This window comes from Opisthocomus hoazin, chromosome 5, assembly GCF_030867145.1.
Source record: "Opisthocomus hoazin isolate bOpiHoa1 chromosome 5, bOpiHoa1.hap1, whole genome shotgun sequence".
NCBI classification, from domain to species: Eukaryota; Metazoa; Chordata; class Aves; order Opisthocomiformes; family Opisthocomidae; genus Opisthocomus; species Opisthocomus hoazin.
Genome location: NC_134418.1, coordinates 21,771,607 through 21,879,336, shown reverse-complemented (window position 1 = coordinate 21,879,336; position 107,730 = coordinate 21,771,607). Strand labels below are relative to the sequence as shown.

General features: G+C 40.1%; 2 protein-coding genes across 4 annotated transcripts; one reads left to right on the top strand and one right to left on the bottom strand.

Annotated features, from left to right (window-relative positions):
* Positions 1 to 18,785: 18,785 nt before the first annotated feature.
* On the bottom strand, positions 18,786 to 80,069 carry TBC1D19 (TBC1 domain family member 19). 3 transcript variants are annotated; one of them, XM_075420666.1, is made up of 21 exons: positions 79,892 to 80,069; positions 69,096 to 69,168; positions 68,282 to 68,327; positions 66,413 to 66,488; positions 58,667 to 58,741; positions 57,657 to 57,720; positions 56,712 to 56,758; positions 54,594 to 54,704; positions 53,640 to 53,712; positions 52,797 to 52,865; positions 50,225 to 50,337; positions 36,334 to 36,408; positions 35,792 to 35,854; positions 32,458 to 32,542; positions 28,544 to 28,588; positions 27,263 to 27,295; positions 23,449 to 23,558; positions 22,141 to 22,232; positions 21,289 to 21,404; positions 20,272 to 20,342; positions 18,786 to 19,285 (listed from the first exon to the last, which is right to left on the bottom strand). In XM_075420666.1, the coding sequence occupies exons 1-21, from the start codon at positions 79,988 to 79,990 to the stop codon at positions 19,211 to 19,213; spliced, it is 1,611 nt and encodes a 536-aa protein (XP_075276781.1). In that variant the 5' UTR covers positions 79,991 to 80,069; the 3' UTR covers positions 18,786 to 19,210. The 3 variants fall into 3 exon arrangements, with proteins under 3 accessions (XP_075276781.1, XP_075276783.1, XP_075276782.1); XM_075420668.1 differs by having other exon boundaries at positions 21,293 to 21,404; XM_075420667.1 differs by having other exon boundaries at positions 52,827 to 52,865.
* A 20,916-nt stretch (positions 80,070 to 100,985) lies between these two features.
* CCKAR (cholecystokinin A receptor) lies at positions 100,986 to 107,155 on the top strand. Its single transcript, XM_009934307.2, has 5 exons — positions 100,986 to 101,106; positions 101,859 to 102,110; positions 104,087 to 104,348; positions 105,884 to 106,011; positions 106,629 to 107,155. The coding sequence occupies exons 1-5, from the start codon at positions 100,986 to 100,988 to the stop codon at positions 107,153 to 107,155; spliced, it is 1,290 nt and encodes a 429-aa protein (XP_009932609.1).
* The last annotated feature ends 575 nt before the right edge of the window (positions 107,156 to 107,730 follow it).

Below are 107,730 nucleotides of genomic sequence, written 5' to 3'. Positions count from 1 at the left end.
GCTTGGCGGGAGTGGGGGAGGCACAGCACCTTGCAACGAGACGTTTGAGCTACCGGGTGGGGAGAACATGGAGCGTGTTGAATTTGGCGTTATCAGAGCGGCACCGCGGCAAACGCGGTCACCGGAGGAGGGCGGGAGGGCTGTCCGCAGGGAAGGAGTGCGTGCGCTGCGGTCCTCTCAAAACAAGAATAAAAATTAAGGGTGTGTGAGACCTGGTCCCATGCGACTGAAATCAGGAAAACCAAGCCCTCGCAGAGACTAAGCGCTGATTTCATTCTGTTTAGGACATCAGCAAAAAAAAAAATCCGAAAACAAAAAAAAACTTTTTTGCTTGAGGCGTTTCCATCAAGCTACTGAACAGGGATAAAATCTGCCTGGTGTTTTGTCCTGCCCAGCTCTGGATATCAGGATTTTCAGCCAGGCTGGTTTGAGTCATTTCAGGAGAGTGACACAGCCTTCAAAGGCCAAATCCAATCTGCTATCTCAGATACACAAGACTTGAGAAAGTGACATGGCAAAAAGCTATATAAACATTATGTTTGCTATTATCCATTGCAATCACCTAAGAAACAACAGAAATGCTCTGAAAAGCTCTCGAGAAGAGCCTTTGCCTGCTTTGTAGACCCTGCAGGCGATGGGAGCGTAAAATGGGGTGGTGCAAGCCGCTTTCATGGGTCAGCAGAATCCAGAAAGCTAACTGTGAAATTGTTACAGCACTACTCAGTGCAGCAGGAAATAATTTCTCTGGCAACATAGCAAACGTGTGTACTCCATCCCAGCTGAAACACATTTTTATGCACCCCCGTCCCCCCAAAAAAACCAAACACGTAAAGCAGTCGTACAGCATATGAAGATTTGGTAAATGAGTCCAAACATAATGAATTGTTTGAATTGTGAAGTCTGTGCGTAGCCTTATCACTTCTGTTGGCTGAACAAAACAGCCTCTAAAAGACCGACAGTATCTGACCAGATCTTGTGCAAAGGGAACACTGAAACGCCTGCGTCTTACGAAAGCTTGTTCAGTGTTGTTTAACTTCAGGGAGGGGAGCTGGAGCAGGGTAAAATTCCCCAGATGGAAACAAAGAAACCCGCTGTTAGTTTAGATAATTAGTCAATTTTAAAATTCAAAGCGAGAGGTATTCATAAAGGGCATGTGAAAGAAGCAAGTTTCTTGGGTGAGCGTGAACTGTTTTAACTGGGAGCCACTGGAGTCAAAGGATAGGTCCTACAGGAAGGATGGAGAGGGAGTTTTCACAAGGGTGTGTAGTGATAGGACAAGGGGGAATGGCTGTAAACTAAAAGGGCAGGTTTAGATTAGATATTAGGAAGAAATTCTTCACCATGAGGGTAGTGAGGCACTGGCACAGGTTGCCCAGAGAAGCTGTGGATGCCCCCTCCCTGCCAGTGTTCAAGGCCAGGTTGGATGGGGCTTTGAGCACCCTGGTCTGGTGGAAGGTGTCCCTGCTCATGGCAGGGGGGTTGGAACCAGATGATCTTTAAGGTCCCTTCCAAACCAAACCATTCTATGGTTTTAGGATATGGACTGCGTGAGTCCTACAGAGAAATGCCAAACATCAGAATAGCTGGGAGATGGGGACACGAACAGAGAGCACTAATGAAAATGCCACGGGCGGAAGTGGAAAGTGATCCTGGTTAAAAAAATCCTCCTGCTAAGTCAATTCATTTTCACCTCTTCCTTCCAACTAGAAGTCCCCAAATCAGGAAGCATGGAATGGATTGTTTCCAAGTAGTCCTTGTGTTCTGGAGTTGGGGGGAGGTCACTGCTGGTCAGGGCACTTCAGCAGAAGATCTCATGGTGGGAAGCGTATGAAATGGAAACCACTTGAGGCACTGCCGCTTCGCATCACACAGACTCAGCTCCGTAAGCTCAGAATCAAGGAAGGTACCGACACAGGGCTGCAGCCTAACCCATTAATCCACAGAAACCCATGATACCCGTAAATGTAAAATTTCCACTTACTAGAGTGATTGTAATTAAACCAAAGTAGATCCTTGCTGTTTTGAGAAGACAGGAAAGTTCTAAGACAAAGCGGCTCCTAAATAATGCTACTTCGACAAACTTGACTTGCTGTTTTGGGGGGGACAGCAGAGCTCTAAGATAGAGAGATTCCTAAATAATTCTACCCCAAACAGCTCGACCTTGGGAGGGCAGATGCACCAAGCTACAGAGATAGAGGCACCAAGAGAACAACAAGACCAGAGCAAAACAACCTGGAAGGACACAGTATATGTGATCTTGGAACTGAGTTTGCGCAGAAACAAAGGTCATTCAGCGGACACTGTGATGAGGATTATAAGCCTTCATCTTAGGACCCCCAAAGACCACCCAAGGACGCTAACAGACATCCATGAAAGATATTAACATATGCTAAATACTTCTTGGAAAATTCATGAATATGGTAAGCATTTCTCAGAAATATCATGAATATGTATATTGTGATTGTATGTTACCTGAAATGACAGGGTGTTTGGTGTGCACGTTTGGAGGAGAGATCCCCCATGCGCCTGGCGCCATAATAAAGAATACCTGCTTGATAATCTTCTGACTATTGAGTCTTCAAGTCCAGCTTTTCACGGCATCACCTAAATGGCTTGTGGCTTCAAGGTGCGGACCCAAATACTGCTGAGCACCCAGCAAAGCTGGATCACAGAATCACAGAACAATTTATGGCCTCTAGAGGTCATCATCTAACCCCCCTACTCAGCCCTGAGGAACACCACTTGTGAACACACACCAGTTTCATTTTGGACTGTCGACCACTACTGTTTGAGTAGAATCATTCAGACTCTTTTCCACCCACCTTGTCCACTTACCCAGTCCATACCTCCCCCCTGGGCTACAAAAATGCTATGGATACTGTGGCAAAAACCTTGCTAAAAATCAGTGTGTGCTGCTTTTATCACCAGAACCGTAGAGCCAGTTGTCTCATCGCAGAAGGCAATCGTGTTGGTAGAACTGTGCTGGTTTTTCCAAATCAACCTCTTGTCCTTCAACATCCCGGAAATGGGGGTTACAGAAAGATTTGCTGCATGATCTTCTCTGAGAGAGAGGCTGGGTAAGGATGACTGTCCTGCGGTTCCCTGCACCTTGCTTTGATGTCAGATGTGACATTTACTTTTTTCCAGTAACTGGAAATCCCACCCGATTGCTACAGCCTTTCAGAGGTGATAGGAATCAGCACAGTGACATTAGTCAGCTTCCTCAGCACCTTCACAAGCACCTCCTGTCCAGCCCTAAGAACTTGTCAACATGTCATTTGCCAAAGTGGCCCTAATTCAACCTTCCTCAACAGCAGTAGTCTCCCCCTCCAAACTTTGCCACTAGGCATAGAGTTCTGTGAGGCCTGAGGGCTGACCTTGCCAATAAAGAACAAGGGAAAGAGGGCTTTGAATATCTCAGCCTTTTCCAGGTCCTTCGTCACTAGGTTATCTACCCCATTCAGCAGCAGAGCTGGTAATTAGAATGATTTAGATTGTTTTCTCCACTTCTGGGTGTAGATGGCTATAATAGAAAGGCTGGAACTGGTGTGAATGGAGAATGATTTGTAATGTCTGGGTGTGGGGGCACTGGATGGAGCACACAGCAGCAGAAGGGCTCTCAGCATGGACTATGCTAATGGCACCCGAATTAGCAGGTCATCAAGACCCCAGCACATCTGTGTGCAGTTTCACAAGGCATGAAGATCTGGAGAAAAAGAGCAATGAAGAAATCCTGATGACTCCCCGAGGCAGGACAGGATGGAGACCCCGATCACTATCCACTGCTCAGGGCTGCGAAGAGGCCTATCCAAAATCTGTGCGTGGTTGCCAGACTAAGAAGAACCCCGGGGATGTGAAGAGGACTTCACAGCTGGTGTCACTTTGCCCCCATGTAATTGCAGTGGATGCCAGACCTAACGTCTGGACACGGGCATTGCAGTGCTGGAGCACTTTTATTTTTTTTCCAGAATGTATATTTTACTGCTTTGAGTTCCCATTTCTGTCAGCAGTTTTATCATCGACCTAGCCTTGTTGTGCACATCGATTTATCCAAACAGAAAAAAGGAGAGGAAATAATCGTCAGAGTTCATACCCACCGTTCTTTCCAGTACATATATTTTGCCAATTCTAAAAGCCCCTGGAAGCAGCTTTGAACAGTATAAAAAGGAAAAAAATAAATATTTTTACTGCTATTTGGTGGTATTTACAGTCCTTCCAAACTACAAGCCGTGAATGCTGTGGGTAGATGTGTGAGGACTAAGAGGAAAAATATTAACCCAGTACAGAAACAGTCTGGCAGTAATAGATGAGAAAGAAACCTGGTGGGCAAAACAGAAACAAAGCACAAACTGAAAAAAATGCTGGAGGGTCACCTAACAGAAGAGTTAGACGTAATAAGTAAAGCTCAGGTAGAAATTAATACAGTCAGATGTATTGATTGAAAACAACGCAAATACAACCCGACAGTAAGTTAATGTGAATTCAAATAAGCAATGACCACCAGATTATGTCCATGTAGAATTTCCAAAAAGCATTTTATTCTACAAATGCTGTGAAGAGAAAAAAATCATTTTAAACAGGCTTGAGAGTAAAATTCAAAGGTCTTCTTTTGATTAGGGAAGTTACTCATATCTGCACCCAAATTATATTAAAAAAAAAGTACTAATTGCAACCTTCTAGTTCTCTGATTTCACGTGCTGATAAAATCCCAAATGAAGGTGGAATTTTATAGGCTTTCTATTTGCCAGGCTGAGAGGATCAGTCTAGGAACCCCTTCTCAGTCGTTTCTGAGTTACTGAAGTTTATGTTTTGAGGAGGAAAAACTCTTTAGCTCAAGAGGAAACTGTACTAAGCATTTTAAGTGGTCCGGCATTCCCAGCGCTTAAAAGACAAAGCAACTCTAGGCCATAGAACTTGTCTTGGCCCAATAATGAAAATGGAACTGAAAGAATGGAAGTGAATTAAACATAGTCCTTATCTGATGAGAGTATTAGCCCTTCTGATCTTATCGATGACCAAGAGTCTAGGTATCTCTCAAATGAGCAAATTGCCTGGCAATAGACTAAAATGCTGCTAAAATGACAAAATCTCTTCCAATCAGTGAGAAAGAGCAGTCATTAACTGCAAACTAGGGCTGTAGATCTGCAAAGAACTTTTTGATTATGTCTCCTAATTTTAGCTATTTTTTTTTCAATCAGTATTCACAGAATCATAGAATCACAGGTTGGAAAAGACCTCTAAGATCATCCAGTCCAACCATCCGCCCAACAACACCATGCCTACTAAACTATATCCCAAAGTGCCACATCTACACAATTTTTAAACACCTCCAGGGATGGTGACTCCACCACCTCCCTGGGCAGCCTGTTCCAATGCCTGACCACTCTTTCAGTAAAGAAATATCTAATCTAAACCTCCACTGACGCAGCTTGAGGCCATTGCCTCTCATCTTACTGCTAGTTACCTGGGAGAAGAGACCAACACCTGCCTCACTACAACCCCCTTTCAGCTAGTTGTAGAGAGCAATAAGGTCCCCCCTCAGCCTCCTCTTCTCCAGGGTAAACAAACCCAGCTCCCTCAGCCACTCCTCATAAGACTTGTTTTCCAGACCCTTCACCAGCCTCATTGCCCTTCTCTGGACACGCTCCAGCACCTCAATGTCCTCCTTGTAGTGAGGGGCCCAAACCTGAACACAGTACTCGAGGTGCGGACTCACCAGTGCTGAGTACAGGGGCACGATCACTTTCCTACTCCTGCTGGCCACACTATTCCTGATACAAGCCAGGATGCCGTTGGTCTTCTTGGCCACCTGGGCACACTGCTGGCTCATGTTCAGCCGGCTGTCAGCCAACACCCCAAGGTCCTTTTCTGCCGGGCAGCTTTCCAGCCACTAGTATTGCAGATTTTTTTTCTATAACACTTAAAGAGTAAGGTACAAGCATAAAAAAAGTCTTGAAAAATACAGAAAGTTCAGCAAATGTTCATTACAGCTGAATCTGCTATTCTCATGGAAGGTTTGATTACGCTTTTTTCAATTTGTTGAGTTCTTTATGGGAACAAAGATGCCAGTCCAGCTAGAAGACATTGGCTAGGCAGACTGTGGTTGGATTTTGTTTGTTTCAAAAATAAACAAAGACTCAACCTGTTTGCACAAGATCTGGAGGCACATCCGGAGATACCAAATCTGAAGGGAAATAATGACAGAATGAGTGAATAAAATATTTCAGGCAGCACTTTGATTTCTGGAATCTGTAGGAGAAGCCAACAGCTTGCCAGGGCACAACCTTGCTGGTGAGGGAGAAGCAGGAATCTTGCTATCTGACTGAATGTTATTTGGCACATCAGTTAGATTACAACAAAGTGACGGGTTGTTATATGTTTTGACAGCTGACGGACATTTGAGAGTAACACAAAAGCACTTGTGGAAATTAATACATTACAGATTAAGGTGATCAGAAGCATGTTAAAAAATGCCAAGGGACAGTCTTGGAGATCATGATGTGACTGAGTCCCTCTCCTCATCTGATCTACTTAGAGCATCCTCACCATATTTTTTTTTTTTGCCAGAATTGATTGCCAGACTCTGAAAGTCCAGACATCTTATTAAATTTTAAGAAGACTTTGATCGTGGCAATTTTGCATCCCCAGTAAAGTCATATTCATTTCATTTGTAGTTCAAACTCTCTTTAAATGATCAGTGTAACCATTCTTGATGTTTAATTAACAGCAGTATTACACAACCAATGCATACACTAAAAATAATTTTCTTGCCATCTTTCTTCTTCAGTTTTCAGGTAATGTAAGAATTCAGCACATTTCAGTATAGAAGTAATAGCTGTAGAGATGACTCACTGAAAAAGGCTATCTCAGAAGGAAGGGAGTAAGGCTAACGTCATTGCCATATGAAAAAATAATCCCAGTATGTACATAATCTTTCTTTCACCTCTGATTCTCAGTAAATCTCTAAGTCCACCTTCACCTGCAGCAGAGACAGTCAATGCTTTGTTTCTGCCTATTCCTCTCCCTTCCTGCTAGAAGGCAAACAAGGAAAAATACTACAATCAGGAGGTGATGAGAGTCACTACTGCACATACTAGCTTTTATCTTGTAACAAGTATGCTGACTGTATGGAAAAAAATAGATAAAAGTCACAATTAAAAAAAATAATAATTTGGGCATAATAATTTAGCACATACTCGTGATCGCAGCAAGTACTGAAGACTGGCTCTGGGGACATGTTTTGGTATGTTCTCACTGGGAGAAAAAAAGTTCCCACTCACTTGGAACAGGAACTCTCAGGATGGAGTCTGCCTATTCAGGCGAGTAGAGGTGTGCTGGGGGATCAGCTGTAGTATCCTCAGTGGCTGGAAAGTAACTGTTGCATTAAAAATAATGTAAGTAGCAACTTTCAGAATATTTATTTTCTGCCTAAATAAGGAGCTAAAGCCCTGTTAGCTTGTCATGTGTAGAGCTATTCTTTACCTGAATGAGCACAGTCAGAAATGTGCTGTCGGATTAACTACTTATAATGCCTCTTTAAGTAAATATTTGGGATAAGAACAAAGAATATTTATGACCTTAAGAAGAAGCAAGAAGGAAGTGACCAGAACTTCTACTTCAAGTGAGGTTCTGGTAGCTTTAGCACCTGTTGATTGAAAAGTGAAAATCAATCACTCATCAGAGGCCAGAGCTTGAGTGAGTGGGAGATTATATTCTCATGATCTGTGACTAGCAGGTAGTAATAAAAATCCTAGTAAACATGTGTATCGTGTAAATACAATTCTATTGTCAGATGGTTTGTGGTAGATTGAAATGGCTGCTCTGATGTCACAACAGGCAGATTGTTTCCTGGAATTTCTGAAGGCAATTTCTATAAACAGGAGATCCTAGAATCTAGATCCGTCACAACTCTATGGCACGTGCTGCCAGGTGCTGTAAGCGATGCAGCACCGAATAAATAAGATCATTCTGCAGAGGCAGAGACAGCTAGTCTCAAATCACCCAGAAAGTTGAGGGAGATGTGGAAACTACTGCTGAGAAAATCAAATCACATGTATTTTGCCTTTGTCTCAATTTTTTTATGCTTTGGTTTGGGTAATAGGGAAAAAAGCATCACAGACCATATCCTCAGTTACAAGGTCACTGGAAACAGACCATCTTCCCACTTTAAAACAGAACTTTGGGTATTTGGCATTATGACTCACCACAAACAGCTCTATTTCTCGGGAAAAAAAAGTGAGAGCAAAATTTCATCCATTGCTTACATCTCCAGAAATAGTATGCATAGTTCATTTCCGTTCCTGCGTGCTTTGCAGGTTGTGGTACTTGGAGGGTTGTGTGCAATGCACTAAACTTCCCTGAGCACTGGAGCTGAACGAGCTTTCATGATCTTCCTTGGATATGGGCTCTTTTTATAACCCTATCTGCCTTCATGATGAAATTGGGAGGGTTTTGGTTAGGGGTGGGACAAAAAATTCTACATTTAGTGAAGTTCGTCAGCTTTCTCTGATATGACCTGTATAGGACTTCCTTATCTATTATTTAATGGGTTTTAGCAGTTCTTTTTAAATTGTTCATGGTAGTTAAAGGGAAACTACGGGGAAGGGTTCAACTAAAAGTTAGACATCTAAATCAGAGACAGTGAACTCTGGATACCTTTAGAATCAATAGAGAGCAACAGGAACTTCCAGAAAGTTGTTCATTTCATACATAAGCGTCTAAGATCAGACAGCTTTTCCTTTGAAACAGATGTTTTCCTCTACTGTCAGTACAAGGAGCCTTGGAAAACTATTTTAGCCATTTACCTGCCAGACTTCTAAAATAAGTTGTACTAGATCCTGCTCTACATGTCTTGCAATTAAAAAAAAGAAGGTAAAAAAAAGGAGAGGAGAGACAAATCAACTTCTAGGAAAAAGTGAGTGATATTTTGTCTCTTATCCACTAGGGACTGAGCAGGATAAAGTTGTCCTCGTGCTTTTCCATATGCCTTATTTCATGTACTTGGGACACAGGAATCCAAATAACTTTTAGGCCTTACTGTAGTGATATACCTAGAAAACAACCATAAAGATAAATACTTACAGCATGAAAGAGTTGGAAGGCACATCCAGTAGCAATGGGCAAACCTTTCCTAATGATTTGCTATCTGCTGTCATATTTATGCTTCGGTTAGTTCAGAGAGTATCTTCAGAACCAATCTCGAAGGACGAAAGAAAGACTCAGAGAAGTATTTGGCTCCAAAGATGCATAGAATCATAGAACACTTCCAGGGAGGGGGCACCCACAAGTTCTCTGAGCAATTCCCAGGGGGATTAGCTGTGATAACACCAGTGGTGTTCACCTTCACCTGGAACCAAGATTTGTGATCCTTCAAAGCTGAAAGTTTCGATATCACTCCAGGACTGCTACCTGCTACACAATCTTGATATTTTTGTAATCTGAAAAAGAAAGGCAAGCTCAAGAATCTGTTAGCTATGAGACCAAAAAATTAGCTTGCTAATGCCTCCTGAATTATAAAGACTTGAGGTAGATGTGGCACCTGTCCAGAATTCCTGGAGAAAGATTGCAGCAAACCACGAACTATGGCAGTGGGTGTTGTACCTTAAAGCAGGGTGGTTCCCTTGTCCTAGGAGTTTTTAAGCTGGAAAGAAGAGCATGGTGTACTACTTAAATTCTAACAACTGCCTGTTTTAGATTTAACAGATGGCCTGTAAACTCACATTGAAAGAAGGAGGCTAGTGAAAATTTAAAATAAATACTATAAAGGAGGTGAAAAGCTGAAATGCCTAGCATTAGTCCTCGCTAAAATCTAAATACAGCGCTGAGTCTTGAAAGAATACCTCTGTCCCATAATAACCCTGCCTTTGGATGGCCCGGTCCCACCAAAAGCAGAGTGTACATCATCGACCTGTTTGCATTGGAATAATTTCCTGAGCAGTATCACTAACCATCTCTCCGTTTAAATGTCTGGACTGAAGTCAGGAAAGACAAATTTATCCTGCGCTTGCCATTTAATAGTCTCACCATGTGGTTTCAAAACAGGGGGAAAATTTCAGTCTGGAGAAAACTGAAAAGCTGCCTTACAGCTCAGTTGCACTGAGAACATACTGATTTCAGTTGGGTTGTGACCAGTTTTCTGAGAGATCTACAGTAAATTCTACAAAAACAGAACAAAAAAGGCCAGTTCAATTGCAAATATTCTTCATGAAACTGTTCAGAATTTGTGAACAAAAAATCTGAATCCATGAAGGGCTATTTCTTCTATAACATGGAAAAAAAGGTGATCTTTATAAAAGTACAACAAACTGAACTGAGATTTTACAAAACTTTTTGGAATCGCTTACCTAAGAGAATATTAGTCTTGAGATGAAAAAAACATATAGAGTAACTGCAAGAACTACAGTTCCTGCTTCTGAACTAGGAAAATACAAATATGTATTGATATGAATGCCTTTATTCAATGGAAAAAAACCCTCGCATCTGAATAGGCAAAGATGGACCTTACATGTCAGAGAGGGCCTTACTCTTTAATATTAAAAAAACCCCAGAGTTTACTTCAAAAACTCAAGATTTTGATCAGCCTCTGGGGGAGAATTTCACCATTTTGCAGAGACCAGGAAAGATCTGACAAACTAGAAAAAAGTCTAAAGCCTCTAACATCACAAATTACTATTGTACATACCACGTAAGAGGATCTTTGTTTTTTTCTTTGCCCGGATTTCACCATTCTCCAGTTATTCTCTGGAAATTATACTTTTATTTTGTCCTAACCTCATGTTCTAGAAAACTGTGTAAAGATCTAGTGTATGCAAAACAAAGAAGTGAATTTGTACAAACTACCATCTTGACCCCTCCCTCAACCAAAGTCTACTTGTAGGGATGAGTTTTATGTGTAGCATAGAATAACGGGAATATATTCCATTACCTGCTTGACAGTTAGTACATACACTGCTCTATGTGACTTCTTTCAAAGCCAAGGTGCTCAAAAAGGTCTTAGACAGGTATTTTTCCAATGTTGAGTGAACACATAGGCTAACATCCAGCCCAAGAAAATTTGCACTCGTTACGGTTGTCTGTAATTTCACTGCTTCTCTCTCATTATCTCCCTCTAACTGAAAACCTGGTAGGCATGCAGTGCACCCCTTCTCCACACAGTTTCTTCAGTGTTTGCATTCAGAACAGTGACATAGGATGTTCAAGAAAACATCCCAGGCATCAGTCCCTGCTGTTTCAGGAGGGCTGCACTGACAAGAAGGTCTTTAATGGATTTGGCTTTCTAAGATTTCAAACCACCGCTTAGGTCTTTACGAACCTGCAAAAGCCCAAATATCTACTACTTCCATCTTCTAATTGTGTGCTTTCGGGTCTCAGTATTGATTACCTGTCTAAATAAATAATACCTGCTGTAACCCAACTCTTCACTATAATACTTACCCTTTATCCACATCACCACCTAATGCAGGAATGGACTGATAGCAAATCTTTGAAGCTTTTTGAGGATTTCTTCATAACAGATTAGAAACATTATCTTTCCCAGGGAAAGATAAGAGGCCTAATCAGAAAGGCTTACATTTTCTGTAAGCTGTAAAATGTAATTCACAAAGACAGGAAAACTTGATTACACAACACTGTGTAAGGATGTTGAATACTGCAAAAAGAGAAGAGATGAATAGATAAAGCTCTGGAACAGAAACATCTAGTGGTAGAAGTTTCAATATCAAAATTTATATGAACATATCAAAAAGACATTTTCGCTTTTATATGATTAACAAAACTCACTCAAGCCTTTAAAATAAAAAATAATGAATTCCGAAAGACCTTTTTACATTTTGACATACACGTTTTAATTGCTGAATAAAATTGCAGTCTAAAGTCAGTAGAAGAAAGTGTACTTTGCTAAATATAAAAATAACAAATGATCCCTTTGTGAGTTGCAGAGATCATAGTCTACAGAGTTTGAGCACTTTTTTTTCCACAAGCTCTTACTCTCAGGAATCACTTTCCCCATAGTGGAGGTACATTTTGTGAGAGTGAGGCAGGGTCAGGAGACAGGCTCCCCTGCCTGTATGTTAATACTGACAGGTATTAACACTGATAACACTACTTTCCCATGTCTATCAGTTAAGTGTAATGTCTTCAGAAACTGGTCATGGTTAGAATATCTCAAATGTATCACAAACTAAAATTAAATATCTAAATATGTCTTTATGTTGGAAACTATGGAGCAACCTTCTTCATCACTAACGTGAATGCTGAAAGCAACCCGAACTTCCTTCACAAGCTGTAGCAATGCCAGCTTTCCACAGTCAGAACTTGATGTTAACATTAATTAACCATGACCAGGCTTCAAAGCAGTGCTTATATTTTTGTAACCCAGGAGCATTAAAAAAAAAAAAAAAGGAGAAAAGGGAAAATGTTATGTCACTAGACATCAAACAAATCTAGATAACAAATTCTGAAAAGACAGAAAATTAAATATTGCTTTTTACAACATATATTTGTGTTGATTTACTGTTAATAACTGGACTCATTAAGAGCATAACTGTCCTAAATAGAGCTTTTCAGAAAACAAAAAATCACAGAATATACCATTCAAGGAACACACAACTACTGAACAAAATGAACTATCAGGTACCAACTAAAACATATTATGTGGTTATAACATATTATCTTTGACTATCAAATTCCTTTAGCTCTTAGCAACATGATACAGAATTTTTTGTTTAAAACAAAGCACAGAAATCAGTCACATGCTTTGTCTTGCACCAGCCGTGAGCTTAAAATCTTTTGTTAAATATTCCATTTATTTTGGTCATAATCCCAAAAGAAACAATTTGTTCAAACTGTTCAGCCAAACACAATGTCATTTGGCAAAGCACCATGGTCCTCCATAAAGCCAAATCTCTAGAGATAATTGTTTGTACATACCAGTAGTCCAACATCTAGAAGAACACACTGATTTTGAAAGATGGGCAAGTAGAGGCCCCGCTCCATCCTCCTCCGCGGACCCTGAAATTCACCTTCGGCAGCTGGCAATGTCTTGACAGTACACAGAATCAGATGAACCTCCTGGGGTTTAAATGCAGGCTCAAAAAGCATGGATTGCCAAAAAGCAGTGTTACCACCCCGTAATTATTTTAAGGCTGATCCCCAGTTAGTATTTAGCAAAATTAGCCTGCGTTGCGATCGTTTATCTGTTGCAGTCTTAAAAATCCTGCCGAACCCAAGACGAACATCCCGTTCTAACCGTGTGTGTGCTCTGTCCCCATTAACATCTGCAGTTTGTCATCCGCAGAGACACGAGCATCCTCAGAGGCTTCTCCAAAGGTAATTGGTCTATATGGCCAGCACTTGGTAGCTATACTATTGATTGTCTAATTAAAACAATACTAAGATGTGACATTTTAACACTGTTTTAAAGCAGAGCACAACTGTTTCACTGCCGGCTCAAAATGAGCTTTCCTGCATTGAAAGTTTTGATAAGGTATTGAAAAAGCTGAGCATAAAGCGTGTAGGAAAAAAAATTCTTTCAGTTATTTAGCAGCAAAGCTTATTCTGGATTCTAGAGATTTTGGATTATTCCATGGTTATTTACTACAACAAACAGCTCTTGCAGAACTGCCCACAGACGTGCAGTCCCTCACAACAAGAGTGGCCTTGTACTAAAAGCCTGAAGCCTCCAGAAGGGTTTCCCCCGCCCCGTACTGTGTCCTAAAGCTGTAAAGAAAAAACCAAGCCCCCTCACCACAGTTGTCCTTCAGCACTTCTGCTGAAACTCAGCTGTCGTTTACATGGCCGTCAGGAGGAGGGATTACTCACAGGGCTGGTTCTTCTGCTGCTGCCCAGGAGGACAGGACGGCTGGCTAACGCCTCCTCTGCTGGCCAGTCCCGGCGGACCTTGTCTTGGCCCTTACCTTGGGCCCTGGTCCTACCTTGGCCTTGCCCCTGCTTGTGGTCCTACCTTGGCCTTGGCCCTGGCCCTGCTCCTGGTCCTACTCTGGCCTTGGCCCTGGCCCTCCCTCGGCCCTGGCCCTGGGGCGTTCCCCTGCCCAGTAACTGCAGGTCCAGCGAGTTCCTGGGGCGGGAGGAAGCCAGCTGTAGCCGGCCGCAGGAAACACAAAGCCCCGTTGACCTCGACTCCAACTTCAGCTAATTGCCTTTCCTGCGTGGGCTCCGGGGCCGGAGGCGGCCGGCCAGCAGCCGGGCATGGGCAGCACTGAGGGAAGGAGGGGAAGGAAGAGCCCAGCAGCTCCTGCCGCCCCTGCTGCATCCTCCACTCCCTCCTCCGTTTCCTCTCAGAAAACACGGGACAGAATATTTCACCCATTTATGAAGATAGGTCGAAAGGCTCTTCCCTTTCCCCGTGGAGGGTACAGCCCTGCAGTTCTGCAGTATATTCCAGCATCTTTTAAAAGAACGCTTATTTAGAGTTAATAAGTGGCTCACTAAATCGCTTTCCCCTAACTGATCTTTATACGGCAATTCTGTTTAATGAAATCCCTTCAGTCTTATTGGAAGAATTCTATAAAATTCATTAGAAGACAGTAAAAGAGGCATACGCTTAAGTATATTTTTTTTTGCTGGTTTCTGGTTACGAGTGGAAATGAGTCTTAAACTGATGTCTCTTTCCAGCCTTTGCCCTTTACTGGGATATCTAACTGTTTTACAGTCTCCACACTCTCTCCATTTCTCATAATAAAATTTGTTACTATGACAAAAAAATTCCACTAAAAAGTAGAAAGTGTTCTAGTTATTCAATTGTTCCATTACCCAGCCACCAAGATTGAAGTTTCAATATATTTTTGGAAGTACTGAGCAGAGATAACTTGGGTATGTTTTCAGACAAGCCTATTTACTTTTGCATTTCTTAAACTGTTTATTTGACATTACAAGAAAACTTTGACAGACCATAGCCAGAATCCTAAGGTAAGCAGCAAAAAATTGATCGTTATCTGTAAGTATGGAGGCAATTGGTTCTTGTTCTGAAATGTCTGTTCATATTGCTTTCAGATAGAGAGGAGCAGACTGAAAACAACAATTTGGCCACTGAAGGTTCATCTGAGCCTGTTTAAATCAAGGTAATTATCAACTTAGATATGATTCTACTATCAAAATCTGACCATTACTTAAAGCAGCAAAAATTAAAAAGGAGTTTTATGAATTTAGAAGTCAAATGATAGACTACAGACATCAACAGGTTTGAACTGGTCTCTAAAGTTCAAGAATTAAAACTTAAATAATTGATACTACCTACATATACAAGAGAAGTATCAAGCTGTAAGATAGAAACCAGTCATTCTAATATCTTTTAAAAATACTTGAAATTAAAGAGTGTTATTTAAGCAAAGGAGATTAAAAATACAAGTATCAGCCAGAATCTGAAACACAATGTTTTGTTGGAACTAAAATGCAAAACTGAGGGGAACATGAAAACAATACTTCTTCAGTAAAAGCAACTTTTTAAAAACAGATTCAAAAAAAGATATAAAAATCTAACAGTATAGTTGAAGTCTAAGGAAACGATCATTTTTAGTCTCATCTTAATCTCACATTTAAAGCAATTGTACTCATTATTCCCCTACACGTCTCTCTGTGTGTGCGTGCATCCCTCCGTGTCAAAAACGTCAAGTTAAACACCTGGCAAAAGACAGCAGAGCTCTTGCCGAGATTTGCTGCTGCAGCTGGGTCCGTTCGATAGCTGGCCCAGGAGCTGTGTGCGGTCCGCGAGCCTCTGGCCAACCCTGCAGCAAGAGGGAAAGCATCGCCCCAGGCCCACGGAGCAGCCAGGCTGCGCAGGCAGCGCCGGGGCTCCGGTGCCCATCTGCACCAGGTCCCCTGTCCAGCCACAGGGAGACACGAGGGCAGAGGTTCGGGACAGGAGTTTGAGTAATCCAGTGGGGAAAGTAGAGGGGACACAAAGCAGACGCGAGATTGCTAGGATGAATAACAAGACGCCAAGTCAGAGGAAAACAGACCACGTTCTATTAGTCACTGAACTGCCTGTTGAGACAGTAGCCCAACAGTCTCTATCTCTGCCTACTTGTAACATTTTCAAAACTATCAAAAATGAAAAAAAGAGAAAAAATACTGCTCATAAATCCCAATACGGAATGAGTTACGGCAATGTTCAGATTCTGCACCGCATACTTGCACAGAGCGATGGGAATTAGAGGGTCAGCAGGCCGCTAGGGAATCTCCCTTGCTATTTCGTAAACACTTTTAATTCCCTAAAAAGCCATGGTAATCTCGTAATGACCTTAGTGAGCCACAGTCCTTGTGGCTGCTTTGTAACAGTGTAATTTCTAAATTGCTGTGCAATCTTACGCATTTTAAAAACTGCAAAATGCTGCATTCTTAGAGGTAGATGTACATTATGTGTTGTTCTGAAGATGAAATAAGGTCTTGTGATGAATACACAAACTGAGCATCCTGAAGTATAAACAGGAATTCAGGAGAGGAGACTGCTCACTTCTTTCAGGAATCTTCAGCAAATCACTTCATGTTTCGATGCCTCCATTCTCCATATATAAAACAGGGTAATGCTTACTGTAAAGATAAAAGCTGTCACGTGTCCTCTTTTTAAAAACTAAATGTCATAACAAAGCCTCTAGTTAAACAGTTAAAACAATTCCTTACAAATATGAGGGAAAAGATCAATTTTCTTTGTTATCTAGAACAAAATTTCCCCAAATATTCAAAACAACATATCTGTTACGCAGTTTGGTTCTTTATATAAGCAGTGATTATACTGAGTCCACAACTTTACCTTTTTTAAAATTAGCCTTATAAGTTTACTGGCGGTCTATAAAAGTTCAGGGAGTTTCTTACTACGTTATCCTGACAGAGACAACAATCGCAGAGATAAAGCTCACAACCCTATCTGAGACTACAGCTTAGATCACTTTTCAGACAACTTTTGAGCAAACTATGAAGGATTCATGTTCCACCGTCATACATTCAGTATGTCTGACAAACGACGACAACCACACGTATGTAAAACAGGCGAAGATAAAAGTCCAATGGCAAACGCACGGGTAATATAGCTATTACCCGTTAAGTTCTTTTGACTTTGATCTTTTTTCAGGTACTAAGGTATGCTTAATCAAATCAGTTTATTGATTCTAACTTTGGTATTAAACAAATGTTTTGGTGTGGCCTGGATAAATGCCAGGTGCCCACCAAAACCGCTCTATCACTGTCCCTCCTCAACTGGACAGGGGAGAGGAAATATGATGAAAGGCTCGAGGGTCGAGATAAGGAGAGGGAGAGATCACTCACCAATTACTGTCACCGACAAAACAGACTGAACTTGGGGAGAAAAGGGAGTTTAATTCATCACCAATCAAATCAGAATAGGATAGTGAGAAATAAATCCAGATCTTAAAACACCTTCCCCCCCACCCCTCCCTTCTTCTCAGGCTCAACTTCACTCCCGTTTCTCTCCCTCCTCCCACAGAGCGGCGCAGGGCGGGGAGATGGGGGTTGCAGTCAGTTCATCACATGTTGTCTCTGCCGCTGTTTGTCCCTCAGGGGGAAGACTCCTCACACTCTTCCCCTGGTCCAGCATGAAGGTTCCTCTCATGGGAGACAGTTCTCCACAAACTTCTCCAATGTGAGTCCTTCTAACGGGGTGCAGCTCTTCACGAACTGCCCCAGCGTGGGTCCCTTCCACAGGGTGCAGTCCTTCAGGAACAGGCTGCTCCAGCATGGGCTCCTCTCTCCACAGGTCTGCAGGTCCTGGCAGAAGCCTGCTCCAACGTGGCCTCCCCACGGGGTCACAGCTTCCTTCAGGCATCCACCTACTCCGGCATGGGGTCCTCCACTGGCTACAGGTGGATATCTGCTCCACCGTGGACCGTCTGTGGACTGCAGTGGTACAACCTGTCTCACCCTGGTCTTCATCGCAAGCTGCAAGGGAAGACTCTCTGATCCAACATCTTGAGCACCTCCTCCCCCCTCCTTCACTGACCTTGATGTCTGCAGAGTTGTTTCTCTCACATCGTCTCACTCCTCTCTCTAACTGCCATCTCACCACAATTTTTTTCTTCCCCTTCTTAAATATGTTCTCACAGAGGCGCTACCACCGTCGCTCATTGGCTTGGCCTTGGCCAGCAAAAGGTCTATCTTAGAGCCAGCTAGCACTGGCTTTATCAGACACAGGGGAAGCTTCTCACAGAAGCCACCCCTATAGCCCCCTGCTATCAAAACCTTGCCACGCAAACCCATAACAAGAAATCAGTGGAAAAATCTGGAAGACCTCACAAAAAGGTACGATCGCTAATAGACGACGAGGCAGCCTGACAGCATAGTGACAATCCGCTGCACATCGATACGAGTTTGGATTCTGAGCTGAAGCCTGAGCTGTTGAATCGGAGAGGCTGGAAAATTGGCAGAGGCACTGCTCTCCCGAAGAGGGTGCGGGGCACAGCGAAACAACTCCTGGCATCGTTCTCAGGGGCATAGTTTGGCCCATGCAAGGACTGGCTCCAACAAGTTCTCAAGGAAGCTATGCTCAGGCTTTCTCTGCAGGGGAACATATTTTATGGCGCGGGGCCTTTGATGGGACTCTGGGAAGGAGTTCAGAAGACGCCCAAGAGAGCTGGATACCTAACTGTAGACGAACGGGGAATGCGTGACTGCATCTCTGCATAGGAAAAGAATAAATGGAAGTAGCTACCATGAGAAAGAACATGGAGAAAGTATCTGTGAAGAGACTAAACAAGATAGATACAGCAGAACTGGTGTATGATCCTATCTTTTTCTTAGAAAATGACAAACAATTCTTGCAATTTAAAGTATCTTTATTTTCTCAATTGACAGTAGTTGAGCTGATATCCTCTAAAGGTGTGAGCTTGAAAAAGTAATTTCATATTAAAAGAGAGCTTTTACAACTCCGACACAAAACTCAGATCGCAAATTACATTTACTTAATATTACATGCATTTTAGACACTGATCCATACTGTTTCTTTGCACAGTAGTCATTCTCAATGTACAAGTAATAACCATTGCTGTTACAGTGAAATTCAGTAGCATGCACTGCACACACCCATGTGCAAAGTTATTGTCTTCAGTCAGAAAATTTTGAAGTCATGATTTCTAAATTAATATTATAGATACAGTTCAATTTTGGTTTTATGCAGACATTGCATAGTTGATGATTAGCTTCTCAAGAAAGACTGGAATTGTGGTACCAGTATTGTTGAAGCAGATCAAGTGACAGTAGCAAACAAGAAGATTTGAAGAAGAGGCATAACTTTCAGGGTTGAAAGGTCAGCAAGCACAGCCTAGGATAAAAACCAAAAAGGCTTGTTAAACTTGACATTTGAATCAAATTTCTTTAAAGCAAGTCAAGAAGTCAGAAAAAGTTTCAAATACTGACTACAATACTAACAATAATTAGATTCAGACCCAGTTAGAAACAAATTATGCTGTTTTAAGTTAGTGCCTTATTGTATCATTTTTCATTCCAACATTTCAAAGAAAAAGCATATGTTTACATATATATACCAAGTAACTTTATTTTAGCCTTTAGCCTTACTTCAAATATACATGGCATCATGGGTGAATAAGGGGTCTAACATTTCAACTAGCTTCTAAAAATAATTGGGAATTAAGAATCCTTATCCTGTGGCTTGGCTAGTACTTGTGAAGTAAGTCCAATGTAATGACTCAAATAGCCAACGTCTTCTCATGAAAGTATGTTTAAAAAAAAAGTCATCACAGCTCTTGAAGTTTGAAAAAAATACATCACCAGATTGCTTTGAAAAAATATATTTTACCAAATTACTGAACAATACTAATCTTCATCTTAATGACTTAATTTACTTCATTTCCCATGACAGTACTCACAGTGAAATTTCAGATTCAATATTGACAAGAATAATCTTGTAAAATCTTTGTAACTCAAAAAGCACAGAAGCAACTACATTAAATCCTACTGAGAAAAAAGGTACAAACCTTTTATATTTTAAAAACAATGTATCCCACAAACACAGATTATATATTAAAGTAGGAAAAAAATAATCTAATTGTACAAAATAATTTGGTAACACTGCATTTTTGTAACAGATCAGTTCTTTTATTTCCTTTTACTCCAGAAGAGCAGTATTACGTACTGCATGTTCACAGTTCCCTTAGTTTTTCATCTAAGGTAAGAATTTAGGCAGAAAGATTTGCACTATGTACCACGCACCATGTGAAGCTTAAGTTACTCTTGTTGGCAAAGCATCAGAAACTATTTCAATCTCCTCTAAGTGAAACTTATCCTTACTTCAGCTGCAGCCAGTGATGTCACCTCCATCAGGTTGACCGCTCGGAAAGCAAACACAGCAGCTGCCAGCACTGAAAGAAAATGCCCAGTATTTAAGTTGCTGACCTGTTAATTAGTAGTTAGATTTAACGTTGATGTAAAATACCAATTCTCACTCCATTAGAGTAATTATTTTGATTCTGAAGAATAATATACAATGGATGGTTGTGTTTGAGTTTCTCTGGCCACTCTTTAAAACGGATAAGAAAACCAACATTCTTTCAGAAAAGTCTGAGTGAAAATGCTTGTGTTTAAGATGACTTGCTTTTAATTTGAAGGGACATAGTTCGTTTCTAAATCCATAATATTATGTGAATATTATATAACATTACAAAAACATGTTTGTTTATTTTGTACTATCTTAAATAATTGTATCTCTCTACACAGCTGTCTTATATGTACAAATGGAACCAAAACCTTTTACCTTCTATTCACCTACTTTGTATTTAAAAACTGACCCAACTGAAGATACACATCTTCTTTAGAACCCCCACCTTAAACCTTGTATAAATCTTCGGACATTTCCTTTTTAAAAAATGAGAACAAAACTTTCAAAGTCTCTTAAAAGATGAGACTTTGAATGAAGAAATCCAGCAAAATCAGGGGAACTCTCAGCTGCAGGAAGTACTGAAGAAGTATTTGCCATAAACGAGCAACATGAAGCCTGTATTTTGTGAAAGGTGATGAACTCACTTATTGCTACCACTGAAGCCAGGGGAACATCCTATGTTCTGTTCAAAGAGCGCTTAGCATTTCTCAAGCGCTATCATAAAAAAAAATTACCTTGCATATTTTTGTTAGAGACACAGTATTTATGCAATCTAGTTTTCTAAAAGTTACACTCTTTGACATGCATGGAATCTGTTTTCAGCATTCAAAGAGCAACTATTGTCTTTCTGTCACAAAATACATTGAAGCTAACATCTTTGCCTTACATCCACCTGGATTTAACACGTTTTGTAAAAATAATTCTATTACCAGCAAGAATTTCTAGAGAGTTGTATCCCAGGATTCTGTCCCACAGAAGCAAGAGCTGATCTGTAGCTAAATAACCAGAAAATGCTCGTACCATCCATTTAAATGAAATTCGTAGCCTGCAAACAAGTGAAAAACAACAGTTATTATATTTCTGTCTCCCATAATGATCAGACAGATCCTCTATAAATTGAAAATATTTCATTACTCTTCTGCATTTCTCTTACAGGAAGAATAGCCATTTTCTCTTACTACACTAATAGTATTTTCCTTTGCAACAGCCATCAGAACACTGTTTAGCAACTCATTTGACAAAGTACTAATATCATTAAAATATTCTGACCAAACAACCACATTAGAGGAATCCTCAGCTATTATCACCCCCAATGTTTCATCCTTTCTGCTGTTATGACGGATACCAATTATAACAGCAAGATTTTCAGGTTCAATTGCACTTGGTGCTGTGAGTACACTATAGAATGACAGCCTCTTGCTCTTTCTCCTCTTCCAGTAGCTTCCGCTGTAACTAACATATCTCTGTGTCTTCTGTCCCCTTGGAAGTAAATCACTTAGTTCCACCAGATCTGACATGAATAACTGAAATTTAGGTGAACAATGCAGCGTTTCTCATAGAGCAATTCTTCTCTTTTTTTCATAGAGCATGCAGAAGAAATGCACAAAACACATATATGCAGGTTAGACAAAGGACTCCAGCTGACTTTCAAGGAAAAATGGCACATTGGTGTTTGCACTTTTGAATAATTTCCCGTATCTTCTAAATTGAAATACTACAGAACAGCATTTTCAGAACAATGAATCTGCAGCATTTGTAGCAAGTCAGAAAGAAGTACTTACGGCTGAGCCCCAATTTCTCGAAGGTGATAAAACAGCTGGGGCAGATGGGTTTGTAGGAGAGTCTCAAACAGCAAACACAATGATACAATGCCCTAAGGAAACAAGATCACATCCTGAATACTAACCCTCATCCTGTGAAGTCTGAGAAAGCAGTATCAGCATGTAAGTATGCATAAATTTTTAATTCAAGCAATAAAACAGCAACATACAGCTCAGTAAGCAGGGCTCAAGCAACTCTAATGCCTTCAGTCACTAAAGCCTTGCTCCTACAGTTCTATGTATGCATTAGCGACACAACATGTTGTGATAGTCCCTTTCAGCTCTAAGTTACTTATGGTACTTGTATGTCAGGGTCTAAGTACTTAGTGGGTTATTATAATATGGCCTACTTGAAATATTTCCACTTTGATGAAACAGACCTCAGCTGCACTAAAAAACAGAAGATGTGAGAAATAGTATCTGTCTGAACTAAAAACAAACAGTAATGGGGACAACTACAACAAAGTTAAATGTAAACACATTTTTAAATTTCTTTTGAAAATTACAATGGAAACGAACAGATTCCTGTCTGACCGGTTTCCCTGCTATTAATGACTGAAAGCACAGTGCACAGCATTGAAATGGTATATCAAGGAAAGGATTGTCTTTTAGCAAGGAAATGTTTTCAAAAAACAACGTAACTATTCAGCACTTCATGAAGGAGGAAAAAAAACCTTATTTACTATATTTTATTCTTCAAAAATAGAAGATAAGCCAATTTCTACAACTGTCTTACATTCAAGACAGCTGATCCTGGTAATAAACATAACCAAATTATTTAAATTCATCTAGTAGTGCTAAAAAGCATGTACTGTCACAACAAGACACTTGAGTTAAAGAAACAGACATTAAGTTGATATCCCTGAAACAATGTCTGTATATATATGACTATATTTTAGCGCCTCTGCCCCAGAAAATACTTAAGTGTGCACTTACTTGTCACTAACTGAAACGAAACTGAGTATGCATTTATGTGACTTCCTGAACTGAGAACCCTATTGCATAAAAGACTCTTAAAAATCCCCACACCCTCATAAAATGAGAACTGTACTCTTTTAAAGTACATGACATTCTATAGCAAAGACTAACATTGACACAGAAAACAGCAATATTCAAACCAGAGTTACCTAATAATTTTTCCAAGCTTGTCTATTTTGTGATATTTAAAAGGCTGTATTTCAATCGCACAGAAGATCATGCCACTGTATATTATTGTTCCATAGCAAGCAGAATATCAAGTGAGTGGGTTTTAATTCCTAATGAACTTACAGAGGGATGAGAAGAGATGGAATGGAGTCTGAAGAAAAAACGCACATACATCTCACGGAATATCTGATACAATTTGGAAGGTTCATGGTACAGAAAACAAAGTGGAGCAACTGAAAGGATAAAAGAATTATAATTGACTCAACACTGTAAACTGCTAGAAGAGTTCAATGATTAAGTGCATGAGGTATGAGGAAAAAACAAGTAATTAATAGTAGTACAATTTAGAAAAACAATACTAAACCAATGATTTGGAAAGAAATATTTTATAATAGAGTCTATCATTTGATGCAAAAAGTTAAGAAAGGGTGTACAATACATTCTAGGTAATATTTCTATATAATTCAAGAATCTAAACTAATCAGAACCTGCTTACTACAGTGCTAGCTTCCGAAGCAGAAGAAACATGCTTTAAGAATAGCTTCCCTGGGCTTTAGGGCAACGATACGTTGAACAGTGTAAGTTTTTGATTCAACCATCTATAGCTTCCAATGTGCCCCTGGGCTAGTGACAATCCCCGAATTGGCTCCCCATTTGTAAGATTGGAATAAGTTTACTGCTTGAAGATAGGTGTTTTGAAAATGAAAATATTGAAAAAAAATAGCTTTTGGCTGCCACAATAACATCATGTAAGTATGACAGACTGACAGAGACCTGTTTATTTCCTACAGGATCTGAAAACCATGGACATTTGGTAGTTTACTGTTTAGAAGTCTTTTAGTATACCTGATTCAAAGTAAGAGTTGGCTACATTTGTAAAGCAGCAGTTCTCAAACTTTTTTCAATCAGTCCCTTTTTCCTTTTTGTAAAAGTCTAGCATACAGATAAGTCTATTGTATGTATATGCTGCACAAACGTAATCCGTTCCGTCCCACTGCGACTCCATTCCTTCAATTCATGTTTCACAGACAGTTGATCTCTATACATTTCCCTAAACAGCCTTCTTGTCTGTCCGCTCATCACGTCTACTGCTTCTTTTTACAAGTGCGTTCATTATGGATGACAACTTACATTTTAACACACTCATCGTCTCTCTCTACATTCATCTTCCCTTCCAGTTTTATTTACACACAGCTAAGGATATGGACACACTGTCTGCATACATATGTATACATACGCACATAGATATATGTACATTTTTATATATATGGGTGTATGCATGAGTGAATTCATTTTGATATATATATATCAAAAGGTGGCTTAATAGAAAATAGTAGCATATGTATATGAGAGTTGGGGTGCTAAGACAGAGCGAGATGTTCACAGAAATGTGTATTTACGTAGGGGTACAAAAAGCAGCAGGTGTTCCTAGTGTGTATGTTTTCAATGATTGAAGATGGAGGTGGGAGACTTGGCAGTGTGCATGTGTACATAAAGGCCTCCTGGCCTTCACGTACAGTGCCTGACAGCTGTAGAACAGAACCGTGCCTGACAGTTGGCACCCTAGGAGTGCCTGCATGCAAACATGCAAAAGTGTATAGGATTTACATAAGGCTCCAGGTGCTTCCTCCTATAGCACCACAGCATGGAACACACAGAATGCTCTGCTTGGTCCCAGCTACTGTAGCCATAGCCTGGAGTTCACAGAACCACAGAATGGTAGGGGTTGGAAGGGACCTCTGTGGATCATCTAGTCCAACCCCCCTGCCGAAGCAGGGTCACCTACAGCAGGCTGCACAGGACCTTGTCCAGGCGGGTCTTGAATATCTCCAGAGAAGGAGACTCCACAGCCTCCCTGGACAGCCTGTTCCAGTGCTCCGTCACCCTCAGAGGGAAGAAGTTCTTCCCATGTTCAGAAGGAACTTCCTGTGCCTCAGTTTGTGCCCATTGCCCCTTGTCCTGTCACTGGGCACCACTGAAAAGAGTCTGGCCCCATCCTCCTGACACTCACCCTTGAGATATTTATCAGCATATATTAGGTCCCCTCGCAGCCTTCTCTTCTTCTTCAGGCTAAACAACCTCAGCTCCCTCAGCCTTTTCTCAGAGGAGAGATGCTCCAGTCCCCTCATCATCCTCATAGCCCTCCGCTGGACTCTCTCCAGTAGCTCCTCATCTTTCTTGAACTGGGGAGCCCAGAACTGGACACAGTACTCTAGATGAGGCCTCACTAGGGCAGTGTAGAGGGGAAGGAGAGAACCTCCCTTGACCTATTGGCCACACTCCTCCTAATGCACCCCAGGATGCCATTGGCCTTCTTGGCAGCAAGGGCACACTGCTGGCTCATGGTTAACCTGTCATCCACTAGGACACCCAGGTCCCTCTCCACAGAGCTGCTCTCCAGCAGGTCCACCCCAAGCCTGTACTGGTGCATGGGGTTGTTCCTCCCCAGGTGCAGGACCCTGCACTTGCCCTTGTTGAACCTCATCAGGTTCCTCTCTGCCCAACTTTCCAGCCTGTCCAGGTCACGCTGAATGGCAGCACAACCTTCTGGTGCATCTACCACACCTCCCAGTTTGGTGTCATCAGGAAACTTGCTGAGGGTACATTCTAACATCCAGGTCATCGATGAAGAAGTTAAACAAGACTGGGCCCAGTACTGACCCCTGGGGGACACCACTAGTTACTGGCCTCGAACTAGACTCAGCGCCGCTGACGACAACCCTCTGAGTTCTGCCATTCAGCCAGTTCTCAATCCACCTCACCGACCACTCGTCCAGCCCACACTTCCTGAGCTTCCCTATGAGGATGTTATGGGAGACCGTGTCGAAAGCCTTGCTGAAGTCGAGGTAGACAACATCCATGGCTCTCCCTTCATCTACCCAGCCAGTCATGCCATCGTAGAAAGCTATCAGATTGGTCAGGCATGATTTCCCCTTGGTGAAACCATGATAACCTTCTTTTCCTCCACTACCATGTTCCCGGTACCTCGCTTTTCAGCCTCCCTCCTTCTCACAACCAGCATACGCTGAGCCCTTGCAATGACAGAGGACAGGAGGGCGGAAAGCAGCTCCCACCCAGTTTGAGAGTCGCTGTTCTCAAGGGCAGAGTCAAATTCAAACATTTTGAAAAGCGGTTTCACACAGGAAAAGTGAAAGCCTCCCAGTGAGTACCTAAGGAAGAGTTTGTAGCTAAGCTGTTCGTTACTTCAACGACCTAAGATCCCCTACTCCTGTTCAAATTTGCATTTCACATTTAAATCGTCTAATTTTAATGATTGTGTGATTATTAAACTTTATTATTAGCAAAACATAGCATTTTATGTATAATCTTAAAATCTGCTAGCCCTGTGATGCCACAAACACCTTAAAGTTAAAAACTGAAAACCTGTAACAAATAGCCTCACATTGTTGGAGTCTCTCTGCACTAGCTGCCTTGTTCCATCTGAGACCTGAAGAGATTTTTCTGCTCTTTTCCTAGAAATCTTGTTGATATTTTAGCTTTCCTCTGTGCAGTAAAGTAGCAACCATTCTATTATTTAATGCTCCTTTAACATGTGTTCTAGGCAAATGGATACAGCAACAGGCCTTTCACATAATTTCATGTTTGCAATAACTCTTTTTACAGGTAGCTTGGTCTACCCAGAAGTGAAACACAAGAAAAGAGCACCCTGTGAGCAAACTTTATCCCTCTATTCATATACATTAACATGTACAGCTCAGCCATTAGCTTTCAAAGAAGGAAGTCCCACATGGTAGCAAGCTGTAATATAAGTAAATAGAAACAGCCTGGAATTTTTAAAATTATATACAACAGTCTTCATACACAAAGAAACAGAATACACACAAGTTTAAAAGTTGCAGAAAGTACATACAGCTTTAAACTGCAATATGATCAAAGCAATCCTGACGTTTTAAGAGTGTATGAGAGTCACACTTACCATACATAGAAAAGCCGTGAAAAGGAATTACACCTACAAAACAAAAACATTTATTTTTTTCTTCTATTTCTTTTTATCCATGTAAAAAAATATGTATTTTCCCCCCAAGTTTCTAAATTCTATTCTGCCTACCATAGGAATAAAATATTTCCTTCTTATGGCTCCTACAGTTTCAGATCTCAGTCTCGTAACTATTTAAGTACAGGAATTGTATCACTTCCTTCAGTACAACCAACTACATCCTTAAACACATGCTATAGTTCCTAGAAAGCCAAGTAAAGCTCTGTTTCCATTAAGTTATTACTTATAAGCTTTGCTGAAATCAGAACCTAATTTCAGATAAATGACAATCCGCAAATGTCATCCACTGACAACGAGGGAGCCGGAAAAAAGGACGCTAAGACCTCTAGTAATTCATGCAGTGCCCAGATAAAACATTTAGAGGACTTGGCAGTTGTGTCATGACAGTTCTCTGCTCCTTTCCTGCTGATCTTGGCTCCCATTCATTAACTTTCATATAGGACCGGTAAGAGGGAGCTGCTTTGGCAACAGGTCATAAGGACAATGCTTCACAGCTACAAAGCTGCAAAGAATGACAGAGGCAAAAATGAAGAAGGGGGAACAGAAGTATGTGCTACAGCTGACACCACTGGAACACAGAAGACATAAAAGACAAGGCCAGAGACACAGATTTGAGATCGGTGACGTAAGGTCTTGAAAGCAAAAGCAAAGAGCTTGAACTTTGAATATAAATGCAGCGCAAAAGCAGGGAAAGGATTCAATAGAGAGAGATTGAAATGGTCAAAATAAGAGCTGAAAAAAGAATTTTAGTAACTGAAGTAACAGCAACAGCAATGGTGCCAACTTAAAATTATATAGATCAGTTACATCTGAATTTTTAAAATGAACACAGATTTTGAAAGGAAAAGACTTTACAGTGTGTTTGTTGAGTACTGAAAAGCTGGGGGTCAGACAGTTTCAGCACGTATCATTCAGATTCTCTAAGTGGTGACACAAGACTGGAATACAAACTGCTGCACCAGAAGTTGTTTCCCTTCTCCTTCCCACACACATAGACAAACTCTGCATGTGACTACTAATGCCAGGCTGAATGTGGTTTTGGAGTAGCTTCAGCCCAGTTTACTCCTTTAAATTAATGAATTTCGCAGAATAACAGAGAAACATAATTTGTAATAGAAAAAGAAATTACGTATTTGAGAAAAAAAAAAATCCTGTATCTTTCCAATCTGCCACTAGAGGAGGCAATAGTATAATTCTTACCATTTGGAGGATAGAAAACAGCATACTCTTCCATTCCGAGTTTTCCTGTGAATCATCAAACCACAACTCAAATGTGATTAAACTGTTAAAAGGTGTAAAGATTTCAATTAAAAAGTTGATTCTAAGTTACAATTACAAAAATCGTAACTAATTATCTTATTGACCATTTGATATTGTCTAAAACAAGCAAGCAATGCAATAGGACAGGTACAATTTCATATATAAAACTAAAATGCAGCACCAATAAGGGAGGATGACAAACAGCAAAAAAGAGGAGGAAGATTTCAGCAGTGCTAGCCCATAGAGATTTTATGTGGACGTGTGTTGGGAGCTTTAAAAGTGTTTGCTGCAGACATGGGCCCCAATGGAATGCACCCACGAGTGCTGAGGGAGCTGGCGGATGTCATTGCTGAGCCACTCTCCATCATCTTTGAGAGGTCCTGGAGGACAGGAGAGGTGCCCGAGGACTGGAGAAAGGCCGATGTCACTCCAATCTTCAAAAAGGGCAAGAAGGAGGGCCCAGGGAACTACAGGCCGGTCAGCCTCACCTCCATCCCGGGAAAGGTGATGGAGCAGCTTATCCTGGAGGCCATCATCAAGCAAGTGGAAGAAAAGAAGGTTATCAGGAGTAGTCAGCATGGATTCACCAAGGGGAAATCGTGCCTGACCAATCTGATAGCTTTCTACGATGACATGACTGGCTGGGTAGATGAAGGGAGAGCCATGGATGTTATCTACCTTGACTTCAGCAAGGCTTTCGACACAGTCTCCCATGATATCCTCCTAGGGAAGCTGAGGAAGTGTGGGCTGGATGAGTGGTCGGTGAAGTGGATAGAGAACTGGCTGAATGGCAGAACTCAGAGGGTTGTCATCAGCAGCGCTGAGTCTAGTTGGAGGCTGGTAACTAGTGGTGTCCCCCAGGGGTCAGTACTGGGCCCAGTCTTGTTTAACTTCATCAACGACCTGGATGAAGAGTTAGAATGTACCCTCAGCAAGTTTGCTGATGACACCAAACTGGGAGGAGTGGTAGATACACCAGAAGGCTGTGCTGCCATTCAGTGTGACCTGGATAGGCTGGAAAGCTGGGCAGAGAGGAACCTGATGAGGTTCAACAAGGGCAAGTGCAGGGTCCTGCACCTGGGGAGGAACAACCTCATGCACCAGTACAGGCTTGGGGTGGACCTGCTGGAGAGCAGCTCTGTGGAGAGGGACCTGGGTGTCCTGGTGGATGACAGGTTAACCATGAGCCAGCAGTGTGCCCTGGCTGCCAAGAAAGCCAATGGGACCCTGGGGTGCATCAAGAAGAGAGTGGCCAGCAGGACAAGGGAGGTTCTCCTTCCCCTCTACACTGCCCTAGTGAGGCCTCATCTAGAGTACTGTGTCCAGTTCTGGGCTCCCCAGTTCAAGAAAGATGAAGAGCTACTGGAGAGAGTCCAGCGGAGGGCTACGAGGATGATGAGGGGACTGGAACATCTCTGCTACGAGGAGAGGTTGAGGGAACTGGGCTTGTTCAGCCTGAAGAAGAGAAGGCTGCGAGGGGACCTTATAAATGCTTACAAATATCTGAAGGGTGGGTGTCAGGAGGATGGGGCCAAGCTCTTTTCAGTGGTGCCCAGTGACAGGACAAGGGGCAATGGGCACAAACTGAAGCAGAGGAAGTTCCGTCTGAACATGAGGAAGAACTTCTTCCCTCTGAGGGTGACGGAGCACTGGAACAGGCTGCCCAGGGAGGTTGTGGAGTCTCCTTCTCTGGAGATATTCAAGACCCGCCTGGACAAGGTCCTGTGCAGCTTGCTGTAGGTGACCCTGCTTCGGCAGGGGGGTTGGACTAGATGACCCACAGAGGTCCCTTCCAACCCCTACTATTCTGTGATTCTGTGATTCTTGAAGACAGTGAAGCTCTATGAGGGGATAAGGTTAAGGTGACAAGTCTGCCATGCTGTGGCAGACTGACCTAGGGACAGGAAAGGCATTTAGAAAGATGCAAGAACAGATAAAAAAAAATTGAAGGCTTCATTAATCCTGCAACAGAGAGGAAGATGGATGGTATAGTCCTGATGTAAGAAAAGAAATATTTAAGTAATCTATTGGATACAAAAGATTAATTAAGTCAAGACAACCACTGATAGTACGGACTGACCATATAACTTATCTTCACTGTAAAATGAACATGTTATATTAGTTAACTGTATTTCAACTACAGAACCTAATAATTTAAAATCCACTATTAAAAATTTAACAGTTTATTTAGAAATATATGTGGGTTTAAGCATAATTACAACTATTTTAGCTTTAAAATTAGAAAATTCAACTAGAAAATGTACTTATATGAAAATGTATAGAATATTCATAGATCCTTTAGGTCTCTGTGTATTTTGTTTGCTCTACACAGCAGAATTTAGCACAGGCATCTGTCAGGTTCAATGGAATCTAGACTTAGATTTTTTCCTGTAGCATGAATTGACTGAATTAAATTCAAAACTACCCTGCGAAGCTATTGCCTACTACCCCATGAAAATAAAATCCAGTATTTTCCAAGTACAGAAACCAGTTATTTCATTATACCTAAAAAATATTTTTTGCTTTTCCTTTCAATAGTTTGCTTGCTGTGCAGCCTGGAGTTGTAATCCGGAAGCAGAGTATTTTTAGCATAAAGCACATCTCTTGGAAAATTAGCCAAAAATAGGACCTACAAGCCTTTTGGATTTACACTGCACAGGTTCAGCACAGATTTAGATTTCAGCAACTTCGTTTCCCAGATTTGTCTAGGAATAAGTAGGATGTTCCCCACAGCTGCGTTTCTGGGCTGCCGTGGCTCTGTGCCTGAAGTGAGACCTGGGATCCCACTGCTGCTCTGCTCTCAGGTGAGCTGTTTGCTTGTTTCAAGAAGTAAGCCTCTCAGAGAGAGAGAAAAGACCTACAAAGCAATAAAGGAGGAAGAAAAAAATTAGAAAACAAACATTGCCTCTTAGTGACATAAGAAGCAGCCAGAGGAAAACTGTCAGCAGAGCTCCTGTGCAAAAGAAGTACTTGGCACGGGAATCAAATTTGGCTAAATACACTGGCACGAGGGACCAGGGAAGAAAACGGGAATGCAGAAGGTAAAAGTACATGGAAAAAAAAAAGTGATTGGATGGCCAACTGATTCAAGAAGGAAGACAAAATTAGGAACCTCCGGGTAAAGCCAGGACAGCTGAGGACCTAAGCAGCAAGGAAACAAAGTCCAGAGGTATGGCATTAGAAGTTGGCAGAGAAGGCAAGTGGACTGAACCAATAAATTCGAGACTGTTAAGAAAAATAAGACTCCCATGAGAACTTAAGCCAAAGAACATCCAAAAGTAAGCTGACACTCTGCAAGGTGTCATGTTTTTTTGGGGGAAAAAAAAAAATAAAAATCAGCATAAGTCTGCTTGGTAGAGCTCTACTCTCCCAGACCTTCAAAGAGAGCCTAGAATGCTTCAGCAACATGTTCTGCTCCTGCCTACAAATATCTGCACAACTCACTGCTTCGGGAAGACAACATCCTACAACCATTTCCAGCTGTTAAATTCATTGAAGTTGCAGAGGACAAAGTTGTATATTTAAATTTGTAGCTCTGATGAAGATAGCTGTTATCAAGATTTTACCATGTTGTCATAGCTGTATGTTTAATTTATTTTGGTAAAACACTGGAGAATTATACACAGAAAACTACAGTAAAAGAACAACGTTGCAATGTGGCCTTCATGTGATCAGCTTCTAAACCGTCATAATAGAATCTGTGCAGATGTCAATGGGATACATGATGGTTTTTATTAATGTTCTTTTAAATGTAGTCTGCTAGGTGTAATGAACATAAAAGCACATTCACATATGGTATTACTGCAGCAGTCAACAAAAATCTATACACTCTTTTTTAAAACAACTCCTTTTACCTCGTATGTATGATTTGGGTGGGGTTGCGCTACTGTAAGTAAAGTGCTCCAATACAGATGTATCTCGGGAAAAACAGAGTAATACCTGTAGAAAAGACAGCATATAAAAATCAGCTGACTTACCGGATCAACAAAGCTACGTCAAACAGATTTAAGGACCTGTCTTAATTAGCACCTATTAGATGCTGTCAAAGAAAGCTAATAAAGTTGAAAGCTCTTGACCAAGTGAATTTACTTTCCTGTTCAATCTTCCAGGCTCGCTTTGAACTTGCTATAATTTTATCTTCACATTCATTTGTTGTCAGTAAAATATCCACGTTTTCCAATCCTCCTCTTTGTCTCTCAGCACGGGTTTATCCCCTTCTGTCACATCCTTAGTGACTGTGCATGCAACTGGCTGCTTTGATGACAATTAGATTCTTTTTCTATTCAGTTACTATGACCTGGGAAAGTCCTAGTAAGTGAATAAGGAAACGAAACATTTACATTTTCGCATGTGTGCAGTTCCAGAAGACTGATCCTTACATTCATTTTCACTCCCAGGAGCTTTACAGAATGCTTGCACGATATTCAGTTCTTTCAAAAAGTACAGATTATAATGTTCACCTTGTATCCATAAGTTCTGAAGTGCACACTGTATTTTGTAAAATATATCTGTTTACTTAAATGAATATATTGTTTACCTAAATGAAAAAAACAGTATTCACAGCAAATTAGTATAAAATTAAATGATAAAGGCATTCCTAGAAAAAAAAAATCAACAATAATCTCATTCTATATCCAGTTGTAAAAAATGTAATTAGTATTGTCCTTCACAATTTTCATGTCTCATGCAATGAAAGACTGCAGTATCAAGAATGTCCACAAGAAGGCAGAAGTAAAACAGACTTGCTGCTGACTTTTTTGCATATCTTAAACCCTCTCTGCTCTCACTTTACCAGTTTGTTTGTTTGTTTTAACTGCAGCCAAGGTGTAAAAAGTGGAAATGTTTTAGATAGTGTTTCACTACACAATTTACTGTGAATAAAAATTAATGGATTTTTCCTTCAACTAATTATTGCAAACATTTTCCAGATATCAGCATTTGTCAAAAGCAAACATGCAAAACCGAAACACTGCGACATGTGAACATCATTGCTTTTTTTCATTTTGTATGGAAAGCAGGTCGTATTTCGAGACTTTTTCCTCTTTTGAACCTCAAAACTATTTCTCAGATACAAACGCCTTTTAAAAAATAGTTTCTTTATCTCAGTTTAAGCTAAATATTATTTTTGTGCAATACACAATCATTTTCAAAGCTGCCAAAATATAGCTGACAATAACAATACACAGGCAAATGTAATTCTCTCTATATTTTAACTGAGGTGAAAGAAAAAGAAACTCATCTAAAAACGACATAAATTATGTTCTCTCACAGGGGAAAGAATGTAAGCTTAATTTGAGGCCCCCTTTTTTAGGAATACAGTGTCCAGTACCAGTATCTAGAAGTCTTTAAATTAAGATTGTGCATCTGTATAAGAGATGGACTCTAGCTCAAACGTAAGTTTTATGTATACTATGTTTTTCTATACCTAAAAACTGCTGGGTGAAGTTCTTTGCATGTATTCATTATGCAGGATGTAAGACTAAAGTATTCAAATTGAACATCTGGCCTGAAATAATTAATTTACAAATTTTTTAATATTCCATATCAGAGCAGCTCATACTGCAGAATTTTTCCAGGGGCCACAGAACAAAATCATTTGGCAGCAATGCATTTGCAAATTAGGTTGGAAGAGAAAATTACCAAGGAAAATGGATAACTTTCTTCCAGAAAAGAGTTTGAAGAATACCAAAAAGTACCAAACAAAACCAGAGCTAACAAAACTAATAATTAGAGGTTTGAGATATTCTTTGCCTCAAAGCCTTGCAGTAGAACGAGCCACTTAATTTTTCAAATATTTTTGGTGACTCTCCTTCAAATTACTAAGCATAGTTTAGTGGGTTTTATGATTTTCATTCTGTAATCGTTCTATTAGTTGATAGAGCTATATAAAAAAATATTCAACTGTGCTATATATTGAGAATAATGAAAAAAATTATTTCTGATGGTCTTAAAACAAAAGATTATACTGTATACTAGTTCATACTCCTTCATAGATTATAATCCTGTGTCCACTGGAACTGTCAGTTAATGACTAATTAATATGCCTTAGTAGTCTATATAACAAATGAAGCTGAAATAAGAATGAGATTTTCACATCCCATGATGAAGAGATAATGTTACAATAATGAAGATCATCTTCAATCCTTAAATCAAGAAAAACTTCTACATGTAAATATTTTAGTGAATATATACCAGTTTGAATTGTCATTATGTAGTTACTCATCAAATTTTAATTCAGAAACACATTCAGATACTGATCTTAATATTGTAACTATTTTCAAGTAAAAAAGGCTATAAGTTCACGAGGTTATAGTTTTAAGTATTAATGTTTAAATGCTTATTATGCTAAAATATTATACGTAGACATGATTGAATAGTACACTTAAATACTAATGCATATTTTTACATCTATATGGAGAAAGCAGCATTAAGGACAGTTTCTTGCTTAGTTAAATTACTAGCAGTTTTACATAGTTTCATATAGCTCTAAAACAAAAAATTAAGCAAGTCTAACCTAACAGATGTGACTAATGTAATTGAAAGCACTGTGGAAATGCTAAGTTTGCTGCATGACATTTATGTTGACACTGCAATCAACTACACATTAGGAAATTCATAAATGTAATCTCCTTCTATTTAAGGCCATTTGACAGGCATCAATGAAGATAATTCTTTATAAATCAGCTGGGTTCCCCATAACTAGAAGCAGCTTTGGAATGGGAGCAACCCTAAAAGTAACCACACGTATCACTACCTTATTCAGAATTAAACACTGCTTATTGCAGTAGGTCACTGTAAAGCAGTATTATTTTTTTTTTATTTAAACTGGAACACTGAATATACTTCTCAAGTCTTAAGTTCTCTGTATGCTATGGCTGTTGATCATTTTACTATTGCAAAGCTGGAACGGGGAAGAATACGGGTGCCTTTGTATTTTCTGGCTTACTGCATTGGAAAGACACTGTTGTAGCGTCCTTCGGAGCAGAGGTTTTAGAAGCCTGTCCGGCCTCATCTCCTTAAGCGTACAAGGCTGTTGTTCAGAAGGGAAGGTACATGTAACGCAGCAAACAGGTGCATCTGTCTGAGGTCCCACTGTACACATGAAACACAAAGGCAGTCCTTCATCCAAAGATGACACAATCCCACAGGAGTATTTCTAGCTTTTCTGAGAAAAAAATAGTCACATACCTGATATAAATAATCCTCAAATACAAAATAGTAGTCATCGTTGCTTGCTGTCAGCTTTACATCCTGTAATCAAAAAATACAGCAGTATGAAACCAGAAGACATCTTTTCAGACTCCCATAGAAGCTAAATTTAACACAGTGGTAGGAGACACGGTTTCACTATTGAATCATGAAAGAGCTGTAGTTAAGCATATACTCCATATTTTAAAATTTTAAAATGCTATATTAACTGGATGATTAAAACATTCAGAATTGAAACTTGAAATGGAAGTGGTTGGACCCCAATGCTTTCTTCCTTGTGAAACCAATTATTCCTTCAAATGAAGTTACTGTTTCTTTACGACTGAACGGCTCAACTCCAACAAATGTCTTGCACAAGAGCTAACACAGGCACCAGGCGAGAGTTTACAATAACAAATTCACCCTAATCATTCTTACACTCCTTAAAACCAAACCATCTAATGTTTTATTTGTTAAAAAACACAAGATACTGATGTGAGGAGTATATAAATCACTTTATCACTGTTTAGTGAATTACTTACTTTGTAAATCAGGCTGTCCACTAAAAGGTCGTGCTGAATCACATTTGACTTAAGCTGTTCATAATACAAGATATCCTAAAATAAGAAATATTATCATCATCAGACTGAGACACAACTTTAATTTATATTTAAACTAACGAAGCCATTTTTTAAGCATTTTTTAAAAATTATAAGCATGTATTCAACTGAAAAACCCACTGCATAATTTATGAAGCATTCTGTCATGGTTTATTCCAGTTTAAGCACTAAGAAATGAGGCAGATATTTGAGACATTATAAAACGCTTTAGATAATTAATACAATGAGAATGAAGGAACTAGTTCAAATCAAAGATCCTATCTTCCAACCTTGGGGTCCCTCTGCACCTAAAACCTTTTCAATGCTCAAAATCATGTTTTTTTTCTTTGTTACCCTCTATTTCCATGCACCTCTCCACCAACAGGTTTTGTTGTATCTTCCAGCATTAGTGAGTTGCTGCAAATATTTGACGTTAATCTTATAAGCTACAGAGAACTACTCTAATATTCAAGTCACAATTTGAAATCATCAATACTGTAGTCTAATTAAGTGTAACACTGCAAAATGAATGTTTGAAGGTTTTTTTGCCATCCCAAATGACTGTATACATTAGAATAGAAGGTGCTAATAAAAAAAAAAACCCAAAAAACTTTTTCTTGCCTAGCAGACTGCATGATTAACAGTTTCTGTTGTACATGCAAGTATTCCTGCATAAGAAATGGTACCGTGAAACTCATGGCTATAATGGTAATAGATAACGTAACTACTTATCTATTGTAACTTGAGAAAGAGATTCTAATAACCTCATGGTTTCCTGTTACCATTTCCTAGTTTTCACTTCTCTACAACTGTTAAAGGCTGCTTGGAAGTGGGAGATGAGAAGTGGTATGAAAGAAGGGTAGAAAGGAAGACCCTGGGAACTACCGACCTGTCAGCCTCACCTCTGTGCCTGGGAAGATCATGGAACAGATCCTCCTAGAAGATAATGCTAAGGCACATGGAGGCCAGGGAGGTGATTCAAGACACCCAGCATGGCTTCACCAAGGGCAAGTCCTGCCTCACCAACCTAGTGGCTTTCTATGATGGTGTAACAACAAGAGTGGGCATGGGAAAACCTATGGATGTCATCTATCTGGATTTTTGTAAAGCCTTTGACACGGTGCCCCACAACATCCTTCTCTCTAAATTGGAGAGCCATGGATTTGATGGGTGGACTGTTTGGTGGATAAGGAATTGGTTGGATGGTCGCAGCCAAAGGGTAGTGGTCAACGGCTCAGTGTCCGGATGGAGACCAGTGACAAGTGGAGTCCCTCCGGGGTCCGTACTGGGACCGGTGCTGTTCAATATATTTATCAATGACATGGACAGTGACATCGAGTGTACCCTCAGCAAGTTTGCAGATGACACCAAGCTGAGTGGTACCGTCGAGACACCAGAAGGACGGGATGCCATCCAGAGGGACCTGGACAAGCTGGAGAGGCGGGCCTGTGTGAACCTCATGAGGTTCAACAAGGCCAAGTGCAAGGTCCTACACCTGGGTCCGGGTAATCCCTGGTATCAATACAGGCTGGGGGATGAAAGGATCGAGAGCAGCCCTGCCGAGAGGGACTTGGGGGTGCTGATAGACGAAAGGCTGAACATGAGCCGGCAATGTGCGCTGGCAGCCCAGAGGGCCAACCGTGTCCTGGGCTGCATCAGGAGAAGCGTGGCCAGCAGGTCGAGAGAGGTGATTCTGCCCCTCTACTCTGCTCTGGTGAGACCTCACCTGGAGTACTGCGTTCAGCTCTGGAGCCCTCAGCACGAGAAGGACATGGAGCTGTTGGAGCGGGTCCAAAGGAGGGCTACAAAAATGATCCCAGGGCTGGAGCACCTCTCCTATGAGGACAGGCTGAGAGAGTTGGGCTTGTTCAGCCTGGAAAAGAGAAGGCTGCGGGGAGACCTGATTGCAGCCTTTCAGTACTTAAAGGGAGCCTATAGGAAAGATGGGGACAATCTTTTTAGTAGAGACAGCAGTGACAGGACGAGGGGTAATGGTTTTAAACTAAAACAGGGTAGGTTTAGGCTGGATATAAGGAAGAAATTCTTTACAATGAGGGTGGTGAAACACTGGAACGGGTTGCCCAGAGAGGTAGTGGAGTCCCCATTCCTGGAAACATTCAAGACCAGGCTGGACAGGGCTCTGAGCAACCTGATCTAGTTAGTGGTGTCCCTGCTCGCTGTGGGGGGGTTGGACTAGATGACCTCTAGGGGTCCCTTACAACCCAAAAACTTTCTATGATTCTATAAGAGAGCAATCTTTTGCTATGCACAGATAGAGCACACTTTAAATTTATAGGCAGAAACAAGTTTTCTTCTTAAAATACTTTCACCTGAGGTCACACAGTGGCTCCAAGCCACAAGTTAATGTTCTCACTAGCTCAGTGTTTTGTGGTAACCTTCTCCTTCCTGAATTAGAATGCCATTCAATATGTTTTACGTTTGCTTACAAAAGTCCATAGATTTCCTGTTATTATTAAAATTATTGTAAAACCACAACTAAAAATTAATCCATTCATCTTAACAGTCAGAACAACTTTGTATTAAGTTTAATTGCTGCTGATTTATTCACACTTAGAATAGGCTTAGCGATTTGGTATGCAAGGAATGGTTTTACTGAATGTGTAAAGAACAGATTCCTGTACGAGAAAAAAAATCATAAATTATGCTTTACTGACATCATGAGTTTAGAGTGCTAGTTTCAGTGCAGTTTTGTTTATGGCATCATACTGAATTATGGTTGTTCTGTAATTAATTTCTCAAAATGTTTATCAGCTTCCTATGCCTTAATTCAACTGCATTATTAATTGAAATGTAAAGAATCATGTTAATTGCATAAATTACAGTTTATGCCAATAGCCAGTGAACAGTATCTTCCACAGAAAAGAACCCAGAAAACTGATGAAAGAAATTTTAATTAAATAGGTTGAACTAGAACAGAGGATTTGCTGTTTGTTAACTCAGAACGACACATGTGTTTAAACCATTTGGTAACATTTCTTTTTGTTTTAGCAAAGCTAAAATGTAGAAACTTTCCATTTCCCACCCTTCAGACTTGGGTACTGATTTTAGAAAATAATCTTACTTATTAGAATGTAGGGTAAGTTACTGCCTGAGTTAGAACAGAGATTTTAATTACTTAGCCTTAGTCAATAAGATGTACAGTTTCTGAAATATATACCCTTCCCAATTTTCCTCCTTAATTTGTTTCAATTGGGGTAAATATTTCAAGCAATTAAAAAGGTAGTAAGAATAAGTAACCTAATGTTTGGGGCGCCATCTTAAAAGAGAGAACAACTGGACACAGATTACTCAGCAACTCGCAGAAACCGAATGCAAGTTCTTTACAATCCTGTTGAATACTTTCTTCAGTGTGATTTTAAATCAAAAGAGTCAACAGTTCATCACCTTTTTTTTTCCTCAGAAATAATAGTTTCTCCTTTGCTCTTACAAAAACACACTAGGCCAACTTGGTCACCACTCAGAAGATCAAACACTGTTTGCTGTTGCTGTTATAATTTCAGCATGAACTAAGATTTCAAACACAACTTGAAACTCTACCCTGAAAAAATTAACAGCAAATTTACATTGCAAATATGAGCAGAGTAAAACAATATTTTAAAATTTTAACAGGTCAATAATTTAGTAAATAGACTGGAAGGACAAGCTGTCCACCTGAATTCGAACTCATGAGAAAAAGTTTGGGAAACAAATCAGAAATTATTAAAAAGGGACTTGCAAGGCATAACCATTCTAGAAATAAAGGTTTAAACTCCTCATTCATTTTCTCTTAAATTGTGATTGTTGTGATGCAAAATTTAAACAGGGCTTGAGAATCACACCTGGTTTTTTAGATGCAACTTGACTCCAAATAGATCTTGCCCATGCCTCTTCGTAAGGCTTGTAATTCATACTGTATTAATACATTTATTCCTTATATCTGAATCATAAACAAGATTGGTCACAGATTTGCTTTCAAGCCACAAGACTCTTTTGCTCGGTGATCAGTTTCTCTCACTTACACAGCGAGAAGCGTTTGTAAGAGCCTCACTGGGGCTTCAAAAAAAGATTCAAGTCTTGGTTGCATTTCTTCCACCAGATGAGACAACTGACTGCTACCAAGTTTCAGGCGTGTCCAAAACTGTGGTAGGTTTCTTAGCCTAAAACGTCTTCATTTACAAAACCAAAATCTTACCATTTTCATCTGATTTGAACTTTCTTCTCTGTCTGCCAAATCTTAATGTAACCTTGATTTGTAAACTTTCTACTTTTTTTAAGATGTGTTGCATTTTTATACAGACTGCAGCTTTTCTCAAAATAATATGTATTTGTTTATACTGCACCTCCAAACATACTCATCTTTCCAAGTTGAAACAAAGTACATTTTAGGGTTGCAGTGCCCAGCCCTCTTGACCTTACAAAGCCACATACCAAAATTTCCACCCGAAAAAACCTCACACTGTATCCACCTGAGAGCACAAGGAAAAAGGAGCTCTGAAAGTAGCCTACAGGCAAGAGAGAACAGTGTCTTCCAGCAGTACCCAGCAAAGCCAGTTTAAGCAGAATCTGGTGATTCACCTTCTTTGAAATTAAGGTTTGGATTACTCCGCAGCCTCTGTGCAGGCATCGTCCACCTGTGGCCTGTCACGAAGTCCCTGGCACCGGAGCTGCACTCTCCCTGCTGAACTGCAGGCAGCTCCCGATTCATTTTCAGGTGACCCCGGTCATTTGATTGCACGGTCTATACTTGCTCTCAAATCTAATACAAGAAATGGGTGGGTGAAGCATAGAACTAGGAATACGAAGAAAGACTGACACTGCGGAGTCTAGATGAGACACTAAGATTTGTGGGAATTGGATGAAGCCTAAAGGATGGTAACCAGCATTAATTAGGTGAGCTGTAGATTTTGGAACCGAAGTACCAGGAACAGGTACAAACCAAAAAACTAAACAGATTACTTAAAGACATAACGGACAAAAGAGCTAAAGAAAGTCCCTCCTGGAAAATCCTGGAAGAGAATCCAAAACTACTTCTCCTTTTACTGAACAACTGTGACATCTACTTGTGAAGTACATCCCTCTCCAGCCAAAGATAATGACAGACCGTTATGGCTGCTGACTTCCCAGCTGTTTGAATGGTACAGTGAGTACCTTCAGCTACTGACCCTAATCTAAAGAACCCTACATAGAGTTATATAACAATGCTCCATCATGAACTTACTGCCTCACCTATTTATTAAGGTTTTAAACCTAGGAAATTACATTCAGTAAAAGCTGTAGTAAAGCAAAGTATTACTAATTTCTGCATGCTGGAATTGTCAGAATTAAGACTTATTTTCAACTCATTAACAAGGGCCTATAAGATAATGAACAATTTTGTTTTCTAAGCACTGCTTGACTAGCATGCAGTGAATAAGCAATAGGGTAACACATCGAGCAGAAGGAAAAAAAAAATTAAACAGATTCTCAGTAAGTGTGTGCCATCCATTCTGTACAATCAATGAGGCAGACACAGGATTTGTGTGATTCAAGATCATACAACAAAATATATATATACAGCAAATTGAACTGTTTGCACAGACAATATTAACTGTGACACTGTTCAGCTTTTAAATGTTTGACTTTGCAACCTTACAAATGCTCTTTTAACAGATTTTCTCTAAAATGTACCATTACAAATGAAAAGTAATAAACACCTCATTGCCAGGTAATGCATTTACACATTTCTAAATAAACCTGCATATAGAGCTTACAGTTTATCACTTTCCACGATTACGATGCTAGATTGCTAACATCATCCCTTGCTTGGCTTTATACAAAGGCTGAGCTTTACCGAGTAAAATCTTCCAAACAAAAATAATAGATGCTAACACATGCAATGCTGCCCATACCAAACCCTCAGTAATGTTTTACATTACAGACAGGAATTCACCATCCTTATGAGTTACAGATTCATACAGCTATAGATGTAATGGAGCCTAAACTGCAAATCAGAAATACAACAGCAAGAAATCTCTGCAACCACACAATCCAACTCCAGCGGAGAAACAGTACACAAGAGGTAGAGAAAAGAAGTGTTAGATAAACCAATAAAGTCTATATGAAATACAGCAGATAATAAAACCACTGCATGTATACGAAAACTGCTTTGCTACACTTTACAAAAAAATAAAGCAGTGTGTTCAGTATATGCAAGAAGAATGTCTCAGGGTGTTAGCACTCCGGCAGTAGTTACAGCCTTACTTCTGTGAAACACTATTAAATGTAATCTTGAAAACAAACTATGGGCACTCAGCTTACAACATAGCTACAATAACCCACGTGCTATGCTATCTGATCTATGTATGGGCAGTCTGCTGGGTCTCAGTCAGAAAACCTATCCTTTTCGTCCATTTATATTTTTAGTACTCAAAGTCCATATAACAACTGTAACGTAGAGCCCAGGATAACAAATACTATACTATGCTATGCAAAAATAGTCTTGGAAAATAAGATAAAAGGCTTTTACAGATATTACATTAGAAGACAGTTTCAGTTTAGCATGCTAGAAAAACATTCATATGCATTTATCTCACCAGCTTAGATGATTTTGTCCAACACAGTGTATCTTGTCCACAGACTTGATAATTTCTGTTCTTAGTGGGGAGGGAAGGTGGATTTTGTATTTTACTGTTTTCCAATCCTTTGTTTCAACAATCTCAAAGTAGTGACAAATTTGCAGTCTCCATCGCTTCCTCCATCCTTACTTACCATTTTTTCTTGATGTTATCGTTACCATTTTCCAGTCACTTATCATCATCTTTCGCAAGTTCTTTCAGCATCATCACAAAGTATTCTCTCACCAATAATTCCCTGCACACAGTCTATTCAGTTGAGCCTCAAGGCTCTGGGCCCTACAGAATATCTCCTAAAGGAGAATGTCTACTGCACTGAATCTCAGAACACTGTATGTGTATATAGTTTATTTTTCTTCATCTATAGAGATAACTTTTTAAAGGATGCTCATCGACAAGGTAAAATATTATGTCAGCATGAGATGAGAACATATTAGCTGCCCTGACACAAGCGTAACAAGTTGGAGCTGAATTACCATTTATTACACAGCAAAGGCACATACATAAGCATTTGTGATCAAACAGCTAACGTACTGTTCTCTACCTCACCTAACAGTAGATTGAGTTAATGCCCTCACAGCAGAGGCTAACCTTTTGAGGAGGTCTGAAATATTCACACTTCAAGCACAGTATAAACACATATTAAAAACAAGTATAAACAAAAGTTAACTTATATTAAAGGACCTAACACTGTGGCTGACAAATATATTAACAGATAGACATAGAATCATAGAATGGTTTGGGTTGGAAGGGACCTTATAGATCACTTAGTTCCAACCCCCCTGCCATGGGCAGGGACACCTTCCCACCAGACCAGGTTGCTCAAAGCCCCATCCAGCCTGGCTTTGAACACTGCCAGGGAGGGGGCAGCCACAGCTTCTCTGGGCAACCTGTGCCAGTGCCTCACCACCCTCGTGGTGAAGAATTTCTTCCTTATATCCAGTCTAAATCTACCCTCTTTCAGTTTCAAGCCATTACCCCTTGTCCTACTTCAACAGGCTCTGCTAAAAAGCCTGTCCCAATCTTTCTTACAAGCCCCCCTTCAGGTACTGAAAGGCCACAATAAGGTCTCCCTGCAGCGTTCTCTTCTCCAGGCTGAACAGCCATTTCAGCGAAGCCACCAAGGCAAAGGGCTCTGGAGTGGACAACCGCACCGGGGAACCCCTTCCTAAAGCGGCAGTATCGTGAAGTCAAAAGCGCAGGGAGAGAGAAGGCACCCCAGCCTCGCCTGCCCCTCAGAGCAGGCAGGAGTCAGCCGCTAACGAGCGGGCAGCTCTGACTCAGCAGGGGCGCAGTCAGCGGTGACGGAGGCGTGACCCTCCTGAGTACAAGAGTAACCCCTAGGGAGCGTGGCGAACAGGGTGGGCAAACAGGGTGGGGCACATCAGAAGGGAGTGGTGCGGCAGTTCGCGCAGGCAGGGCGTGCAGGGAAGGCGTGCAGGGAAGGCGGAGGCCCTCCCCCAGCCCCCGAGGCAAGCTCAGGAAACTCATCTGCAGGAAGGAAGCCCAGCCATGGCACCCCACCATCAGAAGGCTTCTTCTTCTCTGCTGGTCAGACAGGAAGCCTCAACCCAGACTGAGGTCCCTGGAAAGCACACAGCTGTCCAGGTCTCTGGCTGCAGCGAGTGCCACCAGCTAGCACTGGAAACGGACAACAGCAAAGGGAATAACTACATAAGGTGTGACCAGGTGGACTATCTACTCTGCCTGGTGGCAGAGCTAAGAGAAGAGGTAGATAGGCTATGGAGCATCAGGGAGGCCGAGCAGGAGATCGACTGGTGGAGCCGTGCCCTGACAACCCAGGAGTCTACCCAGGAACAACCTGTAAAAAAGGCCCGGGACCAGAGGGCACTGGTAACCTCCCCCCATCAGGCTGAAGGAAGGGACGCAAAGGAAAACAGTGAGTGGAAGCGGGTCCGCAATCGGGGCAGGAGGCGAACCTTTCCCTTGCCCACCACATCTCTACAGGTGCCTCTGCATAATAGGTATGAGGCTCTAGATGTGGAGGACAAGACGGTGGATGGTGCAGGGGTTGACCCATTCACATCGGAGGAGGCACAAAGATCAGAAGGACCTCCCTCTCGTATTACTACCAGCTCCACAAGGAGAAAGAGACAAGTCATAGTTGTAGGAGACTCCCAGCTGAGGGGAACAGAGGGTCCGATATGCCGGGCAGACGCTCCTCTCAGGGAAGTCTGTTGCCTCCCGGGAGCACGGGTCAAAGACATTGCTAGGAAACTTCCTAGACTGGTCCGACCCTCAGACTACTACCCTCTGCTGCTCTTCCACGTGGGTGCGGACAAAGTTGCAGTAAGTAGCCCGAGGGTAATTAAAAAAGAATTCAAAGCCCTAGGACAATTAGTAAAGGAATCTGGAGCACAGGTTATCTTTTCATCGCTCCTTCCAGTGGTGGGCAGAGACGTAGAGCGACATAGGCAGACTCAGTCTATCAACACATGGCTCCGTGACTGGTGTCACTGCCACAACTTTGGGTTCTTTGACCATGGGACGACATACACAGCACCAAGCTTGCTGGCATCAAATGGGAACCAGCTTTCTCAAAGGGGAAGAGGATCTTTGGCCAGGAGCTCGCGGGGCTCATTGACAGGGCTTTAAACTAGAGGTGAAGGGGGAAGGGGAACCTATCAGGCTTGCCAGCGACAGGCTAGGGGATGATACACAATGGTTAGAGGGATGGGAGGCTAGTAGGAGCCCTCAACCCGTTGCCCAGCAGCATGCAAGGGACACTGCAGCAGTGTGGAAGTCTTGCGGAAGGGAGCTGGAGACACCTGAGGTATCAGGTGCCAACAAGAAAATACCAAAGAAACACCTCAAGGGAAAAAAGGAGTGCTCTGCTATGAAGGTAACAAGGCCGACAGCTCAGATGAAATGCCTCTATACAAACGCACGCAGCATGGGAAACAAACAGGAGGAGTTGGAAGCAATCGTGCTGCTGGAAAGCTACGACCTGACTGCCATCACGGAAACTTGCAGGGATGAATCCCACGACTGGAATGTAGCTCTTGATGGCTAAAGGCTGTTCAAAAGGGACAGGCGAGGAAGGAGGGGCGGGGGCGTTGCCCTTTACATCAAGAAAACACTACAGAGTGAAGAGCTGTCCCTGAAGAATAACCACGAGCAGGTCGAAAGCTTATGGGTAAGAATCAGAGAGAGAGGCAACAAAGGGAACCTAGTGGTTGGTGTCTACTACAGGCCGCCAGATCAAGAGGAGCTGATAGACGAAGCGTTCTTCCTCCAACTCCAGGAGGCTTTGCGCTCACAGGCTCTCGTCCTGCTGGGGGACTTTAACCACCCTGACATCTGCTGGAAAAGCAACACGGCAAGCTGTAGGCAATCCAGCAGGTTCCTAGAATGCATTGAGGACAACTTCTTAAGCCAGGTAATAAGCACCCCTACCCGAGGGGATGCAACACTAGACCTGGTGGTCACCAATGCGACTGAGCTCGTTGGGGATGTCAAGACCGGAGGCAGCCTGGGCTGCAGTGACCACGCGCAGGTAGAACTAACGCTATTGAGGGAAATGGGAATAATGAAGAGCATAGTCAGGACCCTAAATTTTAGGAGGGCAAATTTCCAGCTCTTCAAGGAGATAGTCAGAAGGACTCCCTGGGAAACGGTCCTCAGGGACGGGGGAACAGAACAGAGCTGGCAGGTCTTTAAGGATGTATTCCAGAGAGCACAAGAGCTCTCGGTCCCCAAGTGTAAGAAGTCAGGCAGAGAAGGGAAGAGACCAGCATGGCTGAGGCAAGAGATGCTGGTCAAACTAAGGCAGAAGAGGGAACTGCACAGGCAGTGGAAGCAGGGACTGGCTTCCTGGGAAGAGTATAGGGAAGCTGCCCGGTTGTGTAGGGATGGGGTCAGGAAGGCCAAGGCACAGCTGGAGCTGAACTTGGCAAGGGATGCGAAAAATAACAAGAAGGGCTTCTACAGGTATGTCAGCTGGAAAAAGATGGTCAAAGAAAGCGTACCCCCACTCATGAGCGAGAACGGCAAACTGGTAACAGCAGATGAGGAGAAAGCTGAGGTACTCAACAACATTTTTGCCTCAGTCTTCACTGGCAGCCTCTCTCCTCACCCCTCCCGAGTCGATGGATGGCATGAAGGAGACCAGGAGGGTAAAATCCCTCCAGCTGTAAGTGAAGACCAGGTTCGGGACCTCCTGAGGAACCTAAATGTACAGAAGTCCATGGGACCTGATGAGATGCATCCCAGAGTCCTGACGGAACTGGCCGATGTAGTTGCCAAGCCACTCTCCATGATATTTGAAAAGTCATGGCAGTCAGGGGAAGTCCCCAGTCACTGGAAAAAGGGAAACATTGTGCTCCTTTTCAAAAAGGGTAGAAAGGAAGACCCTGGGAACTACCGACCTGTCAGCCTCGCCTCTGTGCCTGGGAAGATCATGGAACACATCCTCCTAGAAGATATGCTAAGGCACATGGAGGCCAGGGAGGTGATTCAAGACACCCAGCATGGCTTCACCAAGGGCAAGTCCTGCCTCACCAACATAGTGGCTTTCTATGATGGTGTAACAAGAAGAGTGGACAAGGGAAAACCAAAGGGCGTCATCTATCTGGATTTTTGTAAAGCCTTTGACACGGTGCCCCACAACATCCTTCTCTCTAAATTGGAGAGCCATGGATTTGATGGGTGGACTGTTTGGTGGATAAGGAATTGGTTGGATGGTCGCAGCCAAAGGGTAGTGGTCAACGGCTCAGTGTCCGGATGGAGACCAGTGACAAGTGGAGTCCCTCCGGGGTCCGTACTGGGACCGGTGCTGTTCAATATATTTATCAATGACACGGACAGTGACATCGAGTGTACCCTCAGCAAGTTTGCAGATGACACCAAGCTGAGTGGTACCGTCGAGACACCAGAAGGACGGGATGCCATCCAGAGGGACCTGGACAAGCTGGAGAGGTGGGCCTGTGTGAACCTCATGAGGTTCAACAAGGCCAAGAGCAAGGTCCTACACCTGGGTCCGGGTAATCCCTGGTATCAATACAGGCTGGGGGATGAAAGGATCGAGAGCAGCCCTGCCGAGAGGGACTTGGGGGTGCTGATAGACGAAAGGCTGAACATGAGCCGGCAATGTGCGCTGGCAGCCCAGAGGGCCAACCGTGTCCTGGGCTGCATCAGGAGAAGCGTGGCCAGCAGGTCGAGAGAGGTGATTCTGCCCCTCTACTCTGCTCTGGTGAGACCTCACCTGGAGTACTGCGTTCAGCTCTGGAGCCCTCAGCACGAGAAGGACATGGAGCTGTTGGAGCGGGTCCAAAGGAGGGCTACAAAAATGATCCCAGGGCTGGAGCACCTCTCCTATGAGGACAGGCTGAGAGAGTTGGGCTTGTTCAGCCTGGAGAAGAGAAGGCTGCGGGGAGACCTGATTGCAGCCTTTCAGTACTTAAAGGGAGCCTATAGGAAAGATGGGGACAATCTTTTTAGTAGAGACAGCAGTGACAGGACGAGGGGTAATGGTTTTAAACTAAAACAGGGTAGGTTTAGGCTGGATATAAGGAAGAAATTCTTTACAATGAGCGTGGTGAAACACTGGAACGGGTTGCCCAGAGAGGTAGTGGAGTCCCCATTCCTGGAAACATTCAAGACCAGGTTGGACAGGGCTCTGAGCAACCTGATCTAGTTAGTGGTGTCCCTGCTCGCTGTGGGAGGGTTGGACTAGATGACCTCTAGGGGTCCCTTACAACCCCAAACTTTCTATGATTCTATAATTCTATGAACTCTCTCAGCCTTTCATCATAGCAGAGGTGTTCCAGCTCTCTGACCATTTTTGCAGCCCTCCTCCGATCCATTCCAACAGGTCCCTGTCTTTCCTCTTTAAACAAGGTAACTGTTGAAAATTGCCCATGTGGATTTCAGGAAACGGATTTTAAAAGTATCTACTTCCATAGCAACTCATGTTTTACATTAACATAAACTGAAATGTTTTATCATTTTTTTGATTATTATCTTGACTTTCAGTCATCAAAACAGAATATCTGGCTCTTTTATGCAATTATTTCATCTTCCAGACTAAGATAAAAATCCTCTTAAAGCATGCAGCATTTAAAAGAACATAAATAGATGCAATGTAACCAACATTAATTTCACACCATTAGTAGTCCTGCTTTCATAAAGGCTTCTAAAATTCAAACTGTCTTGATAATTTACAACAACTTAAATCTAGTGTTGTGCATCTTAAGATGTACAATATTACATTATTATTTCAATAGCTCTTTCTTCTACAGAAGATTCAATCTTTTATTTACTAGAAACAAAATCCTATTTTATTTTTTCAAAAAGGAATAAACGAAGTAATTCTAATACCAGACCAAGTAACTTCAGCTCCTTAGGTAAGCTGTCAATGAACAAGATTTACATTATTTTTTAAGGGCAAGATCTTACGATTGTACTATGTAGTCACCAATAAACGCGCCAGTATTACAAGAAAATGGCTATATCCTCAATGGACATGAGATACCGTACAATTCTCACATTTATGAACAAACTTACATGTATGCATGGGTTTTTGTATTGCAATAAAAGCCTTGCATAAAAGTATTCACAATTCTGCAAAGATTTAAATAGGGACTGAACTATTTATGGTATATTAGATATATTGACTATAGCATGTCTTCAGATACTGCAAAAGATTTCACTGTGAAGCACTGGAGTCAAATATAAGGTACTATGAAAAACTGCTGCTGTACAAGGGAGTATGAAAACAATCCACATCTTACTAGTTCCTCTTTATGCCTTTCTGATTGTACATATGTAAAGTATACACAACAATATATAAAGCACTTTACAAGGTATGTACATGAACATGATGACAGGTTCAAACAGCCAGGAAAAGGGAATAGCATATCATCCTTTCATAAAACTCAGCAAAGACAAGAGAGGTTCAGTGCTCTTTCGAGGACAAAAGTTCCCTTCTGAAAAAGTCACCACGTTATAAAACCTCTGGAGCCAGCCAGATCAATTAATAGTTTGTTCTACAGTATTTTGCTTACCAGGGAAGAGCCTAAAAGACTTCACCACAACATGGAGTTTTTTTACATACATCTGTATATTTCTCATAAAATGTTTATCTGTTTCTGTGACAACTCAGTAGAGCATTTCTATTTTGGAAAAAGATCATTAGAAGATACATGCTTTCACTTTTGTGTTTTCACCTAGTCTTCTTATTTTATTCTCACTTTGCTTCTTACCTCTGGCTGATTAGAAATATTGAGAATGAGGGCCCACAGATCAGCTCGGAGCGCTGTTGGACATCCCTGTCGAACATATTGTTGAGCTGCAGCACTATCTTGCTCTACTAAAACTGTAAGAAACAAGGCAGGTAGTGCATTGATGTAGTTTAAGATTTCAAAAGTTTATCAAATTATCAAGTACTTAAAATTTTTAACTTTACAAACTGGTTTACCATGCTGCAAGCATTAGGTAATTGGAAAATATCTAAAAGGTCTAGTTTCCACAAAGCAATTTTGAAGTAGTTCCCTTGGAAACAAGGCAATTGATACGAATAAGCAAGGCTGTACTGCCTTCAGTCATAAAACAGCACTTAGCACGTATCCTCTTAGTGTGTATCTATATCAAAGCTAGTTGCAGCTAGTAGGCTGGCATCAAGCGGAACAAGCAGTCATATATAACCACAAAATTATCCTATTTAACTATGAGTGGTATCTCAGTTCAAATAGGAGATAGCCACTCATTCTTGTTTTTTGTGTCTCCCCTATTTTTACGTTAACTACACGAGTATCTTCACAGATAACTGTAGAGAAAGAATTTTCCATTTCAGAGTGTACTGTCATGTTCTCTCATTTTTGGTATACACACTCTGGAGGATAAAGACTTTCCTTCTCAAAATATATTGGTTTTTGTTCAGATTGACATAAAACAAAAACTCTACTGTTGACAGGTTTGCCTAGATGCGTCATTGTTGTGAAGCTTTAGGCTACTTTGTCACAAGGGCCTCATCCTGAATACAGTACTGTACAAACCTTACAGCAGATTATCTCATTCCTTACTCAAATCCATACACTTGAAAGACACACATCTTTAGCTATCCCATCGAACTCCATCGAGGTTAAGTGATTAACTGTACCCCCACACCTCAGATGTCTTTCACAACAGAGAGAAAGTTGGGAGAATATTTCTATGAGATTACCCAGACGTTAGATAGCTGTTCTGCTGGTACTCAGAAGTTTCCAAATCCGTATCCTCTGATTTTTCTGAAGTGTCTCAGAAACAACTTGCTTTTCTAAATTTCACTAAATTCAATATTCACGGTACCTGCCCCAACATGACTTAGAAGGATGAGGTTTGGAATTATAAATCTATTTCATTGATCCCTCTTCTCCTTCCCTCTCTTCTTAAATACTGAATAGATCAGTCTGTCAATTTTCTGTTTAACCTGCAGAGCTCTAGCACAGATGGAGCATGATCCTTTTTTCCTAAACTAAAAGGGCAAAAAGAAAAAACATTCCTACACTCCCCACAAAACTTTAAAAAAAGACTGTGATTCATCTCAGTGTCAGAGTGTTTACTGTATTGTTTCTTACTGAGACAAAAAATATTATAAATTAGTTTTGCTATACACAAGTTGGGTTTTACTAAATACAACAAAAATTTCCTCAGACTTGGCAATACATTTAATATAGAAGCAAAATCAATACATCAGTGGCAACCAAAGTCATAATCAACACCCAACAGAGTATGCAGTAGGATTCCCATTGAATGAACTGAGATTTCAGTTTATGGTCAAGACTCTTCACTTACATTTTTACAAAATTTTCTGTCTTTGCATATAGGAAAAGCTAAGACAATCTCTGTAATAGAGGCTGCTCTACACAGAAAAGAGATGAGGAGTACGAATTGAATTGTAGAGTTGAATGACTGGCTCAGGAATTCCGGATGGGGAATTTATTTGGAACAACAGGAAAAGAATAGAGAGATGGACAGTATCCTAATGAGTTGCTCTTGGATCAGAAAACAGATGATGAGGGATAGAAAGAGGACCACAAAAGGTGAAGCGAGAAAGAAAGGTCACTGGTTTGTTACTGCAACAAGAAAAAGGGATGGAGGACTTTGGGGATGGTATCCACTCTATTTTTCAGTTTGAAGGTGATAATGTTTAGCAGGAATCACGAGACAGGAAGGAGCAAATATTGACGGATTTCATACATTCCGTATGTTTCTTCTACAAGCAACCTTGAGTTAGTAAATAACTATTTATTTTATCTTTCCATTTCTTTTCTAGGCTATTTCTTCATCTACAGAAAAACCCTTAGATCTTCTTCACAAAAAGCAGTACACAGAGTAAAAGAGTGAATTTTCCATAGTGGCTAAATATTGTAACATTTAGCAAGTTCTGCAATTGCAAATAACCATTAAAAAGACTCTACTCTGACGCACAGGTGTAAATCCCGTTACACTAATGAGAACTGTGTGTGCAGAGAAGGGAGTCCAGAGTCTATTGATTTTTAAATGAAATTCAGTAGTGGCATAAGTTAAGTTACCACCAAAAAGTTATGTCTCTATGCTTCCTATTTCGTTTTTAATGAAAAATCTGTGGAGCTGTTTATCTGGTAGCCACTGGTAGACTGCAAATGTCTGCTCTTCTGTCTCTGTCTAAATTACAACGGTATTACTCTCTGTCTCTGACAAAATTATAATGGTATTACTGACAATGCTTTGTGTTAGCCTGTCTAAATTCTTAAAATTCTAAGAGGTACATGTAATTGAGATAGAAATTTACTAAATGCATTCCTAACTACTCACAGTTTATTACAGACGAAAACAGATCCATACCTTTCTGTCCAACACGTACATGTTCATTTTCAAAGAACTCTAGAAAATAAAGAATGGCAGAAAAGCCAGCTAGTAATGTATTTTATTTTTATATATTATATACACACCACTACATTCAGCTGATTTTTACTACTAATGTCACTAAAAATTAACCTGCATCAGCATCAATGTTCTTTTTCAAAAACTAAAAAGAAATAATACTACAGAATTTTTTTCTTGTCTGAAGGACACAAATACCAAAACAGCACTATACTACATGAGCCTACACTTCCAATTAGGTAAGTTTCCATCTAAAAAGAAAAATCACTTGATACTACAGTGTTTTCCACTTTTATATGGAAAGACCATTTAAAAACCTCTTGCTACAGGAATATGTACATAGAAAAACAACAGAAATTATGTACTATTTAAGCTACTGAATATCAATATATGGATATTTTCTGTAATCTTTTCTTACAGATAGTTATTTAAAAGATGTTTGTATATATGCCTATCTGTTTGTTTACTGATATTTTCTGTATTTTTGGAGACAAGCAATTTTGTTCTCTAGATCCTGAAGTGTTCAAACACACTGAAATTAACATACTTTCAACTTATGGTGATGATTTTAAATATTCTCCAAATCTGACCCTTCATATTTGCAATGTTTTCTATTATTTGCTACATTTTACTAAGAAAATCACTACAATCATAGTTACAGAACCAGTATTTATGGTTTATTATGCAAAAAAAATACACAAATTACTTGTTAATTGCAAAGTATTCAACTCATTAGTGTCCTATTTAAATGACTGAAGCACAGGATTAGCTAACCAGGAGGCACTTGTGATGAATCATCAATACCCAGCTGTCCTATATTTAAGCCTAGTTCACTGAAATCTTCTTTCTGAAAGGAAACAAAACCATAAAACAGTAATTAACAATGTTTAATTCTCTAAATCACTAGAGATTTCCTCTGAAAGGCTTAATGCAATTTTTTTCTGAACCAAACAAAGTTCTTTTAAATGCCAATATATGAAATACGAGCTCAGGTTTTTAAAAAGAAGTCGACTCACATCAATTCTTACTCTAGTTTTAGTTACAGGTCCCAGCTTTCATGTCAACTATGAGCTACACATGGATGTAATAAAGTGGTGAATGAAAGATCAGGTTAAGGATTTCCAGTTCCCAGCTCTTTCCCAACCCAGGTGCAAGTTTTTCTACTAGCATAAAATCCTCAAGAGCCGTATCAGTGAAGCATTATCAAGAGCTCTCCTATTTACCCATGCACTTCCTTACATTTGACAATATCTGACATTTGACAAAATCTGACAATAAAGGGATTTAAAACTACTTTGAGAAGAAAATTAGAAGCTAACTTATTGTCAGGTTACTGATCTTGTACAGAAGCCAATAAAACTGAAGAATTAAGATAAACTACTTGTTTAAAGTTTTCTTTTCTTTTTTGTTTTTCTTCAGAAAAAAAATAATAAGCGAACAACATGGATAGAAGTATACTTTTGGCACAAATCAAAACTGTGTGGCATAAAATAAAAACTTCCCTACTGGCAGATATTTTACTGTTTATGTTTTACTTTTCATTAAAAACATCATTTCATAAAACTTCTTTATGCTCTGTGTTTTAACTATATATTTAGATTGTTTTCACTTTCAAAAGGAGAAACTTATCATGATATTAACATTATTCCTTATTGTTTAGAATCTTCTTCATTAGCAAGGCAAAATAATTCTTACAGAAACCTCCTGTAAGAAAAGAAATATACTTACCAATTCTGGAATATCTTTAACTTTTAGAGGAACCTGAATTAGTCCCAGATGATTTCTGAAACTAGGCTGTTCTCCATTTTCATAATTTGGGTTTCGAAGATTCATCAGCACCTTAAAAATGGTAGCTCAGTCATTCCTTGCATATATTCAGAAATTTAAATTCAGAACTCTTCTTAACGTCATCAGTCTTACAAACACTACGTTCAGCATAAAACCATTTCATGCAACTATCACAGACATAGGCCCAAATTATCAAATTCTATCTCAACATTTTCAGAATGAAAAAGGATCCAAAGTTTTAACAAAGCAAACATATTCTACTTTCAAAAGTAAGCTCAAACTATGAAATAAAAAAGCAGAAATAATTTTTGATATATGGGATTAAGTGCTTGCTACATAGGAATATCTTGACTAAAATTCACTTCCTCATCAAAACCATTCGAATGCCAAAAGTATATTTCTGATGGCTACAATATCCAGGATATTCTTCAATATTACTTTTTTCTGAAATAATTTTTTATCCATATTCTTACACTAGCAATCCTATGTAGCTTTCAATCAAAGTGCTACACAATTTGCTACTAATTTCTTACTAAACAACAATACACCTTTCTTACTAAACAAGAATACACCAAAATATCTTCTTTCATTTAAGAAAAAAATACAGAATTTACAACCTAAAGTAAGGATAAAATTCAAGAGACAAGGAATCATAATATCAAGATAAGTAACTTTGATCTATAAAGGAATTTATGTCTCTTACATACTGTTAATCCATGGGTATAGATTTTGGTATTATAATGTTGAGCTGGCAAGGATTCCTTCTGAGTTTCCAGCTCTTATGAAATTCTTACAGAACAACCTACCTCCACAATTCTCAGTCTTGTAAGTATTCCAATACCATATAAACTCACTGCCAGATTTGTAAGTTAACAGATTAATCTAAGAAACTGAAAACTCTGGAAAGAAAACAGTATAAAAAGCAAGAAAGAGTGACCTTGAGGGTCACTGGATAAGGCTAAAATTAAGATGGATTTGTTTACAGATTCAAGACTACACACACAACTTGGCTGTTAGTACAGTGATAGAAAACAGAATAAATTAAAAATTTCCCATATTATCACTAACTGAACAAGTGGAGCTCTTCAGAAATGTAATAAAATGGGTAGAAAGTTTATTGATGGATTCACAATTCATAACCATGAAACAATTTACGTTTAAGTCAGAAATACTATAAACCTCCTCTACCACAACAAAAGACATTCCCCGAAACTTCCACTGAATCACATCGAAATATTAAGACATTAATTCTGACTGATACTTCAGTACTGGACTTCTAAGTTTTATTCAGTAAATTAGGAGGCCATCTTTATCGTACAATTCGACATTGTCATCACGCTCTAGACGATTTGTTTCCTGTACAACTCACAAGATACACAGATGCTGACTTTTAAAATTTTATTTTCAATTAAATTTTAATCCAAAATCTCCTACTGTGTCACCATTAAGTTCACTGTCATCAACAATGTTTATTGTCCATCGTCTATGCCTATTCTAGGCACAGCTGGTAAAGCAAGTTCTGTTTTATTAAGATGTTCTGCGCTCGAACCATATAAAATGATGAGCAATAATGTAATTTCTGACTTTAAAGATTCAGCAGTCACCATTTTTTAGTGGTTTGGTCTGATACAGACAGAAGCCTCTAAATTCCACACAGTTCTGTTTCATGTTTGATTTTTCACAGTCTTCATAGATGACCTACAATTTTGACTGCATACAGGTCTGCTATCTACCACCGAACAGTCTATCAGCTTCACATACTGCAAGTTATCGGCTTAGTGTATTGCCATGTAAAATGTAAAATAATTTATGAAATCAGTTGGAGAATTGCTCTCAGAGGAAAAAAAGTTAGCTCCAAACTGACTGTTCTTTGGAGAAGAAGTTTACCACAAGTACAATTTAAAAATGCAGTTAAAAAAAAAAGAGACCATGCCAAATTTCACTTGCTGTAAAGGACAAATTGTCTGAATTACACTTAATAATTATTTTTCCCACTTCACATAGAAGACTATAGTAGATGCAAGTTAATCGCTAAGTCATTGTTTCATAAATGCTTACCTCAAGAAAATCTTTAGGTGCATAAACAGGCCGGAAGAGACTTAGATCTGAAATAAGATTTCAGTGATGCTGTGTTAAAACAAGAGATGAAAACCAATGCTATTTTCCCATTCCTGTAACACAATCTAGCAATTTCAAGAACATATTAGAGCAAAGATTAAAATAACCTTATCAGAGATATCACAGCTACAACCACCAGATATTCTCCAAGGTTATACTACTTTTAGTGCCTTAGTTTTGTAAACCCCAAGTAAATGAATAGTAGTCACAGGAAGCTTTTTACTTCTTCAGTGTAAGTCTTTAGACTGAACCATTCTTAGACATGAGAAGATGATACTCAAAAGAGGGTGTGATTTTTTTTAACAGCATAAATTGTTGAATTAAACTTACTACTGTCAAATAAAAAATAGAGACTAGTCATAAAGAATCCATGAAAAGTATTTGTCATTGCAGAGGTAGTACTGCGATACAAACCGGCACCTTTGCAAAATCATGTCTTTTAAGGAACTTGGATACGAACTAAGGCAGTTAGCCTTGCTCTCTCAAAGGGTAGTATGACTGAGCATTCTGTGCAAGTGTTATTTTTATCTTTTTTTAATAAAATGTCTGAGCTTAATTATGCATAGTTCTGAACATTTTCTATTAGCCTGAGCTTACACTAAGAGGAGCTGTACCCTAGCTGTATAAATCTCTAAAGCACTGGAATGAGGAGTATTATACCATAATCTCTCTCTCAGTGATGATTCAAAGTTAGTACAATAACTTGAAACAAAGTAATAATGAAATTAATATTTATTTATGTATAATGACACATTACCAATGAGAAAAAAGATTGAAACCAATTTACCTTGAAGTGATTACATTAATCTTTGACTGATAAATAACATGTATATGCCATTCTTCTATGTACAAAAATTTAATGCACATAAATTCAGTTGACCTTACCTGGCTCATCAGTTCCCATTTCATTCCATTTATTAAGCAGTTCTTTCTGTTCACTTACAGGCCTCTGAAAGGCACAAGCAAGTAACTCTCCTTTTTTGAACAGAATGAGTAAAACCATGCCTATTTCAAATACATAAATTAACGTAACACTTTAAAAACCCCATTGCACTAGCAACACAAACTTATTTTGCTTACAAATTATCCCTAGCCTGAAAGGTATATTCTACTGCAGAAAGTCCAAGTTGCAGTTCAAGGCAAAAAAGAGCCCATTAAATAGTTTCACGTGTTTACTAATGAATTTTAGGCTATTTAGTAGTCAGTTTCATATTACTGAAGATTTGCTGCTCATTCCATAGAGCTGCTGGACTTTATCATCAAATTCCTGTCCCTGGCACAGTCATGAAAAGCAAACACAACTGCATCCTTTATCTCATATGACAAACCATAGAGGTTCTGCTACCTGTCACAGATACTCAACAGGAAAAAGATAAAGAACAAATCATTCCAATATTATTCCTCAGTTCCATGATCTTTAAAATTAAAGCCTCTAAATTAACAAAAAACAAAACACATCAGAGCAGAATGAATGACAAAATTAGCAATGTACCAGTATCTCTCTCTGCTAAAGTAGCAGTTCAGCACACAAAGTGTATCTATATTGTGCACAGGCTATGCAACTAGAAGTTACACAGCTGAGTCTGCACATAAAAATGCTCTATTAAGAGTAATGACCGTAGCAATTGGCTTTCTACCATGCTGCTCCCTCAAGAGGCTAACGACTGCAACAGCAAAGAGAAAGATCTACCTACAGATTTCATCTTCTCCCCAGTTGCGCTGATGCATACATTGACACTATCCCTGAAAATTACTCTGTATTAAAATTATTTGGATACCAGCCTCGCAGCTCTTGATAATCATGTATAAAATGAACACCACGTTACAAATGTGCAAGACGAGATGTAATTTCCAAAAAGTGACAGTCTGGCAACAGAAAGTTAATCATACATTACCTTCTGCGCTAGTGGGATACTAAGTTCTGTAGACATGCTGTTTAGACTTTTTAGAATTCGCTTCTCCCAGCTTCCCTAAAACACACACAAAAAATAAATTACATGGAAATTATTTTTCCTCCAATTGCATTTATCAGGTACTAACAAGTAGCTTTTTAAAGTCATATATAAGAAACGATAGCAAGAGTCACTCAGTGACATCCACAAAAACATTAACGGAATACTCACATGCTTATTTAAATAGAAACAATACAGAAAACAGATTTCATCATTTACATCACAATAAAGAACCAGAAAAATGAGTTGTTGACATTTCAGATCTCCAAAAAGCATTTATTTCACAATTACTAATTTTTGATATATGCCTAATAATCAAGCTTCCTTATATCAACATTTAACAATTTTTTCAAATGATTACAAGCAGGGCAATCAACTGGATCCAGAGAATGCCTTCTCCACTCTGTGGCCTGAAGAGGGTGAAAGTCTTTCTCCACAAAAGGTATCCTAGATGTTCGCAGAAGTTAAAAAAAAGTTAGAAATTTGGTATTTTGTAACGCTCAAAAAAATAGTTCTTCTAAAACAATGCTCAGGAAATAGTTATCTAATCAATGAGAAAACCAGAAGTAGATAATACCTCAGTAGGAAGTGGACAGCTTAAAGCGCAGTCAGATTCCTCCGACTATTGCATTAGACTTTAAACTTACCATATGGCGCCTAATCTGTGGATAATTCCTCTGAAGTTAATGCCAACTAGTATTGACTTCCTTGTCAACTGATTTAGGATTTTGCTTCTGTGATTACAGCAGCACTGGTGGGTTTTATATTTAATTTACTTTTCTGTGGATGATAAGTCAGGCACCGATCAAATGAATGCAAAGACTCCTCTTAATGTCATTTAGCTCTATTTATTATTTGTAATGTGCTCTAGACACAAATTCTACAACAGTTAGTTACTGTCTAACCTCATGTTCCTCAAACTTAAAAGTTCTGTCCGCAAGAGGCCACAGTTCATTAGACTGGAAGGAAATGAAGGGAAGAGCAGATGTTCAAGTGTTCTGTGAAAAAAATAAACATTATATCTTATCTATAATTGTTTCATTTTAGCTTCCATTTACGAGATCCTCTCATGACTTTTTCCATCAAATGAAACAGCTATCTTTCACTAGATATTTCTTCTCACAATCAAGCCATCCCTTCACTTTCTCTTGCATAAACAAAATAGATCTGAGTATTAACTGTAAAGAATGTTTTCCAAATTGCAGCATTTCTTTTATAATATTCTGTAGAATATTTTTATTTAACCATATTATCGTATTCAAATGCCTTCCAACTGCTGCAGTTGCACAACACCATGCCACAAACTGGTTACTCTCTCATGGAGAGGTGGTGTAAAGCATTTACAGTACCCTGTATTTTGCTGAGAAGTAGGGTTTTGTAGCTGGAAGAAATGAGAAGTTAGAGAGCATGAAGGCTACTGAGCCATACAGGATAAGAAACTGGAAACAAAGAAAGAATAGACAGGTGTTACTAGCAATTTAAAAAACAGAGTAAAATCATCAAGATCAAATTTAAGGGGGGAAAGAAAAAAGAAAAAAAAATACTATGTATATGCTGCAAGATATAAAACCTACAAAAGCAGCACAGAGGAGGGAGATGGGAGCTTTGCAAGACTGAGAACCAGCACCTTCCACAGAGCGATGGAGGTCCATATTCTCGGTGAGATTGACAACTGCCAAATCAGAGATTAACTTGTGCATTGGGGATGCAACATGTCAGTAATAACTCACTTCTGGATACTCAAACTGTGCCATAATTCAGCCTTCAAGACTCCACCCAGTAAAAGATGCTCAAATAAAAGCAACCAAGCCAAAGCAAAAGTGAGGGTTACACAGCCTCCCCAAGCAAGACACCCTCCCCTCTCCCCAGGACAGCGGAGTTACCTGCAGTGAGCAGAAACAGAATGCAGAATCCTTGACTGAGACAAAAGCCAGAGGCAGAGTTCATAACGTCATTTCATTGATGGGAACAATACATTTTCCAAGAGGATTCCTCTAATTTTATGAAGAAATTTAACGCTAAGAAAACACTTTGCTGGGATTGCTATGGTTACAAAGATAACCTTCAGTAAAATAGTTGAAACTGAGGCAGGCAGTACTGCAATTTGATAACCATTTCAAACATGTCTATTACAGATCGGATTTATCTTATCCTGTAGCAAAGTAATTTCTAAACTTTCACTGCAGTTACATGAAACTGGGTGGACAACAAATAAACTAAACAGAAATATGTCACAACTGCATAAACTAGCCAGGATTAGTTACAGTTCTTTCCACAATAATAAATCCTAAAATTCTTTCTTCGACAAGACTAGACAGAAATGTTTATTCTTTCACAGTGTACCTAACAAGACCTACTCTGTGGGTAGAATTCAAGGTGTCTGGACACAGATTTCATTTGGTACATATTCTCTAATCAAAATCTGTAAATTTCAAACAGAAGAGAAATACAGAAACCATGTTGGCACTGCTCTCGTTCTAATGCTCAGGAACTTTTCATTTGGCCTCTGACAAGAGTCATTACTTAATTGAGGACACAAAAAAACAAATCAATACATGACCAAAAAGAGATCTGAATATCCCCTACTCCAACTTCTGTAACAAGAAACAGAAATTTTTCCTAGGAATAATAAAAATTTTATCAAATTTCTTTTGACTTCAGTACTTCTCAAAGAAAGCATCGTTTTTCTTTATCAAGTATTCAAGCACTGAAGTCTATTTTCTCAAAGAGATTTAGAAACCAGGAAAGGCTAATTGACTGTTGAAGGAAGACATTTTAAGCAGATCGTCAGCAGTCACAGCATTAGAATAAGCATAAGTATTGTCATTTTAATTTTTTCAGAGTCCACCAGTCTGTTTCAAGAAAGAAAAATTAATAATTTAGCTGGTTTTTGTCCTTTAAGGATTATTCTTCTATGAGAAATTAGGATACAGATAGAAACATCTCTATCATACTTTAAAAAGTTCCTAGTACCCACACTCCTACTGAAATCAACTGTAATGTTACTCTTATTTAAAGGGGACTGGGGAGTCCTCTTGCAGATCAGAATGCGTTTTTGACTGCATGTCTGTATAGCATGTACAGCATGGGGAATCTGGTCTTAGCTAGGCAAAAACCTACCAGAGAATCAATAGCAAATACAGCAATGTACTTCAAGGCAATTTTCTAATCAAGTTTCTTGCTTACCTATGGACTTACTTCAAAATACAAGATCTGAAAATGAACAAAGAGGAACATATGCAAATTTAAGTACTGAGAGGAAATTATTTGCTTTAGCAAAGCTCCACTTCAGTAAGATTTGGCCCAGAAGCATGGAGGTAAAGAATCTACTGAAGCAAGGGATTAAGAGGTTAAAACACAGACAATTATGGTCTTCTGTCTTCCCCGAATTCTGAAGTGCAGCCCACCACGGAACAATTTCTCTTTTTAGGTCCCTGTATTTTTGAATAACCAACTGATGCTACTCACGTAGAACACACTGAATTACCCTTAATATGTCCTGTAGTATTACATCAGAATTCTCATTTTTGTGAATGCACTCCAGTGCCCTAGTTTTAAGAACTGCCCTACCTTCAGGAAGGTATGCTGTATCGCAAAAGATCACCCACAGTTACGTTTCTGACTGCACAAGTTTCAGATAAACCTATCATTTTTCACATTGGAGACAAATTTAGAAATAATGGAACAAAACTTTAAAGAAGAGCAAGCAAAAATAAGTATTATTAACTCAAACAACATGGGGTCTTCAGAGCGAGTGGAGTATCTCAGCTTCGTTTGAAGACAGCTAGTTAACTTCACATTGACTCCCTTTGGAGAGCAACACCTTTCCCACTCCTGTTGTGGAAAGCAGCTGCTGGAGCCAAGCAGACCTACTCCAACACAGAATTGCTGCTCCTTTCCTGTTTTCTTACTCCTTATGCTTTGTGACTGGATGATGGGGCATCATTTCTTACCCACCTATCTCCTCCTTAAGTTTACTTGTTTAACATTTCTCTCAAAACTCTGAAACGAGCTCCTAGCTTACAGCTAAAACCAGAAAAAAGGACCTGTATGGATTAAAACATAGCAGTGCAAATTTATGAATTATGTATTACAGGACTATCATGATAAGAGTTCCTGTTGAGACTTACAGTGTTTAGTTTGTTGTAAACTTTGTAAAAACTATATATGACGCAATCAAAAGAGAGCTTCTTGGGATATATCAGACTGTGGAAACACTTCCTAACATTTCTTTGGACTCAGCTAATTATGCTTCTCCTTAGCTCTTTTTTCTCTTATTTTCATGTTGCCCATTTCATTTCTTCATTGCTGCCTGCAACAGACTTGATCTAAACCTAGCAAAGGCTTTCCCAGCAAACTTGAGGAACAAAACAAACAGTTGAAGAGGTCTGCAATCGTTTCACCTGATCAAAATGCAGATATGAAAATAGTCAATACAGCAGTTCAATGGATTCAGGAATGTTTCAACTTAAATCAGTCTCTGCTGGGCAGGTAAAGCAAATCAAAGTTCAAATTTTTAATCCTAAAATCTAGTGCTAACACTTTGTCTGCATTAAGATGCATAAGTTTTAAGCAATGATTCTGCTGTTTAACAAGGAGGGAAGAGGTGACCTATTTCCCCACAACTGTAACCAAACAGCTCAGAAAACACCAGAGATGTGAAATAACCTGATGTTTTACAGAAAGGTCCTAAATGTTATATCAGACATTTTTCAGGAAACAAACAAACAAAAGACCTAGTATTTCTCTGTCTAGGAAAGACCTAAACAATGGCAGACTAAAGCAGCTGCACCCAGTGATCTATCTCAACCCAAACACAAGACCAGCTCTCCAGCACACACAATCAGAAAGTACACATCATGTTATATTAATATCCAAAGATAAGTAAATACTAATGGCAGTACTTTTTCTGCACTGGACAATACCACAACTACATGAATGATTCACAGCATTACGACTCGTCGCCATTAATGCTCTATCCTTTCCTAGACAGCTGTTTTTCTTTTGAGGTAGTGAAGCGAATACAATATAAAAACTTCAGTCTGCCACCTAAGAACAAGAAAATAGAACCAATTTGAGGAAAAAAAGGGTTAATTATGAACATTTTAATATCTACTCTAGAAAAAAACTAATATAGTTTTAACTACTGATTCAAAGTCATTCCAATAACTGATATCAAAGTAAGATGGTTTTCAGAGTAATACCCTTCTTTCTAGAATTCTGAAATAGAGCAAAATTAATTAAGACAGAAAAGGATAAAAAACACGTCAATGAGCTCATAACAATGGAAACAGCATCTTAAACAGTGGCTGTGCATAATAAAAATAGAATACGATTTATGTGGAGAACTTTTTTTTAGCAGGACAAATTTTGTTGATAGCACCAAAATATTCTTTTCCAACTGTTGTGATGCTAAAAGACAAAAAAGGTGAAAAATAAAATCTACCTACAAATAAAACAAAACCAGTCTTCTACTTTCAAAACACTAATTAGATTTCTGATACTTAACGGAAGTAAATTGGTAAGTTTCCACTTTCATTTCTCTCCCAAAAGGTGTTAGCAACCTGTACGTTGGCATTTTAGCTATTCCCAAATATTTTAAAAAAAACCAAACAAAATCATAGAAACACTAACTTTGTAAGCTTTTTACATTGCTTATTGCTCTTTAATCAAAAAGATTAACAAATTAAAATCTAGGTGTCATCCAACTGATCTGATCATTATTGTTTTCTTATGGACCTATCACCTACAATGATAAATGTGTGTGAATCTTCAAAATCAAATGCTCACACACACCTCAGTGATTTTAGAAAATATGTTAATTCTCTAACTGTGTATTTATTACTATTTCATAACTATCACTATTAATCAGTATTTCTCTAGGAAAAGGATTCATATGTCTTTACTGAAGAGTTGTATTCCAGAAAAGGATTTGAAAGAGGATCTACTGGTTTTGGCTGGGATAGAGTTAATTTTCTTCATAGCAGCTGGTATGGTGCTGTGTTTTGGATTTGTGATCAAAACAGTGTTGGTAACACGCCAATGTTTTAGCTATTGCTGAAAAGTGTGTACAGAGCAAGGTCTTTTCTGTTTTTCATGATGTCCCACCAGCGAGCAGGCTGGGGCTGCAGAGGAAGCTGGGAGGGGACACAGCTGGGACAGGTGACACCAACTGAGCAAAGGGATACTCCAAGGCCGTATGACATCAGGCTCTGAATAAAAAAGTTGGGAGAAAGAAGGAGGAAGGATGTTCAGAGTTAGGATGTCTGTCTGCCCAAGTAACTGTTACGCGTGATCCGCCCTGCATTCCTGGAGATGGCCGATCACCTTCCCGTCGATGGGCCTTAGTGAAGGAATTCCTGTTTTGCTTTGCTGGCATGCGTAGCTTTTGCTTTACCTATTAAACCATCTTTATCTGTCTTTATCATAAGTTCTCGCACTTTTGCCCTTCTGATTCTCTCCCCCATTCCGCTGGGGTTGTGAGTGAGCAGCTGAGCTGCCCACCACGGTTAACCCACCCCAGAGGACACAGATGCGTAATGCTCTTTGAAATAAGGCTATGAAATTTTGAAGCGAGTCAAGATAGGACTTCTCCTACTCATTCTTAAACTATTAGAAAAACAGTTCTTTTCACATAGAGCTAAAAATATTGTTTACTGTAAGTATTGTAGACACTTTTGTAAAATAATAACCAATGAAACTGGTTTAAACAAACACACACATAGATACACCTCTGTGGTTTTCACATTAGTAAACTGATAACTGATGATTTTCAGGCAGTAAATTGTGGCATTACATTTCACACCAGAGAAGAAAAATTGTTAAATACAATCTTTTTCCCTAAATGCTAAAGACTGAAACCCGGGACAGCAAGGTAAGACTTACCGGAATAAGCAACAATATGATTGAAAAAATAACACAATTCGCTGAAGACCTTGTAAAAGAATACTGCAATATATTTCTAGGCACGGCTGAGTTAAATACAATTTTATCCCTACCTCAGATATTTGGATTAGATCATGTTGCTGAAGCATTTTCTTTTACATTTTTAGGTGGATCTTTTTTATTGATTTCAAATGGCATATATTGGCGAAAAAATAAAATCAATGAAGCAAAAATATTAATTTTCCTGACACAAAAAAATCCTCATTTAATTTTCTATTGTCCAGTTTCTCTTATTTTCCTTCAATATGCCTTAAGCGCCTTAAGCTCCTTAGCTCTATACTTTTCATCTTCCTTTCGCATTTCTAAGTACTAAATATATCTCTTCTTTCTGCAGATCTCGCTATCTCTCTGACCTGTTGTCTTCCATTGCGAAACTGCCTGCTGTGTCTCTTCAAAGCAGTATTTTAGTAACCCTAAGTGAAATGACCTATAGCTACACTGTTTCGTCTTCCCAACAAAATCAAATTCTCCTCCTTGACGTATTTCACATTGTCTCTATTCTACAATATTCACCCACATGCCACTATATCCTACTTCTATCACGCTTGGAGAATTACTTGAGCCTTTTTTGCATTTATGTAAAATGTCACATATATAACATTATTATTAACTTTGACACAGTTAGAAATCTGTATATTCCCTAAGGTATAAAACCTAGAAATTGCACAACACCATTATACAGAGTAAATCTCAAACAGTCTAATCAAAGATCTGATACGAACAATAACATTGATAACAACTAACCTGTGCTTTCCTCATATAAGCTAACGGTTCTTTCATATGCTCAGGTGGTGCTGCAGGATGACAGGGCGAAGGAAACCTTAAAGAAAGTATAGCGTATTTTAAATGTTCGGAGTTTTATTTTGCTTAATTAATCCTGTTTTTGTAAACCTAAATATAACTTCTTTCATCACAGCACTAGTAAAACCACCATGTATGTTGATCAAAGCTAAGAATAAGCATTGTTTTAGTATTAGTTCTTCCTCATCCTTTCCTATGGACACAAACAATATAAAGATATGTAAGTATTAATAACATTTCAGCATGAGTTCTTTTTATATTAAAAATAATACTTCCTCATCATTTCACATATTTGTAAAATAAAATAAAATAATTCTATGAACAAATCAGGTATTTTGGATGGGTATTCTCTTCACATCATGTCATCTTTATGACTCCCTGGAAATTTTACTATCCAGGATATTATGTTTTTTCAAGAGACAATATATTTTTTGGAGGATTTCCTTTTAAAAATCAATAGTGAACATGTACATGTCCAAAGAGATCAGAACTTTGTGGCGTTGACCTAAGCAAAGTTGAATATCGGTTCATAAACTGCATTATGCCAGAATAAAAACCTGGAACAAAACTAAAAAAAAAACACAAACTACTAATTTGTTTTCCAGTAGTGCAGATTATTTTCAGTGAGTTATTGGCAAACATTTCATCCAGCTTAATTTTAGCTGTCTCAAATGTCTTTCAGGAAACAAAATTTACACAAAGCTTCTCTTATAGTTAGGCTGAATTTTCAGTTGTTAAATGTACTCAATCAGTTCCTATCATATGATTTTGGGAAACCTTCCCCAATTTTCTTCCCATTTTTAACTGGTAAGGTCATTCTTGTACTTGCCACTAATTTGTTCTGGACAACTCTGTGCCTATGTATAAAATGTAATCAATACTAACAAATTTCAGCAGTGCTGTTCCTTGGCTTTTCCACAATGCTTATGAAATCATGGTATTCTTAGTTAATTTCAATTTTCCAGGACTAATCTCATTATTGTTTGCAGCTTATTTCCTTGATCTCAAGGACAGCATAAGCATCAGTCCAAAAGACAGGTAAACATTTTTCCCTTGAAAGATATCATGAAGATGAATCCTTACTAACAGATGCATTTACAAGTATTTTGCTGAATCAACTCCCTCGTACCACTAAGACACATTGTTGAAAACTGGTAACTCTAATAAGCTTATTTAAATTAGCACACATTTGCATAAACATTTCTAATTATATAGTTGCATTTACGGTTTCATCTGTTATGAAATTCATCTTTCCACCTCGTCAGAATGTAAAGGCAACCTACATTTCCCAGAAGTATAATCCAAAGTCTGTTGAACAACAGTAAAAGGGAATTTCACAAAATTCATTGTGTTTATAACCATATTGCAAGCATGATGAGCACTGATCTGGTAAGTTAGAGATCCACTATCTCAAAGATTTATTTTTTTTTTAGTAATTAATAGAACAAATACACGCAATGCTGTCACCAACATCTGAAAATAATTAAAATTCATTTGTAGCAACTACTTCAGCTACACAAGAATTATATTATGACTGTTGGTAACTCGGGAAGTAGAAGAGCAAAGACATTACTAAAGTAACTAAAAAAACACAGTGATATTTGTTTCACTCATTCTTTAAAATGTACTCGAGTCCACTATTTTCACTAGGATGAAAAAGAAATAATGGCACTATAAAAAAAGAAAAGAAGCAGGCACCCTTGGTATGACAGATCTTGCAGATAATAGTAACACATCATACACCCATATATACAAATGAATCAAAAGTAAATCATGGGAGTAGAACTTATTAAATAAAAATAATAAACTCACACATTGAGTTCACTATAAACAGCATTCTGAAGCTTCTTTTCCCAACCTGTTAAAACAAAAAAATATCCAGAAGGCAACTTTAGGAATTAATACTAACGGAACATGAATCAGAGGCTGCTTTGCAGTCACTAGAGGTTTCTGTCCTGTCTCAGTTCATGTCTGCCTACCAGACAGACAGAAAGAGATGAAGAAACCTTAACCTAATTAAGACAGGAAAAACCGTAAGTTGAGATCTGTATTAAGGTTGCATATCCTTTATTTCCATCTACTGCCCAAATAACTACAACACAGTTTTGGTTAAAAAATTATATGCTATTTTTCCAAAGCCATCATATTGTTAAAACATCTATAAATATTAATAGACCAATGTTCGTAATTATTATAAATCTTACACCACTTACCATCAAATCTTCACATTCTAGTTACACAGCCTGCAACTTCCAATGGAAACTGGAAATTTGACTAAGGGTAAAATTTTCAAGAGTACCTCCATGAATGCTAATTTCCATTTTCAGAAGTGACTCCACTCTTGTATCATTCAGAACTTTCAAAAAAAATTACCAGTATCTTCTAAAATGGTAAAATCACCTCTTTGCACAGTATGTTTTTCAAAATGCTGCTGGAACCCAAGAACTTTTTTCCCTTTTAATTTTCTCTATCTCGTTTAATAATCTGGAATCACTGAATGTCTGGTTTTGGCTACTGTCAGCGACAAGATACCAAGCTGCACAACTACTACTTTTATCATGTATGTCATATATATTCTTACATAGATCTATACTATTCACAAATGTATCAATGAAGTATTACAAACCTGACGTCTTCAGAAAATCCTTAATATCTTCTTTTAATGATTCCAGTTTAATATCTGGATTGTGTAGGCTAACCTAATATGAAAAATAAATTAATAAATAAATAAGCATCAAGCAAGCACTAAAAAGACAGCAAACTGCATATTTTAAGTTATAAAATAAGAAACATACATACTTAAAGTCACACACAAAGCAAAATGCTTCCTACTAATCTGACAATGGTAACTGCAGTAAAAAAAAAAAAATCAGCCAACTTTTTTCTCACTTGATGTCTTTGCTTTTACATCAGTGCTAAAAGCTGTATTGTGGGCAAGCAGAGAGAGAAAGAGAGAGGGAGTATGCAGTGACATATATGCTTAATATCCTGGGCAAGTACCCCACAAAGCACAAATGCTAGACTCTACACATTAAAAGATGGGTCATAAGGTACACAAACAAATAACTAGAAGCCACTCATTGTATTCTACATGAAAGAATCAAACTAAAAATGTTCCATAACTTCTTATTTAACCTCCCACGGTTCACCTCTTTCAGACAAGAAATGCCATCCTCAAATCCCAAATGAAAACTTTGGACCAAACATTCTCCACTGCAGCTGTGATTACGGGGTATATACAGTCTCTTGTAACGAAATGCACTGGACACAGACAATTAGGCACCAACCAGCTTTACAACTGTATCAGGACACTACCACGCAGAGGTTGCTGCAGATTTTTCAGCAACAGCAGGAGCAGCTGCTACAGCATCTCCTTCTTCTTCTATAGCTAGACCAAGAGGAGAACACAAATAGACCACAAAGGTCCAAAAGGACAACAATCAGAAGCTCAGAAGTCACTCCACAGAAACTCCTAACACATATTTTCCTAAACATGGGGTGTGGCAATAGCTGATTAACACCAGACATAGCAACCCTGGCTGCTAACTCGAAAATAGCACCAGGAGATCTGCGTGCAACTTACTCCACTGCCACAACAGCTCAAGGCATATGTTAGAAGCATATAGCCACATCATCTACCTATAAACACGAGGCATCTCTTACCCACACCTACTCAGCAATATGCTGTAGGTGTATCAGCTGCTGATTCTACTGCAGTAAGCTATGCTGCTATTAAAAATAAACTTTCACAGGCCTGTGGAGTCTGCCAGCCCTAACAGCATTGTTGACAGTACGGCATGCTTTAGGCCCATCACACACAACTAAAACTCCACAATCCCACCATTTGCCTCACAGTTTGTACGAGGGTATTTGCTGTGTTGCATAGCTTGCTGGAAGAGTTGGTCTAGATGAATTCACGACACAGAATTTTAAGAAAATCTTTCAATTTACCCTAGTTGAAAGGGGGAATGGCCAGTAACTCAGAGACTGATAGCATCAGCATTTCTGCTCTTATTTTAAGTCACCTTGCCATTACAGGTAAGCAAGGCTTTTACATTTGGTTTATTGACTGCAAAAGCAGAGACTGTAAGCATGCTTTCTGAGAAAGAAAGATAATTAAAAACACAAGCCATAAGCTGCACAGCTCTCATGTCAAATGACGAATACAAACTCCATTCAGCACAATGGTAAAAGCTGGCAAGGGATCATCACTTAAGGCAGGAAAACAAAGAAAGGTTTTCATAGGAGTTGTTGGGCAGCTCACAAAATGCCCTTTTTAAGCAACAGCTTTATGAAGGATTCCTTCTGAACCTACTTTGATGGAAAGTCCTATGTCCGTTTTGGACTTACACATGTCAGGCTGAGTTCCATTTTTTTCTGCTACAAGGCAGTGGTTTTATACCACTGCTGTATGAATTTTAAATAAAGTAATATGCGTCAAACTGGGCAGATTGTGCCTTGCTGTTCCTCAGAAGATTTTGTGCACACTTTTGAAAATGTTCACTTTGTCTTCTGGGTTAACTATACCCAATTTTAATCCCAAGGTCCATGGGGTGTTTACCTGTGGGGCCTGATACACATGCTTCAAAATATTTTTTAGATGTGCAAAAAACCCCTCACAAATACAACTCATTGACAGATGATAAATCACAACAACAAAGCTTTACAGTCTACTAAAAAGCGGGTTCATCATCTTAACATTGTAAACAGTGCAAGAGGTGACAAAAGTGCAATCAGGAGAATAGTATTTTACTTGTCTGGTGTTCACACGTGTAAAATTTTTGAGCTTTTGGCTCATTAAGGAAGGTCTGACACTTATACTGATGACCCTTTTTTTTTTTTGTAGTTTCCTGGGAATTGAAACAGCATATTGCATGAGAGGGGATAAAGCAGTTCAGTCCACACAGACAACTTCCCATCTTCCCTGCCAGGCCACAAGATACAATAGAGGACTTTCTTGCAAACTGCTGTTCCCAACAGAGCCTGTTCGCCAGCTGCAGAACAAAAAGCCAGTGACTCTTTTGTATGCAGCAAGGAGGCAGTCAAAAAGGAAGCAGGACAGAACTTTGGGGAAAACTTTCTCCCAAGGATTACGTTGGTGCATCAATCTCCATCAGTTACCTTCACCTCTTCATGCCCATTTATTCAGTCAAGTTCTAGTTGACCATTCCTAGCCCTGCTGCAGCTGCAGCAAATATTCCTATGCTAATATTTAATTTATCAAAATTTTTATTTTTAGCCTGTTTCCTGTGCCCTTTTCCTTCTCTTGATTGCAAAACACCCTACTGAGACAAATTTTCCTATAAGAAACATGAAAATCCTCCCCCTCCAAATTATCAGGGCATTTCTGTCCCCAACTCTTGCCATTTCAGGACACTGTTGTCAAAGCCTCCTCCCATTTCCAATTTTCCTTTTGTTTACTTCTGGATTATGCTCAATACATTCCTACATCACTTCGCAGAGCTACAGAGCCACAGAAACTGTTACTGTTAAGGACTCATTGCATACTGGATTGGCATTCAGTTTTCAAATCAGAAATTAGATACCCGAAAGGTGAGAACCTGGCAGACGGTCCAGCTAGCGGCTGCAGCCAGTTCTAACACAGAAGAATACACCCTAGCTCTGTGTAACACCGCCAAAGAAGAAAATACTTCAGTAGGAGAAAGGACTCCCTTCAGAATTGCTTTGCCACAACTTAACAGGATGGTACTCCTTCAGAATTTACATGGGTGTTCATGGGCACTAAATTGAGGAGTCAAGGAGACCCAGCAGACCTGATGTTCCAAAGTTACTAGACTGGGTCTCCCACGTACTTTTATCTTCCCTTTGGACTAACTGGTCTAACCTTCCTCTGTATTGCACTATGTTGCAAAAAAACTTAGGTATTTTGGTAGGGTTTGTTTGTTATAAACTGCTTGATACAATGTACTGCCTAAGTAGCATTTGCATTTTCATCCCCTATGTTTTTCTGGTAGAACGAAAAACACGTTGACAAAATTTTTTTTATATAAAAAGCATTACTACAATTTACACTGATAAAAATGTCTGGCTAAGGTTTATTGGGAGAAAAAAAACCACCTTGATAAAATTTGTAATGATGAACTGAAATAATTTCCTGCATGATCAAAATGCAGCATATGCCCCAGTAGAACTACAGGTTCTTCAATTTCAATACAAACATCTTGACAAACAAGTATCTTCCTTTAAAAAAAAAACTGGTACTATCAGGAGGCTATCACAAGCAGGGTAAAGGAGAGTGAGCAATATTAGGCAACAACCTGTTAAGGCAAAGAGTGACAGCCAGACCAGGGAAGAAACCATGCTATTCAGAGGTTCAGCTAGGCCAAGACAGAGTCCTGAAAGAAGACAGGAAGGAATGCAGCATATTCAGCAGGCATTAACAACTGATTTTTAATAAAAGTTAATGCCTACCTGTTTCTCTTCCAGTATAACTGGCATGGTGCATATTCTTACGGGTAGGGCACCAGGGTTCAAGAGTTGAGTGTCCACCTTCATCTACAGCCTTGGTCAGCTTCTTGCAAACCAAGAAGCAACCAGCTGTTGGACACTCATTCATAAAACAAGCTATCATTACAGCCTCTGTTGGCACCCTCTTGTCCTTCAGCTGTACAGAAGAGAAAGGACAGTGTTGGGGACTTTCAAAATTTTGCCAAACCTTCCAAAAGGGGGGCTAAGATACCACTAGCAATCCTTTCTCTTTATGTTCTGTGCACATCTTCTTTGCCTTTGATTTTTGTAAGGTATCCTGCTGAGATCTGGGCAGTCACCATCATAAAAGATCCTCTAAATGGATTACACTTTCTGTACTTGGATGCCAAGACGGAAGAAAATCCAGACACTCAGCACTGACCTGGCTGAAAGCAAGCAAAAGGATAGCACAGAGCTAGTTGGGAAAAGTTGCTGGGTGCAGCAAATTGACTTGCAGAGCAAGTGAATACAAAGAGACAAATCTATCTGCAAATCAACATCTAAATTTGGAAATGGCATTCAGTCATCATGACTGGAGCAGCATTTCATGCAAGAGGACAGACCAGCCATCAACACACAGTACTCAGAGTATTACAGGAGAATAGCTAGAGGACCAGTAACACACTACAAAGAGGAGGCTTGACAGAACAAAGTGTTCCAGCATAACTCCTGTGTTCAACTATTTCTTTTCTCAGCAAGAATAAACACCGCAGAGAAGTGATCCAACTACACTGAAATGTGGAACTGCATCAGGTGAACACACATTCTTATCCTGCTGCAAACAATTCTGCAAATAACTTTACACAATACAAATATTTTTACAGGCTATCCATCATTTCTCTCCAAAACCTTTTTCTTTTAGATAAGTACGTACATTTTCAGAGCATTTACTACTGCTCATTATGATTTTGCACAAGCGCACAATATTTTTAGCTTTTATTGATATCATTTCCCAAATTGCAATAAAGCACACTACCCCAAATATAGTCCAGCTTTAGCAGAAGTAAATTCAACGAAAACTAACAAATAATCCCCTTTTCAGTGACTGGAAAAGAAGAAACATAACCCCCATTTTTGAAAAGGGAAAAAAGGAAGACTTGGGGAACTACAGGCCAGTCAGTCTTGCCTCTCTGCTCGGCAAGATCATGGAGCAGATCCTCCTGGAAACTATGCTAAGGCACATGGAAAATGATGTAACTGGCAACAGCCAACACGGCCTCACTAACGGCAAATCGTGCCTGACAAATTTGGTGGCCTTCTACGCCGGGGTTACTGCATTAGCGGATAATGGAAGAGCAATGTCGTCGTCTGCCAGGACATGAGCAAAGCATTTGACATTGTCCCACATGACCTACTTGTCTCTAAATTGGAGAGACATGGATTTGATGGATGAACCACTTGGTGCATAAGGGATTGGCTGGACAGTCACACTGAAAAAATTGTGGTCAATGGCTTAATGTCCAAGTAGAGACCAGTGACGACTGGCGTTCCTCAGGGATCGGTATTGGGACCGGTGCTTTTTAACATCTTTGATGGCAACATGGACAGTGTGATTGAGCACACCCTCAGCAAATTTGATGATGACACCAAGCTGCATGGTGCAGTTGACACGCTGGAAGGAAGGGATACCGTCCAGAGGGACCTGGACAGGCTTGAGAGGTGGGCCCATGTGAACATCATGAAGCTCCACAAGGTCAAGTGCAAGGCTCTGCACATCAATCAGGGCAATCCCAAGCACAAATACAGGCTGGGCAGAGAGTGGATTAAGAGCAGCCCTGAGGAGCAGGACTTGGGGGTGCCAGTTGATGGGAAACTGAACATGGCCCGGCACCATGCGCTCACAGCTGGGCTGCATCAAAAGCAGCGTGGCCAGCAGGTTGAGGGAGGTGATTCTGCCCCTCTGCTCTACTCTGGTGAGACCCTGCCTGGAGTCCTGCATCCAGCTCTGGAGCCCTCAGCACAGGAAAGACATGGACCTGCTGGAGTGGGTCCAGAGGAGGCCACAAAAATGGTCCCAAAAAAAGTTTTGCCTTTTTTTCCTCTCATTCTCCTCCCCATCCCACCGAGGAGGGGAAAGGAGTGAGAGAGTAACTGCATGGTTCTTTATTGCAAATTGAGGCAAAACCGCAACAACTTTCTTATACAAGTAAAAATAACCTAGCAGTTGAGGCAGAGAGCTTCAGTTATCTCAAAGAGAAATAAAGAGCTTCAAATGTTATGTTCTCCTACAAGATATGCAGGATACATTTTTAATATACTTTTGATGTTTTAATAAATTTTCTGGGTTGTATTTGAATATAAAATTAGTGCTGCAAATAAAATATACACACGCATGGTAAAACATAATATACATTACAAAACCCACAAATGTCTGCAAATCAAACTTGCATTGCTTCTGAGCTCCATAATCTGTTCAACATACACATAACTGCATTCAATTTAAAATTCACTGTACTGCAAATGTTACTGCTGAACCATTCAAATCAAAGTACAAGCTCTGTCAGGAGGGGATAGTAAGCCCTTTGTTAAATGCAATGCACGAAAACGAATCTTTAATTATCTATGATAACTCATGAGCCTACATTTATTTGCTAAGTTTTATCTAATAAATGCTACATTTCACACAAAAATTCTCCTTCTTAATTTGATCTTTTACTTAAGTAGGGATCAGTATCAGTTTTGGTTTTTAGCTGTTGGAGAAAAATGTCATGAAAACAATATCCTCCGATATCTTGCAAACCATTCACTCTGCATAAATTATTCTAAGATGTTTACCTGCACTCCTTTTAGCAGCACACAGTCCGGCAATATCCCAGCCACAACGTTCCTGCTGCTCCCAAAGCAAGCAGGTCCTCTCCTCTGCCCCATTTGAAGTCTCATGAAGACCTTTACCTCTCACTTTGATTAATATTTTCTTTAAACCTTTCTCATACTAGTCACAGGTCTGTTCTGATGATGACATATCCTAGCATATGTCCTCTTCACACCTTGTTTGTACCTTCAGGTACCTCCTAAAAATCTTTTCTCACTCCCAAACTTAATACTCACTTGTCAGAGTGGGGTGGGATGGGGTGTCAGGGCTGATTCTTAGACTCTAGTTACAACTTTTGGCCTACTTTGACAGCCATTACCCTGTTTTCCTACAAGTTCTCCTTCAAGTTGTCCCACTAGAGACATACCTACAAAAAACAGATCTGAGAACACCAACACAAAAAATGCCCAGAGGGATTCCTTGTATTGTGAGTCTTGTTCAATTTAAAGCATAATTTAGAACATTTAACTTTGATTTTATTTTCACCTTCTGTTTTAGAAAAGTTCTTTAGAACAAACTACTGAGACTTTTGTTTGGTGCGTTTTTTTTGTTTTTTAACTTTACTTGTTATTTGCCCCTAGCCACTAGAGGTTCCACGCAACTCAGACTGACTTTTATTAGAGGTCTGGAGAGGACAAAAATGAAGACTGATTAATAAAGCCGGCCTTCCTTCAAAACATGATGAAAAACAAGTTTCTGAACTGTCTTCAAATGAAAATGTGTTAAAAAGGTAGCACTTTTTTCATGTCTCTGAATTGTTCCATTGTTATTGTTAGTTCCCTTAAAAAGATTTTTCCCTAAACCAAAATTTTAGCAATATTTCACAAAAAAATTGTTTTCAAACTGTGTTTTGTGATTGAAGAGGTCCGTGACTCAGTTTTTCTAACCACTCTAATTTTTACCTTAAACACATTTACATTTCAGAAAGGAAAGAGAAAAAATTAAGACAAAAGCAAACACATTTGGTTACAAGCTCACACACAGTGAAAGATGTGCCTGGGAAACAGAGATCAGATTTCTCCTCGGATGCCCCAGTAATCCCAGCAGCAATTCTACCTGTTGAAAACCTATTACCTAATATTTTGGCTCTTTGTAACCGTTGCTCTTTCCTTTCAAACACACTACAAAATACGCTCAGAAGAAATTCCAAAGCAAATGACAGGCACATTTATACTCTTTCCTGCATTAATCTCCTTAACTGCAGGCACATTACCAATATACCAAAACTCAACCTACAAAATTAACCTAACATTTATTTCCCAAATCGTCACTAACAAGCGTATGACCCTACCTCTACTTCAGTCCTCAGGACAAAAATGTGATTATCTTGGTATCCCCAGAGCTAGAGCTGTGACAGCAAATCATTTCGTGCCCACGCCAAACTTATTTCAAATAGATTGTGTATCACAGTCCTTGACACTAGCTCAGGTTGTTAGTCACAGCCAAACATTGCGCCAGTTCAAACATTATGAACATCAGTTCATAACCACAGGGCTACTCTATCATCTCTCACAAATAATGTCAGGATATTGTGTTTTTCCCAAAATCCTATTAACTTGTGAAAGAAGCTGTTCATTTTGAGCTCCCCTTCCTAGACATTAAAAGAAGAGATGAATTTACAAAACAGAGTTTTTGTTAATAATTAACATACTGTTTGTGAGACTACATGACCTCTCAAAGATGTCCGGCAATATTACAACGGACCTTCAGATCCATTCTGACTTTCATGTTTTCAGAGATGGTAAATATTTTTGAGGAAGAAGTATCAGCAAAGTCGGTTTCTACACTGACAGACAAACAGCTATGTTTATAAAGGTAAAATAAAACTGTAGTATCAATATCCAAAACAATAAGTAAGTTTTATTCTGATGCATTGCCTCAACAGAATTCTCAAAATACAGTATGCTTCCCCCAAAATACCATAAAAATCATATAAAAAGGGACAACCTATTGATGAATATTGCAACCAGTGCACACTAAGCATTGGCCAGAAACTGCCTGTTACCCAGCGGACAAAAACCCCACCGCACCCTACCAACAAACTGGAGTTCAGGTATGATGCACAGCAACAGCAAAGATTTCATGTTTGATAACGCAAATTCAGAAATACCCCATGTAGTGGGAGGGAAATCAAGCATTAATTTAATACAGAGAGCAGCAAAATTCAGAAACCTTCAGAATTCTGTACAGCTGCTAAGGGATGGACAAGGAAAAGGAACTCGCGGATAAGGCCTGTGCAACTGCATAGTATAGCAATAATATGACTATACCATCATTATAAATAAAACAAGTCTATAGTGTAAATGAAAGAACATAAATGCATGCAAGGTGCATAAAAAAAATGCAAGATCAAAGAGAACATAAAGATTACTGACAAACAGGGCGTACACTGGGCCCTATTAATTTCAACTACAACCTCCAAAAGATGACTCTCTACATTGAGAAATCGTCTAGCTGATGTTTCTAAAAACTTTCCAGTCTTTCAGACCACTACACTGAATTACAGCTATGATTTAATCTTCTATTACAAACTCTTACAACACCTACTCTAAGAATCAACCTCAGTATTTGTCGCCATTTATTTTCTTTCTCTTTAGCACTTGATATGAGCAGAATAATCCTCTGACCTATGTATACTTAAGGTTTTTTTCTTATCCAAGAAATTCGTAAAACAGCGCTCTGCAAAGCTGTCATGACAGGCTTGGCTGTGGTCATTACGCTCTGCTTTATTTATTTTTTAGGTTACCTTTATGTTTTAATTATGCAGAGTTTCTACTTGTACTGAGAAAACTGATATGCTGTAGAGTCAGGGAGGGATTTAGGCATTTAACTGCCCTTTCAGGCATCAAACACCACCGTGGCAGAGCACTGCTAAGGTCCTCAGGGCGTCCACCTGTACAAAGTAGCCATCCACCAGCAGCATTTAAACACCCCGCCAGCTCCTGATGACACCAAGCTTCCTCGTGTTTCAAAAGCAACATGCAAAGTATCAAATGACTGTGAAATCAGGCCTCACGGGAGTCAGAGACAAATGAACGGATGCAGGGGTGAGTACATATAGGTTCTGTTACAATCAGTAACAGAGCTGCTAAAAGAGAGTCCTGTTCTGAAATCCCATCACTGCCTTATATTGAGGACAAGGTCTTGAATTTGACTCTCCACACCTCATGTCAGGCTACCTATTTGGGATGCTGAATTCCCCAAGACTTAACAGAACCCAATGTCTACACTCTCTTATAATTCCAGCCCCCTTCAAGTCATGCACATTTGCTTACTCACATATTGAGAGAGCAGTCAGCCAACAGGAGCAAAGCAGACATACATTTAAAAAAAAAGCATTTATAGACCAAACCAGCAAACTGAAAAACAAACCAAAACCACAGAAAAGGCACGCAGTGATGTCACTTGCTCTGGAAAGCTTTAGGGACATTCAGGGAAGAAAATCATGTTTCATCTAAAAACCCAGCAAAACTAAGGCAGACAATGAGATAACAGACATTCTACCCCAAAAAAAATCTACACAATTTTAAGCACTGCTTGCAAAAAAACCCAAATAAGACCCAAGGTTTTATAAAACCCAACCCAAAGTATTTCAATAACGTAAAACAATCGTTATAGCACCACTACCATGTTAATATGGTCACGAAAATTGGAAATTAAGTTCAGCTGAAATATGCAAAGCTGGTTTCAAGCACTGGCAAGTTACCAAACATGAGCAAGCAACTGTTTTCCCAGTTACGAAAAAAATGTACTTTTATGTGCGTTTTTCATTTATTTTCACTTCCTTCCACCAAACTCGGGGCAGGGGGGGCCGGTTTAAAGCTTTCCAAATTAGAGATTAAAAGACAAAGCGATTCATTTTAGGAACTATTTGAAGCAGTGAGATTTCAAGAGGATAGTCTTCATCTTCACTGCGAAATCCTTCAGTCCCAAGGGGAGAAACTACAAACACAGCTGCTCTCCGGCTCCGCCGAGCGAGGGGAGGGTAGGAAGGAGGCCCCAGACCGCCGGCTGAGGCCGCACGGGCCGGGCCGGGCCGGGGGCCGCGAACAAAGCGCCGGGGGAGGAGGAGCGGGAAAGGGAGGCGGGCCCGGGGGGCACAGCGCCAGGTCGGAGCTCACCCGGGCCTGTCGCTCCAGCTGGGAGTGGAGGCTGGAGCCCTTCAGCCGCTGCACGATCCGCGCTATGGTGAGGGAGAGCCCGCTGTCCGGCTCCAGCATCGCGGCGCGAGGGCCCTGCCGGCCGGCGGGCTGCTCCGCCGGACCGCTTTCGCCGCGGCACCCCGCCTCGTTCAGCGGCGTTACCAGGCAACCGCGGGAGCGGGGGCGCTCCTCTGCGGCCGCGTCCGGGTGGAAAGCGGCGCCTCGCAGAACAGTTCCCCACCGCCCGTCGTGACCGGAGCGGGGCAGCGGCCGCTCGGTTGCCCGGTGCGGGACATACCCCCGCCGCATCACCGCCGGTCAGCTCGGAAGGCCCCGCGCTGTACCCAGGGCCAGCGAGACCACTCCGGCGGAGCCTGCAGCTGCCACCTCTCCCCAGGCACCTGGCAGGCCTCCACCAGCCCGAGGGCCTGAGGCTAGGTAGCGGTTGCCTGCAGCTCTGGTAAAAACCTCAGGCGCTGGTTCTATTTCCTAAATAAACATTTACAATCTATCATTGCCGGAATGAGAGTCAGAAATAAGCATTAGGGAAAGCCTGCAGGCGGGTCTTGGGCTTTGGCCACCCCACCTGGGACCCGGCACCAGGCCTGTAACTGACTGAGCATTCTCAGTCTGTCTCACTGATGAGTTAAATAATATCCTACGTCATCGTTACTCACGGCTTAATTAACCTGCCTGGCCTTGCCTTGGGAAGGACTAAGCGTTCTCTTACAGCCAGCGACTGCACCTCACCTGAGCTGCTGCCGTCAACAGCTGCAAGGCGGCATCTTCTCAAATGGCTTCTCAGCTGGAGCTGACAGCAAAACGGCTTCAAACCCATTTCAGCACTGTCAGAAAGATTAGCTTAAAAACACCTTGAGCTGCAGTTTAAGTGGCTTTGCACTAGTAGGATGTAGCTGGATTCATGTTGTTCAAGCTTGAGAGACAGTTTAAAAAGCTGCTTTTTGGGGCCTGAGGTGTCACATCCAGATGGCGTGAACAGCCGGTTCAGCCCCAAGGCTCCCTGCTGAGTCCTTCCTGAGTGATCCTAGCTGACCTGTCCTCAGGTGAAGTTTTATTGTGCTCTTGAATATTTTACCCCTGTCTGTTCAGCACCGTGAGCCAGCACAGCCCTCGTTTAAGCAGAGCAGCTGTGTGGCACTATGTACATCTAGCTGGGTGATATAAATGCAAAGAACTTTAATCCGCTTAGTCCTTTTGGGAAAATCTGTTCCTAGGTGCATCTGTAACAGGACCATGTAATTAAGTTCTCACTTAATTTACTAAGCTGAAATACCAAATTTGAAAATCCCAGAATAATTGATAAATAAGCTAAGAGAGTTCAGGGAGGTAACATGGAGAAGCTGATCATAGACCTCCAAAGCCAAGCATTGATAGCCATTTTCAGCTCTGAGGATGGCCATACCTCTGTAAAGCAAAGAATGGTTCAAGATTCTGAAATCTCAGGTTATAACTTTTTCACTGCTGTGAGCTCTGCAGAGGAGTGACACAGATGTGAGGAAATGAAGAGAGATGTCATCAGTTACCTTACTAGAAAAAACAACTAGATATAATAGTTATAAAAATGCACCTGAACTCATCTCTGCAACCTCTTTTGACTCATCTGTGAGCATTTCTGGATAACACGAGTTTAAAGAAGAATAGTAATGGGTGATCAGAGACAAAAGTTCTTTAACCAGAGTTCTTTAACCAAGAACCAAATCCTTCAACCAACTTTCCTCTACAGAGAAAGCTGAAAAAGTTGCTCATGCTAAACCAAAATACTGAGGACAGCCCATTTCTCAATTCAGGGAGAGCACAGGGAAACCAAATGCCCAGTTGTCTACCAGTGCCTTGAATATCCATTCTGACTGACACCAAGTTTTCTGTCAGTTCTGCACTTACATGCGTGTATGAAGTTAGGGGCAACAGTAAGCACATTTTTTTTTCTCTGTGTAGTGGGAGTTAATAAAATATTTGCCTACATTCCCAACTGAACAAACATACAAAGTGTAATATCTTTGTGTGCTAGTTCATAATAAAATGCTGCAAAGAGTTCACATAGAGGCAGTATACCTCTCCTTGTTTTGTTGTTGTTGTTGTTGAGGAGGATCATTTGTTTGTGTAGGAACTCCACCTGCTAAGACAGGTACATGCAGAAAACCAGCGCATGCCAATAAGCTCCGCAGCTCAATGCCTCTAGGTCCAGAGTTTTCCATTGCAGCTGCAACTGTGAGAGGAAGCCCTACCCCCTTGCCCAGCGCAGTCCTCAGCAGCCTTTTCTTTTCCAGTTTTTGGGAGAAGCTGTGGACTGTCACAGGGACAGCAATCTTACATTGTGTTTGGTGAGTGTGTTATTTATCAGGACTGCTTGGTGTGTGGGGACTCAGAGGTTGGGTGCATTCCTACTGGTAGCACAGCTCGGTGCTGGGCTTGTTTCCCTGCTGTGATCTGCAGGCACTACGATCAGCCAGATGGGACAGAAGCCAGGACACCTTGCTGGTCAGATGTGTGACTTCCCCTGCTCCTGGTGGGTATGAGGAAATGATACATCAGGTGAGTTTCAAGTGCAATGCATAAGACTTCGCAGGTCTGCAAAAGCCATCCTTATCTCCTGTAGGTCAACAAAACAGGAAAAAAAGCTAATGTCAGCTGCAGATGAGTAATTTCCCACAGTTTAATACCTCTGCTCCAAATCTGCTTTTGTTTGTTACCCTCTGCACATGCACATCTGTCACTCTTCACTCCCTGTTTTTCCAGGCTGTTTCAAGTCTAGTTTCCTTCCTCCTATGCACTGGGTTTTTCTCTGGTCAGTTGTGTCTGCAATATGGGTAGGAAAACTCACTTGTAAACACCAACCAGAGCTAAAAAGCCAGGCGAAATAAAGAGATAACCTTTACAGCATCTCACCAAGTGCTGTTAACTGCTTCTTCTGTATCCTTACCATATCCAGTTAAGAAATCTCATGCTTAAGTGCGTGCTTCTTTTTTGTTTCCTTACAAGGAGCTTACTGCACAGCAGCTTGAGAAATACAGGGCCATTGTTAAAAAATATCACTTAAATACCAGGCATTGGCAGAAATCCCAACCAACTCTTTAGCCTGTCCCCCTGCTATCACATGACTGGTTTAACTTGGTTCATGTGATAAATGTTTGACAATTACTGCTTTTTCATTGTGATTTACTTTTAAATTGCAAGTAAGCGACTACAGTACAGTCAGCGCAGAGTGGTTTTATGATGTCTGGTACCACATAGCAAAGGTAGCTTGCTGGTTTTATCAGAAGGTCTGGTGTAGGTGTCATTGTTTTTCTGGATTGGGTTTTTCAGTGGTCTCTTCATCTCTGTCCCATGCCTCTGAACACAATCTCTCTTCCCCATCATGTCCCACCTCCATTTACAGCAGCAGTGCTCTACAATGTTATACCTATCCTTTCTGTGTTTTGTATCAAGTTACTGCAGTTAGCTATAACTGATACTGGTATCCCAAGTGTTTTGTATTTACCTGCCACTGCAGGTCTGGAAATCATAAAGAATTTGGCAAGAGAAAGTAAAAATTACATAGTCAGCATCTGAAATATTTCACCTATATTCTTTCCCTCTTTGCTCTGGTGGGTTTCCGAATAAGAAGAGGAGACGATATGAAGCAATAGCTGCATCATACTGTTGTATTTAAAGTCACATCAGACAAAATACATTTTAATGCTTCGAAATGGTTCTGAAGACCAGCTTATTTCCTGGAGTGTAAATGCAGTCAGTAAAAATGAAAAACATCCAAAGGATGCACTGAGTGCCTGGAAGCTTGGCTTTTTCCATACAACCGTGTTAGCTGACCCAATAAAAACCAGGGCTGCCTGCAGATATCACCAAAGGAGGCAGTTGCCTTGTATGACAGAGTAACAGGTGAGGGAAGTCAACAAAATCCCAGCAGTGTCAATAAAATCCCAGCAGCTGCAATCCCAAAATCCGAGCGGTCAACAAGCACAGCAATCCTAGCACTTTTCGTCAGCTGCTCCCAAGACGCTCTTCCCCTAAGCAATTCACAACACTCATGCTGCCCTGATCCCTCCTTCATCTTTCATTCTCTTGCTGGTAGAAATGTCAAGTCATGAAGTCTTCTCTTAGGGCTGCTTTGTGGGGAAGCAGGGGTGGGGAGGGATGAAGGGGGTGGGGGTGGTGGGAACTGCCCCTGTGCCTCTGCTGAGGGTCAGTGCATTGACACGATCAGTGCATTGACACAGTCAGTGCTGGCAGAGTGAGGGAAGGAGGTATGGTGCAGAACATAACTAAGCACGCAACTGTTGTCACTTGTTACTATAGATAAGCCACTTACCTTTCCTTGACACCCTGAGTATAGGGGGTTAATGCTGTCCGGGAGGAGCTACACATTGCATTCACCCTGATAATATGTCATAATTATTGTGTAGATCTCCAAGTTGTTCCCTTTTTTTGTGCAACATGAGACACTGCCGGGAGAATGACAGCATGTGCAATCCCTCATGGCAGACCAGGTCACGGGTAAAGATGGCTGTGTCCCAGCCAGATCAGCCAAGTGTCACAGAAACCCAGGTTTAAAAAAAAACAAAAAAAAACCAACAAAAAAAACCAAGCCAAAAAATCCCCAAAACCCCAACAACATTTGTTTCTGCCAAAACAAAAGGATAAGACATTAAAGAAAAAAAAAAACAACAGAACAAACTCAGACAAAACCTACATACATCCTCCCTGCCCCCAAGGCCCTCCAAATTTGCCTTCCTTCAGTCAGGAGAACAGGGCATTTTTATCCCCTCTCAGGTAAACTGGATTTTTTGTTGTTGTTGTTTTGGATTTTTTTCATCTGAAAAGCTACTCCTGTCCAGGTCACAGAATCACAGAATCACAGAATGTTTGGGGTTGGAAGGGACCTCTGTGGGTCATCTAGTCCAACGCCCCTGCCGAAGCAGGGTCACCTACAGCAGGCTGCACAGGACCTTGTCCAGGTGGATCTGAATATCTCCAGAGAAGGAGACTCCACAACCTCCCTGAGCAGCCTGTTCCAGTGCTCCATCACCCTCAGAGGGAAGAAGTTCTTCCTCATGTTCAGAAGGAACTTCCTCTGCTTCAGTTTGTACCTGTTGCCCCTTGTCCTGTCGCTGGACACCACTGAAAAGAGTCTGGCCCCATTCTCCTGACACCCACCCTGGAGATATTTATAAGCATTTATAAGGTCCCCTCGCAGCCTTCTCCAGGCTAAACAAGCCTAGCTCCCTCAGCCTTTCGTCAGAGGAGAGACGCTCCAGTCCCCTCACCATCCTTGTAGCCCTCCGCTGGACTCTCTCCAGTAGCTCCTCATCTTTCTTGAAGTGGGGAGCCGAGAACTGGACGCAGTACTCCAGATGGGGCCTCACTAGGGCAGTGTAGAGGGGAAGGAGAACCTCCCTCGTCCTACTGGCCACACTCCTCTGAATGTACCCCAGGATCCCATTAGCCTTCTTGGCAACCAGGGCACATTGCTGGCGCAAGATCTTCATTTCTTCTTTCTCCACTTGGAACCATTTTAACTCATGAGGGTTTAAAATCCATAACCCCGATCCTCCATCTCAAGCCATTAGCAGAACTTCACTTGGGAGCTAAAGCGTCAGGTTCAAACAGCTACCCCCTGGATTTCTCATCCAAGCAGATTCTTCCAGAGAATATCATATTCAGTCCTTTGCTCAGTGTGCTCACTCTTTTAATTAGACTAATGTATATTAAACTTTAATCTCAGTTATGGACCAATTCTGCAAGCTCACCTTTATAACATCCACTAGTTTTCTCAGAACCATGATACATTGGTTGCAGCTGATAACAGAGAGGTGTGGCAAAAAAGAAATTTCTGTCAGTGACTCATCCTCATAAATTTCAAGATTTATTCAAATTACTGCCCAAGAAGTGACAGCGTATATTTGGACAAGTTTCAATACTTTATTTAAAATAATCAGTTCCCATGGAGTAATGAGATTTTTTTTGCCCAAATACCACTGATGCAATCTGAAGAATGTAGGAGGCTTAGATGATGTATCTTCACTTATCAGGGCAGAAAACATCTCTTACTGCAGACTATTGTTCATGAGAAGTAATATATTTTATCTAACACGTGACTGAACTTGAGAGCTAGACTTTGACTACCAATAATGTCAAGGATTATCAGCCTAGTTTTAGGAGTTTCACATTGCTTCATTTCTTGATTTTAGGTAATTTCCTAACAGACCTTGGTATACAGTGTGTATATATATATGTATATATGGTATATAACAGATTGGTATAAGCCTCCCTAGAGAGGATCATGCATCTCAGGTCATGATATCTATTGCTGGTACTTTTTAATAGCATTGCTGGGTCATAGCAGCAACTGTGAGTTGTCAGATATGTAAAACATCTAACATGCACCAAGTCCCTGATTTTTCTGGTATTATTAGATTTAGTCCATTTTTCATGTGTTTTCTTATGTCAAGTGACACGGGCTTTAGCAGTAACATTCTGTATCTTCTGGTTTGCAAAATCCCATGTATACGTTTACAGTGACTGTTAAGACGTAATTATGCAGATGTAGGATTTCTTGGGTTTAAAACAGAAGCGGAGTTTATTGATCTAGATCCATTTTGAAGAAAAACACATGCTGAATCACAAATACAGTTTATATACTGAGTAGTTTATGCACTTCATACATGACATATATTTTATATCTTGACTTTAAATTGTATATTCACCTGCTAGCAAATCTGTTGGGAAATTTACACAACTATTGTACATATCCAAACCTTTTAAAAGACATGATTCAACATTCATGAGCAAACATTTTCCCAGTACACACATAACAGCTTACTTTAGCCGCTTCTTTTAAGGTTCTTACAAACTTTAACCAATTGGTCTGTAAGTAAGAAATGAATTATAAAGAGATGTCTCAGGAGATTCTTAGTTAGCATCTCCAGGTCAGAGTTTAACAGTGTATAGGTATGCTAGGGAGGTATGCTAGGGTGAGATTCTGTGTTCTTTTCAAACCTATTGATTTCTGTGAGGCTATGGGATGTAAATACAAGCAGACCTTGGGTTTTGTCTGTGGCAGGAAGTATTCCCTTTTTCAAAACATCTGAAAAATATATGTGGTAGAGTTTCATGTCTGCCATTTCAAAACATTGAAAACTGATTTTCTATTTATTTATTATGCAGTATTGAGCATTACTCCACTGAAACAGCTTCGTGATACCACATCCAACTTACTGAGTAGGGGAATTTGTCTGCCATGGAAAATGTAGTAATTTTTTTAAGGTAGTCTGCTGTACTTTTGTTCACTGCCTGGAATATATACAATTTATTACAGAAACATGTCAGTGTGTGTTGCAAGTCCTCAACAACAGCAGGTCACCTTGCATACATTACTTAGTGTCTAAACCATAGTCTTCCTCTCCTTAATCATTAAGACGTAGAACGATAAACGTCAGAGGCAGAACAAGGATCTCTCCTTGGGTATCAATTCTAGACATTTTTTATTCTTCTAATTAAGATTCTATGACAATTAAAATGGATTAATCCTTTTTGATTTTTTTTTTAATACGAAGGATTAATAGGCTGATTGGTTTCCTTGTTTGTTACATTTTCAAATAGAAGATTCAAAAGGGAGGAATAAACCAAGAAGATCTAGAAACTCTTGCAGGGTTTTTGTAATTCTTTCCTGATGGTGATATAGTTGGAAGACAACCAGATACCCTAACTGTTAAAAGGAGCACTCTAGTTTGGGTCATGGGGATCCTCACTTCCATCACGAGGATTTTCCGATATCTTTCTCCTTGACTTCTGCTTCCTGAACTTGATGTCTGCTCTATTGAGAATACAGCTAGGAGGGCCACAAAATGGAAATGCTGAATGAACTGAACACAGCAAACAGAACCTTCAGAAGTTTCTCATAGTTTTGTCTCCACTGATGGTACTTTTCTTTCCTTGTACGGACAAATGCTTTATACCATCAAAAAGGAGCACCAGGGATTGAATAAATATCTTCACCAACTATGGAATGGAGTCTGCTCTGATAGATCTCAGGGCATGGCAGGAGCCTAAAGAATTCTGTGTTTAAATACTTGTAATTGTCCTATATTAGTTCAAAAGAGATTAAATCAAAATGTAAAACTGAGACCAAATTTCTAAACACAGCTTCTCTGTATATGTACAGGAATAGATTATTGCAGAAAATGATCTGAAAAGATTGAGTACTAATGCTGCCTGTTACAAGAATTGTTGTGCATGTATGAAACACAACTAAATTATCAGTTTTTGCTGTGAAAATAAGTTCGTAATAAGAACATGCACAGAAAGTCAAAGCAACCATCTGAAAAGAGTGGAACAGTGAGATGGAAGAGCAAACGTAAGTAAAGCATAGCTCTGAAGGCTGGATTCTAAGCTGTTGAATAGCAGGCTACCCCGCTCTCACTAACCCTAAAAATACAAATTAGTATACACATCTGCTTAAGGAAAAATGTCACCAAAATATTGCACGTAGCTCTAGGGAGCACAAACAAACCCAGGTGACTTGATTTCAGATGAAGCTCTGCACACTGAAACCAAAAAAAAATTAAATACACAAATACAGTCAAGTTTTCTGTTTTGCATCACTGTTTAGAGCTCTGTAAAGAAATCTTTCCAAGGCACAACGAATTTCCTAAATCAAAAAAAGGACAGGGGTACTACATAAAAAATGTTATTATTTTGTTAATGAACAGGATACAGGATTGAATCTTACAGTGTATATTGCAACATGTTCCTAGAAAGACCAGGAAGAAAATTAGAAAACTTTCACAAAGGTCATAGTGCTAAAGGGCTGAAGAAAGGCTGGAATTATTTGTATCATAGAATCATAGAATCATAGAATTGTAGAATCACTAAGACAGGAAAAGACCTCTAAGGTCATGAAGTCTGACCGTCAACCCAACACCACCATGCCTGCTAAACCATTTCCTGAAGTGCCACATCTACATGTTTTTTAAACGCCTCCAGGGATGGTGACTCCACCACTTCCCTGGGCAGCCTGTTCCAATGCCTGACCACTCTTTCAGTAGAGAAATTTTTCCTAATATCTAATCTAAACCTCCATTGATGCAGCTTGAGGCCATTGCCTCTCATCGCTAGTTACCTGGGAGAAGAGACCAACACCTGCCTCACTCCAACCTCCTTTCAGGTAGTTGTAGAGAGCAAAAAGGTCCCCCCTCAGCCTCCTCTTCTCCAGGGTAAATGACTCCAATTCCCTCAGCTGCTCCTCATAAGACTTGTTCTCTAGACCCTTCACCAGCCTCGTTGCCCTTCTCTGCACACGCTCCAGCATCTGAATGTCCTCCTTGTAGTGAGGGACCCAAAACTGAACACAGTACTTGAGGTGCAGCCTTATCAGTCCCAAGCGCAGGCACGTGATCTCTTCTCTACTCCTGCTGGCCACACTATTCCTGATACAAGCCAGGATGCCGTTGGCCTTGTTGGCCACCTTGGCACCCTGCTGGGTCACGTTCAGCTGGCTGTTGACCAACACCCCCAGAAGTGAAAAAATGAAAGTGAAGAGACAAGCGAAGAAGCTGGTAGAACAGTTTAGCAAAACCGTAGAGATTTGCCCTAGCTGAGGCTATCAGTCATTAATAGGAGTAAGCAGTCATGTAGCAATGAAACTGGACTGAGTCAGGACTTCAAGTGCTATTTGCAAATTCACAGTTTTGGTTAAGTTGGCTTAAAGGAGGCAAAAATACACACAAATGGGAAGGGTAATATCTAAAGAAGCACTCATGAGGATATATCGAAGAAGTAACAGAGGAAAAGCAGTCGTTATTATGTCACTAATTAATCAAGTCACTATGCAATGAACAGGATGATGGGAAAAGTGTAAGCGAGAAAAAATCCCATTTTGTTTCTCTTTCCCCTGTACTATTCAGTGAAATTAAATCTATTGCTTCTTGATAAGCAAGCTGGATTTCATCAAAGGAATATCAGTTTGTACTGCCAGTTGCTTTTCAAATAGAATCAAGCCTGGAAGACCTTGGATATATAGTAACATGTCAGACCAGAAGAACAAGATTCCTGTTGTTTTAGGTTGGGTAATATTGTGTATTACCTGCCACCCACTCCTTCTTAACACAGAATATCAACTTTATTTAGCAATTTATATAATAATTTGATTTTTTAGAATTTATTTGAATATTTCCCACAGAATCCAATTTTAAATTTCCAGCCTTCTCTGTATAAGATGTTGTGAACAAATATTCCAGTATGAAATGACTCCGTTGAACAGCTGATGAAGTAAATAGTACTTTACTTTTTATTTTGCCAGAGCATTCCCATTTGAATTCTAATAACAACTTTTATGAGCAGTCATTAAGAATTAAGTGAACACTTTGGGGAGGTCTGTCTTTTCAAAGTATAAAATTGCAGCTGACACTTCTGGCTTTCTAACTGAAATGTAAATTAAATTTAAAGATGTAAGAACACTGTAAGATTATGGTTTAAGCAAGATTATACTTCTGGTGCTGCTAAGTTTAAAACCAGAGTGAGTGAGACTAGAATCTGGGAGCATTTCACTAGCATATTACTTAAAATATTTTAAAAACCCTTTACTTGCTCCAACTACTTCAATAAGCAAAGCTTGTAAAAATAAATACAAATTGTTGCTGACCTTTTATCACGGTCCTATCAGAAATATCTTTCCTACTTCGATTTATTCATTTTCCCAACATTGCAGGACTGCAAAATGAATGTATTAGAATAAAAGGAGAGCACATTAGAATAAAAGGAGAACACTGGGAAGAAATAAGGTATCTGAGCAGTGATACAGCAGCCACAATTCGTATGATCTGTGACTGTTTTGCACTGCTTTGCCTGTACAAAGCACGCTGAACACCAGTGCAGCTGATTACAGAAAGGACCAAACCAGTACGCATGAAATTGCAAATGTAAGATAGTGACTTCAGGCACACAAAAAATTATTGAAAGAAATCATCCACATTAGCTGCAAATTTTCAAATGCTTGTTAAAGCAAAATCAATGGTGCATCACGTAACTTTTCTGTATACAAGGATTATATCCCAAAGATCCAGATTCTGTTATGTTTGTCTGATTTATAAGCCCCTGGATATCTGGGGGTACCACAGCATCCTACCTGAGTCTGGCTCTGTCAAAAATAGCGTAGAGAATTCAGAGCAGAATTTGTCCTTGGACTTTTGTTTCTCCATTCTTTTGAGAGTTGAGTGTTCTCCTTGGCAGCTTTAAAACAGTTTTGTAATGTAAGCAAAGACTAAACAATGAAAATGAATTTAAAACTTACATGCTTTCAGTCACATTAACTCCCTGCACAATGTAATATTGTATAAACACGGGCAAATAGTCCAAACTAACTACGGCAATTGTTCCTCCGAGTCTGTTTTCTTAAGAACTATACAGACAAAAGCATGGCAAGAAAAGCCAATAATACTATTTTTTAACAGCCTATCTGCAGTGAAATTCTGGAAATTATTATTTTCAATGTTTCAGTGTTTGAATAATATTTTGAAATTACTCTGTATGGAAATACTATCAAATACTCCCAGGACAGCTTAGCACAATAGTTGAAATAAATCAGAGTATTTATTATCACTATGGGCGTGATGTGCCTCCCTCAGTTTCTCAAAAACTTATAACTGACAGCTTTCTACCTCCAGTTATTGGACAGCATAATTCCTATCAAAGAAGTCCAGAATGGAAGGATAATTTGGCTAATTTACAAATAAAGATAAACATTCCAGAAGTGAAGACCTAGAACAGAACTTCAGCTGGGGTAAATTGTCTTCGCTCTTGAAGGTTTCTTTATACCTTGTCTTACTTGGTTCAGTTATTCGTCCAAACTGTCAGCTAGCAGAGTTCCAGTTAACCAAAAAAACTGGTCTGGAGATTGTCACAGTACAAGAACAAGAGTCAAACAATAAAATACTGAATTTGTACAGAGCAACACATAGCCATGAGCCCAACTTAAAATCTTGTTTTCATTCTAGGAGTCCCAGAAGCTGAAGGGGACAACCCATTATCTCACTGTCTGAGCACCCTTCCACGCAAAATCGTGACGATGGAAAATCAGCAAAATTCTAGACGTCACATAATCTTTTGCTTTTCTTTCTATTAGATCAAAATCTTACTTGGGTTAATTACTTTCAAGGAGAGAGTATTCTTTCTTTGTGGGGATTGCTGGTAGGGGTTTATAGACAATAGTAGCTGTCTATGTTGTACCAGTAGTAATGGTAGAAAAGTCTTCTAAAGGATAGAAGTTTTCCAGTATCTCCTAAAATTTTTGAATTCTTCTGAATTCTCTGGACAGCTCTTTTGTTACCAAATACTGCAAATACTTTATTTTCTGTTCTACCTTTTTTCTTATGCTTTACCCTTACTTCATGGTCTCAATTGTCTCAGATAACTAAAATTCACACTCTAAATTCAGTTGTTGAGAAAAGACTTAGCCAGTTGGTTACTTTGAAAAAAGTGAAGCTATATGCCCCTCTTTAGCTACTGAGTAATACAGAATTCATCAAAATATAAGAAAATTGTATGTTCAATTTCTTGTACAGACTGGTACAAATTTATGTCACCTCAGAGGACTGCTGTTTACAGAAAGTTCATGATTCCTGTAAACACTGAAGCTTTCAAGAACTACTGTTACTGATCAAAGGAATTCTTATGTAAGTGTAATTTTCAGTATTTTTCTAGTAAAGACAACACTTCTCTTGCTACCCATAGTTTAGGTTCCTTTAAGCCACGGATTATGTGATTCTGGGGAACTCCGATGTCAATGAACACATTTCAGTAGCATTACTTTGAAGATATTTATCATCTGTTACAGAAACTGATGCTCTTCCAAAAATGTAGATGTCAGGTCAGATGTCATGAAACACAGTGTGACTTCTCTCTGTACATAGTAAGACACATAAACTTTGGAATCTTGAATTAAAGCCCTGGCCTCAGACATGCTGGTACCAATTCACCCAATAACACATCAGCTGACTTTCTCTGTTTCCTCCTTCCTAACCGCACAGCCAGTCGACTAACATCGCTTTATCTAATCCTGCGGAAATGTGGAAGTCTAGCTGATCTTAACGTTATGAGTATAACGTGGCTTCTTCTGAGAGCAGAGCTGTCTGACAAATACAGCACCGGACCAAATCTGAAGAGACTGCCTTCCTTTTCCTGACTCTTCCACCAGCCCACTTCATAGCCAGTGCTACGTATTTCACTTTCTTGTGCTTCATTTTGTTCATCTCAAAATTAAAGCTTATAGCTACTACAGATAGCATAACTAGCTTCTTTCATGTACTTCTTTGAGATCCACTAAAGAAAAACTCTAGCAGTAAAATAGCAGTGAGTCTTTATGTCTTTAACTGGAATCTTAAAAAGACAAGACTACAGTTCTGGATTGTTACAGGTAGGGGTTTATTTAGCAGTCTGTTCCAGTTTTGAGATTTTTAAGGGGCTGAGTAGCATCAAGAACAGTTATATCATTTTGTTGCTGACATTATAATGATCTTGTATCTCTTTGTTCTAGCACCCACAACATTAAGGGTGTGCAGAGCTATTTTCTTGCATTTCTAGCTTGAATGCTGAACTGTTTTTTCTGGCAAACTAATATATTCACAGGATGAAGAAAAAAATAGGGCTGTACAACCCAGTGTAAGGCCTACAAAAGAAATAAGCACATTTTAAAAATATCTATGTTCCTCTTTCATGGGTTTCTATTAATTTCTCATAAGCACTTATGCATCAGTTATGATAAGCCGTGAAAAGCAAAAGGGTTCGCTTCAGTTGTGCAGCGAGCGATGTTATAACTTCTGCCCTCGATTTTAACAGTTACTTAGAGGACTGGGTGTATGGAGAGAGGAGATGCAGCTGAGCCTAGGGACAGGCCAGCACTGGCTGAGCAGTCCCAACATGAGTCGCAATGTGCACTATAAACCATGTGGGAGGAGCACGTGGATAATTACTCACCCCAGACCTGAATAATGGTATCTTATCGCCTGTCACAGGGTGTTGGAGGGATTTTTGTGTGGTCTTACATTACATTGGACAGACCATTTACACATATTTCTTTGAAGCAGTTTCCCCTAAACTTTATGCAACACTGGCATAGCAATCTCTGGAGCAAAACTGAATTTCTCTCTGTTCTTCCACCCAGAAAGCCCACAGAAATTTTAACATGATTATAAAATTGGATCTGAAGATTTACAGAGACAATGTGCTTTATTCTTGCTGTTCATCAGTGAGACTTGAACATTGCACAATGTGCATTGCACCTTGTCTGCCTTTGATCCCCTCTGCAGCTGGCAAATGCTATTGCAGAAATCATTGATGGTACAACAAGGTGCTCTGAAGTAAATTTCATCCTTGTGTTACTGAGTTCAGCTGAGTATGATATAAACTGGTCTAACTGCAGTTACTGTGAGACACTGATAGGACTCAAACTCAGGTCCCCTTGAAAAAGCTTAAAATAAAGGTGTTCCTGAGAATTCTGAGTGTTCTCCAAACACGTGGCCTAATTCAGATCTCCCTATAGTTTGTATCTGTGTGAGTAACTCCACTAAATCAGCGGCTGAACGCCAGCATAACCCTGGCAAGTGGGAACAGAAGTAGACCACAACTTTCCATATATTCATTTATTTTACTTCATCTGCCAGGACAAAAAAGACCTGGCAACAAACCCAGAATTATTTGTAGGTTTGACACAAGATATAGATAAGCTTTTCCAAATTCATCATTTTACAAGTGGAGTTTCTATTTGTATTTAAGTAAATACCTTTGTCAAATTAATGAAAAAAACAGAACAGATGCTTATTCTTCAGAAAAAAGAATGAGGCAACTGTAAATTGATGTGGTTTGGGTTTGGACAAGAAAAGCATTATACACATGGCATGAAATGACAGAAGACAGCAACTGTTTTAGCTGCAAAGCCAGTGTGTTCAGTATTTGAGATTACAGAGAAAAAAAAGGATTAAGACTAAAACAAAACAAAACAAAAAAATTAAAAGGCAGATTCTTTTGTTGTGCATTTGCAGAGCTCTTTTTCTTTGAACACAGGGAAAAAATATTTTTGTATACTTTTCTCTAAACTATCTATCTACACAGGTACACTATGGTACCTAAATTATTTCTTAATTAACAAAGTTTTTTTTTTTTAATAAATTAGTGTTGCTAATAAAGTAGCTAACTGAAAGGAAGTTCTTACCTAAAACTTCCAACATCCCAAATAACACATGATGAAGTTAAAATGGGACAGACATTCAGGTTATTATTTCTCCTAAGTAATAAAATTACATTTGTGATTAGCAAGCATTTCATTAAAACAGCTTCCTTTTTCTGTCTCTGAAAGCTTGCAGGGAGACAATGAAATGATACTGATCTGCATGAGAGGGTGATCTATCATGCAAGTAGCTAAATGGGCGGAGAGAGAAATGATGTTAAAAAGGCAACTCAGAACTGTCCAAACATTACTTGCTGTACATTTGAGTAAATCTATGCAAAAAAATTCCTAGAAAAACAAAACTCTTTGATCTTCATATGTTTCATGCAGAAATCCACTCCAAAAGGAGAGTCAAGAGTTCATAGAAAATTATTCCTCATTTAGTCTAGCAATTTAACCAGCAGACGCTGAATCCAGCTCAGCCCAGGACCAGATGGTATTCATCCAGAACTTCTAAAGGAAATAGTAAAATTATTAAACATCATGTGTAATCTCTTGCTCACAACTGCATTGTTGCCAGAGAAAAAAAAATTGTGCAAATGTGATACCAGTGTTTAAAAAGGGCTCCAGGGGAACTAAACCCTTGGAATTACAAGCCAGTCTGTAAGCCCGGCACCCACAGAAGGAAAACTAGTGGGTATGGTAATACTAGATAAAAATCTCTGGACACGTGGTCTGCACAGATTTTGTAGAGAAAAGCCTCACTTTGCAGATTTAGAGATCTGAGCTTGTGAAAAAGATGATCCAGTTTGTTTTAAACTGAAACTACGCAGTTGTTGGGATTTGCAGGAGATAGCATTCCCTCGCTCATTCTGCTTTTGGTTGAAATTAGTACCCTCTGGAGTCAATCACGGCTCAGTACTCATCCCTCAACCCTTCATGCCTGTGCTCTCCCCTCTGCCTCCCACCACTACCCTCTCCCGTCCTTTGCTGCCTGCACAGCATGTGACAAAGCCGAGAGGCTCCACGAAACAGGCTGCATCCACAGCAGTTTGGTCCATTCTGCGTTTCTGTGGACTGCATGAAGCCTCGGGCCATGGCTGCTGGCCTCGTTGGCTTCAGCCCTCTTGCATGTGCTTCGGAAGCACACCTTGACACTCTAGTGGGCCCATCCCTTGGGATGGGGCTAAATGAGGGGCTCCTGCCATCCTGGGGAAGCTGGTCCTTCACGCCTTCCCACATACAGTTGAGACTGATGCGAGAGGCACACACTGGCTTTATAGTGCTTGTTGTGCTGACCTGCAGCCCTGGCCAGCCTCTCCCCCCTCCTGAGAGCAACGGGGTTAGTAGGACCACGCAGCAGTATGCACCACTGATGACCAGCTGTGTCCAGGACTTCCAGAAATGAAGAACGTTATGCCAAGTCCTCCACAAGAGCCCACTGCTTTCTGACAGTTCAACCTTTTCCATGTGGAATGGTCATGGCAGGCTTGTTTATGCACAGTCTGGCACTGCCACTGCCACTGCTACCACCAGTGGGCTTGCGTTGGGAAGACATGAATGGCAAGGGATGAAGCCATCTGCTCACAGGTAGTTCAGGACAATAAGCTGGACAAATGCAATCTGAACTTGCACATCCAGAAAAAGTGAGCTGCAATGCAACCATGGCTCTGGGCTACTTTTGTGAAAGTGGAATGGAAAGGTCTGATTTCCTTCTCTCCCCAAGGGGAAAAAAAAAAATCAAAAAGGCACTGTCTCCTCCTTAGGCTGGCAATCAGAGGCAATTACTTGGGAGCCAAGTTCCTGGCATCCACGAGCACCATGCGGACACAGAGCCAGCGAACCAGGAGTAACTGATGATTCAGTGGTGGCCATGCTGGTAATGGTCTTAATAACTCAGTAGAACACATGCTGAGTTTGTCAATGACTTGCATGTGTGCTTCAGGCTTTGTGTTTTGTTTCTTTACCTTAAAACATAATTCCCTCATGCTATGGGCACAACCCACATGACTGAGCTGCTGTACCACTTCTTGTTTTGTTTCTCCACTGCTTCTCTAGGTGGAGCTTCCCAAAGCCTGGGATGATTTAACACAGGGCAATCAATTATTTAACACATGGCACTCAATGTTCACAGGTAGTCCTGGAAGACTTATCTGGGCTGAGGGAGCAAAGCTGGCATGGATTAGCTTGCCAGAAAGAGCTAGGAGAATCATGGAAGCAGGAGTTCAGGAGCAATTTGACATCATGGACAAGCAGACCATTGGTCCGGAGTGAAACAGGGAACAGCATGATTAGAAGGTAATTAGAAATAAAAAGTAGGAATGAAAAGTAGGAGTGAAAGGCAATTATGAATAGAGCCCCACAGGAAGCTTTGCTACAGTTGTTCATCACTTTCATAAATGCTCCAGAAAATGGGAAGAGTTTTCTGCTGATGCTAAATCATTCAACGAGAGAAGCAAAAACTGACTTTGAAGAATTGCAGAAAGTTCTTTCTGATAAAATGGGAGAATAAAAGTCACTGCAAAGCAGAAAAAAATTATAATTTTTCATGAAAAGTGTAGGGCTCTAAACTAGATATTACTATGCAGGAAAGAAACTACTGAATTTACTGTAGGTTCTTCCATGAAAACATCAGTTCAATTCTCAGTAGTCATAAAAAAGGCAAATAGGATTACAGGGATTATTCGGAAAGGAACAGAGGAAAAAACAAGACAAAACCTCCATATGCCATTATTTAAATCCTTGGTTCCTCTTTATGTGTTACCATCTGTGAAAGACTGCAGAATAACTAGAAAAGATTTTAGACCTGGGGCACAGTGCTTGTGGACGGTATGAAACAGCCTGCTTACAAGGAATGAATAACTAACCCGATGTTCTTCAGATATGTCAAAATCATGGCAGGTACAGAGAAGTTGACTTCAGAATGATAATTCACTCTCTGTCATGATACAGTGAGAGACAATAGCCCCAGTGTAATCTCTTTGATTGCAATGATCCCCCTAATCTTGTCTTCCCTCCTGATCACTGTGTCTCCCCCAGACCTCCATTCATTTCTGTTTCTTCCCTTCTTTTTAACCAGGTCCTGGGGCCTTCAGGGAAGACCCTATGCAATCCAGCTTAGCGAGTCTGGAAGCCCGTCAGACGGTAAGCGCATAGTCTCTATACAGCATAAATAAAACCTAATCTTTCTCTTTAGTGTAATGTTGCTTCCTCAAGCTACAGGAATAACCAAGCTATAACCCACCAATTAAGCCTTCACCCCCAAAATACAGTGGTATAACCAGTATAAAAACTGTAGATTAAAAGTCAATTGAAAGAGAATCCAGCCCCAGACAGCAGTAAAAAGTAATCAAGGCAATACCGCTAATACCAGCCATTCAACACAACTGCAACAGTAAACATCTCCAATCGTTTCTCTAAACGCAGATCTAATAGAAGGTGGCAGGGATCCAGACAGATCTCTTCCACGTTAAAAATAAGCCCAGAACAACAATTTGACGTCTTGCTTACAGAAAGACTCAAACTCCATTACAGGCTATTTAATTCAGTAAAGGAATTGCTAAACACAATTACCCAGCCCGTGTTTTGCAGCAGGTCAGACCATTATAATAATTATAAATAATTACAATAGCTTCTTTTGGTACCGAAAGGTCTCTTAGAGCTCAAAATCATTCAGATTGAATGCTTCTGTATAACAGAAGAAAATTCTCTAAAAATTAAAGACTTCAGTGGAGTGACTCGTATTCAAATATGGAAAGCAGGATCAGTATCTTAAGTGTAAAGGACACCTTAGAAAGGCAGACATAGGCTACAAAAGTTGTGGTGAGTTGGCTTGTAATTAATTTTTCTTCTATAGAAAGTCATTTTCAAACAAAAGAGAAGTTGTTAACCAGAAGTTCTGGCAGCTTAGACTAGTCTGCACCTTGTTGTTGTTTTCTCTGAGGAAGAGCAGAAAAGCAACCTAAGGTTCAGTGGTCCCTTCCAAAAATCATCCGTTTCTTTTCCTGTGCCTTACCCCTACTAAATCAGCACCTGTCTTGGCTGCCACTTCAGCTGTTTGGGATATTACAGTAATTGGTATTTGTCAGAGAAAATGTTCAGGAAATGCTGGAATAATTAAAAATAAATTCAAAACTAAAACAAACAAACAAAAATTCTATGTTTATTAAATAGGCAATGTTTGCCTTTTAACAGAGGGGTTGATTAGTGACACCCATCAAGTTAATCACAGAAAACATATGAAAAAAATAAAGGTGAATTAGGCAGCTAAGAGAATACAGGTTTTTCAGAGACGTTGGTACCTGATGTTCAAAATTAATCCTCAATCAATGCAAAAATTAAAACATATTTTAACTTTCATTTCTTCAGTATGATTTTCTCCCATTTTGAGATTCATGAGCGGAAAAATAAACCAGAATGTGTAATTCTGGTAGGATAATTTTCTACCAGTATGTTACACCTTTGAAGCTGGACTTGAGTCCTGCTGGACTGAATGTTTCTCTCAGCTGAGACAGTTACACATTTTATACACTGATTGCCAGCTTACTGCCAGAATCTGTAAAATAAATGGAAAAAAATATAATTAATCTGCTAAAGACAAGGTAATTTAGAAATTAGAACTTTAGATGTAATTTTTCAGTCAGTCTCCTAGTACCCATTCCCGTTAATGGCAGTATAGAGCAATGCTGGAGAGACTGGAAAAGAAAGCAAGGCCTTCCAGTCGTTGTGTATCAACTTTCAGGGGTCTGAACTTGTTATTAAGAACCTATTACTGCTCTGCCTATTTAACTAGAAGAGATTTTAAATGTGAAATTTGTTTTCAATTGGGTTACAGCAGGGATTCATTTATAATATTAATTTACTTTTTTTTTTTCCATAAAGAAACTACATACTGGAAGTTAAAAGCCCATGACTTCATGGAAACACCAGAGAGGATGATGTTTATGTATTCAAAAGGCAGAACTCAGAAGAAAGGGTTTCTTTTAAACAATCGAGATCGCTGCATTTTACACTAATGCGTAACTAATGTGCCGCAGTTTATCTGTTCATCAAGTTTGTATTCAAGTCATACACAAGTCCTTGCACTGAGACAATGTGTAGACTTCTGCTTATATTCACCAACAATTCTAATATCGTGCTTTTGACCCAAGAACACTGAAATCAGTGAGTCTTTCTGTTGACTTACTGGGGTTTGGATCAGGCACATGCAGCGCTTTCATATGAAGTTAGCACTTCACCGAATGAGATAAATGCAACAGCTCTGTTTTTTCTGAGCATACCCAGTCTTCAGTCTGCTCTGAAAACTGTGAAGATAAGAATCGTCTTCATGTAAGGCATGCCAAATCTTCGCTATATTTTCTCTACTCTGCCCTTCTATTCAGCTACTCTTTATATGGCGTGGGTTTAGAGACAGATTTATCGCTCTCATCACTCACCGGCTGTGATTTATTGGCCGTGGCAATACAGACTCCCTCTGAGAAATATCGCAGAGATGTGAGTAGAAGCAATCTTGCAAGGGGTTAATGCTGTAATCTTTTTCTAGCCTGTTAAAAATCCCAACAGTAGGCCAGTAACAGAAGAGGGTGGATCTAAAAAAGTACCGGAGGGGCTGTGTGTGTGTGTGGCTGTGGGTGCATACATGTGAGTGTGTATGTGCACGCACGCTTTGCTTTTCTGTACTGTCTTGTGCGCCCCGGGAATAAATCTTGTTCAGCCTGAACAGGGCTCTGTGTGCCAGGTGTTCCTGACGGAGAGTTAGAACAGCTTCCTTGCACAACTGCCTCCCTCGTATTTCTCCCGAAGATTTCATTCAGAAATGTATTTGTTTACTGAAGGCATGGGCAGATAGTTACAAACCCACCCTCTTCTTCATCAAAGCTAACCTGTGCGTACTGAAGAATGGAAACAGTGGATGCTAGCTTCCTCGGGAACGGCACCAATATTACTGCTTTCCTGTGCGATATCATCTTGGAAAATGACACTTTTTTCTGTGTGGATCATCCACCTTATCCTTCTAAAGGTGAGTATAGAAAAATAGCTGTTCGCAAGCAGTTTTAGTTCTAGCTGAAAGTAGAGATACTATGGAAAGAAAAAGCTACACAAGGCTTTTTCTGTGAGGGAGTGCCACATCAGCTCTTAGGAGGAGAAACAGGCAGGACAGGCTTTAGTATGTGCTGGAGTTAAAAAGTTAAAACTTCAACTAGAACAAAATCTGGATGCAATGGAAAGCTAAAACAGTAGCACTATTGGGCACAAAAGGGAAACAGCTCTGCTAAGGACTTGGAGAAACACGATTTTTAATCTTTGAGAAATTCAATAGCAATGGAGTTAGCTGATCTGATACCATGTATGAAAGTGATTAAATATGAAATTATAGCACCCTGAGGCTGGAAAAAATCATCCGTGTATTAAAATATTTTTGATTGTTGTATCGTTTCTTACTTCTGCATAAAGAGGAACTCCCACGGTGAGTGAGTGGTGCACACTAAGCAGCGTGAGCAGAATGCGCTTTTAAGAAGTTGTATTTGGCTCTCCTAACGGACATGGTATTGCATGTATTGTGTTTTAATGTTACGCAATTCAGGTGGATCAGAAGAAGTTGAAGAATTTCAGCACTTCCACTCATTTTATATTGGTGTAAAGACATAAACCTTAGTAAAACTGAATACAGAAAGGTTTTTGAAAGGCTTTACCTGTTGATTAAAGGATGGAGCGTACTAGTCCATGCTCTGTATATTGCATGACTGATTTTTTCCTTGTGACAACTTTCAGATTTGCATCAGATAATTCGGATTCTTCTGTATTGCTTGATATTTCTGCTCAGCATTTTGGGGAACATTCTGGTAATTACAGTGCTGATAAGAAACAAGCAGATGAGAACAGTCACCAATACGTTTCTGCTGTCGCTAGCAGTCAGCGACCTGATGCTCTGCCTTTTCTGCATGCCGTTCACCCTCATTCCCAACCTGCTGAAAGATTTTATTTTTGGTAGCGCCGTTTGCAAAACCGCTACTTATTTCATGGGTAAGTCTTGGAAGTTTATACTTATTTTGAAGATTGACTAATGAGATAGGTTAGAAGGTCATTAAAGACCAGTAAAAAGCTGATTGTTTCCACCTGCCATCGAACAGTTACCAAAATCATGAAGGTACAACTCTGTAGTGCAAATCTTTGTGGTTCTGGTTTCCTCAGTATGATCCAGCAAAACACAGAGGCACCACTTAATGTTAAGTACGCACACAAGTGTTTCATCAGGTGAAGTATGTTGCATGACCAAGCTTCAGTGAGGAACCCAGCATATGCGCTTCCTTCCCCATCACTGACAGAGCTATTAGCAGTGTTCACATCACCCACCAGAGATGAAGGGGCTGTACAATCCTCACCAAGGGAAGATTTAGCCCACATTTTTGTTAGCAGTGTTACATTAAAAAAAAAATAGGCCAAGGGAGGTGTTGTTTGCGGAGTTGGAAATCAGAGCAAGCACTTTTTGAGAATAGACCTGGTGTGATCAGAGCTGAGCAGGAGACCACAAAATATGGATACAGGTTTTAGAGGCTGACTTTCAGAAGCAGCACTTTTAAGTGCCGTGCCATACCCCCTTTAGCTGTGGACCCAGGAGCCAGGAGTTTCAAAATGCCTGCATTATATATGTCTGTGCAAGTGATTTTGTCTCACTTCCAATACTTATTGTGTGTTTGCTTGTTCATTTTTTTTTGAAAAAAAAGAACATTATGTAAAGTTTTTGCTACCTTCAGAGACCCTCAGTTAGTTACAGAAACCTCAGGTCGCCTTTCAACCTGTGCCCTTGAGAACTTCGGTGTAATGTGAAAGTACACACCTAAAGTGTGCGAATGGGAAATCAACATCTTTTTGTAGATAAAACCAATAACACTAAAAGCCATGTTTAAACAATTATAATGAATTGCTGCCATAAATACCATAAAAAATGACTGAAGTGTTATCATCTTTCTCTTATTTCGCATTGTGTAAATTACTTTATAAAAATATCCAGTGAAATGTCTTCGAACGTCAAGTTTTTCATTATGAAGATGTGTTATTTTAAGAATTGGAATGTGGCTACTTCCCATTAGGAGTTCACGTTAACAGAGGGTTCCACTGACAGACACTGACATCCATTGTATCACTTATGCTCTTATCTTTCATTTTAAGATGTAGAAATAATTTTTAAACTATGGATAACATGTGTAAAGCAAACTGTGAAGATATTGGCATTTTGTATTTTGACCAGCATTAGAACACTCACAAAGACCATTAAATGAAAGCTCATTCACTGAAAGAAAAATTTGCCATAAAGTTAAGAAGAAATATTTATAGTCTTGCAGTGATAAACTAGAGCACTCCAGTGACAGAAATACAGGCCGCTGTGTTAAGTTTTACAATATATGAACAGGGGAAATTAAGGGCACTCGAAGGACAAAGATTCTGCTTCATGATTTCATTACTCCTGCTTTGTAACTCCATCAGCATCTCACTAAAAAAGTGATAACACATTTAATGCTCTTGAATGAGAAAATCAGATCATCAGTCAAGCAGGACACTTTAAAAAATTCAAAGAATAGAAGAGGGTCTATGAAATTCTGTGTTAAAAGAATAGTTAACAGCATAATCCCACTCATTTCAAATGCTTGTTTGAATTTCAGTGCAATTAGTGGAGTGTATAGCAAAGGGAAGAATTAGGAGAAAAAGTGTCTCGTTTCCCTGTTACCAGAATTTCATGGTTTCACAGAATGAACCTTTTCTCTCGGACTTCTGAAGTTAGAGAAGCGCAGAGCGGGAACGTCAGCCTGGAGACATAGACCCATTGCCCACACATTCTTTGCTGGCTTAATCAGGGTGATATTTATAAATAGTTTAGCTTGTAAATAGTTTGCTATATTTTTAATTTCCTATATGCATACAGAAAGTTAGCAAGACTGTTTGAAAATAACAGGAACCTTTAAAACAGGAGAATAACCTTTTTCTTTATTTCATATACATAGGTGTCTCTGTAAGCGTATCGACATTCAACCTGGTTGCCATCTCTTTGGAGCGATACAGTGCCATTTGCAAACCTCTGCAGTCCAGGGTCTGGCAGACAAAATCTCATGCCTTGAAAGTGATTGCTGCTACCTGGTGTGTTTCCTTCACTATCATGTCACCATACCCAATTTACAGCAAACTGGTGCCTTTTACCAAGTATAACAACACCACAGCAAATATGTGTCGGCTCCTTTGGCCAAGTGATGTCATTCAGCAGTCTTGGTAAGACATAACTGACTGTTCGCAAATGCATAATTATCTGGCAGAAAACAGGATTTCATGGTAGCATTAAGCCTATTGAAAATCAAGTATCAACCTGCAGCAAACATTTGCACCTTTATCATGCTTATTTAAGAAGTTAAAAAAAAATGTATGTTTAAGCTGCTTACACTTTGACACGTCTGTGACTTTTCCCTTGCCATTGGAATGATACCCAACATGGCAATGATTCTCACACTGTGGTCTGCCGAGGCCCTATGGTCTCTGTAAAGAAAGCATCCATCACTCTTCAAGCGGGAATACTGCTTTTACTCGTTTATACGTAAACTTAAATATTTTTAGAGAAATCCCTGATTAATCTTTGAAAACCATGGACACATAAAAGTGCCCCTCTGTGTGCAGAATAGGAGAACTTGGAGAGGTTGCAAATGCCCTTCCTGAGAACAACTGAACGCTTTTGGTCATTTACAGAGAATGGGAGCAGAGAGATGAGGGGAGAGACAGTGCTCTGTGTCCTACACCTCCAGGCAGAGCAACCAGATAGTAGCACTATCAAGCAGCAGTATTATTTAGACATTGTGTCCTTGCACGATGACTAAACGCTTTCGCTGGCACTGAGCAGATGTGAGATTTTTTTGGCTACAGAAGGTCAGCTGGAACTGGGAACAAGATTAAAGCATGCACCACTTCAGTGTGGTGTATCCACAAACATCATAAATTTGTATTAACGCTTTTGGTAGTCTCAGGTGTTTGTCAGTAGAGTACAGATGAGGAGGGAGGTTGCAGGGAGAAATTCTCTTCTCTGTGGTGTCGTTGCAGATTTCCGGGTGCGTTAGTGAGCTTGCACCAAAGTCCCAGGGAGCAGAAGAGACGTCGGCTCTCGCGTGCATTTAAACAGAATGATTTCCCTGACTTTTAATCCCATTAGAGAGGCCGCCTAGGAGAGCTGCAGATGTGCAACCGAGTAAAAGCTGCTCCCTGCAGCGAAGGGGTTGCCGGTTCTGGGATCCCACCGCCGGGGCTCTGCTTGGCCCTGGGGATGAAAGCCCAGGTCGTGGCTGCTCCGTCCCTGCCCGACCCTTGGGAAGTCACAGCTCACCGAAGCAGCAACCGCCGGTACCAGGGGCTCCGCTGAGAATCAGCAGCCGCCCATTTGGCTTCGGCAGGGCAATTCTCACATCACTCAAAGCTACAGGGCACCCGACGCTCACCAGGTTGCAGCCCCGCTTCCCAGGCAGAGGGACCTTCTGGCCCCTCTCACCGCTGCGGGAGCGTCCACCTCGTCTGGGCCTGCGGAGCTCAGGTGACAGACGCTTTGCAGCCGCCTTAGCCCTGTTGCTGCTGTACTTTTGGGGTGAACGAAGGAAGAGGTGGGAAGCTTCTAATTTCCAGAGCTGTCAAAATGATGCTTCCTATGAGCATGAAAAAATTTCAGCAAAATCTTGAAATCCTCATCCCCCAAATTCTGATCTGGAAAAAAACGAGTTTTTCTGGGTTTGTGCTGGTTCCTGGTCACTGTTTGTCTTTCAATTCTTTAGGTACACTTTCCTGCTACTCATACTCTTTCTTATACCTGGGATTATAATGATGGTTGCGTATGGCCTCATTTCTTTGGAACTCTACAGAGGAATAAAATTTGATGCCAGCCAGAAAAAATCTTCACGAGGTAACAACACATTTAGGTTCGGGGGTATGTTTTTAAGTTAGAGCTGAAGATACAAATAGTCTTGAGGCAACTGAAAGTAAAACTTTCTATTTGCAAAAATGATCATTATGGTCAGTCATGACTGGGAACTCTCTAGGGCATTCATCGACTGAAGTGATTCCATTATTCACTAGCAAATAATTCTTCACCTGTGGCTTGTTTACAAAGATCCTGGGCAGGGTATGTTAAATTTCTGATTTGCTTACTATAGAAATATTTTTTTCCTGGCCATGGGTGAGGATCATTTCTGTAAATAAACACCACAATAAAAATTGTCAGCTCAAGATAGGGGCATATAATTTTGAAAATTATCTTCAGTAAATACTTGGGCAAACAGTGTTCTTGCATCTTTTGCATGAATTTATACAGAGTTGAGACATGAGAATATTGGGAGACAGCAGAGGCAGAGCAGCTGATACATAACTGACTCAGAATTAGGACAATGCTTTCTTTGCAGCAGTTGTTCAGCCACAAATCATGTTATTTATTTAGATTTAGACTCCATGCTTTGTTTTGTATTTTGAATCGCTGTTCAGAGATATTTTGCCAACTATTTAAATACTAATTTATATGTACAGAAAGAAAAATAAGTACCTGCAGTGCCAAATATGAGGATGGAGATGGATGCTACCTGAACAAAACCAAAAGAAAAAGGAAAATGCCATTGCAACAGCTCTCTGCTGCTAGCCATAGCAAAATAGACAGGGCGAGAAGCAGCAGCTCGTCTGCCAACTTAATGGCCAAGAAGCTCGTCATCCGCATGTTGATGGTGATAGTGATTTTGTTTTTCCTTTGCTGGACTCCCATCTTCAGTGTCAATGCTTGGCGCGCGTTTGACACCACTTCGGCAGACCAGCGTCTCTCAGGAGCTCCTATCTCCTTTATCCACTTGTTGTCCTACACTTCTGCCTGTGTGAACCCCATCATATACTGCTTTATGAACAAGCGTTTCCGCATGGGTTTCCTAGCCACTTTCGCCTGCTGCGCTAAGCAAAAGCCCCCTGTAATACGGGGGGAGGTTGGTGACGAAGAGGAGGGGAAGACCACAGGGGCTTCACTCTCCAAATGTTCTTACACGCACATGAATGCATCTGCACCCCCGTGAGCCGCGTCAGATGAGGCAACGAGTGGCCTACAGGAATTCAAGTATTTATCGTCTGGTCTTGGGAAGTGGCTGTGGCATCAGCTGAACATGATTTAGTTCTGAGGTAATGAAACACTTCAGCTGACAATAAACACAGTGAGAATTTTAGGGCAAATGGATGCTATCGCTGTCTGAGCTTTCTATCACTTTCCCTTCAAAAGTACAAAGGAGGAAGAGGGCTCTTTGAAGATAAGAAACTTTATAAAAAGCCTTAGAAGGTGCTCAATTTGTCATAAATTCTTCTGTAAAAATTGGTGTCCTTTACATCAACAGTTAAGCTCAGTTTTTGGCTGGAGTTGTCAGCATCTCTTAAAATTTCCAAGATGCTAATAGACTCCTCAAACATGAATACATGTATTGTAGTCTTCTCTTCAATATCTATGCCTCATAATCAAAATATTTCTGTTACATTTGTAGCATTTTTTCACATGATTTTTGCTAAGCTAATACATGTTGAGACGATTTTGATGTCGCGGTCAAAAAGGTGAATTTTGGGGTGGGGAGAATGGATGTGTCCATGGCAAAATAATGCTTTT

Coding starts and splice junctions, on each gene's coding strand:
- TBC1D19 (XM_075420666.1), bottom strand. CDS start 79,990: ATGCTGGAGCCGGACAGCGGGCTCTCCCTCACCATAGCGCGGATCGTG. Junction 56,759..57,656: donor AATGGGAACTGATGAGCCAG/GTAAGGTCAACT, acceptor ATCTTATTTCAG/ATCTAAGTCTCTTCCGGCCT. Junction 19,286..20,271: donor CATCACTGGCTGCAGCTGAA/GTAAGGATAAGT, acceptor TTTTTATCCTAG/GCTGTGCTTGCTGACCTTTC.
- CCKAR (XM_009934307.2), top strand. CDS start 100,986: ATGGAAACAGTGGATGCTAGCTTCCTCGGGAACGGCACCAATATTACT. Junction 102,111..104,086: donor AACCGCTACTTATTTCATGG/GTAAGTCTTGGA, acceptor TCATATACATAG/GTGTCTCTGTAAGCGTATCG. Junction 104,349..105,883: donor GATGTCATTCAGCAGTCTTG/GTAAGACATAAC, acceptor TCAATTCTTTAG/GTACACTTTCCTGCTACTCA.